Source organism: Erinaceus europaeus, chromosome 4 (genome assembly GCF_950295315.1).
Source record: "Erinaceus europaeus chromosome 4, mEriEur2.1, whole genome shotgun sequence".
In the NCBI taxonomy this organism is placed as follows: domain Eukaryota; kingdom Metazoa; phylum Chordata; class Mammalia; order Eulipotyphla; family Erinaceidae; genus Erinaceus; species Erinaceus europaeus.
This window is the reverse complement of record NC_080165.1, coordinates 10,350,002-10,479,945: the sequence shown is the minus strand read 5'-3', so window position 1 is coordinate 10,479,945 and position 129,944 is coordinate 10,350,002. Positions and strand designations below refer to the sequence as shown.

The 129,944-nt window shown below is 41.3% G+C and overlaps 3 protein-coding genes and 2 pseudogenes across 3 annotated transcripts; 1 reads left to right on the top strand and 4 right to left on the bottom strand.

Moving 5' to 3' along the window:
- Positions 1-26,122: 26,122 nt before the first annotated feature.
- GLYATL3 (glycine-N-acyltransferase like 3) lies at positions 26,123-35,256 on the bottom strand. Its single transcript, XM_007523301.1, has 5 exons — positions 35,179-35,256; positions 33,708-33,815; positions 31,367-31,493; positions 26,866-26,992; positions 26,123-26,552 (listed from the first exon to the last, which is right to left on the bottom strand). Exons 1-5 carry the CDS (start codon positions 35,254-35,256, stop codon positions 26,123-26,125), a joined length of 870 nt encoding a protein of 289 aa, XP_007523363.1.
- Positions 35,257-42,512: 7,256 nt separating this feature from the next.
- LOC103113743 (transcription factor Sp2-like) lies at positions 42,513-44,329 on the bottom strand (annotated as a pseudogene).
- A 7,455-nt stretch (positions 44,330-51,784) lies between these two features.
- Positions 51,785-60,562, bottom strand: CENPQ (centromere protein Q). Its single transcript, XM_060188736.1, has 8 exons — positions 60,448-60,562; positions 59,740-59,791; positions 57,914-58,049; positions 56,822-56,890; positions 55,962-56,091; positions 54,484-54,603; positions 54,161-54,238; positions 51,785-52,888 (listed from the first exon to the last, which is right to left on the bottom strand). The coding sequence occupies exons 1-8, from the start codon at positions 60,544-60,546 to the stop codon at positions 52,757-52,759; spliced, it is 816 nt and encodes a 271-aa protein (XP_060044719.1). The 5' UTR covers positions 60,547-60,562; the 3' UTR covers positions 51,785-52,756.
- A 7,254-nt stretch (positions 60,563-67,816) lies between these two features.
- On the top strand, positions 67,817-95,533 carry MMUT (methylmalonyl-CoA mutase). Its single transcript, XM_007523286.3, has 12 exons — positions 67,817-68,235; positions 69,272-69,639; positions 71,439-71,596; positions 73,719-73,890; positions 76,617-76,865; positions 78,744-78,855; positions 80,610-80,725; positions 82,966-83,081; positions 84,297-84,428; positions 86,766-86,913; positions 91,950-92,117; positions 95,254-95,533. The coding sequence occupies exons 1-12, from the start codon at positions 67,848-67,850 to the stop codon at positions 95,380-95,382; spliced, it is 2,256 nt and encodes a 751-aa protein (XP_007523348.2). The 5' UTR covers positions 67,817-67,847; the 3' UTR covers positions 95,383-95,533.
- A 2,069-nt stretch (positions 95,534-97,602) lies between these two features.
- LOC132538187 (ARL14 effector protein-like) lies at positions 97,603-118,985 on the bottom strand (annotated as a pseudogene).
- Between the last annotated feature and the right edge of the window lie 10,959 nt (positions 118,986-129,944).

Below are 129,944 nucleotides of genomic sequence, written 5' to 3'. Positions count from 1 at the left end.
GGAGACCCCAAATCTTCATCTGCAATATTCCAGCCTTTAGGTTCATGATTCATCAACAATTTGTTTGGCTTTATATGTTAACGCTTTTTCAGACACCAGGTTCCAGATGTAACCATGATGCCAACCAGACTTCCTTGGACAGACAACCCCACCAATGTGTCCTGGAGCTCCGCCTCCCCAGAGCCCCACCCCACTAGGGAAAGAGAGAGACAGTATGGATCAACTTTCCAACACTCATGTTCAGTGGGGAAGCAGTTACAGAAGCCAGACCTTCCACCTTCTGCACCCCATAGTGACCCTGGGTCCATACTCCCAGAGGGATAAAAAATAGGAAAGCTATCAGGGGAGGGCATGGGATACGGAGCTCTGGTGGTAGGAATTGTTCCCCTCTAATCCTATGATCTTGGTCAGTGTTTCCATTTTATAAATAAATACGTTAAAATAGAAAAGGGGGAGAAAAGAAGGAAAACATCATCATCAAACAACCAGACAAAACCTGTACCTTGGAAAAAATATAGACGTCAATTATAATCATATTCTCTTTGACAGCAAATGCTCTTGCAACCTGGAGAAATCAGACTACAAAGGAGATAAACGCTGCACTGAGCCAAGAGATTCAGATGAGCAGTGTTCTCCTGGGCAAGGCTCCCTGCCTATGTTCTCATCTGTAAGGTGTGAGTAAACAGCTCCCCTGACTGACTCCCCAGGGATTGTTGTGGAAATCAAATAAAACAATTGTTTTTATGACACTGAAAACTACGAAGTCTGCAGAATCATATAGATTTAAGTTTTAAAAGTTCATTGTCATCTCCTGTAATATTATCATTTTGTAAACCACTGTTAAATCACTCATCGCAATTATATTTAATTTATAAAAAAAAAGTTCATGGTCATAAATTACAACTGGGAACTGAAGGCACTGTTTTTGTTGTTGATTCTTGGACTTCACTGTTTAGGACTAATTTTTTCAGAGAGAATTTAAACAGAGAAAAAGATGGACACCACAGCCCAGAAGCTTCCTTCAGTGTGGTAGGGACAAGGCTTAAATCTGTTTGCATGTATGGTATTTTTGGAATGACATAGTTTTTTTTTAACTTTATTTATTTTCCCTTTTGTTGCCCTTGTTTTTTATTGTTGTTGTAATTATTATTGTTACTGATGTTGTCATTGTTAGATAGGACAGAGAGAAATGGAGAGAGGCGGGGAAGACAGAGAAGGGGAAGAGAAAGACAGACACCTGCAGACCTGCTTCACCGCCTGTGAAGCGACGACGCCCCTGCAGGTGGGGAGCCGGGAGCTTGAACCGGGATCCTTTGCCAGTCCTTGCGCTTCGCGCCACGTGCGCTTAACCCACTGTACCACCGCCCGACTCCCGGAATGGCATAGTTTTTAATCACATCCTCAAGAAAAGATGAAGAAGGTGAGGACTAGACTTAGGGCATCTGAACCGGCTCATAGTTTTCTGATACAAGTGCCAAGCTAATACTCATAAAATAGAGAAATAGAGGGGGGAGAGAGTGAGAACAAGGCAATTCTTTTAACACCAAGCAGTTTAGCCTAATGTTCTAAGATAAAATAGAAACTTTTTTTTTTTTAAATTGGAAACTGTCTTAGATTTTGAGTGACAGATATAAGTATGTATTCCAGGGAGAAAAGAGGCCCGTTTTCACCGAACACATGGTCCTGAGGCTAACTTTTTATCTAGCGATTTATGAATGCAACATTTAAATGTGGCCTTTTCATGTATCATAGAGAGATGTTAGCTCCTTAATTATGTTGGTCAGACACGTTGAAATCTGGGCATAAAAGTTAAAGTGCACTAGACCTGCCAACTAACTGGAAGGACTAACTCAGTGGCACTCTGAGTAATAGCTGCTTAAATGAGTTTTAAGAGATATGATTTTCGCGTCAGCAATCTGCATTAGGCAGAGTTTGAAGGTATATTCAGCATCCTTCTCTCGTCGGAGATCATGATTTCAGACCAGCTCCCTCACTGAGTATGAGTAAGCAACTTATTAAACAGGAAGTTGCAGCCTTAGTGACTGAGTCAGCATTTGATGATGCTAATGGAGAGCCAAAGTCCTTTAAGCTATACCTGTTGAGAACATAAATAAGACGTGAGAGTATAGTGTTCTTTCAGAGAGCATTCCTTTTTTTGGAAAGACTTTCTTTTTATAAAAAAAGTTTTTATTATCTCGATTTATTTATTGAATAAAGACAGCCAAAAAAATGAGAGGAAGGGGAGGATAGAGAGGGAATCAGCCCTGCTACATCACATGTGAAGCTTTCCCCCTGCAGGTGGGGACCAGGGGCTTGAACCTGGGTCTTTGTGCCCTGTAACATGTGTGCTTTACCAGGTGTGTCACCATACGGCCCCTCCTTCAGAGACAATTCTATTTTTGACTTAATAGGGGTGAATTTATAGTTACTAAATATTTCTTTTAAAAAATATTTATTTTCCCTTTTGTTGCCCTTGTTGTAGTTATTTATTCCCTCCTGTTGCACTTGTTGTTTTATTGTTGTAGTTATTGTTGTTGTTGTTGATGATGTCTTCGTTGCTGGATAGGACAAAGAGAAATGGAGAGAGGAGGGGAAGACATGAAATGAAGAGATGGGGAGAGAAAGATAGACACCTGCAGACCTGCTTCACTGCCTGTGAAGCGACTCCCCTCATAGGACTTTCTTTTCTTTTTTTAAAATTATCTTTATTTATAGAATAGAAACAGCCAGAAATCAAGAGGGAAGGGGGTGATAAAGAGGGAGAGAGAGACCTGCAGCCCTGCTTCACCACTTATGAAGCTTTCCCCCTGCAGGTGGGGGGGCGGAGGGCTCGAACCGGGTTCTTACGCATTGTAGTATGTGCCTCAACCAGGTGTGCCACCACCTGGCCCCACATAGAACTTTCGTAATCACTCTTCTGTCCTTGGCATCTGGATTTCTTCTAAGTACGGTCTATTACAAATCATGCTGCTATGAATATAGCTGTACTTAGATCTATTTATGTAAGTGTTTTGTTTCTTTTTACAAAAATCCCCAGGAAAGGAAAGACTGGGTCATAGGGTAGGTCTGTTTTTATTGTGAAGAGCTATCTCCAGATTGTTCTCCATAGCAGTTAGACCACTGTATCTACGTTTCCACCAGCAGCGTAGAAGGGTTTCTTCCTTTCTTTCTTTCTTTCTTTCTTTCTTTCTTTCTTTCTTTCTTTCTTTCTTTAAATATTTATTTATTTATTCCCTTTTGTTGCCCTTGTTGTTTTATTGTTGTAGTTATTGCTGTTGTTATTATTGATGTCGTCGTTGTTGGATAGGACAGAGAAATGGAGAGAGGAGGGGAAGACAGAGAGGGGGAGAGAAAGATAGACACCTGCAGACCTGCTTCACCGCCTGTGAAGCGACTTCCCCATGGGCTCGAACCGGGATCTTTATGCCAGGTCCTTGTGCTTGCGCCACGTGCGCTTAACCTGCTGCGCTGCCACTGACTCCCTGTAGAAGGGCTTCTCTCCCCCCACATCTTAGCCAACACTTGTGGTGTCCGTGCTTTCACATGTAAGGCAGCTCTTTGTGGGCATTATTTGCATTTCCTTGATAATAAATGACTCTGAGAACTTAATGCACTTTTTCTTCTGTTGCCACCAGTGTTATCACTGGCCCGCATGATGTATCCACTGCTTCCAGAGGCCATTTTTTCTTTTTTCCCTTATTTTATTTGCTAAGACAGAGAGAAATTGGAGGTTGAGGGGGGGAGAGGTAGAGAAGGAGCGAGAAAGACACCTGCAGCGCTGATTTGCTCCTCCTGAAACTTCCCCCTTGCTGGCGGAGACCAGGGGCTTGGCCCTGTGTGCTGCTGTATGGCCCCACATGCTGCTACTTTACTATTATTTTTATTTATTTTATTATCATTTTTAAATTTTTATTTATAAAAAGGAAACACTGACAAGACCATAGGATAAGAGGGGTAAAACTCCACACGATTCCCACCACCAGGACTCCATATCCCATCCCCTCCCCTGATAGCTGTCCTATTCTCTATCCCTCTGGGAGGATGGACCCGAGGTCATTGTGAGATGCAGAAGGTGGCAGGTCTGGCTTCTGTAATTGCTTCCCTGCTGAACATGGGCATTGGCAGGTCAATCCATACTCCCAGCCTGTCTCTCTCTTTCCCTAATGGGGAAGGGCTCTGGGGAAGCGGGGGCTCCAGGACACATTGGTGGGGTTGTCTGTCCACGGAAGTCTGGTTGGCATCTTGGTAGCATCTGGGACCTGGTGTCTGAAAGAGTTAACATATAAAGCCAAATTTGTGACCATGCAAAAACCCAGGTTCAAGTCCTCTGTCCCGCAAGGGGAAAGCGTCACAAGTGGTGAAGCCGGGCTGCAGTTCTCTCTCTCTTTCTCCATCTCTCTCTCTCTCTTCCTCTCAATTACTCTCTGTTCTATCAAGAAAAATAAATTTTAAAAATTTGAAAAAAAATAAATGTTAGATGCTTCTTTTATATTATTTGAAAAACACATTTTAATACTATGTTTTAATATTTGTGGCGTTGCTTTCTCCTCTTTACCGAGCTCTTTTTTTTTTCCCCCTCTCCTCAGGATTTGTAGTGTCACCTATTTATTTTCTGCTTGAGTCCTAGAATACATTCGTTTAGTTCCAGGAATCTGCAGAAATAAGTACAAAATGCGGCAAACACAGTGAAGCTTGAATTAACCCTCGGTCTGTGTCTGTGAATCCGAGGCCACTGAGGGAAGGACAGACAGAGTCCTGCAGCGGAGGGAGAGGGGTGCTAGGCGTTCAGTGAGGCGTCCTAACACATACTTTAGGGAACTGTGTAAGTGTACCCTTGAGACAATTATCAATCTTGTAAAACATCATTTCCTCAACTTAATATAGATATACTTAGTAGGAAAAAAAAAATCGACTGGACCTATTAGTAACAGTTCTAGTGCGCCCTCTGTTGTGAAATCTTATAGAACTCCCTGGCGACATCTAGTGTTCATTATAGTAACGGCAGGGCATTAAATCTGACTGGCAATGCCCCTGAAAAGTGGGGCATATTTTACTTTGGAAAAGCACAGTCTAGGCACCAGGCGGTGGCGCACCTGGTTGAGCACACATGGTACAGTGTGCACGGACTCAGGTTCAAGTCCCCGTTTCCACCTGCAGGGGGAAGCCTTTGCAAGTGGTGAAGCAGGGCGGCAGGTGTCTTTCTGTCTCTCCCTGTCACTTTCTTCTTGCTTGATTTCTGGCTGTCTCTAATCAATAAATAAGTAAATATAATTAAATAAATAATAAACACACAATCTGTTGGTGGAGGAACCTATGCATAAGTTAGAAAGTGGAATGCCGGAGGGAGAGGAAGATGGCGGCCTGAGAAGTTGCTGGCAGCGAGCGCTCTGACGGCATCGTCGGCAACGGTAGGATTTTCTGCCTTTAGCAGGCCAGTTAATAAGGGGTGACACCAAAGAGTGGGTACAATTTAATTTGGGTTAAGAATTAGAGTAAAGGTGACACGGACTAGCGGGGCTCCAGAATTCCCAGGGCGCCGGGCAAGGAGAGTGCGCCGGGCATTGTCCTCCGCCCGCCCAGGAAGGCGGCTCCTCCGCCGGTTGCAGAGCGCGGCGGCGGGCAGAGGACCCGGAGAGAGCACTTTAGCTCGGGGGCTTCCTCTTGGGAGAATCCAGGGTCCACCGTGACCCTGAGAGCAGATCCAAAGACTTCTTGAGTATAGCTCTCATTGGATCAAAGGATTTGGAGCTAGTTTTCATTTTTGAGAAATCCTTTAAAAAAGTCTGGAGGGGGGAGTTTCCCGGAAGATGGCGGACAAAGGAGAAGTGGCTAGCCTTTGAGCTCCGGACACATCTCGTGTAAACAATAGGATTTTCTGCCTTTAGCAGGCCAGCCAATAAGGGGCCACAGCAGTCATACCAAAGAGCTGTCTATAACTTAATTTGGGTTAAGAATTAGAGTAGGGGAAAAAAATTCTTTTTTCTTCCTTTTAATTTTCAAGCATACATCCTTCCCGCCGCTCCCCCCCCCCCCCACCATAAGCAGTGCCTGGGACCAGCTACTAGCAGGATACCCCATACCACCAAACAGGGTTTTTTTTTTTTTTTTTAAACTCACTGATAACACATTTGGGAAGTTCCTCGCACTGCTCTTTAATTACAACCCTTCTTCTTATATTCTCCCTTTTCTCTCTCTTATCTCTCTCTATCTCTTTTTTTTAATTTATTATTATTATTATTTTTTTTTTATCTTGTCATACACTTCTTTCTTCTTTGCCTTTCTGAATTTGTGAATTACTTTGGGGAAGAAATCTGACCCAGAGTGGACTCTCTATGTGTGTATCTCTGCTCTAGTTCCCTTTACACTCTTGTTACCCTAGAATATACACTGGATAGTAGATTTTCATAACTGTCTATTCTTGCTATCCTCTCTTTCTTTTCTCTTTCTTCACTGGGATTTGGTTACTATTTTTTCACGGACTGGAGAAATTGTTTGGCTAACTGGTAATGATTAAACTCCTTTAATACTTACTTCAGTTGCTACTGTAATTCCGGAGGTTGGTGAGTGCAATTGTCATAAAGGTATTTAGTACAGTGTTACTTGTGCTCAAAACACAACAACTGAGGAACAACAGAGCATTAAAAAAAAAAAAAAGAGAGAAACACATAAATAAAAAAAATGGGTAGATTAAAAACAAATAAAACTGCTACCCCAATGAATGAAGACAAGAGCCCAGAAGAAACCATAAATCAGTCAGAAGTAACCATAGATAAGAAAAGTATGCAAGCAATAATAAACTTATTAATCACAGAAATGAAAACAACATTGGAGGAAAGGAATGGCAGTATTAGGGAAACAACAGTTGAGACACCCAAGGAAAATACTGATTATCTTGAGACAATTAGAGAACTGAAAGCTGAAATAGCTGTAATGAAGAAAGAAGCTGAGGCAAGGGAAAGCAGACTAACAGAAGCAGAAAACAGAATTAGTCAGACAGAGGATGAGTTAGAGAAAACTAAGAAAGAGGTGAAAGAGCTTAAAAAGAGATTGAGAGACACTGAAAACAACAACAGAGACATATGGGATGATCTCAAAAGAAGTAACATTCGTATAATTGGCCTGCCAGAGGAAGAAAGAGAGGAAGGGGAAGCAAACATTCTAGAGGAAATAATACAAGAAAATTTCCCAGACCTGAATAACAGAAAGGATATCAAGGTGCAAGAGGCCCAGAGAGTACCAAACAGAATCAACCCAGACCTGAAAACACCAAGACACATCATAGTCACAATGAGAAGAAGTAAGGATAAAGAAAGGATCCTAAAGGCTGCAAGAGAGAAACAAAAAGTCACATACAGGGGAAAACCCATAAGACTTTCTGCAGATTTCTCCACTCAAACTCTAAAAGCCAGAAGGGAGTGGCAAGATATCTATCGAGCCCTGAATGAAAAAGGGTTTCAACCAAGGATAATATATCCTGCTAGACTTTCATTCAAGCTAGACGGAGGGATCAAAACCTTCTTAGACAAACAACAGTTAAAGGAGGCAACTATCACCAAGCCGGCCCTGAAAGAGGTACTAAAAGACCTCTTATAAACAAGAACATCACTATAATACTTGTAATATATCAGAGTAAACAAATCGTTTTTTAGAACAATGGCACTACAATACATTAAATCCATAATATCAATAAATGTCAATGGCTTAAACTCACCCATCAAAAGGCACAGGGTGGGGGGATGGATCAGAAAACATAACCCAACCATATGCTGCTTGCAAGAATCCCATCTGTCACAACAAGATAAACACAGACTTAAAGTGAAAGGATGGAAAACTATCATACAGGCTAACGGTCCACAAAAAAGGGCAGGAACAGCCATTCTCATCTCAGACACGATAGATTTTAAATTAAATAAAGTAATAAAAGATAGGCAAGGACATTACATAATGATTAGAGGATCAATCAGCCAAGAAGACTTAACAATTATTAACATCTATGCACCCAACGAGGGACCATCTAAATACATTAAACACCTACTGAAAGAATTTCAAAAATACATCAATAGTAATACAATAATAGTGGGAGACTTCAATACCCCACTCTCACACTTAGACAGATCAACAAAGCAGAGAACCAATAAAGATACAAGAGAATTGAATGAAGAGATTGACAGACTAGACCTCTTGGACATTTTCAGACTCCTCCACCCAAAAAAACTGGAATACACCTTCTTTTCAAATCCACATAACACATACTCAAGGATAGACCACATGTTAGGCCACAAAGACAGCATCAATAAATTCAAGAGCATTGAAATCATCCCAAGTATCTTCTCAGACCACAGTGGAGTAAAACTAACTTTTAACAACAAACGGAAAATTATTAAAAGACATAGAATTTGGAAACTAAACAACATGCTCCTTAAGAACCACTGGGTCAGAGACTCACTCAAACAGGAAATTCAAATGTTCCTGGAAACTAATGAAAATGAAGACACAACCTATCAAAATATTTGGGACACAGCGAAAGCAGTACTGAGAGGGAAACTTATAGCCATACAATCACATATTAAACACCAAGAAGAAGCCCAAATGAACGACCTTACTAGACACCTCAAGGACTTAGAGGAAGAGGAACAAAGGAACCCTAAAGCAACCAGAAGGACAGAAATCACTAAAGTTAGAGCAGAAATAAACAACATCGAAAATAAAAGAACCATACAAAAGATCAATGAAGCCAAATGTTGGTTCTTTGAAAGATTAAACAAAATTGACAAACCCCTAGCCAGACTCACCAAACAAAAAAGAGAGAAGACTCAAATTAATAGAATTGTAAACGATGCAGGAGATATCACAACTGACACCACAGAAATCCAGAGAATTCTGCGAAACTTCTATAAAGAACTATATGCCACCAAGCTAGAGAATCTGGAAGAAATGGAACAATTCCTAGAAACCTATGCACTTCCAAAACTGAACCAAGAAGAACTACAAAATCTAAATGCACCAATCACAGACAAAGAAATTGAAACCGTTATTAAGAATCTCCCCAACAACAAAAGTCCTGGACCAGATGGTTTCACAAATGAATTCTACAAAACTTTCAGGAAACAGTTAATACCCATACTTCTTAAGCTATTCCATAAGATTGAAGAGACAGGAATACTCCCTTCCACCTTTTATGAAGCCAACATCACCCTGATACCAAAAGCTGATAGGGACAGAACAAAAAAGGAAAACTACAGACCAATATCTCTGATGAACATAGATGCCAAAATATTAAACAAGATCTTGGCCAACCGGATACAGCAACACATCAAAAAGATTGTTCATCATGACCAAGTGGGATTCATCCCAGGAATGCAAGGCTGGTTCAACATCCGTAAATCAATCAATGTCATTCATCACATCAATAAAAGCAAAGCCAAAAACCACATGATTATCTCAATAGATGCAGAGAAAGCCTTTGACAAAATCCAACACCCATTCATGCTCAAAACTCTACAGAAAATGGGAATAGATGGGAAATTCCTCAAGATAGTGGAGTCTATATATAGCAAACCTACAGCCAACATCATACTCAATGGAGAGAAGCTGAAAGCATTCCCCCTCAGATCGGGGACTAGACAGGGCTGTCCACTGTCACCGTTACTCTTCAACATAGTATTGGAAGTTCTTGCCATAGCAATCAGGCAAGAGAAAGAAATCAAAGGGATACAGATTGGAAGGGAAGAAGTCAAGCTCTCACTATTTGCAGATGATATGATAGTATACATAGAAAGACCTAAAGAATCCAGTAGAAAATTACTGGAAGTTGTTAGGCAATATAGCAAGGTATCAGGCTACAAAATCAATGTACAAAAATCAGTGGCATTTCTTTATGCAAACACTAAATCTGAAGAAGAAGACATCCAGAAATCACTCCCATTTACTGTTTCAGCAAAATCAATCAAATACCTAGGAATAAAGTTGACCAAAGAAGTGAAAGACTTGTATACTGAAAACTATGAGTCGCTACTCAAGGAGATAGAAACTGATACCAAGAAATGGAAAGATATCCCATGCTCATGGATTGGAAGAATAAATATCATCAAAATGAATATTCTCCCCAGAGCCATATACAAATTTAATGCAATACCCATCAAAGTTCCACCAGGCTTCTTTAAGAGAATAGAACAAACGCTACAATCATTTATCTGGAACCTGAAAACACCTAGAATTGCCAAAACCATCTTAAGGAAAAGAAACAGAAATGGAGGCATCACACTCCCAGACCTTAAACTATATTATAAAGCCATCATCATCAAAACAGCATGGTACTGGAACAAAAATAGGCATACAGACCAGTGGAACAGAATTGAAAGCCCAGAAGTAAATCCCAACACCTATGGGCATCTAATCTTTGATAAGGGGGCCCAAAGGATTAAATGGAAAAAGGAGGCTCTCTTCAATAAATGGTGCTGGGAAAACTGGGTTGAAACATGCAGAAGAATGAAATTGAACCACTTTATCTCACCAGAAACAAAAATCAACTCCAAATGGATCAAAGACCTAGATGTCAGACCAGAAACAATCAAATACTTAGAGGAAAACATTGGTAAAACACTTTCCCACATACACCTCAAGGACATCTTTGATGAATCAAACCCAATTGCAAGGAAGACCAAAGCAGAAACAAACCAATGGGACTACATCAAATTGAAAAGCTTCTGCACATCCAAAGAAACTATTAAACAAACAGAGAGACCCCTCACAGAATGGGAGAAGATCTTCACATGCCAGACATCAGACAAGAAACTAATCACCAAAATATATAAAGAGCTCAGCAAACTCAGCCGCAAAAAAGCAAATGACCCCATCCAAAAATGGGCAGAGGAAATGAACAAAACATTCACCACAGAGGAGATCCAAAAGGCTAACAAACATATGAAAAACTGCTCTAGGTCACTGATTATCAGAGAAATGCAAATCAAGACAACACTAAGATACCACCTCACTCCTGTAAGAATGGCATACATCAAAAAGGACAGCAGCAACAAATGCTGGAGAGGATGTGGGGACAGAGGAACCCTTTTACATTGCTGGTGGGAATGTAAATTGGTACAGCCTCTGTGGAGAGCAGTCTGGAAAACTCTCAGAAGGCTAGACATGGACCTTCCATATGACCCAATAATTCCTCTCCTGGGGTTATACCCCAAGGACTCCATAACACCCAACCAAAAAGAGGTGTGTACTCCTATGTTCATAGCAGCACAAGTCATAATAGCTAAAACCTGGAAGCAACCCAGGTGCCCAACAACAGATGAGTGGCTGAGAAAGCTGTGGTATATATACACAATGGAATACTATGCAGCTATCAAGAACAATGAACCCACCTTCTCTGACCCATCTTGGACAGAGCTAGAAGGAATTATGTTAAGTGAATTAAGTCAGAAAGATAAAGATGAGTATGGGATGATCCCACTCATCAACAGAAGCTGACTAAGAAGATCTGAAAGGGAAACTAAAAGCAGGACCTGATCAAATTGTAAGTAGGGCACCAAAGTAAAAACCCAGTGGTGAGGGGTAGGCATGTAGCTTCCTGGGCCAGTGGGGGGTGGAAGTGGGCGGGAGGGATGGGTCACAGTCCTTTGGTGGTGGGAATGGTGTTTATGTACACTCCTAGCAAAATGTAGACATATAAATCAGTAGTTAATTAATATGAGAGGGGGAAATCAATTGTATGTCTCAAAGTTTCTCAAAAGACAAACTGAATCTTTTTAATATATAGGCTATGTATTTGATATGCGGACTCTCTCAAAAGCCTAGACCAAGTAGATTAGAAGCTTCCAATAGCACAGCTATATACAAGATACTGGGTACTGTCCAGGAAACCATAACAAAGGGACTTTTCAAAGTTAACCCAATTAACAAATAATGTGATGATAATATTAACTATCGATTGTCTTTTTGAACCCTAAGACAGCAGGAACCTCACATCTTCACTATAGAGCCCCTACTTCCCCCAGTCCTGGAACCCTTGGATAGGGCCCACTTTCCCGTATGCATCTCCCAATCCAAACCAAACAACATTGCATCTGCCGATCACAAACTAACCAAAGCAACGATTGCTACCTCAACATGCTTCACCCCAGAATGTATCCAGAGACTTCACGTGTGGAATGACAACCCTTCAGCTTCATTACTCGGGTGAGACCTTTCCTTTAATAGTACACTCTAATTTCATCTCAGGTAGTTCACTTTCCAACAAAGTCCCATAACCTAGATATACACCAGTTTCTGTGAGAGAGAGCTTATGTGCACACGTATCCATAAACTACTGCAAAATATATGCCTGAAAGCAGGACTACACTAGAGTTTGCAGTGAGTACCTCCCTAACACTTCCTCTCCACTATTCCAAGCTTGGGATCCATGATTGCTCAACAAATTGTTTGGCTTCATATGTTAACTCTCTTTTCAATCACCAGGTTCCAGATGCCACCAGGATGCTGGCTAGGCTTCCCTGGATTGAAGACCCCACCAATGTGTCCTGGAGCTCAGCTTCCCCAGAGTCACACCCTACTAGGGAAAGAGAGAGGCAGACTGGGGGTATGGACCGACCAGTCAACGCCCATGTTCAGCGGGGAAGCAATTACAGAAGCCAGACCTTCTACCTTCTGCATCCCTCAACGACCCTGAGTCCATGCTCCCAGAGGGATAGAGAATGGGAAAGCTATCAGGGGAGGGGGTGGGTTATGGGGATTGGGTGTTGGGAATTGTGTGGAGTTGTACCCCTCCTACCTTATGCTTTTGTTCACTAATCCTTTCTTAAATAAAAAATTAAAAAAAAAAAGAAAAAAAGAAAGTGGAATGCCTGGATGTTAATTATTCTTTTTTAAAATTTTTATTTATTTATTCCCTTTTGTTGCCCTTGTTTTCTTGTTGTAATTATTGTTGTTGTTGTTATTGATGTCGTCGTTGTTGGATAGGACAGAGAGAAATGGAGAGAGGAGGGAAAGACAGAGGGGGAGAGAAAGATAGACACCTGCAGACCTGCTTTACCACCTGTGAAGTGACTCCCCTGCAGGTGGGGAACTGGAGGTTCAAACCCAGATCCTTACACCAGGTCCTTGTGCTTCGCGCCACATGCACTTAACCCGCTGCTACCGCCTGACACCTGATGTTAATTATTCTTATTTGTAACATTTTAAAATCCCCAAACCAGGAATACAAATGGTGAGCACTATTTCACTGAAGCAAAAATGTTACTTAAGAAGTGAACAAAACTGAAATCAGGCTGGGAACCTATATAGCATCTATTTTGCTAAGATTTAAAAGTTCAAGAAAAGAAAGAGGCTTGGAGTAACTTCTACCTCTTTTATATATCATTCTCCTGTTCATAAAGACTACGTTCAGAGAAAGGGAAATTGGCAATTGGGTTTTATAGTTTGGAACTAACTGGTTTTTATCAGAGGTTGAGATGGTATAATATGGTATATTAGAAATTTGAGGAAAGGAAATTTTACACATTAACAGAGAAAAACATACTTTATGCCTTCTGTGTACACACACACACACACACACACACACACACACACACACACAATTATTTTTTTACCAGAACACTGCTCAACTCTCGCTTATTGTGGTACAGGGGATTGAACCTGGGACTTCAGAGCCTCAAGCATGAGAGTTTCTTTGCAGATGCTATCTCCCCTTGCTCTTTATGTAATTTTTTGATGAGAGAAATACAGAAAGATACAGAGAGGGAGACCAGAACACTGCTTAGCTCTGGCTTAAGGAGGTGCTGGGGATTGAACCTGGGACCACAGAAGCTGTAGGCATGAAAGTCATTTGCATAGCCATTATGCTATCTCCCCAGACCCACTATTTTCATTTTCCTCAAATAAACTTATTTTAATCAAACATTTCAACTAGAGGGAAAAAGAAATCATTGTTGTCGTTACGGTTTAGTTAGTTTGTTGTTGTTTTCCTACCGGGGCTTATTCCTGGCGCTCCATGTTTGACCCACCCCTCCTGGCTATCTTTTTTTTTTTTCCCCTTTTGGCAGAGACATTGAAAAGGGGAAAGGAAAAAAGTTGGAAAGAGATAGAGGGAGAGAGCAAGAGAAACCCACAGCACTGCTTCACCACTTGTGAAGCTTGAACCAGGGTCCCTGTTCATGGCAGTGTGTGTGATGTACCCCATGCCTGGCCCCTGTCTTTGTGAGACAGGTGTTATTAGGTGAGACTCTATTCTACAGAGGCTATTAATGACACCACGATCATTTCATGGTCTTGCAGTATCTTACTCCATAAGTTCAGGCAGCTTAAATTATTTTTTTTAAAAAATTGATTTAATAATGACTGACAAGACCATAGGATAAGAGGGGTACAATTCGACACAATTCCCAGCAACAGAACTCTGTATCCCATGCCCTCCATTGGAAGCTTCCCTATTCTTTATCCCTCTGGGAGTATGGACCCAGGGTCATTATGGGATGCAGAAGGTGGAAGGTCTGGCTTCTGAAATTGCTTCTCCACTGAACGTGGACGTTGCAGGTTGATCCATACTCGCAGCCTCTCTCTTTTCCTAGTGGGGCAGGACTCTGAAGAGGTGAGATTCCAGGTTACTGTGGTGAGGTCATCTCTCCAGGGAAGTCAGGTTGGCATCATGTAGCGTCTGCGACTTGGTTGCTGAAAAAGCACTGAGACATAAAGCAGAGGGAGTCGGGTGGTAGCACAGTGGGGTATGAGCACATGGCGCAAAGCTCAGGGACCCGCTCAAGTACCTGCTCAAGGATATGGGTTTGAGCCCTGGCTCCCCACTTGTGGGGCCGGGGGGTACATCACAGGCGGTGAAGCACGTCTTCAGTTGTCTGTCTTCCTCCTTCCCTCTCTGTCTTCCCCTCCTCTCTTGATTTCTTTCTTTTCTATCCAACAACAACAACAAGGGCAACAAAAATGGCTTCCAGGAGCAGTGGATTCATAGTTCAAGCACTGAGCCCCAGAAATAACCTTACAGGCAAAATAAAACAATAATAATGAAATTAAATTTAAAAATATATAAAACAGAACGAATTATTTAATAATCAGAAACCTAAAGGTAAGACTATAACAGATGAGATTTGGGGGTCTCCATTTTGGAAAAGCCTAGTGGGTCTATTTTTAGGTCTATTCCAAGGGGCCCTTCACTTTACTAATTTTGCCTGAGCAGGACAACTAATATGTAGGTGGGTAAGGCATTGTCTGAGGAGATGGTGTCAGAGTTGGAAATAGGACTAGAAAGCTGGATCAGGGAGGAGAGTAGCTCCCAAATATGGGAAAAGTGTATAAATATTGTTAAGTGTAGACCTCATCGATTTGATCTCGGGCCCATATTCAGCACAGGAGCCTGTGTGACCTCTGCATCCCTGTAGGTCTGAGCTGGCATTCTGTGGTCATAGTTAGGAACATTCTAGGCTGCACTCATTTTAGGGCCTACCTTCCTCTGGTGACAGATAGAGTATGTTGATTCAACCTCCCTTCAGAGAATGGGGCAGTCCCTACTTTCTTCTTCTTCTTCTTCTTCTTCTTCTTCTTCTTCTTCTTCTTCTTCTTCTTCTTCTTCTTCTTCTTCTTCTTCTTCTTCTTCTTCTTCTTCTTCTAGCGTTTGCCCTTCTTCTGTAGCCAGACAACAGCGTCAGGTTGAGCCTGATGTAAAGTTTTGAGACCCCCTTTAATCTGGAGAGGTGGCAGTCATTGACTATGTGGGTCATAGTCTGTCTGGAGCCGCAGGGGCAGTTCGGGTCGTCTCTGGCTCCCCAGCGATGGAACATAGTGGTGCACCGGCCATGGCCTGTTCGATAGCGATTGAGGAGGGTCCAATCATAACGTGCCAGGTCAAAGCCGGGTTGACGCTTACAGGGGTCTGTGATGAGGTGTTTGTTCTTTACCTCAGCTGACTGCCAACTCTGTTTCCAAGAGACTGGAACAGAGAAGTTCAGTGTAGGCGTAGGGGACCAGATTGGGTGACGAGACGTCAAGCGTTGGACAGGGTGGGTGAAGATATCTGCGTATATTGGCAGATCCGGTCGAGCGTAGACGTGGGAAATGAACTTAGATGATGCTGTATCCGGACGAATATCTGGCAGGGCAATGTTGCTAAGAACTGGCAGCCATGGGACCGGGGTGGAACGGATGGTTCCAGAAATGATCCTCATGGAGGAATATAATTTGGAATCGACCACGTGGACATGGGGGCTACGGAACCATACTGGGGCACAGTATTCTGCAGTCCCTACTAATGTTGATCCACATTGAGGGCAAGGTCCTGAAGAGGCCCACAAGAGGGTCCACTATGTTGTTCCTGATGGAGATGACCAGTGACAGTGGAGAGAGGGATCTGTTAGAGGTCTAGGCCCATCATGTCTGTGTGGGAATCCTAGGATTCCCTGACTAGAGCCCCAGGTGATGGACTGGCCTGGTAGTGACCAAAAGAGTCATCATTAAAGTATGCCAGTCTCTTGCCCTTCTCCAGCTTTTGTAGTCCTTACTTTGTCTGACAAGGTTAGCCTTGGAGTGATTGAGGGAAGTGAAATAGGAAGTAGGTAAGGAGGGTATCTAGGGCTAAGTAGAAACTATTTGATTAAGTAATTTATTTATTATTATTTTTTTTTAGGTCTTTCTACTTGCCTGCTGTGTCAGTCCCTATTCAGGGTGCCACTATGCCGGGCTAGCTTCCTGGGCGGGAGACAGACGACCAGGGACTCATGGCTGAGTGGAGAGCAGTATTTCTTTATTTGACGTGGAACACAGTGCAGTCTAAGCTATCACTAATCACAATCTTGTCCTTCTCTATCTTTCCTCTCTCTCCTCCTGTGAAAGAGTAATGTAGGATAGAAATACGTAGGATAGGGGGTGGGGAGAAGGAAGAAGCACAGACCAGCGAGGACTAAACCAAAATCTCCCGGAGGCAGGGGGAGTGAGACCAAACCAATTTAACAGGATGGCCATGTAAATAGACCACAATGTCAAGCAATGTAACAGAAGGGCTCCCAGAAGCAGAACTAGAAGCACACCAGCACTGCTGCACTTACTGAGTCACTGCAAACTCTTTTGCACTTTTGCTTTAAAGTCTTTATTTCCCCCTAACTTACAGATAGTGCACATGTGCTCTGTCTCATGGGCCCTGGTCTATATCCAGGTTCTGTAACTTTGTTAGGAAGTGCACCACCTGAAATGGAGCTAAGGAGTCAAGTGAGTTAGGAACAGTCTCACCTGAGTGCTGAAGCTGAAGGGTTGACTCTACATTTGGCCTCTCCAGACACAATCCGAAGTGAAACATGTCGAGGTGGTACTGGTTGCTTATGCAGTTTGAATTCTTGATTGTATTTTTCTTAGGCAGAGTGAATGTTCATTACTACTAAAATACACTGACACATGATAATCTCACCAATATCTACCCAGAGCTGACAGGGTGAGGAGACACCTCTGGAGATTTGATCCGGTTAACTGTAATGACGTCTCATCATTGCATTGCCAAGGTTCACAGTGAGGTACTCACTACCAAAACTGACTTAATTTCTTTCCAGTTATAAGTCTGCCTTCAGAACTATTTTCTACCTGTGTTTTCTCTCTTTACCCTTCTAGTTGATTTTTATAGGTCTATTTGTTCATTTTAGTATATTTCATATCTATCTATCTATCTGCCATCTATCTATCTATCTAATCATAGAGAGAGCCACTAACCAGAACACAGCTTGCTCATCTAATGCACAGAAATGGAACTATTTGTCTCATAACCAAGGATTAGACTCCACCTCCTCAGCCCACTCTGGGCAGCCTTAGCTGGTTTCTAAATAGATGATACATACACTTTCCTAGGATTTCTCTGCATTGTTTTACAATAACTATCATATTTTTCACATAAACGATTTTTGTACTCTGCTGACAGTTACATATTATTAACTAGTAAGTAAACGAAAATATATAGACAATGTTTTAATGTCTATAAACACTGCTATAATGAGCTTCCTTTTTACATAAACACTGGAATATCTTCTATTATGATAGAAGGGTGAATTTTAAGAGGTGGAATGTTTGGATCAAATTTTACAATTTTTTTACACTGCACTTCCCAGGTCTGATTCTGTTAGTGAACATTTTTAATTGCAGTATAATATACATATAGAAATATTCACGAGGGTCGGGTGGTTGGGTGCACATGTTACAGAGAGCAAGGACCCAGGTTTGAGCCCTCATTCCCCACCTACAGTGGGAAAGCTTTGCAAGTGGTGAAGCAGGGCTGCAGGAATCTCTTTGTCTCTCTCTTTTAATCACATCCTTTCTCTTGATTTCTGGCTGTCTTTATCCAATAAATAAATAAAGATAAAAAGTAAAAAAAATCATGAAACAAATTATGTATCTTGTTGGACTTTGAATAGGTGAATATACCCTATGTTTTAGTTCAATAGGTCAAGAATCAGGGTATTATTACACACCAGAAGAAACTTTCCTGTTCTTCTCTAGTTAATATAAATGATCTGAGAACAATTGAGAGTGATGGGGAAGAAGAGGGAGAGAGAAAGACAGAAACCATTTGTGAAGCTCCCGTTGTAGCTGGCCAAGCCAGGGCTTTGAACCCTGATCCCCTGTACCTGTAATGTGTCCACTCAGTGGGGTGAGGTACCACCTGGTCTCCATTTGTTACTATCTTTCTGAAAAGTAACCATTTCTTGACTTTGAAAGCTACATCATAGTTTCTTTTCTTTTTTAATTTATGTAAATGAAATCACACAAAATAAACTTTGTTTCTGACTACCGTTGGTGTTCCTATGTCAGATTTTACAGTGTAGCAGGACATTTTCATTTCTTACATAGTGTTCTAAGTAGTTTAGCGCCAATGACCATAACTCAATCTTAAAATGCTTCTCCTTTCTTTTTTCAGTTACTTCCTGGCTTTAGAGGTAAAGGTGGACAACTCAGAGAGCAATGAGATAAAGGAAGACTTGCTCCACAGAATGCTAACTGGCTTAACCAGTTAGCAGAACCACTAGAAACACAGCGTTAGCATTTGACAAGTTCAGGCTCTTGATCACTACCTGGAAAACTTTAATTTGCATGAATGTGGTAAATCAAATCACGTGTGAGTTAGAGTTTCCACTGTAAGACAATATCTTATTCTTTATAAGAATTAAGTTATTTATTTGGAACATGCCACAATAATTGTCAGCACATGGTTAAAGGTAAAATAAATAGTATGTATATTACTAAGGAGGAAATAGGCTGTGATAATATTGTCATATGACATGCAAGAGGAACCCGGGCTTAATCAATACTAAAGATAATTAGCATCCCTGGGGCAGAAGCTAGACCACATTCTCCCAAGAGCTTTGTGGACTGTGGTTACTTAGTGCTTGTCCCTCTGGCTCAGGGATCAGTTGGCAGGTAACCACTGCATCAGCTTGAGGGAAGCTTATATTCATTTCAAAGGAGTCATATTTTTATTGAAATGAAACTCTCCTTCAGATGCTTTAATTTTTCCTCAAGTTAAATACTTACACTCTAAATTTCCTCTTATCTTTTGTAGTTATGATTTGTGAACACCATTAGGATAAGAAACCAGTATTTTCTTTTTTAAAAAATATTCTTTATTGGGGGACAATAGTGAAATACAGTAGTTTGTACATGTGTAACATTTCTCAGTTTTCCACATAACAATTCAACCCCCACTAGGTCCTCCTCTGCCATCATGTTCCAGGAACTGAACCCTCCCCCCACTCCAGAGTCTTACTTTGGTGCAATACACCAACTCCAGTCCAAGTTCTACTTAGTGTTTTCCCTTTTTATCTTGTTTTTCAACTTCTGCCTGTGAGTGCGATCATCCCTTCTTCATCTTTTTGAGAAACAAATATTTTCTTCTTTTTTGCCTCCAGGGTTGTTGCGGGGGCTTGGTGCCTGCACCATGAATCCACTGATCCTGGAGACCATTTTTTCCCTTTTGTTACCCTGGTTGTTTTGCCATTAGTGTGGTTATTGTTATCGTTGTTATTGATGTCATTGTTGTTGGATAGGATAGAGAGAAATGGAGAGAGGAGGGGAAGAAAGAGAGGGGGAGAGAAAGAAAGACACCTGCAGATCTGCCAGAATTCATCTTCAAGCTGAACTTGGAACATCTTGTGTTTGGACTATTAGAACAGTTTCCCAACTGATTCTCAAACATATTAATACTATGCTGTCAACTGTGTGTGTGAGTGTGTTTTTGAAGAAGTTCCTGAAATCAGTATTATGTCCCTATGCCTTTCTATATCTTGAGTGTCTCACTCTTTTCTCTTTACTCTAGAAACTACTGCATATATTTCTTAAAAGTGCCAAAAGCACAATGGAAAGCTGAAAAAGGGGAGTCGGGCGGTAGCACTGCAGGTTAAGTGCAGGTGGCACAAAGCGTAAGGACCGGATCCCGGTTCAAACCCCAGCTCCCCACCTGCAGGGGAGTCACTTCACAGTCGGTGAAGCAGGTCTGCAGGTATCTTTTCTCCCCCTCTCTATCTTCCCCTCCTCTCTCCATTTCTCTCTGTCCTATCCAACAATGACATCAATAACAACAACAACAATAACTACAAAAATAAAACAACAAGGGCAACAAAAGGGAATAAATAAAACTTAAAAAAACTTAAAAAAAGAAAGTTGAAGAAGGATTATATCTAACACACTTATTGGAGAGATAAAAACTATGAATAATAAGTCTATAGATACAATGTGGGAGGAAAAAAAAATCTTCAGGCTATGGAGGCCAGGGGTACGGTCGGAGGTGGAAAATTCACCAAGCAGTGAAATTAAGAAATGGTTGTCCACCCACAGAATTCCAAGCTGCCCAACAGACTAACTTGCACAGAGACTAATGAAACAGTCTGCAGAGTCTGATAAACTCAGTTTTTGGTCACTATTTGGAAATTTTAAACCTGTATACACTTTGGTAAGTCATATCACCTCTGAGTGAGAATTTTCACAGTAAGACAACATCATTTTTTAAATATGCAAGTCATGTGTCAGACAAGGAGTTAATATCCATCATTTATAAATAATTAATCCAACAGCAGGATGAATTTAAAATTGGGCAAGAGATCTGAATAGACACTTTTCCAAAGGCATATTACGGGCACATATAAGCCACTTCTTATCACATATTATTATCTCACTAAACCTTAGTGAGAGATTACCTTACACATGTCAGAATAGTTATTATCCAAAAGATAAGAAGACACAGGCTTGGAGAGGAGGAAACCTTCATATACTGTTAGTGGGGATGTGAGCTGACAAACTACTAGGAATAACAGCAAAAAATTGGAAGTAAAAATAGATGATCCAGCTTCCCCATGCTCTTAAACTTCTCTCTGATATAGTTTCTTACTTACACAAAAGGACAATAATCTTATAGGATCTGCATCTTACTATTATAAATACACGTGTGTGCGTTATGTAAGATGATTAAGATAGTACTTGCCAGGTAACTAAAAGAAGCAGCTTAGCCTTTCCTTCAGTTTCTAGCAAATGGAAAGATATAAATGAATATACAATCTTGTTTCTACTTGGATTCTTCTGATTTTCTACTGTCTATATATAGAAAATTTAAAATTTCTATAATCCTTTCAAAATATTTTCTATTTTAATTATATATATATATATGGATAGAGAGAGAGAGAGAGAGAGAGAGAAGAGAGAGACATATGGAAAGACAAAGATATATATGGATAGAGAGAGAGAGAGAAAAAAGACTATCAACAGAGCACTGCTCAGCTCTGGCATATGGTGGTGCTGGGAATTGACCCTAGGTATTTGGAGCCTCAGACATGAAAGTCTTTTGCATAACCATTATGTTAGCTCCTCAGTCCTATCCTATTTCTTCTGGAAGAAACTCAAAAGTAGTTCAAATAGGAATTTTCATAGTCTAATAAGGCATCTTCAGATAACATTATTAAGATATCTTTAGATAACATTACAAATTGTTGTTATATAATAAATTGATGGGCTTTACAGTTAACAATATTTATACTTTTCCCCGTATTTGGGAGCTACTCTCTTCTCTGATCCAGCTTTCTAGTCTTTTTTCCAACTATGACACCATCTCCCCAGACAATAGCTTGGGTCCACCTACATATTAGAAGTCAGGCTCAGGCAAAAACTAGTAAAACTATGGGCACCTTGGAATATACCTAAAATAGACTTACTAGCTTTTTCCAAAACGGAGACCCCAAATCTTCATCTGCAATATTCCTGTCTTGCAATGTTCTAGGTTCATGATGAGTCAACAACTTGTTCTGCTTTATATCTTAAGTCTTTTTTTTTTTTTTTTTTGCCACCAGATTCCGGATGCTACCATGATGCCAATGGGACTTCCCTGGGAAGACGACCCCACCAATGTGTCCGGGAGCCCCACCTCTCTAGATCCTTACCCCACTAGGGAAAGAGAGAGAGAAGCTGGGAGTATGGATCAACTTGCCAACACCCATGTTCAGTGGGGAAGCAATTACAGAAGCCAGATCTTCCACTTTCTGCACCCCATAATGACCCTGGGTCTATGCTCCCAGAGGGATAAAGACTAGGAAAACTATCAGGGGAGGGGATAGGATAAGGAGATCTGGTGGTGGGAATTGTGTGGAATTGTACTCCTCTTATCACATGGTCTTGTCAATATTTCCATTTTATAAATAAAAATTTAAAAATTAATACAATTATTTAATAGTGCCATTACTTTGTTAAGTTTAATAATTAGTAAGTTACATATTTTTATTTTGAATATGTTTCTTGGTAAAGATTTTCTTTTATTTTTTATTATTGATTTAATATTGCTTTATAAAATTATGAAACAACAGGGGCATAATTCCATACCATTCCCATCATCAGAGTTCTGTGTCCCCTTTCCTTCTACTGGAAACTGTAGTAGTTGTCACAAGGTCACAGGTATGGGTTGTCTATTATTTCTATAACTATATTTATATATTTACCTTTTTTTCTTCCTATAGTCCTGCCTTCTCTTTTAAAAAATTTTTTAATATTTATTTATTTATTTTCCCTTTTGTAGCTCTTGTTGCTTTTATTGTTATTGTAGTAGTTATTGTTGTTATTTGTCATTGTTAGATAGGACAGAGAGAAATGGAGAGAGGAGGGGAAGACAGAGAGGGGGAGTGAAAGACAGACACCTGCATACCTGCTTCACCGCTTGTGAAGAGACTCCCCTGCAGGTGGGGAGTCTGGAGCTTGAACCGGGATCCTTACTCTGATCCTTGCACTTTGTGCCACGTGCGCTTAACCCGCTGCGCTACCGCCCGGCCCCTCTTCTCTTTCTTTCTAAGTCACATCTACACCGTTTACTACTTCTGAATGTTCTTCCTATTTCCTTTTCCCTCTTCAGGTCTGAATGGAATTGGAGTTCAGAGCCCTCTGGTCATCTTCCCCTAACATTATTCCCCCTCTGGGGGTATGGACCAATATGTAAGACAATTTTCTTATCCTTTACAAAGATTATCTGTTTAGAACTTCACATAATTATCAGCACATGCTTACATGTTAAAGAGGTAGCATGTCTGTTGTTGGGAAGGAAACAGGCTGTGGTAATATTGCCATAAGACATGCAGGCAGAACCCAGACTTAATTGGTGTTAAAGATAATTAGCATCCCCCGGGCAGAGACTAGACCACATTCTCCCAAGAGCTTTGTGGACTGTGGTTACTTAGTGCTTGTCCCTCTGGCTCAGGGATCAGTTTCCAGGTAACCACCACACAAGGATGATTTAAGCTTATTTGCTTTCTCAAAGAATCATAAATTTTTTTAAATATAAAAATAAAGCTGTTTTTGGACAGTTCATTTACTTTTTCAAGTTTAAAACTTACATTTTGTATTTCCCCCCTACATTTGTAGATTGGATTTTGTGTCTTCTATCTGGATTAAAAAAAATTTTTTTTCTATATGGTTAAAGCAATTTCATGCAAACTAGACAAATTCAACTACTGTGTTCATACCTGCTTTCAGTGTAAATGAAAGGACAGTTTCTGATGTTTATCTTTTACTGACATTGAGAGATACACATGCACTAGCAATTAGAGTCCGCAATTAAAAATAATCACAAGGATAAAAAGCTACTGGAAGCAGCAGTTTATTTCTTTAAATTGCATTTATAAGATATGTATGGTTTAGTACAAAGATCAGATCTGAAATAGAATATTAGCGATGTAGCTCAGCTTTCTGTACTGTCCCTCTATATAGTCTTGAAGAGGTCACTGATTTTCCCTCTGCCTCATATTTATCATATGTAAGAAATAAAATTTATAACTTATCAAAATTCTATAGATGGACAGATTCAAGAAGAAACATAACAGAAATTCGTGAGTGTGTGTCTATGTGTTCATTTACATGTCCAAATGCACATATATAAACCTTTGTTTCTATGAGCAAGCAGGTTATAAATAACATTACAGGAACAGGTGAGTGGTAAGGTTCAATTCTTAGCTAATAGCACTTGATTCCAGCATGTAAATGACTCTTATTTTCATTCCTCTGTCCAATGTAATCGAGAAGTGAGAATTTATTATTATTATTATTTTATTTTTTTGCCTCCAGGGTTATCACTGGGGCTTGGTGCCTGAACTAGGAATTTACTGCTCCTGGAGGCCATTTTCTCCATTTTGTTGTTGTTGCCATTGTTACAGCTGTTGTTGTTGGATAGGACAGAGGGAAATTGAGATAGGACAGAAAGACAGAAAAGGGGAGAGAAAGACACCTGCAGACCTGCTTCACGGCTTGCGAAATGACTGCCCTGCAAGTGGGGAGGGGGGGACTGGGGCTCGAACCGGGATCCTTAGGCTGGTCCTTGCACTTAGCGCCAAGTGCGCTTAACCCGCTGTGCTACCGCCCCGCCCCTGGGAATTTATTTTAAAGGCAAATTCAGATCCTACTCCAGAGCTACTGAAATAGGGATGGGGTGTAGCCAGTGACTGGTGTTGTGTTACTACCTGCCCTCTAAGTGGTTCTGAACAGAATCAACTGCCCTTGAAGACTCCCAAGAGAAGATTAATGCCATATACAGATGGGAGAGTCTGGAGTTGGAGAAAATGCAGGTATAATCTATGGAGCGCTTGGGCCAGAGGGCTTACGAAGTGGATCTGATGAGACAGGACTGGTAGGCAGAGGAGATTTGCATGGCTGTAAGAATACACAGTGGCGATCCGATAATTACAACACAGAGAAGCAATCATGAAGTAATAGTTGCATGCTTCTGTTACATTATTTGTTTCCACACTATCAGGTGTGCTACTATACTAAGTGCTGACTTTAGAACCTTTTTCCTATTGTGAATTTTAGAGGATGATAATTACTCTTTTTTTTTTGCCTCCAGAGTTATTGCTGGGACTCAGTGCCTGTACCATGAATCCACTGCCTCTGGAGACCATTCCCCCCCTTTTGTTGCCCTTGTTGTAGCCTTGTTGTGGTTATTATTATTATTGTTGTTGTTGATGTCGTTTGTTGTTAGATAGGACAGAGAGAAATGGAGAGAGGAGGGGAAGACAGAGAGAGGGGGAGAGAAAGACACCTGCAGACCAGCTACACTGCCTGTGAAGCGACTCCCCTGCAGGTGGGGTGCCAGGGGCTCGAACTGGAATCCTTATGCTGGTTCTTGCACTTTGCGCCACATGCGCTTAACCTGCTGTGCTACCGCCTGACCCCCCAGAGCTGATTACTATATCAACTTATTACAGAAACCTGAGACAGGATAAGTTAACCCTGCTCTTGCTGGCCCCATAGTTCTTCTTCATATGTATAGGAGAGATGTTGGGGAATCCAAGATTCTCCTGTAGTTTTATATATATATATCTGAGAAATTGTTACTTCCAAGACTGTTGCCACAGTATACATTTCCACAACTTCTCAAAGTATGTGTGAGTACATCTTGTTCACAGTCAATATGTCATATCCCTTCAGTTTTGGTTTTTCTCACTGGAAAAACCTAAGGAAAGAGAGAAGGAGGGGAGAGAGAGGAGGGAAGAGGGAGAGACAGAGACAGAGAGACAGAGACAGAGAGAGAGAATAGACCTTTGTCAAAGTGCTCCTGCATGTGCACATGTGTGCTCAGGAAAAAAGACAAAAAAAAAAATCCTGACCCTTTACTGGACTAATGGAAAGCCTTGCTAGATAAAGTTGCCGGGGTAAGAATAAGCCTGTGAAAACGACAAGGCAATATATCAGTGCAGATACTCTTCAGGAGATTTAGTGATGCTACATTGTCATCCAGGACGTTGCCTTGAGCGGGAAATCCCCTGCTTTGCAACTTCTTAGCTAGTGTGAGGGCCACAAGGCGGCTGTAGCCTTTCCTGCGATGCTCTGGCAGGGTGTAGCCATGGCACATAGTGGCGAACTGGTCTGTCAGAGACCATGAGACTGGGTTTCCCTTGTCATCACGGATACACACACTAGGGAAGCAGGAAATGAGTTTTGCTATGTACCGGAGACACTGCTCATTGCCACCCCGAGACCAAGTCCGGTTGAGAAGATCCGCGTCAGCAACACTCAGGTAGGTAAGTCGTGGGGGTCGGGACGACAGTCTAGAAGAAAATGCCGTGAGTTAGATGATATTGTGAGACTGCCGCACTCCCGACTGTCTACTGTATACTGACAATACAGTACTCTTCAATTCACTTGTGACTATGGACAATACCGATTTGAGTTTGCAGCAAACTGAGCAGTCAAGCACAACAGACAGGAAGAGAACGCATATACACAAGTAAGAGTTCAACTAAATGGTCAGATCCACCCCCCACCAAGTAAATCTTTAATGACACTAACTAGTCCAGTAACTGTACTGTCTTTTAGTAGCAGCTTAGTCCTATCCCAAATACAGAAATTCGCTTTACGTACAGGTGACTGGTGTCTGGCTGGACGGAAATAGGAGGTAAGTAAACAGCCTTGAAGGAAGTCAGCTTTACATTCAACTGTTTTGAGCTGGCAACAGCTCGTGAAACATCACACAATTCACTCTGCAGCCCTATATATGGAAAGACATATTTGAAACCAAAAAAAAAAAAAAGGAAAATTTTTTACAGATTTAGAAGAGATTAGGGCTATAATTATAAGAGAACAGCGTCATGGTTTTATATCAACTGCTGAAGACACAGTGGAAACTGGAGTCTTCACAAATATAAAGAATGTTCTACCCACGGAGCAACCTCTGACAAAAAGGAAGATTTGTTGCAGTATTTTTAGGGACAGTAAGTATAAATAACACAACACACTATTACCTTGAATTATTTTAAGCACTCTATATCCATGTGTAAATTATTATAACTACTCCCTGCATGATTTTCAGATTGTGTATTAGGACTTTAACTTTCCATCACATGATGCAATTAGAACATCATTTTCCATGCATATATGTTATGGGGCTAGCCCTTAGTAATGTGAGAATTTTTATATTCTGACTTCTCAGGTTGATCAAAAGCCTTTTGAGGTAGGGGATATGTTATAATTTTTATAATTCTAAAAGTGTATGTGGTCTGGTATATGACTCGAAGTGTAAATGACTTTAGATTTATTTGGAGTGGCATTTGATTTCAAAGAATCCTTCTATCTATGAATAAATGTCTATCACAAAAAACAGCAAGGTATAAAGTTAATGTTAGTGAACTTTATCCAGAATTTAACTCTTGGATTCTAATTAGAGTCTCATTTCTTGTAGCTATAAATTCTTTTCAGTGCCTCTTATATACAGAGCACTATCCTGGCACTACTTAACCATGGGTGTTGTATGCTTTACATTGGGTTGTTCTAGCTCTCCCCTGCCAAGAAAATTGGTTCAGTCCTGCTAGTTTCATGGGCCCGCTTGTCCCCGCCCCAAGGAACCCCGAGAGAGTTCCAGAGTTCCAGAGTTCCAGAGTGCTTGGCGCCGCCGCGGGGGAAAGAGGCAACAGAGTTCTGTTTGGTGATTAGTTTGGGTTAGTTTATGAATTGTTGTTCCTGAACAAAGAAATACAGCTTCCCTACCCAGCTGTATGTCTCTGGTCATCTCTGTTACCCACCCGTGAAGCCAGCCCGGCCAGCTGGAGCCTCCGAATTTTAACAACACATGTGTACAAGAATAGCATGGTCTCTATACTAATAGAGCTCATAGCAAGTCAGTTTAATTTCTAGAATTAATCTCCTCTGCTTCTCCAAATTCCTATCTGCTCCATCTTTTCTGGTCTGGGTCACGATTGATAAATTCTTCTGAAAACTGACTTTTCTACCCCTAGATTTAAAGCTAGTTAGTTCCTCCCAGTAAGGCACTGCTTTTGAAGAAGTCATGTCTAGAAATCCGTGTTGAATAATCTGAAATCTGACTACTGACTTATCTCTCAGACAATCCAGTCAGTCTAAGAAAAAACAAGCAGGTTTTCAAATTAATGTCATAAAATCAGAGATGCTGTGGTAGCACCCCTGTTATAAAATCACACTCCAATAGCTCACTCCAGAGTATGAGCAGAAAATCTGTACAAAGCTGACTAAAGCTAGTTCAAATAAAACTTCAGACAGCTCAAGATCGATTCCAAGAGCATTTTCCCTCTTACATTAGTCTGAAATGATTGTGAATTTACCTTGACAGTTCTATAAAGCAATGTTCAATTGCTAGATCTGGCAGATCTAGAACAGTGCATTAAAACAAATGCATAGCTTAATTAACTTATGGATTTCAGCTATGGCTAAAGTCAGAGAATAGAAATTTACTAGCCATCTTGTACTTGACAGTCCAGCACAGTTTCCGACTTCTCCCCTAAGAATAACTGAATCATCATTTTATAGTAATCTTTTCCTTTTTACAATTTTCTTTTTTTTTTGACTTTCATTCTTTTTAAAATATGTATTTATTTACTTTTTGTTGCCCTTGTTTTTTTATTGTCGTTATAGTTATTATTGTTGTTGGATAGGACAGAGAGAAATGGAGAGAGGAGGGGAAGACAGAGAGGGGGAGAGAAAGATAGACACCTGCAGACCTGCTTCACTGCCTGTGAAGCAACTCCCCTGCAGATGGAGAGCCGGGGGCTTGAACAGGGATCCTTCCTCTGGTCCTTGTGCTTTGCGCCAGTGCACTTAACCTGCTGCGCTACAGCCGGACTCCCCCTTTTTACAATTTTCTTATCCAAGTTTGTATCCTTTAATACTACAGTTCCATTTTTTGTCTTGTGAGTATATATATATATATATATATATAAAAGGAACACTGACAAAAACCATAGGATAAGAGGGGTACAACTCCACACAGTTCCCACCACCAGAACTCCAGATCCCATCCCTCCCGACAGCTTTCCTATTCGTTATCCCTCTGGGAATATGGACTCAGGGTCATTGTGGGATGCTAAAGGTGGAAGGTCTGGCTTCTGTAATTGCTTTTTTTCTTTCTGTCTCCACTGTGTTTTAAAAGTTCTTTCAACTTAGTTAAAGAATACCATTGTTCTCTGGCTAGAGTTTCTATTGTCTGGGTTTTCATGATTATTTTTTAGTGTTGTTGTTAACCGTTTCCTTTTTTTTTGTTTGTTTAGTTTACCATTTTTTTTTGTCTTTTTTTTTTTTTTTCCTCCAGGGTTATTGCTGGGTTCAGTGCCTGCACCATGAATCTACCACTCCTGGAGGCCATTTTTTCCCCCTTTCATTGCTCTTGTTGTTGTAGCCTCGTTGTGGTTACTATTATTGCCATTGTTGATGTTGTTTGCTGTTGGATAGGACAGAGAGAAGTGGAGAGAGGAAGGGAAGACAGAGAGGGGGAGAGATAGACACCTGCAGACCTGCTTCACCGCCTGTGAATCGACTCCCCTGCAGGTGGGGAGCCGCGGGCTTGAACAGGGATCCTTGCTCTTTGCGCCACATGCACTTAACCCACTGTGCCACCACCCGACCCCCTAGTTTACCATTTTTAATAAGTGATTTTATACTTACAGGTCAAAGGAATATGCACTTATTATTGTTTTTTGGGGTGTTTTTTTTTTGCTAATTGCATAATCCAAACTCAGGACATTCCTTAGAGTATACTTAACAGTAGGAAAGTGTATGAAGTGTTCAGGTTCCAATGGAGGCAAATCCTATCTCAACACACCCCCCAGAGGTAACTCACATATTTCATTTCTTATCCTTATATTTGCTTTTCTCCAAAAGAGTTCTGCTTATCTGAAGAGATTAGTGGGTTAACCCTCATTTAATATTATTTGCACATTTCTTGCCGATTAAAAATGACAAAAGCATTCCTGTGCAAGGTGTGTTGTCAGTGGATACGCAGTTCTGCTAAAGCTGCATGCCTAATGCTGGGGTTTATCCAGCTACCCTGACTGAAGCCTAGGCCACAGCAGGATCTGAAGATCAGACATTCTCAGGCTAGTTGATAGGCCTGTGGAGTTGTTAATGATTGAGGAACAGGAACAGGGCAACTTTTTAAGGTACTGCAATTAAGAATAGTGAAGATCCTGAAAATTCTTAGAAGCTCTTTGATATTCCAAAGAGATTAATCATAAATTCTTACCACAGAAGCTCAGTGTCAACACACCTCGTCAGAGAAGTCTGTGCTTGGGAGCCGGGCGGTAGCAGGTGGCGCAAAGCACAAGGACCAGAGTAAGGATCCGGGTTCGAGTTCCCGGATCCCCACCTGCAGGGGAGTCGCTTCATAGGCGGTGAAGCAGGTCTGCAGGTGTCTGTCTTTCTCTCCCCTTCTCTGTCTTCTTCTCCTCTCTCCATTTCTCTCTGTCTTACCCAACAACAACAATGACATCAATAATAATAATGACTACTACAATAAGACAACAAGGGCAACAAAAGGGAATAAATAAATATTTTTTAAAAAGAAGTCTTAACTTCTTTGCTTAGTGATCAATATGTATAATCTCAACTATATAACTAATCTTACTCACATTTGTTGCTATAAACTTATGGAAGGATCATCAGGCTAATTTAAATCTGTATTTATATACATGCTTTGAACATGCTTTCAGAGATTAGGAAGTATTTTATATGTATGTATATATATTTATTTTTATATTTATTTATTAATTAAAGGGGTAAGAGGAGAGAGAGAAACTGAGTCACGACTGTCAGTAGCTTCCTGAAAAAATGGTGGCAATTACAGAGTTACATCTCTAGAATTATGGATTCAGGTAATTTTCAGATAACTTACCCATGTGTCAAAATCGATTCAGTTATTAGCATGATTTTATTATGTCCACAAAGAGATACTTTTATTTTAACATTAAATTAACAGGAATAATTTCTAATTAGCTAAGTAATAGAACAATAATACATACAAGTTTCAGATTTATTTATTTATATGTGTGTAAGCCATATATTAAATAAATGCCATTTATGTGACAAAAGGAGACAAATGATTGTTTACATTGGACCTCACCTTGTATTTGAAAAATTTGGTCCCAATTGATAGCATCACACTCTTCTAAGAGCCACTGGTAAACTCTGACATCCTTATAGAACACAGCATAGGCATTGGTATAGTGATCCAAGTGATCTGTCTCAGCCTAGAATAGAAGACACGTCAGAAAAACATGAACATCTCATCTAGTTACTCAGTATTACACTGACTAAATGCCACTAGCTGTGACTATCTGGATAATATCTATTATGAAAAGTAGTCATCTGTGAACAATAGCTAAGTAGGAATTGCTTACTGAGGGTGAAAAAACAGAAGTTTTAGGACTTTTGAAATTAGCGAGGCCTTAAGTAATACAAAACCTAAGAATCATGTAAATTATATATTATTTTAAATTGTAAAATGAATCTTAAAACTTCCCTAGTTGTATATATGACTCAATTGATCCACCTATCACAATCACATACAGTTGAACTTTCCCAGTATGCTGTGGCAGTCTGTCTTTGAGCACTCAAGTCTATCTTACATTTCAGAGACAGAATGGAAATCATGTCTTTTTTGACTCTTCTTTCATATTTATCCAGATGAATATAGTTATTGATCATAAGGTATCACTAACTCAATGGAAAAACTCACATATGTATTTATATACATGCTTTGAACATGCTTTCAGGGATTAGGAAGTACTTCATCTGTATACATATATAATTTAATTATATATATATATTTACTTATTTATTTATTAAAGGGATAGGAGGAGAGAGAGAGAAAGAGAACCAGATATCATTCTGGTACATGTACTGACGGGGATTGACATAAGGATCTCATGCTCAGTAGCCCAGCACTTTATCTACTCTACGACTTTCCAGACCACTGAATTAGTTAAAATAACATTTAGGGGTGAGAGAAATAACATAACATTCACACAAAGAGACTTTCATGCCTGATGCTCCAAAGTCTCATGTTCAATCTCGGCACCCCATAAACTAGAGCTGAGCAGTACTTTGGTTAAAAAAAAAGAAAATCTTTGGAAAACATTAATCCCCCAATAAAGAAATATATATATAAATTGGAAGTCTGGTGGTAGTGCAGTGGGTTAAGCGCAAGTGGCACAAAGTGCAAAGGCCCAGGATCCCGGTTCGAGCCCCTGGCTCCCCACCTGCAGGGGAGTCGCTTCACAGGCAGTGAAGCAGGTCTGCAGGTGTCTGTCTTTCTCTCCTCCTCTCTGTCTTCCCCTCCTCTCTCCATTTCTCTCTGTCCTATGCAATAACAACAGCTATGATAACAATAACAACTACAACAAGCACAACAACAAGGGCAACAAAATGGGAAAAACAGCCTCCAAGGAGCAGTGGATTCTTAGTGTCGGCACCAAGCCCCAGCAATCACCCTGGAGGCAAAGAAACAAAAAACCCATCTGAATTATAATGTCTTTGTGGGAGGAGAGGAGAGTAAGTACCTTTGCCTTGTATTGTGAGGGTGGTAAGCTTTTACTTTCATGCAGAGCAGGAGGGAAGAGAACCATCCAGCTTGTTGGAGTGGGGTTCTGGCTACAGCGCTTGACAGACACCCCGCTTTGCTGGATTTCTGCTTCCCGTGGTTTGCAGGGAGGAATGAGGTGACTGTGCCTGAGAGCCCTGCCCGGCTCTTCATCAACTCTTAGGACTGCTCTGACTTTCCCTTTCAGGCAGTGAGGAGAGCAGGCTGGCATCATTCACATCTCTCTCTCTCTCTCTCTCTCTATTTTATTGGGGGAGGAATTAATGATTTATAGTAAATACAGTTGTTGGTACATGTGTAAAATTCCTCAGTTTTCTGCAAAACATTCTCATCCCAGCTTAGGCTCTTCTCCACCATCCTGCACCAGGACCTGAACCCACCCCCACCCACAGAATTCTTTGTTTCGGTGCAATAAACCAAACCCATCCAAGTTCTACTTTGTGTTTCTCCTTCCGTTTCTATTTCTCAACTTCTGTCCATGAATAAGATCACCCCATAGCCATCCTCCTCTTTTTGGCTGATCTCACTTGACAGGATTCCTTCAAGCTCCATCCAAGATGAGGTGAAAAAGGTGACTCCATCATTCTGAAGAGCTCAGCAGTAGTCTACTGTGTATATAGACCACAGCTTTCTCTGCTACTCATCTGTTGTTGGACACCTGGCCTGCTTTTATTAGGAAGTATTTTATCAAACACATTTAACCTAGGAGCTTTTTTTTTTTTTATGTCTGATACTCCAGAGTTCGTTAAAGCTAGTGGTTAAATATGTGGTTTACAAAGTTAAATTTTATGGTTCTGACATTATACTCACAATATCTAAATTTTCACTTCTATTGTTTTTTTTTTTTAAGTCTAAGTTGTACCTCTTTCTTTCGCCGGGTGATGACAGCTTTGAAGTCTGGCCATGAATCCAATACCACTTCCTTTTGAAAGGGATTCCCACGATTCATGTTCATCACTGCTCCATAAACCTGAGCAGGGAACCCCCAAATCCAGTCAGCCACAGTACTATCTGCTTTTGTTACAAAGCATTCCTTTCATCGCTTGTTCTAATTTATATTTACAACCATGATAGGGGAAGTGATAAATTCAAAAACATATCCACCACACATACACACCTCTCCTATTATTTCACCTACATACATGAAAAATGGCAAAAAAAAAAAAAAAAACCCAACCTGTATTGCTATCTGTTCATTTTTTAATATACTTTATTAGGGGGGAGTTCATGGTTTTAAGTACGGTTGTTGACACCTATGTACAACATGATAGCTGTCTAGGTATCTGGAAGACACCTGCTTCCCAAACTAGGTAATCCCCCCACCCTCACCCCCATACACACTCCTGGACCCCAGTGCCCTTTCATCCCATTCCATTCCCTCCTTCCTCAGAGTCCTTGGCTCTGAGGCTCAGAAAGGTGACAGCAAAAAAATGATAGCTGGTAACAAAAAAAGAAAAGCCACTGACAAAACTTCACAAACAAGATATTGCCATAAACAAATGATATAACAAAGCTGAAACTTCTGTTTTACTGCACACCTAGGTGATGTTCCTAGAAAGAATACCACTCACTCTTTTGTTACTTAACACATGTACATCTCTAATTTACCTTAGAAATAATCTAGTCCAGAATTGCTTAGATTTTTCTACGGGTCATCTAGTTAACTCTCATAAGGTAAGAATTGGACTATGAAAGATGTTTAGAGGGAGTTTAACAGATGTGTCTGCCTGGGGTCCCCCAAAATAATCGATTCAATTCATATACCGGAACTGAGCAGTACTCTGGTCCTAATCTTGTTCACTCCCTTCCTTCCTTCCTTCCTTCCTTCCTTCCTTCCTTCCTTTCTTTCTTTCTTTCTTTCTTTCTTTTCTTTTGAAGTTTTTTTAAAAATTATCTTTATTTATTTGATAGAGACAGCCAGAAATCAAGAGGGGAGGGGATGATAGAGAGGGAGAGAGACACAGAGAGACACCTGCAGCCCTGCTTCACCACTTGCAAAGCTTTTCCCCCTGCAGCTGGGGGACCAGGGGTTTGAACCTGGGTTCTTGTGCATTGTAACATGTGCACTCAACCAGGTGCACCATCATCCAGCCCCTGTTCACTCTATTTCCCTACCTCTTTCTTTTGGAAATTAATGAGTAAACCAAATCTAACTATTGGTGCCATATTCACTATCCTTTGACCCACTCTTTAGCATAAGGGCACTGCAAAGCTGCTTATTAACAAGTTCTCCCAGAGAGTCTTATCGGACAAAATGGAGAAATGGATACAAGCCTGATGCTGGTCCACAGATTAAACGAAATAAGTAAACACAACTCTTAAGTGGCTGGTACCTTGAGTGATTCAGGGAAGTGAGCCTTCAACATCTTTTCCAGCACTAGCAATTTGGTGGAACAGTTAAGCACCAACATCTTCTCCTGAGCTGTAGCAATTTCACACCAAATTAAAAATGTAAAGGAAGACATTTGATTTTTGAGTTCTTACATATGACTCTACCAATGAATAAGACTGAATTCCCATTTACACTAAGAATCATTTTGGACCATTCCTGTTTCCTCAGAATAAGGAATAAAAAGGAAAGATGAGAATGGAATGGGTAATTCAGAGAATACTCAAAAATGAAGGGTGATATCTGTATTTTTTTTTTTTTTATGGAAAGGTGTAAGTACTTCTACCGGGTTAAATCCTTCTATTAAACATGTTCATTGGATTCTAAATCCCCCAGGAGACTTATAATTTTGTCAGTTTACATCAATCTTAGTTTTAAGCCTGTCTCAAGTAGCCTGTGAGTGGCATGAGTGCTTTGATGACAAAAATTGCTGACGTTAATGTTAGAGAGACATTTCTCCCCAGGGTTCACACAGAAAGTACATTGTAGGCAATGATCACCATTAGACAACTATACTTTGAGTAATAGAGATGAATTTCATAAGGATCCTTTGCTTATGAAATACAAGGAAATGTTTAAAGAACACAAAACAATGTAGAAATTATTGTGAGTGCAGAAAGTACATGCAATTTTCAATTTTTTTTTGAAAGTCCTAATGACAACTGTTAACTTTGAAAGGTACAAGGTCAGAATGTCACATCCTGACCACTCAACTATAAATCCCCCATAATTAATGTGCTCTAGACTATAAACATTTGTAACTCCTTTAACCGACTGGAATCAACAACAGACTCATTAGGTGACGTTTTTGTCAAGGGAAATAATCCTTGTCTAAGCTCTAGGAATCGAAGATTCTTTGGTGCACTGAAGTGTTTACTACAAGTACCTCAATTTTTTACTGACTAAAAAAATCACATAACGAAAGCACTACATTCTCTTGGGAGGTTTTTAATTGTTTAAACGAATAACATGCAAGATTCTACTTTTATAATGTAATACACCATTTATAATACAATGGTGCTTGTCAACGAAGAAACAAACTTTAAAGAATCTACAATGTGCTGTGTAAGAGCGGCTTGTATTGAAATGTATACTCAAGTTAGAGCAAGGAGGAATTTGATTTGCTTTTATTGCCACTAGAGTTATCACTGAGGCTCAGGGGTGGCACTATGAATCCATCGCTCCTGGTGGCCGTTTTTGTCATTCCCCCCCCCCCTTCGTTCTATTTTATTTGACAGGACAGAAAGAAATTGAAAGGGGATGGGGAGATAAGGAGGGAGAGAGAGAGAGAGGAGGGGTGGAGGGAGGAAAGACGGGTAACATTGCTTCACCACTTGTGAGGTGTCCTGCCTGCAGGTGGGGAGCTTGAACCCAGGTTCTTAAGCATGGTGATATGTGCGCTTAACCAGATGCACCACCACCTGGCCCCAGAGTTTAATTCATTTTTAAAATATTTATTTATTTAGTCCCTTTTTTGCCCTTGCTGTTTTTTATTGTTGTAGTTATTATTATTGTTGTTGTTATTGATGTTGTTGTTGGATAGGACAGAGAGAAATGGAGAGAGGAGGGGAAGACAGAGAGGGGGAGAGAAAGACAGACACCTGCAGACCTGCTTCACCGCCTGTGAAACGACTCCCCTGCAGGTGGGGAGCCGAGGGCTTGAACCGGGGATTCTTAGGCCGGTCCTTGGTGCTTTGAGCCACCTGCGCTTAACCTGCTGCGCTACCGCCCGACTCCCCAGAATTTAATTCTTAAGCAGCTGAAAGACTAGAGCCTGCAAGATAACTCGCATGGACAGTGTGCGGGCGTTGACACGCACACGACCCAGGTTTGGAGACAAGACATATTATTTTCCAGAGGATAGAGGTTTTTGCAGGCATAATGGAAAGAACTTTGTACTTCTGAGAGCTTATTTGTTCCGGATAAACATGTTTTTAAATATTTATTTTTATGAGGAAGATAAAGAGCCCAAGCGAGGGTGGCTTGACTCTGAGATATGGCGGTTCGATCCTGGCGCCTCTGGGGTCTCGATCGTGCAGGTGCTACCTCGCTCTATATCATGACCTGCGTATCATTATTCAGAAGAGTAAAAAAAAAAAATCTAAAGCATTCTCCTCTCTGGTAGTTATCCTGTTTCTTCTTGCATTTGTAAATCAATAGTTGGAAAGGTATTATTTTCATGAATAAACGCTTACCTGCTGTTGACAATTTGGTCTGCAGGTGAGGTAATGTTCACTGTGTTCTAGCGTGGCACTGCTTGTCCATAAGTGGGTGAGCTTCCTCGTTAACACTACGTCCTTAATTGGTCCTCAGTGGAAAGAGGAGGAAGAGAAAATAGTGTCCACAGCTGAGAAAGGGAGGAGTTTTTGCAAATCATCTCGCAAACGGCACAAGTATTTTCACCTCATCTCTTCCTATCACATTTGACTTTATGGTGTAAAAGCCAATGCATAGTAATCTTAATTTAGAGATGAACATTTTCTGTATTCTGAACCCGTAAAACCCTTGGAATCTCATGAAAAGGAGTTAGAAAGAGGTGGGACTAAGGCAAAGAAAATGCAACCAGAAAATAATAGAGATATTGAATATATATGTACATAAATATGGAAATTATTTTGCTACCTTCCATTTCCAAGACTGAAATTGGATAATTTTTAAAGAGGGTATTTGTGGAATTTGGGTATTATTTGAGGATTTTAATTCTTTCACTTTTTTTTCTTTTTTGCCTCCAGGGTTATTACTGGGGCTCAGTGCCTGTACCATGAATCCACTGCTCCTCGAGGCCATTTCCCCCCCCCTTTTGTTGCCCTTGTTGTTGTAGCCTTGTTGTGGTTATTATTGTTATGTCATTTGTTGTTGGATAGGACAGAGAGAAATGGAGAGAGGAGGGGAAGACAGAGAGGGGGAGAGAAAGACAGACACCTGCAGACCTGCTTCACCACCTGTGAGGCGACTCCCCTGCAGGTGGGGAGCCGGGGGCTTGAACTGGGGACCCTTAAGCTAGTCTTTGCGCTTTGTGCCACGTGCGCTTAACCCACTGCCCTACCGCCCGACATCCCTCTTTCACTCTTTTAAATGAAAAGTCATTCAGAGTTCACTCAGTTTCTTCAAATGACTGCAGTTTCAAGCACCAAAATAAGTATGTAGTTATCTCAGTACTCAAAACAGTAACTGAGACTTGAGATAATAAACAATACAAATATCTCAACAGTATATGGAGAGTTCTTCACTTTGAGTGGGGTCACATGGGAAAGTACCACCTGCCATCTTTCTGTCTCATGAAGTCAAGACCAACAGATGTCACCTTCTGCACCCCATAATGTCCCTGAGTCCATACTCCCAGAGGGATAAAGAATAGGAAGGCTGTCGGGGAGGAGATGGGATACGGAGTTGTGGTGGTGGGAATTGTGTGGAGTTGTACCCCTCTTATCCTATGGTTTTTTGTCAGTGTTTCCTTTTTATAAATAAAAATTGAAAGAAAAAAGGTCAACAAAAGCGTGTGTCATAACATTCTTGAAGATGCTGGTGCAGGTAATACAATAGGCATTTGATATTTGCAAATGACTGAATAAGGTATTAAGTCAGATGAATATTTACAATCCTGACATATAAACAATGATTTTTTTTTTAAAGATGTTACTGAGGGCAACAAGATGTGCATGATTTTCAGGGTCCTCTATAGATCTTTTCCAAATATTATTTAAGGAAAAGTTACTTTAAGCTGAACAGAAGTTCATATTAGTAGAGGAGAACAAAATGTTTTATATACAATGTCGAATGTGAGAGAACAACCTCTTATAAGTTAGTGAGCCTTATATAAATGCCTTTCCACATTTCAATTTCATTCTGGTCTAAAATGCATCAAAGCAAGAAACTTCTATTGATATTTTCAAGTTCCCTGGTTTCTTTAAGACCATCAGAACTGATCAGAATATTTTTAAATAAAAAATTGTAAATAAAAGCAAAAGCCTATTTCTTCTCTAGGAAAACTGTACAAGGTAATTAAGTCTGAAAGATGTCTATCAAGTAGGCTGAAGATCTTTTTTTAAAAAATTACTGGGGGTTGGGAGTTGGGCTGTAGCGCAGTGGGTTAAGCGCAGGTGGCGCAAAGTACAAGGACCGGCATAAGGATCCCGGTTCGAACCCTGGCTCCCCACCTGCAGGGGAGTCGCTTCACAGGTGGTGAAGCAGGTCTGCAGGTGTCTATCTTTCTCTCCTCCTCTCTGTCTTCCCCTCCTCTCTCCATTTCTCTCTGTTCTATCCAACAACGACAACAACAATAATAACTACAACAATAAAACAACAAGGGCAACAAAAGGGAATAAATAATTAAAATAAATATAAAAAAATTATTGGGGGATTAATGGTCTACAGTAAACAGCAAATGCAGTTGTTAGCACATAGGTAAAAATTTTTCAGTTTTCTGCGAAGCATTCTAATCCCTTACCTTGGTCCACCTCTACCGTCCTGCACCAGGACCTGAATTCCTGTCACCACGGAGTTCTTTCCTCTGGTGCAATACACCAAACTCAGTTCAAATTCTGCTTTGTTTTTCCCTTTCTGTTCTTATTTCTCAACTTCTATGAGCTTTTAACTGAGTTTAAAAGGGCGGGGGGGAGGAATAAAAGCAAGAAAGAAGAAAACAGGAGTTTACCAATACAAGACTGATTTAAAGGAAAGTCTTCTATAAACACTAGTCAACATACCCATAATAAGTATTATTATACCCAGAGAAATAGATGGTTTAGATACTGTTATAAAATTTACTCCTTAGCTTCAGCCACTCCTATTTGTAGCATATCAGCAAACTCTTGTTTTTTTCTTACATGTCCTAGTTCAACCACTATTTGAAAGATCCTGAGAGAATTACTTAGTCTTCTTGTGCTTCAGACTCATCTGCAGGAGGATAATAATGGTGATGAACTCTCATAGCATTCTCATTAAGAGTAGAAATTGGTGTAAGTGGGGAGTCAGGTGGTAGCGCAGTGGGTTAATCGCACGCGCAAGGACCTGTTAGAATCCCGGTTCGAGCCCCGGCTCCGGGAGTTGTTTCACAGGTGGTGAAGCAGGTCTGCAGGTGTCTCTCTGTTTCTCTTCCTCTCTATCTCCCCCCCTCTCAATTTCTCTCTGTCTCTATCCAATAATAAATAAAACAAGAAAAAGAAATTGGTGTTAAGTATAGGTATTCATGTAATAGAATTGGGTCTGGTATATGGAAAGGATAATAAATCATTTTTATCACTGTTATCATTGCCATATAGAATTTACCATTTGAAAACCTAGAGCAATTTTAAGAACTTCCTTGGTGGTGGAAATGGTGAAATTAGCTAAGGCACATTTCTTTCTAAGAAATGTCTCATAGAAATGAGTGATTTATACATGTTTAAAGTTCTTTATAGTACTTGTATTGAATATGAAAAACATCTCTGCTTCCTCTTTGTCCAATTTTAACAGTTAAAACTAAACTTTGGATGTGATCAATATGACTCCACAATCTTGATACTATCCAGAAACCATTACAATCAGAACAAACTTACCTAAGCCAAGAAAAAGAGGTTCTGTGATGATTTAGTGATGAAGAGATGTGTTTAATGCTATCAGTTCTTAACGAGAAAGGTTCAGTCACAGCTGCCGTGATAAACTGCAGAGAGAAAGCTGGAGTTCGGCTCTGCTTCTGCTTCCTGTCCTCATCCTCAGGGAGATGAATAGTTCATGATAATCGGTGAAACACGAGAGCATTTAAGAGACTCATGTTTGGAAACCAAACCAACCTGATCAATTGACAATTAATCTTGACAGGTGCACTTGCATTTATTTTTGGTAAATAATGCCAGGATATTCTATTCATCCAAATAAAAGAAACTAAATACCTTAATCCGTGATCCCAAAGCAGGTATATCATATTTAGGCAAAGCCTGCTTGTTAAAATATGCCCAAATGAAACTCAGGGAAAACAAAAAGGCTCATCTGAAATAAGAATTTTCAAGGCTATGTATTTCTGTCCATGCCAAAGCTAAACCAACTAACCTTAGTTCTTCCTTCAGCATTGTTATAGAAAACTATTTTCCTGTAATTCCTCAACTTTTACTTTAGCTTTTTTCCAGTTTTCTTTCCTTTTCTTTCTTTTTTTTCACATTTTGCCTCAGACAATTAAGTTTATTAGCAAGAAATTTTTTTTTCAGCCTAGTACTGACCAATACAGCACATTGTTAATAGAGGGTAACAAACCCGCCACTTAATTCATAAATACACCTCGAGCAGTTACCACTAAAAATAAAGTTGGATTTTTATTTAACTTGAAAGCCTCAAAAATAACAAGTAATATGTATTTTTTAACATGTAGTAGACACAAGAGTCAATAGTATAATATATATTGTGCTCAAATAGAGCTTGGGGTGGTTGGGGTGGGTGAGATGAGGCAGCAGGGGTGAGGCTCAGTATGTGAAGGGGCTTTAATTTAATCTGGATCCAGATTTAAATTGCAATGCTGTGTCATTTAGAAAAGAGAATGGCTGGCAGTTGGGCGGCAGTGCAGCGGGTTAAGCACAGGTGGCGCCAAGCGCAAGGACCGGCATAAGGATCCCAGTTTGAGCCCCCGGCTCCCCACCTGCAGGGGAGTCGCTTCACAGGCGGTGAAGCAGGTCTGCAGGTGTCTGTCTTTCTCTCCCCCTTTCTGTCTTCCCTTCTTCTCTCCATTTTTCTCTGTCCTAACATCAAAGACATCAACAATAAAACAACAAGGGCAACAAAAGGGAATAAATAAATAAATATTTTTTAAAAAGAAGAAAAAGAAAAGAGAATTGCTAGAGTGAGGGGAAAAAATCATATGCTCATTACTGTCCCCACAAAACTCTTAACTGAAAGCAGGTAGGGAGGAAGTGAGTCGGACAAGGACAGGAAAAAAGGGAGCAATTAGATAGAACTTCTTGAGAACACACACAATACACAGTGTTTAGCATTTCGAGTAGAGTATAAGGCAACGTTCTCCTTAGTAAATGCAGGGAGCTGGGAGTCTGTGGGTAGCTTGGGTTTTTCAATAGAAAGTCAGAATGTGCTGGAGGGGAGTGGTGGCAGGGCCAGGGCATGTGGAGTGGAAGCATCTTCTTGGGCTTCTCCAGCAGTGGATCCCAGCAAGGCCTTGGGGGCAGGGCCTGGGGGGCCAGAGAGGTGCAGGAGAGGGAGGGGCATGGCACGTGTTGGGGGGAGCAGAGGGGGTTCACTTTGCTCCTCGATGGAGTGAAATTCATGACAACTTCTGGGGCCCCCCCTTAGTTGGCCTTACAAGTTCTTTGTGACCAGGTGTGTCTCGTAATGCTTGGGGAGGTAGCCACTTCTCATGAAGTACTTCTGACACTGGACACACTCAAAGCGTCTGTCCCCTGGGTGGGTATGTGTATGTTGCTGCATTTGGCTGCTCTGTGTGAACGTCTTTGCACAGAAGAACCAGTTGCAGACAAAGGGCCGCTCCCCAGGGTATAGATGCACATGAATCCTCAGCAGGGACATCTTCCGGGAAGTCTTGCCACAGTCAGGGACATGGCGCACATGCCTCTTCTCGCTCTGCTCTCCAGACCTCTTGACCCCATCTTTGCAGTTGGGATGAGTACAGGCCATGCAGTGCCACATCTCCTTAGGCCAAGGCCTGCTCCATCTGCAGCTGGATCTGTGTGGGGCTCAGCCACTGAAGGTCAGGTTGTTTCCAGAAACATTCTGCACTGCCAGCTGTTGCTGTCCTCCTGTGTTGGTGTTGGTGTTGGTGTTGGTGTTGGTGTTGGTGTTGGTGATGGGTGTACTCTGGACCAGGACACTGTTGATGTTGATGGTCTTTAGGGTCTGAGCTGCTGCTGCCAGCTGGGCTGCATTCAGGCTGATGCTACCCCCAACAGGGGCCATCTTTGGCAAGCAAGGGACGGTCTTTCCAGGGAATTTCAGCTGAGTGTTTTTTGCTGGTCCCACTCAGGTGAAGAACATAGAAGGCAGGGCTGCTAAAAGTGGTGGCTGTTGCTGGAGGGCTATCCTGGACAAGGACCATCTGCTCCTTACCCGAAGGAGGTGGTGAGGTGTAGACGTGGGGAGGTGTCGACTCAGCTGCCTGCATCTGAAAGTTCTGAGAGAGCTTCTGGGGGAACCAGAGGGAGGGTGGCAGATGCCGCTGGCACCACTGGCAGCTGGGGGATCTCTACCACCTGCTGCTGCTCAGCCTTGGGGGTACCACCTGGACCTGTTGGACCCTAGCTGGCCAGCCCTCGCTGGGCTCCGAATAGTGAGCAGCTTGTTTCCTGCCTGGATGATGTTGTCTGCTGTGGTTTCGATCCGTACTGTCTCCACCTGCTCGGCCATGGCCACGGCTGGGAGGCGGGAAGACTCTTCTTCCTGGCTTTCCTGTTAGTCTTAGACACCTGGGAGGGCTGTCTGAGAGCAGCTGAGTGTCGCTGGCGTTCATGTGGTTGTTAGCAGGCAGAGTGAGTGTCATGTTGCCACCCCCACTTGCAAACCTTGCCACACTGGCCCCACTCTGCGCAGGGGTGGTGGTGGTCCTTGACTTCTGGACGGGAGCTGGCTTGATAGGAGCAGGCTTATTATTTGAAGCTGAGGAGCTGATGATGGCTTGGTTGGTGTTAAGGGCAATCTGAACCTGGTTGGTAAGATTGGGATGTACTTGGTTGGTCTGAGAACTGCTTGCCTGAATCTGAGGGACAGCCTGGTACTGGAAGAAGTTGGCATTTGACTGGGTCGCTTTGTTGAGTATGGTGGGATTCTGTGTGGCAAACACCAGCTGCCCTCCAGGATGGGAAGTGCTCAGTTGTGATCCCTGAATCTGAAGTATATTTCCTTTGGAAGATGAGATTCCAAAGCTGTTCTTGCCAGGACTGAGAGGGAGAGGGAGAGGGGCTGGTTTGAGTTTCCGGGGTGTGGGCTGAGGAGGAGCAAGAGGCTCACAGCAGCTTTAACAGCTGGAGGGCCAAGTTTGCTACACGCTGCAGCAAGCCGAGCTAAGGAGAGGGTTGAGCCTCTTGGGGGGAAGAAGCAGCAGGCTTCAGGTAGTCCCTGGCACTAAGAGTGGCAGTGGCAGCCAGGCTCATCTGTGGATCACTTCTGACATCTTCCTCCCTGGCTTGCACTGCCAACAGCCTTTCCAAGTGTTTTCTTTTCTTTTTTAAAAAATATATACATATGTATTTATTTATTCACTTTCCCCTTTATTTCCCTTGTTTATTGTTGTAGTTATTATTGTTGTTATTGATATCGTCGTTGTTGGATAGGACAGAAAGAAATGGAGAGAGGAGGGGAAGACAGAGAGGGGGAGAGAAAGACAGACACCTGCAGACCTGCTTCACCGCCTGTGAGGCGACTGCCCTGCAGGTAGAGAGCTAGGAGCTCGAAAGCTGATCCTTGTACTGGTCCTTTCAGTTTATGCCATGTGCACTTAACCTGTTGCACTACCGCCTGGCTCCCTCCAATTGTTTTCTATCTGGTATGTGAAGATATCATATTAATCTGCATTAAAATGACCATCATAAGGTTGAACATTTGCCAAATACTTAATGGCCACTTATTAGCCCTCAACATATTGCTGACACTTAATACTTAGATTGTTGTATTGGTGTGCAATTCATTGTTGATGTTGTAAAGGCTTTGCTAAGTAGCTATCCTCCAGCCTATGCTGTCTTGGATTTTTTCCCCCTTTTTAATCTAATTTTGTTAACATGTGCGGGCGACCAGACCACCACTTAACCACTGATGATGATCTATTTGTTGCTGGAGATTGAAACTAGCATCTCACTCATGCAAGGTGTGTACTTTATTGCTGGACCACCTCGCAGCATCAGGCTTATTTTTTTATTAAATTTATTTTTTATTTAAGAAAGGATAAATCAACAAAACCATAGGGTAGAAGGGGTACAACTCCACACAATTCCCACCACCCAATCTCCATATCTCATCCCCTCCCCTGATAGCTTTCCCATTCTCTATCCCTCTGGGAGCATGGACCCAGGGTCCTTGTGGGTTGCAGAAGGTGGAAGGTCTGGCTTCTATAATTGCTTCCCCGCTGAACATGGGCGTTGACTGGTCGGTCCATACTCCCAGTCTGCCTCTCTCTTTCCCTAGTAGGGTGGGTCTCTGGGGAAGCTGAGCTCCAGGACACATTAGTGGGGTCTTCTGTCCAGGGAAGCCTGGCCGGTATCCTGATGGCATCTGGAACCTGGTGGCTTAAAAGAGAGTTAACATACAAAGCCAAACAAATTGTTGAGCAATCATGGACCCAAAGGTTGGAATAGTGGAGAGGAAGTGTTAGGGGGGGTACTCACTGCAAGCTCTAGTGTACTTCTGCTTTCAGGTATATATTTTGCACTTGTTTATGGATACGTGTGAACATATGCTCTCTCTCACAGAACCTGGTGTATATCTAGGTTTTGGGACTTTGTTAGAAAGTGATCCACCTGGGATGGAATTAGATAATGATATGAAAGGAAAGGTCTCACCCAATAATGAAGCTGAAGGGCTGTCATTCCACACCTGAAGTCTCTGGACACAGTCTGAGCTGAAGCATGTTGAGGTGGCAATCTTTGTGTTGATTAGGTTGCAATCGGCTGATGCGATATTATTTGATATGGATTAGGAGAGGCATGCGGGAAAGTGGGCCCTATCCTAAGGTTCCAGGACTGGGGGAAATATAGGCTCTATAGTGGAGATGTGAGGTTCCTGCTGTCTTAGGGTTCAAAAAGACAATGTATAGTTAATTTTATCATCACATTATTTGGTAATTGGGTTAACTTTGAAAAGTCCTTTTGTTAGGGTTTGCTGTACAGTACCCAGTATCTTGTAAATAGCTGTGCCACTGGTTGCCTCTGATCTACTTGATCTAGGCTTTTGAGAGAGTCTGCATATCAAATACACAGCCTATATATTAAGAAGACTCAGTCTATGTTTTAAAAACTTCGAGACATACAATTAATTTTTCCCCTCTCATATTAATTAACTAGTGATTTATGTGACTATGCGTTACTAGGAGTGTACATAAACACCATTCCCACCACCAAAAGACTGTGTCCCATCCCACCCCCCCCACCCCCCACCAGCCCAGGAAGCCGCATGTCTACCCCTCACCACAGGGTTTTTACTTTGGTGCCCTACTTTTAATTTAGTCAGATCCTGCTTTTAGTTTCCCTTTCAGATCTTCTTAGTCAACTTCTGTTGATGAGTGGGATCATCCCATACTCATCTTTATCTTTCTGACTTAGCTCACTTAACATAATTCCTTCTAGCTCTGTCCAAGATGGGTCAGAGAAGGTGGGTTCCTTGTTCTTGATAGCTGTATAGTATTCCATTGTGTATATATACCACAGCTTTCTCAGCAACTCATCAGCAACAAATGTTGGAGAGGCTGTGGGGACAGAAGAACCCTTTTGCATTGCTGGTGGGAATGTAAATTGGTCCAGCCTCTGTGGAGAGCAGTCTGGAAAACTCTCAGAAGGCTAGACATGGACCTTCCATATGATCCAGTAATTCCTCTCCTGGGGTTATACCCCAAGGACTCCATAACACCCAACCAAAAAGAGGTGTGTACTCCTATGTTCATAGCAGCACAATTCATAATAGCTAAAACCTGGAAGCAACCCAGGTGCCCAGCATCAGGCTTATTTTATACTTATTTAAAAAAAAAAAAAACTCCCCTTTGGACTATAACTAAAATAGGCCTACTAGCTATTCTTCAAAATGGAGACCCCAAATCTTTGTCTGCAATATATCAGACTTTAGGTTCATGATTAGTCAACAATTTGTTCTGCTTTATATCTTTTTCAGCCACCAGGTTCCAGACCCCACACATTGGTGGCCAACCGGACTTCTCTGGGCAGACAGCCCCACCAGTGTGTCCTGGAGCGCCAATTCCCCAGAACCGTGCCCCACTAGGGAAAGAGAGAGACAGGCTGGGAGTATGGATGGACCTGTCAACACCCATGTTCAGCAGGGAAGCAATTACAGAAGCCAGACCTTCCACCTTCTGCTCCCCATAATGACCCTGGGTCCATACTCCCAGGATAAAGAATAGGAAAGCTATCAGGGGAGGGGATGGGATACGTAGGTTCTGGTGGTGGGAATTGTGTGGAGTTGTACCGTCTTATCCTACAGTTTTGTCAGTGTTTCCTTTTTATAAATAAAAATTTTTAAAAAAGGAAAAAATTCAAAGCATAATTAAATGGCCTAATGTCTTTTATAACTTTGTTTTTATGTGTCTAGTGAGACTACTGCTAATCAGCATTCATTCACTCAGTTTCTTCTCACCCAAGTATTTATTTTTAAAATATTTTAATTTATTTATTATTGGATACAGACAGAGAGAAATTGAGAGGGGAGATAGAAATGGAGATGAGAGACACCTGCAACCCTGCTCCACCACTCGTGATACTTTCCCTCTGCAGGTGGGGGCCAGGTCACAGTTTTTCTCAGTATCCATTTTTTATGTAGCTTATTTGGAATTTTTTTTTGCTATAAATTAGGAATACCACACCTTTTTATATTCCCAATGTAATTATTAAGACTGCTTCTTGATAATGTATGACAATAACACACTTTAAAAAATATTTTATTTATTTTATTAATGAGAAACATAGGAGGAAAGAGAAAGAGCCAGACATCACTCTGGTACCTGTGCCGCTGGGGATTGAACTCAGGACCTCATGCTTGAGAGTCTGATGCTTTATCCACTGTGCCACCTCCTGGAGCACTCACTTTTCCACATAACAATACAACTAGTGGGGATTAAACCAATGAAAACAGTGATTATGTAAATAGACCACAGCATTAGGCAATACAAGTGAACCTAACATGATAATCAAAACAGAAGGTCTTATAAGCAGAATTTAGAAGCACACCAACATTCTCCCTTAAGGCTAAATACACACCCCTTTTGGGAGCATAGAGTCTAGTCTATGTCAGTTTGGAGGACCAATTCTGCCAAGACATCTGTCTGCTGCTGTAACTTTCTAGCCAATTCTTGGACACCTGTAAAGGTTCTGTGAGGACTCTAATGGCCTGCAAGCATTGAAAACCAACGTTGGGTCTGGGTCTCTAGCTTTTTACTGGGTGAAGTTAAGCCTTTACTTGGGTAAGTAAGCAGTTAACAAAAAGCAGATTTAAGTGCTCAGGACCCCACCTGAGACTACGTAGCCCTTTCTAGGGCTGCCTCAGTGGCTGTTCTTATTTCTGCTGTTAACACTAGCACAAGGGGGCAGAGAATTCTCAGCCCTCTGGGAGAGCAAACTGGGAGCCAGACCCATAAGGCCCAGAGTCTGGACTGTCCATGTTGATCCTCAGGCCTCTGCTGGTCTGCCAGCTTCCAGCTGTGTGGCCTTGGTGGGAGTGTGGGAGAGCCTCACAAGATGCCTCTCCTACAGACACAATTGGAGGAAGTCTGTGGGGGTCTAGATCTGCTCACCACTCTTCTTTGTTGGCTTGGCCTGTGTATCCTTTGACCTGTAACTTTAAGGGCCATGGGGATAGTTAGGATGACTTGCCTATAGGGGCTCGCTTTCTCCCTTTCTTCCTCTTCCTTCCTTCCTTCCTTCCTTCCTTCCTTCCTTCCTTCCTTCCTTCCTTCCATCCTTCCTTCTTTCCTCCTTTTTTTTTTTTTAAATTTATTATTGGCTAGAGACAGAGAGAAACTGAGGGGGGGATAGTTAGGGGAAGACAGAGACACCTGCAGCCCTGCTTCACCACTTATGAAGCTTTTCTCCTGCAGGTGGGGACCAGGGGCTTGAACCTGAGTCCATGTGTACAGTACTGTGTGCACTTAACCAGGTATGCCACTGCCTCCTTCCTTCCTTTTTTTAAAAAAATTTTAATATATAAAAGGAAACACTGACAAAAAACAAAGGATAAGAGGGGTACAAATCCACACAGTTCCCACCACCAGATCTCCGTATCCCATCCCCTCCCCTGATAGCTTTCCTATTCTTTATCCCTCTGGAAGCACGGACCCAGGGTCATTGTGGGAGGCAGAAGGTGGAAGGTCTGGCTTCTGTAATTGCTTCCCCACTGAACATGGGCATTGGCAGGTCGACCCATACTCCCAGCCTGTCTCTCTCTCTAGTGAGGCAGGACTCTGGGGGAAGTGGGGCTCCAGGACATATTACTAAGGTTGTCTGCCCAGGGAAGTCCAGTTGGCATCATGCTAGCATCTGGAACCTGGTGGCTGAAAAAGTTAAGATATATGGGGCTCTCTCTTTTTTTGTTATGTCTAACCCAGACCCGGCCCCCAGGCAAAAGAAGTGGAGCTGTGTGTCAGTGCCTATGGACAGCTTTCTTCTGCCACCTGCGAAGGATCTCTTCTGACTAGGCTTAGCTGAATGGCTTTCTCAATTTCTCTTCTCCCACCTGGTAGACTACTGGAACTATGAAGGTTGGCCTGTTGTGTGCCCCAAGACTTGAGGGTAGTCTTTCTCATCAGTTGGGGCCTATTTATTGTATTGTTTCAGTGACAAACAGCTCAGGGCCCACACAGCTTCTATGGGGACCTTTTTTTTTTTTCTTCTTCTGATTTTGATTTCTTTGTACTTGTGAGAAATCCTCACTCTTTGTAACTTGTCTCATGGGTAGGCGTGGGTGGCAGTGGCATATTTGGAGTCTGTATAGATAATGACTCTTCTTTCTCTTTTCCTAAATTGAGGGCTCTGTGCAAACCAGTGAGATGTGTGAGATCTTGCCTCTAGAGCCATAGATGCTGAAGTCACTGCATATTTAGTGAAGTTCTAGACAGTCCAGTAAACTGAGTTAGGGGTTAACTTAGGGTTCCTGGTCTACTTGAAACTGCTCTCATGGGTGAAGAGTTCTAGGTCAGTCTTGCAGTGTGGAGAAAGGCCCACTGTCTGGGAAATCCAGGCCATTATCTCCATGAGAGTCTGAGAGGGTTGACCTCAAGCCCTCTCCTCACAGGAGGGGTGGTAGGCAGGTCCCCACTTGACCCCATGACCTTAAGATGGATGGACTTTTCCAGACAGGGAACTTCCTGCATATGCCTACTCATTCCCTTTGAACAAAGGCCATAAACTACCATATATACATGGCCAACTGAAACCCACGGCAAATATCCTGGTCTTGCTTAACTGCTCCCTCCCCCCATCCTGAGGTGCTTGTGATTCACCTTTAGAGAGGAGCCTGCCTATGCATGGTGAGCTCATGACCAGACCTTATACGGTAACTTTCCAGTAATGAACAAACACCTGATAGGTCAAACTTAACCCTGTATTGTGTGTGGCTTAATGAGCACCTAAACTTTCCCTAACCCTTGAATATATCTACCTGCTTGTACCCCCCCATAAACGAGATGCCTCCCTGAAGCTTCTCCTGGAGGCGTGGTTTACTCTGCACGCTTGCCCTCGTCAGCAGTGTCCCCAGGACCCCCTCGGTGGCCAGCCGAGCAGCAGAGAACCAGCCTCCACTTTGCAGGGGCTGGTTTTTAAAGTCTGGGTGTGAGGAATAGGCCTCACTGACCACTTCTTCAGTCATGTGCCAGGTCACCTCCCTCTTCAGGCAGAGATAAGTAGTTGGGTTCAGGGTCTGGATAGTTTCTAGCCTCACCGGGGGATTTTCACATAACCTGACACTGGGTGACTCTCTTCCCAGAGCCACCTTACAACCATCCTGGTCAGAAGTGATGTCATATGAGGTACTTTACCATCAGTTCTTGCCCCAGTGACGCCCTGTCAGCTGTTTCTACCAGCAAGGCAGGGACAGCCAATGCTCTTAGGCAGCTACTGGACCCAGTGTCTTGGAGAGGTAAGTGACTTGGGGACAGGCGGTGGTGCACCTGGTTGAGCACACATGTCAATATGCAAGGACCCGACTTCCAAGCACCTGGTCCCTACCTGCCAGGGGAAAGCTTTGAGTAGTGAAGCAGGGCTGCAGGTGTCTCTCCCTCTCCATCACTCCCTTCTCGATTTCTGGCTTTCTCTCTCCAATAAATAAAGATTAAAAAAAGAGAGAGGTAGGTGATTTCACAGGCAGGTGTCTGCACAGTGGATTGTGGCTTCTCTCTGTAGGGTGGCGTGCGGTGGCACCATTTCAGGTTAGTTGAGGGCTTATAGAATATAGCAGGTGCATGGGCTAAGGTGCCATCTGCCTGATGAACTCACCGGCTGGGCAGGTGGTCACAAGTCTGGGAGAGTTTGTGAACTTCCCAAAGGCCCTGAGCTCAGGCTGTTCTAAGTCCATGCAGTCAACATCGGGATGGCTAAATGATGACTGTGCATTGGAGTGAGCATCTGGTTAAGGGGATATGCGGTCCAGTGGAGGGGATAGGACATGGGACTCTGGTGGTGGGAACCGTATGGAATTATAGTATAGCCCTATGGTCTGGGGGGTAGCACCAGCGGACAAAGTATTAACTTTCAAGCATGAGGTCCTGAGTTCAATCCCCCACAGCACATGTACCAGAATGATGTCTGGTTCTTTCTCTCCTCCTATCTTTCTCATTAATAGTCTCAAAATAAAAAGAATCATACCTATTATCTTATAATCTTGTTAGTCATTATTAAATCACTAATAAACGATTCAGTAAAATATTTTATTTTACAAATGCATACAATTTATACACTGTAGCTAGAAATGACTTTTAAAATATTTAAGGTAACAAATTTATTAACATGTAGATGTCTGTCACAATAAGGGTTTACAAAGAAAGGTGTGTTACTCGGTTTTTGCTTTAAAAAAACATATGTGCTTAGTTTCCACCTTAATTTTATGAAGTAAAAGTATGCTCTGATGACAAAATAAAGGCTAAGTTAATGTAAAACATTAATCCCCCGATAAAGGAAAAGTGTTCCAAAAAATAAATATTCAGCATCTATTTACAGTAGTGCTACGAAATAACATGTTCATACACCCACGGGATAAGGAACAGGGAAGCTTCCAATGGAGAGGATGGGGATGGGTGAGGAACTTTGAGGCTGAGGACTGTGTGGAACTGGCCCCCTCTTATCCCACGATCTTGCCGATCATTATTAAATTGCTAATAAAATAAATAAACATGTAAAAGGAGTTATATAAGCGAAATGACCTTTGGGGATTTGTCATCTTTCAGATGACCAGACAGAAAATGCAAGTTAACAGCTACAAGAATACTGACAGCAAACATTCATGTAACATCCATACTGTGTTCTTTTCCTCTTACTATGAATACTTTACTAACATTAAGACCTAGTATTACAATTCCACTACACTACTCAGTGAACGAGTCCTTCTCACTTATTTTAAACCTGTGGCCACTATTGTTTCAGGTAAGTAGCTGGAGATACAGTAGACTTGGCGACTGCTGACAACAAAGCTCTCAGGACGATACTAGATGTTGGTCGTGGACTAACACAGGCTGATTGTGAAGTGCACATTAGGAGAAGACAAATACTGAAGAAGAAAGACTCAAGTCTCTACTGTCTTAACCAGGGATCAATAGTTTAACAAAATCATGAGTATGAAATTTACATAGAATGATCTAGAAAAAAATCCAACACAAAAACAACAACTGTTTACATGCCATCTAGTTTCTTGTAGGCTTCTTCAATGAAAGTCAGCACGTTCCTAGCCTGGGGTGAATTATGGAGAGTATTTATATCTTTCAGAAGAGTATTCTTGTTCGGGATTAATGCCAAAATTTCGTCCTGTGGGTAAGATCATCAGTTTTTAACACCTTTTGAAAAAAGCCAGATTATGTTAGAAAACTGTATAATAAACCTCACGGAACCATCAATTTTCTATGATCAACTACTCACATCTCTTCTTTCAAATCTATCAATGTTCTACTTTTTTCCATTGCTTATTCTTGTTTCTCTTAGCATCACATCAGTGGATTACAGATAGCAAAAGTTTAAATTATTATTTACTTATTATTGGATAGAGACAGAGTGAGAGGGGCAGGGAAGATAGAGAGGGAGAGAGACACCTGCAGTTCTGCTTCACCACTTGTGAAGCTTCCCCCTTGCAGGTGGGGACCAGGGGCCTGAATCTGGGTCCTTGCACACTGTAATGTGAGCGCTTAACCACCACCTGGCCCCCCTAAAAATATGTCCAATAAGGGTGGGGAGATAGCTCAGCCTGTTAGCAACACACCAGATTATGTACCTGAGGTTCTAGGGGCCATAGGTCTAAGCCCTTGTACCACCTTATGTCAGAGCTGAGCAGTGCTCTCTAGTCCTCTCTTAGAATGAATAAATCAGTCTTCAAAGAGTATTACTATTGGAGCCTTTTGGAGAAAGATACATTACCAGTGCACAGTCTACTATGAATAAGACACAGCACTAACATTACCAGTGCACAGTCTACTATGAATAAGACACAGCACTATTATATGAAGGGTGACATGTAATTCTTGGTAGCATAATCCAAAGCAATTGCCCAATTTACTTCTAACATGTTATCCCTATAGTTACAATAAGAATATGCAAGGTCATGATCTGTAATAGAAAACCAATCAGTGAAATGTTACACACCTCTTGACAAGACTAAGTCAGATCTACATGAAGGAAAAATAAAGACTGTTGATGAAAAACAAATGATTTTACTGAAAAACTCACACCATGAATTCCATTTCTGTGTGCTTCCTTAATTTATAATTTTATTATTATTATTTTTGCCATCAGGGTTGTTACTAGAGTGCAATGAAATACATGATAACTCCACTGCTCTCACTGGCCAATTTTTTTTTGACAGAGGGTTGGAGGGTCAGGAAGAGAAAACTGTAATAACTAGTAAGCTTCACTACAGGTGCAGGCTTGACCCTGTGTCCCCATGAATGGTAATCTGTGTACTTTGTACCAGGTGGACCACTGCCTAATCCGTGTGTGTGTGTGTGTGTGTTAAACAAGTAAGAAACAATCATTTTATTTATATCCAACTCGAAACTGGTGCACAGTCATGAAAATCCACATACATACCTGAAGTGTGGGCGCCTTAAGACTCCTCTGATAAAGTTCTGGAAGATAGAGTTCTCCACTACTATCTATCTGAAACAACTAAAAGCAGAAAAAGATATAGATGATTTCAAAAGGTCGACGTCCCTCATGCCATCACATTCAGAGTAGTATCTTGGTAGAACCTGAGCATTAAAAATTACATTCAGATTCTGGCAAAACACGCGCACACACATGCACACACGCCACATGCGCACATACACACCAAAGAAGCCACAACACTAAATTTTACTCTGATGTAGTAGAGTCCAGACATGAACCAAACCAATATACTTTTTAATAGTTACCTGCTTCATATTCTTGTCCTCCTCTTCCACTTCACTTGTCAGAATTTGAATTTCATTTGTTAGGTTCTGAATATTCCTAGTCATTGATTCTGTTGTCTCTACTATCTTATCTATTTCTTCCTAAGGCAGAAAGAGTAAGTTAGTATTTTGACTTAATTATTGGCCTTACTGTCAAAATGATTATACCGAAGGCAATTCAGATCTTATTTAATTTTTTGTGGGGCCAGAGTTGTGTGAATGTATACTTTTAGCACTCCTGGGTAAAAGGATAGAAACAGAGAGGGAGATAAGCTATAAAACCAGAGCTTTCCTCTTGCTATGGTACTTTCAATCCAAGGATTCAAATCTGGGTTGAGAACACAGCCAGACATGTGCCCTGCTCTTTGAACTCTCTCTCTGGTACTAAACAGATACTATCTACGTATTTCGTCACCGGGATTACTGCTGGGGCTCTGGATCTGGGTCTGAGTCCACCACTATTTTCCAATGGCCCTATTTATTTTTCTTCATGGAGGGGAGGGTGAGACAGAGTGGAAGAGCGGAGTAAAGACGCCCACAATACTGCCCCACTGCTTGTGAAGCTCTTGAATCAGGATCCTCGAACCTGGTGAGGTGCACCCCGCGTGGCGCGACACTACCCGGCCCCCAGGCAGATGCTGACACACATCACCTTTTCAATACCCAAGTGGAAAAAATTCCAAAGCTACTAGTCCAAGAGATGCTGAAAGGGCAGTTTTCCTAAGAAACCTGCTGTGTAGAATATCCCACACCCAGAATTTTCCCTGCTGCATTTGCTGGTGAAGTTGAGCTTATACCTCAGCCCTGACTTTTCTGTGGACTGGCTGTTAAGAGTGCTCTCCACTGGAAATACAATGTGAGTCACTTTAGATTAGTGTACCTGTACCTAGATTAGAAAAAAGCAAAAACAAAAGTTTGGTAACTTGGTGGTTTAAACACAGAAGAATTTTTTTTCCCTCTTGCTCCAGAGGGTAGAATGTTCTAAATCAAGCCTCTGAGTCTTCTAAGGGTTTTGCTTCTAATGCCTATCAGTTTTTTGTATTTTCTCATTATAGTTTTTGCTTTTTAAATTTTGTTCCTAAGATCTTCATATCAGTGTCTCTTATAGGGACACTTGCCACTGGGCTTAGGGCTCCTGCAGCGGGGAGGCTACATGAGTGGTGAAGTAGGTCTGCATGTGTTTCTCTTCTTTTTTCTTTTCTACCAGAGCACTGCTCAACTCTGGTTTATGGTGGTACAGGGGGCAAACGCTAGAAGAAGAAGAAGGTGGTACAGGGGACGGAACCTGGGACTTTGCAGCTTCAGGCATTCAGTCTCTTTGCATAACCATTCATTATGCTATTTACTCCTCCCTTCTCAATTTCTCTGTTTCATAAAAATAGAAAAACAAAACAAAACAACCGGTTATTATTTCATTCCCTAAATGCTCTAATTCTGAACTCCCTGCTCAGACATCATACCTGCAATGACTTCAGACTTTCTTCATTAGTTCTGAGCTGTGCGTGCTCCATTTTCAGTGTATCTGACACACTCCCTACATCTTCTAGCTTTTGGGGAGGAACATCCAGGGTTTCACACAGTTGAAGCAATCTTAGGGTTTGAATAAAAACCTAGTTATTTGTTAATTTTTGAGTACACTAGAAAGCCACATACTGTACATTGTGGTGTGCTCTGGAACGTTGTTGCCTTTCTCCTGTCCTCTTATACTGACTACTTTTAAAAAGTCTTTTAAAAAACTGGTGGGAATGGTGTTTATGTACACTCCTATCAATTTGTAGTCATAAAAAAGGAAAAAAAAAGTCTTTTAAATCATAAGCAGAAGAATGACAGGCCACAGATGTAGAAGCATAGAAGCTTCCATCATCACTGCTGTGGGGTTGGGCTCAAACTTGGCACGTGGCAAAGAGCATGCACGGTCCAGGTGGGGGACTTTGCTGGCCCCAGAATCTCTTCATAAATTCTCTACTTGTCGCAGAATCAAAGGCAGCGCAGGGCTAGTATTCCCAACTACTCATGTTAAAGGCATTAAGAACACAAGCTGGATGTGGGGGCAACCTGGTTGGCCAGGTGGGTGTGGCCTTCCTCCCTCACTGACCCATGTGCTTTCTCCCGAAGCTGCATGCTCGGCTGAAGAGGACGAGCTTCTTCGAAGAGACACAACTGCGCTCTCCTGCTAGAAGCTCCACACAAGCTCTCAAGAATTAAAAGCCAAGCAGGCTAAAATATTTACATATTCCACGAGTCTATGTTCTGACAATAAAGAACAAGTCAGCCTTTAACAAAACGTTATGTTTTATGTACTCTTGCATAACTTGATTACCTTCTCTTCAGGGAGTTCAGATGATGCTGAATTTGCTCGCCCTCTTTTATCTTTTTACTCAACACTGCTCTAGAAATTAAAACAGAATAAAATAAAACCTTAGTCTGAAACACAAATAATGTAATCTGTTTTCTTTTTTTCAAGTATTCTCACTAGAAAGGCAAAAACAATCAATTTTTTTGTGTGTTTTTAAAATACACTTAACATATATATACAGTCTTTATTTATTGGGTAGAGACAGCCAGAAATCAAGAGAGGGGGAGGGGGAGAAAGAAGGGGGGGAACCTGCAGCACTGCTTCACCACTTGCAAATATGTGCTCAATCAAGTGTGCCACCACCTGGCCCCACACTTAACATATTTTAAGTGGACATGTAATAAAAAAAAAAAAATCTTTTTTTTTTCCTGTTCTCACCAGGGTTACTGCTGAGGTTTGGTTTCTGTATGACCTTACTGTTCCTAAAATCTCCCTTCTCCCTTTTTCTGTTTTTTGTTCTTTTTTCTTGACAAAAGGTGAAACAGAAAGAGAGAGGGAGGAAGAACACAGAGATGCCTGCAGCACTGCTCCACCACTCCTGAAGTCAGCCCTGCAGGTGGGGACTGGGGGCTTGAACTTGGGTTTTGCACACTTACTGTATGGGGTGTGCCATCCCCCAGCCCTGTCAAAGCTGCTTCTCTAAGTCATGTTGTGTTGCCATATTTTCTTTTTTACCTGATTATTCTGATAAGATTTTAGCCCAGTGAATAACAGAATATTGTTTTGTTTGTAATCCTTCAAACATGATAGATTTCATATTCATGTCAATTTGAACTCAGGTCCCTCCCAAGTTCTCCCCATTGACAGAACTAGTTTAAATTTCAAAGACAGTTGATCAGGCAACAAATCCTCACATTTTAATTTTATGGATCAAATGCCAAGTCTCTGAGATCAACAAAAGCTTTTTGCTAAAGGTAAATGCCACCAAAAGACATAAACATGTGGCAGAGAAAATTTTCTATTATCATAAAATAGATAACATTCTAAGGGCATTTTTTTTCTTGAAAAATTTAAGCAAAAATAAAAAGTGAAGTGGATTAAAATGTCAGTACTCACATTATTACAGATTCCATCAAACCACGAAAGTGGCTTTTGCTGTTCTGAGAAAGAGGCTTCCAGGTTTTTCTCTTGCTAGATGGTATCCTGACCCGTTTCAGGTCACTATGTCCTGTCTCTGGTGACAGAAGGGACTCTGGTCAGTCTGAACAGTTGTTTTTCATTTAAAAAACGAGTTCAGAGTTAATGGGATATGTGAACCAACCATTAGAAAGCTACAGAGGGGAGGGCAGGGAGGTGACTCGGCAGAAGCAAGAACTGTATGCATGAGGCCCCTGCAGGCGCTACAGCTATGCTCTGCACTCTTCCACTTTCTCTCAGGACAGAGGAATATTTCAGAACTCAAGTAAAACAGATGAAGTGCTTAAGTCCCTTTTCACCGCAAGCACTAACCTGGCAGTGGTTCCATATTAACATGGAGTTGATTGTTGTTAGCTGAGATGCAACTAATTGATATTGCAAATATAAACCCAGACTTTTCATTTTCACAAAAGAACTTGGCCAACAGGCAGCAAATTGGAGATTAGAAGTAGAGGTGCAATGAAGTAAAACGGGGCAATGAATAAGTAAAAGAAAGAAACTCATCAAAGTGGTGTCTTCCGGCAGAAAAGGATCAAAGCGCTTCCATTCTCACACTGCGGATAGGAAATGGGCAGGTTTCTGTGATGGATCTCTGTTAAAAGCAGGCTTTGCAGATCACTGACTACTGTTTGCTAATGCGGGAGGATATACATTAACAAAACTCAAGGGAATAAGCACTCAACAGTGCTGTTAAGAGTCTGAAGGCTCAGGGATAGAATCTCAGCGCTGCCATGAGCCAGCTGTGTGTGGACAGTTATCTCTCTCTACCGCAAGGGGGCCTGACAGACACATAAACTTAGCGAAATAGCAGTTGCTTTGACTACTTTTATGTTATTAAAACTACAGTCATATGTACACCTAGTGCTTACTGGAAGTTTGTTCCGTTTGATCACGTTTCTCCATATTCTTCTCTCTCCTCTGATAGCCGCAAGACTAACTTCTTCTGAGTTTCTTCCTATCTTCAGATTTCTTATATAAGATCATACAGTATTTATCTTTCTCTGACTTATTTTACTTAAGAGTGATGTCTTCAATGCTCATCTGTGTTATTACAGATACACTTATAAGGGAGCTATCTTGTTGGCTCAATAGTTAATTACGGAAGAAAAGAAGACCCAAACTATTTGTGCGGTACGTTTAAGCTGGTCTTAAGTGCTAAGTGGCACAGTTCTTCTATAAAGAGGTGATGTAACAGATCAGTAAGGACATTACTTCAAATAAACTTGCAGACCTGATATATATAAATATTGGCAGAATGAAGTTAAAGGAAAATTAGGAAGGAGCCAGGTAGTGGTGCACCTGGTTAAGCACATGCACTACAGTGGTGCAAGGACCCAGGTTTCAGCCCCAGGCCCCCACCTGCAGGAGGAAATTTTCATGACTGGTGAAGCAGGACTGCAGGTCTCTCTCTCTCTCTCCTTGCCTATCCCCCGCCCCCCAGTTTCTCTCTGTCTCTATCGAATAGTAAATAAATAAAGTGTATGTGTGTATGTATATATATAAAAGAAAAACTAGGAGATATTGATCAAGTTGTGGGTATTGTTTCTTCAGTATTTTCCTATCTAGAGATCTATAAGTAAAATTCTGTTTTCTCAAAATAATTAACTAGTACTACTTGTTCTTGCAAACATGAAAATGCAGCTACTATTGGTCTTTGATTTTAGAAGATTCGTGAACTAGATGCTGAGTGTTTTTCATCAATATAGATTGCTAGAGAAGGACAAGTCAAAAAGATAATGACATACCTTCAGAAGGCAGGTTCCTTGGATTTTTAGTTTTTTTCACTGTGTTTCTAACCTAAAGAGAAAAACACATATATTTGAGCCAAGAATTAAACATTAGATGAAACATGTTCCTTTTACAAGAGTTGTCATGTATGTGAAGAGAATTCATACATTTTCTAGATAGAAAAATACTTTTCTTCTACAGGAAAATGCTATTTATCATAGGCAAAAGCATACTAAAGCAATTCCTATATACAGAATTGCACAGTGTCAAAGAATGCTTGAAACAAATCAGTATTAATTTTGCTCATGACACAGAACTGCATAATTTACCTGCAAAATCACCATAATGCAGAACAATGTTTCAATTCATGTTTTCAGTAGGAGACTGGCAAAATTATGAAAGGAAAAAGCTAATTCTATTAGCTATTTTTTTTTCTTGTTAATGCAAATCCCTCCTACCAGACAGACTCTCATCTTCTCATACACAAATGCCGCAGAATTCAGTCTATTCCTAGTTATACCGTTCAGATGCCTTTGAGATAGCTCATGACACCCACTTTCCCAAAGAATTCTGTGACTGTTATGTTTAACAACTACAGTAAACACTATTTCATATCTGGACACTTTGACCCCACTCTCAGTCTCTGCGTATTCTGTTAGACAGAAGTAGATGGAATTTCTAACCTAATCAAAGATTTTTGAGGATAAACGTAAAGTTTCCATTACCTCTTCCTCTGAAAACTCCACTTGACTGTCACTCATCTTCCTTTTTGGATTCCTTTTTAACTGCTGAGACTTCTTCGAAGTGCTGGATTTTCGAGGCATCTTTACCTCAACACGAGTATTCCAACAGCGCTTCAGAAAACTATGCAGCGCTGAAAAAGGCAGAGACGCAGGCTACAGACCCGCATCATATTTTTGGTCAAAACGATCCAATTTTGCACCTACGAAGTCCCCATGAAATCTGGTGACCACTGTCTATGTTTTTTTTTTTTTAATTTTTAAAAATTTACATTTATTGATTCCCTTTTGTTGCCCTTGTTGTTTTATTGTTGTGGTTATTATTGTTGTCGTTGATGTCATTCATTGTTGGATAGGACAGAGAGAAACGGAGAGAGGGAGGGGAAGACAGAGAGGAGGAGAGAAAGACAGACACCTGCAGACCTGCTGCACCGCCTGTGAGGCGACTCCCCTGCAGGTGGGGAGCCGGTGGGCTCGAACCGGGGTCCTCATGCCGGTCCTTGTGCTTTGCGGCCCCTGCGCTTAGCCCGCTGCCGCCACCGCCCGACTCCCTTCTATGTTTTTTAAAAGTCCAATTTCTCCCCTTGAAATTCCTTCAGTTTGGGGGGGGGGGGGGGGAGACGGGCACCACCGTTTTCTCCACAGACTTTCATGGCCGAGACCCCACGCGTCCCAGCTTCAATAAGCCAGAACTGAGGAGCGCTCCACTAACTAAATACCGGTAAAGACACGCTTCCAATAACCGTGATTTAAAAAAAAAAAAAAAATAATAATCAAATAAAATAAACTTCGGGGCCGGGTGGTGGTCCCCTGGCTGAGCGCGCGTATGACACCGCGCCCGGACCCGGGTTCGAGGCCCCGACCCCCACCTGCGGGGGCGGCGGGGGGAAACCTGACAAGGGGCGAAGCAGGGCTGCGGGTGTCTGAGGAGGATGACACGAAAAACCATGGAAAGGCCGTGCTCGCAGTTCTGCCTGTGGCTTTTAGACGGACACTGAGGACCGTCCCCGGACCGGGTGTCACCTGGGAATCCCATTCTGTGAGGAAAACCAGAGCTTCGCCTTTTCAACCCTTTTCCTTTTTTTTTTTTTAAAAAAATATTTATTCCCCTTTATTATGATTATTACTGTAATCATTATTGTTATTGCTGTCGTTGGACAGGACAGAGAGAGAGATGGAGAGAGGAGGGGGAGACAGCGAGACAGCGGAGAGACAGACAGACACCCGCACACCCGCGTCGCCGCCCGGGAAGCGACGCCCCTGCAGGTGGGGGGGAGCCGGGGGCTCGAACCCGGGATCCTCACGCCGGTCGCGGAGCTTGGCGCCACCGCCCGACTCCCGGGATTTCGCCGTTTCCTTTTATTTTTCACCATTTCGCGGCCCAGCTCCTCAGCACACACGGACTCGGGAGCCTGAGCCTCGCGGTCGGCGCCGCCACACTCGTCTGTGGAGACGCCGCCAAAGGCCGGTTTTTAGTTTTTTTTTTTCCCCCCGAACGTCCCGCCCCCAACCGTCTCCAACGACCGTCGCGGAATCAGCTACTAACGCGTCGGCCACAAAACTCAACAGCTCACACGGGTCCGTCGAGCAGGGCGAGCGCCTTCCCTCCTCACCGAGAAGAGCCGTCGAGCTCTCCCAAGACAAACAGTCCAAGCAACCGCCGCCTAACCGATCCAAAAACCGAGACAACCCGGAAGAGGATGCGTCCAACCGGAAGTACTCGTGGAAAGGCGAGGCAGGCCTCTGCGCGCTCCAATGACGTCATCAAGAGCGCGGTCCTCGCGGTCGACGGCTCCAGGTGATTGGCTGGAGCGAGGGCGGTGCCGGCCGACGCCCCCTCCCCCCCCCCCCCACTGCTCGGCGGGCTCAGCTGACTGTGGCCTCGGCGCCCGGGGGTCCCTGGTTCCAGCGCCTCCGACTCGTCTTCCGGCCGCCCTCGCCCGCAGCGGAAGTGGCGATACCCCGACCTGTAAGTGGCGGTGCGCGCTTGCGGCGCGACCGAACGAGTCGGCGCGCTCGGCCCCGCTTCAGCCCCTGCCCCGTCATCCTGTCCGCCGCGGGCCTGTCCCTTCAGTTTTGTTTCGTTTTGTTTTTTCCCCTTTGTCGCCTTCTTCCCGTGACAGCCGCCTTCTGCTCTCCATCTTCCGCTTTCCCGCGTCCGTCGCTCGCCGCGGCTGGGCGCTGCCGCACCCGGGCTCCGTGTCGCCGTGTCCGGGGCACCCAGAGTGTTTCTGGGGCTGAGGTCACTCACTTTCTTATTTATTTTTAAATTCTCTTTGTGGGAGCCGGGCGGTGGCGCAGCGGGTTGAGCGCACGTGGCGCAAAGCGCAAGGACCGGCATGAGGATCCCGGTTCGAGCCCCCGGCTCCCCACCTGCAGGGGCGTCGCTTCCCAGGCGGTGAAGCAGGTCTGCAGGTGTCTGTCTGTCTCTCCCCCTCTCTGTCTTCCCCTCCTCTCTCCATGTCTCTCTGACCTATCCAACAACGATGACATCAATAACCACAACAATAATAACAATAACAACAACAACAACAAAAAAACCCAAGGGCAGCAAAAGGGAAAATAAATATAAAAAAATATAAAAATTAAAAAATATATATCTTTATTGGACAGAGACAGCCAGACATCAAGAGGGAGGGAGGCAGCTGCAGCCCCGCGTCAGCACTCGCAAAGGTGGGGGCCGGGGGCTCGAACCCGGGGCCGGGAACATAACTGACCCTGGCGCTGGCATCGGGGTGCTCCCGGCTCCACAGCCCTCCTCCCCCCGGGGGTCGAACCCGGGTCCACAAGGGGCTTCTCTGCGCGGGGCAGGCGAGGGGGACACCGGCCGTGACCCTTGTCGGCTGTGTCTGCCGTGAGCTGACCCTCAGTCTTGAGGCCCGGGGTAGTTGTGCAAAGTTTTAGATCGCTTTGCTTGTCCTCCCATTATATTCTTTCTATTTAAAAAATTAAAAAAATATATTTATTCCCTTTTGTTGCCCTTGTTGTAGTTACTATTGTTGTTGTTATTGATGTCGTCGTTGTTGGATAGGACAGAGAGACATGGAGAGAGGAGGGGAAGACAGAGAGGGGGAGAGACAGACAGACACCTGCAGACCTGCTTCACCGCCTGTGAAGCGACTCCCCTGCAGGTGGGGAGCCGGGGTTCGAACCGGGATCCTGACGCCGGTCCCTGCGCTTTGCGCCACGTGCGCTTAACCCGCTGCGCTACAGCCCGACTCCCCCTCCCATTAAATTCTTACTTCGTCATGCCGACACTACTTTTTATGTGCATGCCCAAAGGCTAGCCCAGCTTGACCGGACATTGAGGGGCAAGCCTTTCTTGAAGTAGGAATGCAGAACCAAATGTAAATAATAATAATAATAATAATAATAATAATAAAGTTCCTTTATTTAGAGTCGTAGGTATTTTATCTCTGTTTTGTGTGTGTGTGTGTGTGTGTATTTACTCACTAATATGTCTTTTTCCTTCAGTAACTTATTACGATTTCTCTGTATGTTGTAGCTTTGAATGCTTGAAAGCCCTCACGGCATCTTCTAGACAATTCTAAGACCAGTTGCTTCCAGCAGTAGCTGCATTCTTGTTTAATAACTGTGTCTAATTCCAGTTTTTACCAAGTTGCCATGTGATTTGTTTTGAGTCATTTATAGGATTCTTTCTTACCATTTTTTTTTTTTTTTGGAGAGTCCCCCCATGAGAATTTTGTGTGAAATCAATGACTCATAGGCTTTCTAATTACGTTTTATGTTATTACTGCCCAGTGCTTCAATTGCAATGCAATTCCTTTTTTTTTTTTTAATTTGTCTTTTAAGCTAGTACATGTATAGACTGCAGGAAAGTGGGTAAGACCCCCGTGGATTTAATGAGAGTTGTTTTTGTTATATTTCTGTTCAGCCTTTATTTTATGCATATTTTGGCTAGTTGAACATACAGAATAAACAATTTTAATCCTGTTCTTTTGCTTAAAACTTTTTGAGCCTATCTCCTTTTTACTTTTTAAAGTTTTTATTTATTTTTGTGAGATAGGCTAAGAGACAGAACACAGCACTGCTGAACTTTGGCATAGAGTAGTGCTAGATGATTAAACGCAAACCTCCAGAGCTTCCCTTTTATAGGAGTCTGCATTACGCTTTGCATGCTGACTTATACTTTCAGATGAATACACACTTTCTAATTGTCCACTTTGTCAAGGTAAAAACATCTGTATAATTGACATTCAGTTCAGGTCGGTCACCTCAAGGCCCCTTCCTTTCTGCTTCTTCTATTCTTTAAAAATTAAGAATTCTTTTAAAAAATTTTTCTATTACCTTAATTTATTGGATAGAGACAGCCAGAAAATAGCAAAAGGAGGGGAAGATAGAGAGGGAGAGAGACAGACACTTGCCGCCCTGCCGCTTATGAAGCTTCTTCCCTGCAGGTGCGGACTGGGGGCTTGAACCTGGGTCCTTGTGTACTGTAAAATGTGCACTCAACCAGGTGCCCCACCACCAAGCCCCTCTTTTTTACTTCTCTCTCTCTCTTTTTTTTTTTTTTCATTTTTGCAGTTTGGGCCTTAGCTTGCACGAGTTTATAATTCTGGGCCAGACTTCGAAGGTTGGGGGGGGGGGGCTGGAGAAAGTGAGAGACAGAACGGAAGAGAAGGAACAGCACTGCAGCTTCCACCCGCGCCCTGTCCCCTCTCTCGGGGTACTGGCGCTCTAACCTGGGTGGTGCACCACACCTGGTGAACCATCTCTACTAACCCCCTCCTGTACGAGCCGCCAGTATAGCTCTGCTCTTAGGACTTGGGATACAAAGATTAGTCTTGCCTCTTTCGTAAGCATTTTAGTAGCCTGAAATTCTGACATTTGTATTTAAAAATTTACCTCATTCCTGTATGGTTAAGACATTAATGATGTTTCTAAGTTTTCTTCCTTTCTCCCCCCCCCCCCTTTTTTTTTTCTTTTACCAGGAAATCAATGAGGAGCTCGTATTCTATGTAACAGTTTTTCCTAGCAGTGACTGTCACAGTCATTCCTTAGCTACTGCACATTGTGCCAGCTCCCTTCTGAATAGTAAAAGCAGCTGCGGTATCCACGTGCAGTTTGTCTTTTGTTTCACACCCCTGACAATTTCTGGGTCTTATTTTCTTTTAAGTATCACTATGCTGATCAGTAAGAAATGGTTTGGAAGACAAAGCATTAAGCTATCTTTATTTGTTGTTTTACCCATAGTAAAAAAATAAACAAAAACAAAAACGACACTATATATTAATAAAGTTGCCTCTCTAATAATTTAGAATCCTGGGCTTGGTTGAGACATGTATGGCAGATATTTAGTAATCCAGGTAAGCAGTTGACTGCTTTGCTATAGGGATTTAAAATTTTTCTCTGGTCCTTGATTTACATGCCTGAAAAGTGATGGAAGTGGATTTCGTCACCTCGTGTACTACTCATAATCTCTTGCTTTCATGCTGAAGCTGTATGCACTAGCAAAGAAGACATCCGTCTACAAGTATATGCACGTGTCTGTATAAACACAAGCTATGTAAATACGTATTTTAGATAAATATGCGCTATATGTTTAGCATGGGAAGTGATAGGTGGCAGATACCGCACAGGATAGACAGGGTGCCGTGGACTACTTAAAAATCTCTTTAATCTAGGTTGCCACCAGGAGATGTGCTGGTTAAATCAAATGACTGTGAAGCCAGCTGCCTGGGTTCAAAATGCGGGCTCCTCTCTGCCTCGTTTTCTTCCTCTGTGAAGTGGTGGTCGTATTAGTAGTTCTATCTTGTTGGTGTTGTAAGGGTTAAAAAATAGCTACCGGACGTAAGAACAGAACAGCATGTGGCACATGGAGCGCTCTGCATATGGAGATGATGCCACGGCTGAATGAGCCAGAGAACTTTTATCCTGGCGGATAAAAGGACCAGAGCAGGTTACAAGACTGCCACAGATGCAAGGGGTGGTAGCTAACCGTGTGTTTCTAGACACAAGATACGGATAGAGGCCAAGGCAGAGAGATGGACCTGAGGTGTATGCAGGGGCCGGCCAGCCAGGCTCTGAAGGTCAGTTGGACTTGCCCCCACCTGTTTTCATTGGCACCCCGTAGAAGGCCTGTTACCAAGTAGATATTGGTATTAAAAACTCTTGAGTGAAAACAAGTGACTAGGGAAATACTGTATTCTTTTTTTTTTTTTTTTTTAACATTTTTTTCCTTTTATTGGGGGATTCATGTTTAAAGTCACCAGTAAATAGAATAGTTTGCACATGCATAACATTTCTCACTTTTCTTTATTTTTTTTTTTAAGATTTTTTCATTTATTTATTAATGAGAAACATAGGAGGAGAGAGAAAGAGCCAGGCATCACTCTGGTACATGTGCTGCCGGGGATTGAACTCAGGACCTCATGCTTGAGAGTTCAGTGCTTTATCCACTGTGCTACCTCCGGGACCACTCACTTTTCCACATAACAGTACAACCCCCAGTAGGTCCTCTGCCATCCTGTTCCAGGACCTGTCCTCTCCCCCCCTCCCACCCACCCACCTCAGTCTTTTCCTTTGATGCAATTTACCGACTCAACTCCAGTCTGGGCTCTGCTTAGTGTTTTCTCTTCTGATCTTGTTTCGGAAATAGTATATTCTCCTTCTCCTTCTCCTTCTCCTTCTCCTTCTTCTTCTTCTTTTTTTTTTTGATACTATAAGTCCATTTATAGTAATATTTTAATTCAGAAATTTCAATGTACACTCAGAGCAAACTTTAAAAAATCATCTTGAAAAGCAAGGCTAGTCAAAAGCAAATGCGAAGGGAAGGTACATGATTACAATGGGTTCAGTTTGCACATAATTTCCTTTACAAGCAGAAAGTAAAATGCCCAAACTACCATCTTCTACGTGATACAGAACCCTTGGAAAATCATGCAGAGGGTGGGGTGGTGAACTTTGCATTGATTTCAGCATGTAGAGGGAGCTAGGGGTCAACACTATCAGGAAAACCGGTGAGAGACACAAAAGGGGAATAGGAAAATGGTAGTAGTTTTGGAGAAAAAGAACCAGGCTGCTTTCTTTTTTTTAATATTTATTTTATTCTTTATTAGTGGTTGAGAGAGGGAGGAGGAGCATCATGACTCTAGAACAGGTAATGTCAACATTGGAACTCAGGACCTCCTGCTTGAGAGTCCTACACTTCTTCCACTGTACTACCTCCCAGGCCGCGAGGCACCAAGGTGTTAAAACATCAGGTCCAGAACACAGAAAGTAAGAAGAGATGAAATCATACCCACTCCCTTCCATTCTCTCTCTCTCTCCACCGCTAGCTCTCTTGTGGCCTCTTGTGAATACATATGCACTGTGCTTCTCTTTCCAGATCAGTTCTTCCCGTTGGATGTTTTCCCTGCACCGTCATGCTGAGGGGGAAATCTCGACTTTTTCTGTGTTCACCTTATCACCTGAAGCAGCTAAGACAGTTACCAGGCTCCAGGCTTCCATGGCAGCGACTTCTACACCAGCAACAACTCCCCCTGCACCCAGAATGGGCTGCTCTGGCTAAAAAGCAGCTGAAAGGCAAAAACCCAGAAGATCTGATATGGCACACCCCAGAAGGGGTGTCCATAAAGCCTCTGTACTCCAAGAGGGACACCAAGGAGTTGTCCGAAGAACTTCCCGGAGTGAAGCCATTCACACGGGGGCCGTATCCCACCATGTACACCTTTAGACCCTGGACCATCCGCCAGTATGCTGGTTTCAGTACTGTGGAAGAGAGTAATAAGTTCTACAAGGACAACATTAAGGGTGAGGTTTGAATCTGAAAACATGACACTTGTCACTATTGCGTTTTTTTTTTTTTTTTTTAAAGGAAAAATGGTTAGTTTCTAAGTAGTTAGTTTATAATTTTGAAGTTAAGGTTATATTCTGAGAACTGTATGTCTTACAACTTCTATGGTCATAATGATAATTGAGCCAGATAGGTAAAGTACTAAATTCTTGAAGTCATATTACACTTACATGCAAAATATATACAAGAAATTAAGCTTAATCAGAGACATGGGTTCTGCCTTTGAACAGCTTTTGATTGACGTAGTTGTAATAGTTGAAATGGAAGGCGCTTTAGCTATGCCCACAAAAGTTATAGCTACAGTAATATTATACCAATATATTCAGTGAAAAGTGGTGTTCATTCTCTGGAAATTATGCTGATAATTATTTTGTTTCTGATTCCTGATAGAATCATATTGCTTGAATATTAAGCTTGTGGTATTATGAGTTTGTATTGCCCATAGGAGACTTATCTTCAACGTAGATTCTTTTTATTTTTTGCATAATTTGCATAATCCTATTTCCCTGGATGTTTGAGTAGCCAAGATGTCTGTTATGAGCATATTAAATAAAAGAACCAAAACCAGTAAGTAAGCAAATAAATATTAAGTTGTTTATTTAAAGATACACAGATCTTTTCCTGTACTTCAAAAATAGTTCCCTTTGCAAACTGTTTAAAAATCATCTTCATGGTCTGGTGAAATAACAAGAACAACAACAATAATGATCCTCAGATGGGTATGAGATAAAGTAGATGTGTCATTTCTCTCATTTTTATTTTACTTTCTTTTTTCATAGTGAGGTCTGGGGGCTCAATTTGTGCGTTGTAACACATGGGAAACAACTGACTCCCCGCGAAACATCTCCATTTAAATTTATTTTGACTTGTATGAACATACAAATATTTGTTCTAAAAGTAAAATGTGAAGAATCAGCACTGAGTAATGTAAAAAGTAAGTCAAGTTTATTTTTGATGCCAGATGTTAATCCTGAATTATTCTTATGTATTTAGCTGGTCAGCAAGGATTATCAGTTGCCTTTGATCTAGCGACACACCGTGGCTATGATTCAGACAACCCTCGAGTTCGTGGTGATGTGGGAATGGCTGGAGTTGCTATTGACACTGTGGAAGATACCAAAATTCTTTTTGATGGAATACCTTTAGAAAAAATGTCTGTTTCCATGACCATGAATGGAGCAGTTATTCCAGTTCTCGCAACTTTCATAGTAACTGGAGAAGAACAAGGAGTGCCCCAGGAGAAACTTACGGGCACAATCCAGAATGACATACTAAAGGAATTTATGGTCAGAAATACTTACATATTTCCTCCAGAGCCATCCATGAAAATCATTGCTGACATCTTTCAGTATACAGCAAAGGTATCCTCTGTAGTCACATCTTTTGATGCAATTCTTTGAATGCAGGCATCTCTATAACATAGAGTAATCTAATTTGAGTTTGGTGGGTAGTGACAGCTTCTGAATGTTCACTGTGAGCTGGCATGATACTAAGTGACTTAGGCATTCGAATCGTAACACTTAAGTGACTTAGGTGGACAATCTCATTTTACCATACAACTGCTTGATAAGTTACAATTATTTGCATTTTATACTTTCTGTTTGTTTATTTATTTAATCGCACAGAGAAAAAGAGACCAGAACACTGTTTCGATCTGGCTTGAGGTGGTTCTGGTGATTCAACCTGGACCTACATACCTGAGACATACAATTCTGATACACCATTAGTGTGGTGTATATGTGTATGAATGTTTTTTTGCATGTTGAAAAGTTATGACATACTCTTGCATAGAAAAACAGAAAAATACATCATGAATTTTGAGACAAATATGTGGTTTTATGCTTTAGGAAACCCAAGAGTAACAAAGATGACAAACTCATAATATCAAGGTTCGTTAAATGACACAACTAAAATTATTTTTTTTTTGCACTCTGACTCCATAGTCCATGTTCATAACCATGCACTTTTTAAAAAAAATTTTTATTGTCTTTATTTGTTTATTGGATAGAGACAGCCAGAAAATTAAGAGGGAAGGGGATTGATAGGGAGAGAGAGAGAGAGACCTGCAGCCCTGCTTCACCACTTGTGAAGCTTTCCCCCTGCAGGTGGGGGCTGGGGGCTCGAACCTGGGTTCTTGCACACTGTAAGATACGCGCTCAACCAGGTGCGCCACCACCCGGCTCCCCATAACCATGCATTTTGAATTGAGTCTTTGTAATTTCATTTTTATTATTTTATGTTTGGTAGATACTAGGGAAAGATAATTTTTTTTTTACTCTGTATAATATGTATGATACATATCCCATCTAGTATGAACTTTTAGAATAGTGAGTGGTTTGCCACTTTCTTAATTATTGTGGAAGAAAAAAAACCGACCTGTTTGTGTTATGCTTTATATTAGTTGTCACAGTAAATCAAACTGAAACCTTCGACCTTTAAGCCTTACAGGCTAGCCTGTTTTGAATGTGGGTGTGTGGATATATGAATTCAGTCACTTATTTCCCATTATGTATTTATTCATGTTTGGCATTTTTAAAGAAGAAAGTTGACTGTTAGTAAATTACAATGAAATTTATACATCTTCAATCGATTAACCCCGAGTTATGGAATCTGTGATTAGGACTATGCAGTTGGAGTCATTAGTTCTAAATTGTAGGTGTCTTCATTGAATTGTTAGGCCAAAGGTTACGTTCTTCACCTCAACTTCCTAAGTTCAAAGTTTAAACTTTTGCCTCTGAAGCACATGTTAGTGCAGATTATTTTCCACTAGAAAAATGAAACCAGGAGATTCCTAACAATGGTTTTACTGGTTTAGCCGTTTATATTTTAAAGTGAATGAAGCCTAATAAGAAAGCAGTAAAGTGGCCTGGGAGGTGGTGCGGTGGATAAAGCATTGGATTCTCAAGCATGAGGTCCCGAGTTCAGTCCCCAGCAGCACATGTACCAGAGTGATGTCTGGTTCTTTCTCTCTCCTATCTTTCTCATTATTAAATAAATAAATTCTAAAAAAAAATAAAATAAAAGCAGTAAATAGTTTCACTTAATCATATAGTAAGTTTATCTGAGTTGACTGTTTTATACTATTGTCTTTTAGAAATAGGTTAATAAAATGATTTAATATTTTATTCACTGATGTATATATATTTTTTATTTTATCTAGCATATGCCAAAATTTAATTCAATTTCAATTAGTGGATACCACATGCAGGAAGCAGGGGCGGATGCAATTCTAGAACTGGCTTATACCATAGCTGATGGGTTGGAGTACTGCAGAACTGGACTCCAAGCTGGTCTGACAATTGATGAATTTGCACCAAGGTGAGAAAATTGAGATAAGATACTGCTTCAACCTTCAAGAAGCTCATAGAACCGGTCTATGAATGTATAGCAAAGAACGTTGATAAAACTGAGTTGTATATATGCCATATTGATTCTCCTATGGGTGTTAGCTGAGTGTTGATGAGAAAATAAACCAGTACTATTTGCAGCTAAAGTTCAATGTGAAGTTTGAGCCTACTTCATATTACTTTGTTTAAAGAATCTCATTGGCTATTCATAGAACACAGTTAATTGGCACATGTTAACAGGTGGTGGTAAAATGTAGACAGACCTTTCTTATTATTGCTCACTTTAAACAGTTTTCCCCCCATTTTAAATGGAAGTAATATCTTTTATCTGAGGCACATATGTAATATAAATGTTTTGGGAAGTACAGTGCTACTGAGAACATTTCAAAAAGCTTAGTAAAGTTGTATAAAAATATGGAAAAGTTACTTTTTTAAAATAAAATATCAGTTGTTTTTAATCAGTCAGTTAGCGTTGCACTGTGCCAAAGCCTTACGTTTAACCTGTGAATATGGGTAAACAAAAAACATGGTTCAGGGAGCCAGCAGGTCGCTCCCATGACAGAACACATATATTCCCCAGCATGAGGACCTAGGTTCAAGTCCCAGAACACCATATGGAAGTGTCTGCAGGGGAGATCCTTCCTGAGTGATGAAGCAGTGTTACAGTAGCTCCCCCTTCTCTGTCTCACACTCTTCCACCTAGAAAGGAAAGAAAGGTCTCTTTAAGCAGTGCAGGCACCAATCCCCAGCAATAACTCTGTTGGCATCAGGGAGATACAGTGTTGACAACAAGTGAGAGAGAGGGAGAGGGAGAAGGAGGAGGAGGGAGTTACACACACAGCTTAGACTCTCAGAATTTATAGACTATTGAATGATCTCTACATATTTATAATGACAGCAGTTCTCAAAGTTTGGTACAAGCATTTATGGGAGTTACTGAAACTTCTGGGGCTTTGAAATCAAAACCGTTTTCATGAAGATGGTAAGACCTTATTGCCTTTTTCACATTCATCCTCTCAGGATCATAGAATGATCTTTTCCAGAGGCTTCATGGTATCTAAGATTGCATCCGATTGAGTGGAGAAGGAATTATGACACTCACCTGTCTCTCTTAAGCTCTACATAAATTCGGAAAGAAAAAAAGTAAAATTATGATTCTTTTCTTATACTTGTTAGCTAAAAATACGTTTCAGCAAATGTTAGAGTTTAAAAAACATTAGGTATAATTATTTTTTCACAGCAGTGTTGCTTATGTTTTGAGTTTAGTGACATTTCTAAATGAATTAATATATAAAATATGAACAGATTATCCAAATAAAGAATAATTCCTTAGGATTTTTACTATTTTCTATAAGAATGAAAAAAAGATTCTTAAGACAAATGGTTGAGCACTTCTTTGAATATATAGAGTTTTTATTCAGTGTAAGCATTTTCACTTAGTACTTACTATATTATAAGCTTTTGAAGTCAGGAAAGCAAACTAGGTGTGCAAGTTAGATAGAGGATAGTTTAGAAGAAGTAACAGAGTGGGGACAGTTGGAGAATTATATGCCTAAATCAAATACACATTCTTAAAAAACCAAAAAAGCGTTTTGTGCTGAGGAGATAGTTCAGCCTGTTTGAACATCACGCTGCGCGCCTCAGGCCTGAGAGGTCGCAGAGTCTCTCCCTGGCGCGCACTAAACTAGAGACGAACAGTGCTCCGATCTTCTCTTTCACTTCATACCCCCTTTCTCATAATAGATAAAGAAATCTTTTAAAAATAAATAAAAATCTAAATGAAACACAGCATTCTTTTCCCAACAAAACAAGTCATAGTTTTACTCCCTATGTAGGTAAAGTCCGCTGTATATATTGGGCATTCTTGAAGCACACGTTTTTAAGGAAGTGAATTATGCCTTAAGGAGGACTCAAGATGAACTTAGTTCCTAAGTAAAACCACTTGCAAAATCAGTACGCTTTGATGTTAATTCAAATAAAGTTATTTAACAGTAAGATGCAAACATTGAATGTTTTTAGTTTGTTTTACAGTATATTTCCCATTTTTTATTGTTAAGTGCAACCAAATTCTGATCTCCACATTGCTATTGCAGATTGTCTTTCTTTTGGGGAATCGGGATGAACTTTTATATGGAAATAGCAAAAATGAGAGCTGGAAGAAGGCTCTGGGCCCATTTAATAGAGAAAATGTTTCAGCCGAAAGATTCCAAGTCTCTTCTCCTAAGAGCACATTGTCAGACATCAGGATGGTCACTTACTGAACAGGTATGTTTGTGGTTAAAGTATTGGATTTGAATAAAATTACATATAAGCAGTATTTGAGAATCTATTTTCTAGCCTTTGAAAGTGAATTATTTTGAAACAAAATGCATGCTTAAGTTTGCTTTCACATGTATAAATATATCAGTATATAAAAGTATGTCCCTCCAATGGTTAACAATATGAAATCATTTAAATCTTAACTCACCTGATGTGGTTTTCCCCCTGCCCTCTTTCTTTGATTTTGTTTTTGACAGAGAGAGAGACAGAGACAGAGAGAGACAGAGAGACAACAGCAGTGAAGTGCCCTTCAGTGTAGTGTGGACTGGGCTTACGGCTGGCTTGTGCACGTAGCAAAGCAATCCAAGTGAGCTATTTTATCAGCTTTGATGGGATTTTTTTTTTTCAAACTTATTTTCAAACTTTTTAATTTTTAATCAGAGCTCTGCTAAGCTTTGGCTTATGGTGGTGTGGGGGATTGAACCTGGAACTTTGGAGCTTTAGGCATTAGGGTCTGTTTGTATAACCGTTATGCTATCTTCCGCCACTAAGATTTACTTATTTTTATGAGTTTGAGAGACCAGAGTGAAGTCTGGTTAGCTCATTGGTTCGGGTGTGCGTGTTGCCCTGTGTACAGTCCAGGCTCCAGCCCTGTCACATGCGAGGTGCATTGTACAGGAGATAGCTTTGATGCTGTGGTATCTCCCGTTTCTGTCTCTCCTCTTCTCCATCTGATGTGTAAGTGGCCCTGAGCAGTGAAATTACACAAGCCTGAGGCCCTAGCTTTGTAAGGGGGGTGGGCAGCACAATAGCCCTGTTACCGTATAGTCTAGTATAGCCCTGTTACCGTATAGTCTAGTATAGCCCTGTTACCGTATAGTCTAGTATAGCCCTGTTACTGTTACAGTACCGGCATCTGGAAGTACTGGGTATTGAATCTGGAACCTCTGGAATGTCAGGCAGGCCAATCCTGTGGTTTAATATTGAACTGCCTCCCTGGCCTACAATTTTGTAAAGTAAAAAACGAAAACAAACTTATTTAATGAGGAGGAAAATATACAAGCCATAGTTTAATTAATATTGTCAAATAATTTTGGAAGTTGAGCTCTTGACTTAAAATTACCCAATTCATTATAGTTCTATATTTAAATAAGCAACAGACTCTTTGGAGCAATTGACTTAAACTTAAATTTTATTGTATTGCAGTTCTGTTATGGTGGTATTTACTTTTGTTGAGAGGGTTAATGCTTTACAGTGCAGTCTCTGACATATGCACACAATCTCATTATGTACTGGGCCCTCGAAGTTTTCTTCCTCTCCTCCCTCCCCAGAGCCCTTTGCTTTGGTGCAATAGCCCATGTCTGGTCCATGTTTCACTCTGTGGTAGGTAGTCTTTTCTGCATTCATTTTCTTGCATAGTCAGTTTTTTGGGTACTCTTCAAATAATTTATAACTCCCCAATAAATAAAAAAATAATGTATAACTTTGAAGCTACATTGTTTATACATTTTAAAGCAAATCAAAACAGGACCTTAGGAGGTAACACAATGGATAAAGCACTGGACTCCAACTGTGAGATTCAGAGCTTGACTCTAGGCATTTCATGGACTAGTATGGTGCTCTGGTTCCCTCCCTCTTTATCTCCCCTCCTTTGTCTCTCTCATTAGTAAGTAAAATAAATATTTCAAAAGTAAATAAAAACAAATACACTTCATATTCAGTGTATAAGTGGGGATACATCTATACTAAAGGATTAACTGTAACTGTACGGGTTGGAAGGAACTGTAATAATAATTTTTGCTTTATACTCTTGATTGTCACAGGAAAGGAAACTAAACTTTAAAAAGGTCCAGTGACTTTTCTGAATTATAATTCAGAATAGAATAAGCCAATACTTGTGTTTCCTACCTAATTATCTATTTTTCGTCTATTTTAGTAACAGTTACCAACTACTCAGTCAAGTACTCACTGTAAGCACCTCACTGAGGTAGAGACTTGATGGTGTGCAGAGGAATTGCAGATGTGTCCAGGCAGGAGGCTTGACACTTAGAGCACAAGGTTTGCTGCATGAGGCCCCAGTGTGCTCACTTGAATTGTAAATTCCAAAGTAGTGTTCTGGCCTCTGTTTTACGTATACAATAAATAAGTAAATGCTTTAAAGTAAGTAGAGGATAGTGGATTATGAGGAAAGGCAAAATTACATCTAGAACATGTTCACTGCCACAGTTACTATTGAGGCTCCATGTCTTTGTGATTCCATGGAGTTCATGGCAGTCTCTTTTATTTGTTGTTTTTTAAATTTACTTTGAGAGGGTGGGACACAAAGGGAGTGAGATTGGAAAAGAAGAAACATGACAGCATCACGTCACCACTCATGAAGCTTCCCTGTGTAGGTGGTCCCGTGTGGTTTTGAGGGGCTTAAACCCAGTTCCTCATGCATGGTTTAAAGTATGTGCTCTAATGAGGCTAGTTCTCAGCACTTACAGAAGAGAACTTAGCAAATAGTTCGTCTTTCAGACAGTCAAGGTTTTGTGCCTAGACACAGACCAGACCCTTTGGCTCTTAATTCTCCGTCTGGATCACTTACTAATTTGTGGAAGCGTGTTGGCTGCTGTCGTGTCCACCGCAGACGTTGGCAAAGAAAGCATGCAGCGGGGACGGCTTACTCACGTCATCTTCAATAGTCGCAGCATCACACCAACTGTTGCCTTGTTTTTCGCTGCACATTTTAGGATCCTTATAACAATATTATTCGTACCACAATAGAAGCAATGGCAGCGGTGTTTGGTGGAACTCAGTCTTTGCACACAAATTCTTTCGATGAAGCCTTGGGTTTGCCGACCGTGAAAAGTGCTCGAATTGCGAGGAACACACAGATCATCATTCAGGAAGAAACTGGAATCCCCAAAGTGGCTGATCCTTGGGGAGGGTCGTATATGATGGAGTCCCTCACAAATGATGTTTATGATGCAGCCTTAAAGGTCAGCTTCCCTTCTGCAAACTTCGCATTCAGACTTTGGAGGTTCATAGAGACCTGTGCATGTTTTGATTTGTACACCAAATGACTGGATTGATAGTATTTAAAACAGAAACAATTTTTATTAGTGAATTACATAATTGTAAGGTAATAGGGATATAATTCTATATGGTTCCAACCACCGGAGTTCTGTGTCCCATCCCCTCCACTGGAAACCAGTAGCTCTCCCAAGGTCACTGATATGGGCTCTCTCTCTCTCTCTCCCTTTTCCCCCATTTTTTTTTTTTCAATAGTCCTGCCTTCACTTCTTTCTAAGTCTCCTTTGTACTTAATACTACTACTGGGTGGGTATCTTTCCTTTTCCCCCTTTCTTCTCACTCAGATAAGAGAAACAATGCCTGGCTTCCTCTGGTGTTTTCCAGATTAATTTCTCTTTCATTGATGGTATAAAAACAAGATTCCTGGTCACAAACACTTCCGGGTCCTGGTGGAATGGGGCTGCAGAACCCTCTGGTTTATTTCCCCTATCATTTACCTCACTGGGAGTATGGACCAAACTTTTTTGGGGGGGATACAGAATGTGGGAATTATGGCTTCTGTAATTGCTTCTCAGCTGGACATGGCATTGGCTATCCATTGTCTATCCATACCCTCATCCTAAACCAGAAACAGCTTCAAAATCCATTTGCAGTTGTGTTAAAGAATTAAAAAGTTTGTAAAGAGGGGGTCGGGTGGTAGTGCAGCGGCTTAAGCGCACATGGTGCAAAGCGCAGGGACTGGCCTAAGGGTCCCGGTTCGAACCCCCGGCTCCCCACCTGCAGGGGAGTCACTTCACAGGCGGTGAAGCAGGTCTGTGGGTGTCTGTCTTTCTCTCCTCCCTCTGTCTTCCCCTCCTCTCCATTTTTCTCTGTCCTATCCAATGACGAACGACATCAACAATAACAATAATAACCACAGCAAGGTTACAACAACAAGGGTAACAAAATGGAAAAAAAAATGGCCTCCAGGAGCAAGTAGATCCATGGTGTATGCACTGAGCCCCAGCAATAACCCTGGAGGCAAAAAAAAAAGTTTTTTAAAGACAACTAGTAGTAAGAGGCCCACACAAAGTAGGACAGAAAAACAGTGCCCTTTTTCCTCTACTTGCATTTCTTTCCTTCTTCCCTTAGTACATTGCATCTTTTTTTTTTATTTATTTTTTATTTATTTATTTATTTATTCCCTTTTGTTGCCCTTGTTGTTTTATCGTTGTAGTTATTATTGTTGTTGTCGTTGTTGGATAGGACAGAGAGAAATGGAGAGAGGAGGGGAAGACAGAGAGGGGGAAAGAAAGATAGACACCTGCAGACCTGCTTCACCGCCTGTGAAGCGACTCCCCTGCAGGTGGGGAGCCGGGGTTCGAACCGGGATCCTTCTGCCGGTCCTTGTGCTTTGCGCCACCTGCGCTTAACCCGCTGCGCTACAGCCCGACTCCCTTTTTTTTTTTTTTTTTAATCCAGGTTATACTTGCTAGTTTTCTGTTTAGTAACTTAAAACAGACTTGGTTTACTTTTAGAAATAATCAACATATAGAACATTAGTTTAAGATGTTCAACATAGTGATCTGTTATATAGGTATATATAGTGAAATCACTGTGAGAACTAGTTTAGTTAATATCTGTTAACACATAGCTACATCTTTGTCTCTGATGAGCTCTGTCAGATATACAATAGTTTTGTTATCTGCAGAATTTCTAAGTAACTTGGTTGTTGATAATTTTTTTATGACATATTTCATTCACCACTGACAGTTTTGAATTGTACTAATATTAGTAATTGTGCAATGTGGCGAATTTAAATTGTGTAAAAACATTTTCTTTTTCTTTTGATTTTTTTCTTTTAGCTTATTAACGAAACTGAAGAGATGGGTGGCATGGCCAAAGCTGTAGCAGAGGGTATACCTAAACTTCGAATTGAAGAATGTGCTGCTCGAAGACAAGCCAGAATAGATTCTGGTAAGATAAAGTGGAGAAGTATACATATGAAAAACATATTTAAAAGAAATACTAGTCAACTTTGTTCTAAAGACGGGCAAGATATGTGTAAAGGGATGCCACGTTTGTGTCTAACTTTTTTTTCTCCCTATAATGAGTTCATCAAATTTTCTTTTTTTTTTTTTTTAATTTATCAGTGATTATGAGATAACGGGGGTATAATCCCATACCATTCCCACAACCAGAGTTCTGTGTCCCCATTTCTCCCATTGGAAACTGCAGTGGTTCTCCTGAGGTCACAGATATGGGCTGACTCACTTCTATAACTATCTATATTTATATGTATTTCTCCATATATTCTGTGGTCCTGCCTTTTCTTCCTTTCTAAGTCACACCTATGCCCGTTATTATTTCCAGATGTCCTTGCTTTTTTTCCCTCTTCTCTCTGTGGGTCTTGTGATGGAATTGGAATTCAGAGCCTGTAACATGAATCAGCTATTATGCTCTGCATTATTATTTTCATTTAGCTCACGCTTTTAAATTCTTAAAAAAATTATTTTTAAGTTTTATTTGTAAGAGAGAGGGAAGAGAGATCAGAGACCAGAGTAGTCCTTCGCTATAGCATCAGGTGGTGCTGGGGTTGAATTTTGAGGCCTCAAGCTCAGGCCTCTAACAGGCTGAGTTATCTGCCTTACAATACTTTATTCTTTTCTCTTCTTTTCTTTTTAAAGGGTTATTTTTTAATCTTTATTTATTTATTGGATAGAGACAGCAAGAATTTGAGAGAGAAAGGGGTGGCAGAGAGGGCGAGAGACAGAGAGAGACACCTGCAGCCCTGCTTCACCACTTGCAAAGCTTTCCCCCTGCAGGTGGGGACCGGGGGCTCGAACCTGGGTCCTTCAGCACTGTAACATGTGCACTCAAGCAGGTGCGCCACCAGCCGGCCCCAATACTTTATTATTTTCAAAGATTTATTCACGAGAGAGAAAACCAGAGCCTCTCTCTGGTGTAGGTGGTGCTGGGGACCAAGGTCTGAACTTTTGTCGTATGATTCTGGGCTCTCACAAGTCTGCCTCCCTGGCAATACTGGCACCGGTGGTTAGCCACTTTGGTGTTTGAGCCTGTGCTGTATGGAGATACACCAGTATAAAAAAAGGCATGATGATCTGTACTCTTAGTTTGCATCTAAGTAAGAGAGAGAAATTAACTAGTAAACTAGATAGTTACAAGCTATTCTAACTTCTGTGGGGAAAATAAAGTAAGGGATATAACAGAGTAGTGGCAGGACGTTTTTAGATAGAGTAATAATCTCAGCTTGAGGCAAAATCGGGGTGTTCAGCTGCATTCGGTCATCTTCTTGAATGATGCTCTTCATGTTTGTAATGCTGCTCTATCACTTAGAGCTTAAAAAAACTTAAGTGACCACCAAAGACTTTTGAAATGCCATTCGATGTTAGTCCTCTGCTTTATAAGCCTGAGCCGGCAGTCACTAATACTACTTTAGCTTTGTGGACTCTGGGGAAGCATGCGGTGTGACAGAATGGGAGAAGTCTCCCACTAGAGAGACTCCGGGTACCTGTTCTGCTCTACCCCATTTCCATTTTTCATTGGGATTACCTTTAATGAGATAAGACCAGTGCTTTAAAATATTAAATGTTTAAGGGGCATACAAGATCAATTCATTGCTACTAGTCAGTTATTTGTAAATAATATATATGTATGTGTATACACACACACTTTTTTTTTTTTTTTTCCGTTTTTGGGGACATTGACAGGCTCTGAAGTAATTGTTGGAGTAAATAAGTACCAGTTGGAAAAAGAAGAATCCGTAGATGTCCTGGCAATTGATAACACTTCTGTGCGCAATAAGCAGATTGAGAAACTTAAGAAGGTAATAGTGACTATCATCTTCTAAAGCGTTTTCTGTGTTGTGGGCACTGCATTGTCTGGCTTAATTCTTTCAATATTTGTGGTATTATTTTCCTATATTTTAAAGATAAGGGAGCCAAAAATAAGAGAGATTGCAGTATTTGCCCCAGATAGACAATTGATCAGTTTAAGATGTAAACCTAGTTCGCTGGATAACAAGAACTCATGATAAAACTCATAATATCTACCTCTGTGAACTATACACGTTATTGTTATTATTGAAAAACACACCAGAGTATAATAGTCCACATAATGGGAACCTAACTAAGGCTTATCAGTTATGTAATCTATGCCAATTTAAAAACCACAAGTGAGAGTGAGTATTTAAATCTTGGGCTTATCACTATAATTTATTTCCAGTTGACCTTGCTTCCTAATCCTGCTATGAAGTAGTTAATTATTTCCTGTTTATTTTTAATTCAGATATATTTTATGTGACTTAGCTACAGTTTATAATGAACTATGTTTATTTTGATGGAATCTAAGGTACACACACACACACACACACACACACACACAGTCTTTTTTCTTGTATTCCCTGGGACATTTCCATTCCAAGCCGACATTTTCAAATAGAAAGACAGAAACAGGGATAGGAGAGAAGAAAGAGTGACAGAGACTGTAGCACGGAAGCTTCCTTCAGCACGGTGGGAGCTGGGCTCACACCTGGTCATTGTGTGTAACTCAGTAGGTGCACTAGCCAAATGCGCCCTCTCGCTGGCCCTAAAGTATTTTTTATTGAAACGTCATATATTTTTTTATTCCCAGTCTCTCACTGAGATGATTCAGAGTATATTAAAATAAAAAAGGGGGGGGGTCGAGCGGTGGTGCAGCGGTTAAGCGCACGTTGCGCAAAGCACAAGGACCTGCAGAGGGATCTGGGTTCCAGCCCCCCCACTCCCCACCTGCAGGGGAGTCGCTTCACAGGCGGTGAAGCAGGTCTGCAGGTGTCTGTCTGTCTTTCTCTCCCCCTCTCTGTCTTCCCCTCCTCTCTCCATTTCTCTCTGTCCTATCCAACAGCAAACGACATCAACAATAACAATAATAACCACAACGAGGCTACAACAAGGGCAACAAAAGGGGGAAAAATGGCCTCCAGGAGCCCCAGCAATAACCCTGGAGGCAAAAAAAAAAAAAAAAAAGAACATTTATTTTCTTATTCTTCTTACTGTTTTAACCTATATATATATGCAGCTATCTTGTTCCCATAATCTCCTCTTATTAAACAGGAAACTTGAGGACCAGGCTATGGTGCACCCAGTTGAGTGCACATATTACCACGCTCAAGGACCTGGGTTCAAGCCCCCAGTTCCCACCTGCAGAGAGCTTTGCAAGTGGTGAAGCAGGGCTGCAGGTGTGTCTGTCTCTCCTTCTCTATCCACCCCCCTCAGCTTCTCTCTGTCTCTGTCCAATGAATAAATAAAATATTAAAAACTAAAGTGAAACAGGATACTTGAATTTCTTTAATGTTTTTCTTGTTTGACTTTCTTGTGGTTGTCTCAGTTCAAATTCTCTTCAAACATATTTGTTCCAGGCGGATTGAATACACAGTGTAGCCAGCACCCATCTTCCTTTGACTTTCTGTTAGAATTAATGGTAAGCGTTTCATGCTATTTCTTATTTCAGGAGATGGCAACTTACATCTTAACAGTTTTTTTTTTTTTTTTTTTTGAAGAGCCTTATTTAGGAGCTAGCGTTCTAATTTCAGTACTCGGAAAACTTTCCTTCTCCCTTTATTTATTTATTTATTTATTTTGCCTCTGGAGTTATCGCTGGGGCTCAGTGTCTACCTGCACAACAAATCCATTGCTCCTAGTGGCCTTCCCCCCACCCCCATTTCTCGATTTTATTGGCTAGGAAAGAGAAATTGAGAGGGGAGTGATAGACAGAAAAAGAAAGACAGACAGGCTCTTGCAGACGTGCTTCACTGCTAGCTGCAGCTGTGGAGTGAGCCGCGGTCCTTACACGTGGCGCTATTTTCGCTTCACCGGGTGCGCCATCAGCCGGCCTTCCAGAACACTCGTGATGTTTACTGTATTGGAAATGGTATTCTCTCTCTCTCTCTCTCTCTCTTTACATTTCATTTTCTATTTCAAGTTAAGATTGAACAATCTCTGTACGCTGTACATCAGGGCTGTTTTTGCTTTATTCGTTTTACTTTCCACTCACATGACTATGTCTTTCCTTGACCATGTCTATAAGGTCAAAGCCAACAGGGACCAAGCTTTGGCCGAAAGGTGCCTGGCAGCGCTCACTCAGTGCGCCACCAGCGGGGACGGGAACATTCTGGCTCTGGCGGTGGACGCAGCTCGTGCCAGGTGAGGGTTTGTGCGTGTCGGGACTTGTGCGCGACTGGGAGGCCTAGTGCCCTGTGTGAGGACCCGAGGCCCCGAGTCCCCACCTGCAGGGGGTGGCTTCCCTTTTGCCAGCTTAAGAGTCTTCACGGGGGTCGGGCCGTAGCGCAGCGGGTTAAGTGCATGTAGGTGCCTGTGGCGCAAAGCGCAAGGATCGGATCCCCACTTGCAGGGGAGCCGCGTCACAAGCGGTGAAGCAGGTCTGCAGGTGTCTGTCTTCCTCTCCCCCTGTCTCCCCTTCTCTCTCGATTTCTCTCTGTTCTATCCAACAACAACGACAGCAATAATAACAACAACAATAACGATAAAACAGCAAGGGCAACAAAAATGGGAAAAAATGGCCTCCAGGAGCAGTGAATTCTTAGTGCAGGCACAAACCACATCAATAACCCTGGAGGCAAAAAAAAAAAAAACCAAAAAAAAAAAACCCACATATGTTTAATGAATTTTTCTAGTTTATGGCCTGTATCCCTTGGCTAGATAAGCTCTATGACAGTATGTATATGGATATGTATGTATATATATATATTTTGGTAAGGGGTTACATCGTGTGCAGCACTTGCCCATGCCTCACACAAGTGGGCACTCCATACACATTGACTGAATTAAGACATAAACAGACTAAGTGCCAACTGATTGATCTTTTACTAGAAGACACCTGTGACTTGTTATCCTGCACAAGGACCTGGTTTCCATTTCCCAGTCCACAGCTGCAAGTGAAGAAGCTTCATGAATGATGAAGCCTTGCTGGGTGCTGCCCCCCTCTCTCCCCTCCCCCCCTTTATAAAGTTAAAGAAAAGTACTGACCACCAGGAACAGATTCCTCGAGCATCACTTAGTTCCAGCAATAACCTTAAAGGCAAAAAAGAAAAAGTCAATGATCTTGCTCTCTGTTCATGTTGTTAAATGTCGCATTGTTCAGTAACTTTTGGATGTTTTTCTATTTATACTTTTTGAGATCATGCAGTCTTTTTGGTCAGTAAATGTTGACAGATCATCATGTTTAAGTAACTTCCTATAAATATTCTGAGAAAAGATGTTTTCATGGATACAGGAGAAGTTTTTGACATCCATTTTTTTTTTTACTTAGATAATAAAATATCTAGTTATATCAACTATAACTGTAACAGTTTTATCTTAAAACAATGGCGTTAACAGAACCCCTGCTTAATTCTTTAGATGTACAGTGGGAGAAATCACAGATGCCATGAAAAAAGTCTTTGGTGAGCATAAAGCCAATGACCGAATGGTGAGCGGAGCCTACCGCCAGGAATTTGGAGAAAGCAAGGAGATATCCTTTGCTATCAACAGGTAACAAGGGGAAGTTATTTATTTATTTATTTATTTTATTTAAAAAAGGAGACATTAGCGAAACCACAGGATAAGAGGGGTACAGCTTCACACAATTCCCACCACCAGATCTCCGTATCCCATCCCCTCTCCTGATAGCTCTCCCATTCTTTATCCCTCTGGGAGTATGTCTTAAACCAGAATTTCTTCTTTTCTGTTAACACAGTTTCCATGAACCCTCAGGAGACTTAATTTTCTCACATGCCAACTGGGATATAATCGAATTGTCTTTCCTATTTGTCCATAGTTATCCAAAAATAATATTTTGAATGTCACTAAAGTGCCCATTACAAGTTTCTCATAACAAGCCTTTGTTGACATTGCTATTGCCTCATTCCCCAGGTACTCAGATCTTAATCTTCTTATAATAGAATCGCATATTTTCTTAAGTTTATTTTCATAGTTTTAAACTTTATTATTATTATTATTTTTGGTGTGTGATTATAGTGGGCTACAAGCTTGTAGGGGTGTAGTTCACACCACACCCACCACCACAGTTCTGTGTCCCCACCTTAAAGAATTATATAATCTTAGTTTTTCTGTTTGAAGAGGATTATTTGGTTGTCATCTATTCAACACAAATAAACAACTCTTCACTAAATTAACAGTAAGGAACATTGCCACAATATGATTTAGAAATATAAATTAGGGGGCATGGCGGTGGCACACCTGTTATATGCTTGAGGACCCTGGTTATATGCACACATCTTTTTTTTTTAATGTTTTATTGTCTTTATTTATTTGATATATGCACACATCTTTTTTTAAATGTTTTACTGTCTTTATTTATTTGATATATGCACACATCTTTTTTTTAATGTTTTACTGTCTTTATTTGATATATGCACACATCTTTTTTTTAATGTTTTACTGTCTTTATTTATTTGATATATACACACATCTTTTTTTTAATGTTTTACTGTCTTTATTTATTTGATATATGCACACATCTTTTTTAATGTTTTACTGTCTTTATTTATTTGATATATGCACACATCTTTTTCTTAATGTTTTACTGTCTTTATTTGATATATGCACACATCTTTTTTTTAATGTTTTACTGTCTTTATTTATTTGATATATGCACACATCTTTTTTTTTAATGTTTTACTGTCTTTATTTATTTGATATATGCACACATCTTTTTTTTAATGTTTTACTGTCTTTATTTATTTGATATATGCACACATCTTATGTGCTCAAGGACTCTGGTTCAAGTCCATGTTCCCACCCGTGTGGGGCAGGGCGTCACAGGTGGCAAACAGTACTGCAGGTGTGTTTCTTTTTCTTCCTCTCTAACCTCCCCCCTTTCCGTCTCAATTTCTCTGTCTTTATCCAAAATAAATAAATACACGAGGGGGCCAGGCAGTGGCACGCCCAGTTAAGCGTACTTATCACACCATGTGCAAGGACCTGGGTTTGAATGCCAACACCCCACCTACAAGGGAGATGCTTCATGAGGGGTGAAGCAGATCTGCAGGTGTCTGTCTTTCTCTGTCCCTCTCTGCCTCCGCTCTTAATTTCTTTCTGCCCTGCCAAATAAAATAGAAAGAAAAAAAGAGAAGAAAAGATGGCTGGCTGCAGGAGCGGTGGATTCCTAGTGCTGCACCAAGCCCCAGAGATAACCCTAGTGGCCGTGAAAAAATAAAAGGAAAGAAGGAAGAAAGGGAAATAAACTAAAGTGATCATGTTTCTCAAGTCTAAAAAAGTGTTCGCTGGCAGGGGTAGGTAGCATAATGGTTATGCAAAGAGACTCATGCCTGAGGCTCTGAAGTCCCAGCTTCAGTCCCCCTGCAACACTATAAGCCAGAGCTAAGCAGTGCTCTGGTAACAAAACAAAACAAAAAGTGTTTCCTTCTCTCAAAATTTACAATGTTCAACTGGAAATTTTATGTTACTAGATATGTATGTCATAAATACCAAAACAGTCAAAATGAAACAGATCAAAATGGGTTTTAAAAACAAAATTAAATACGTGGTATATGCATTTACTGTAGTGATGTGTTGCTTATTACATATTTTTGTACTGTGAGTAAAATTGCAAGTGCTTTGCAAGAAAAAAAAAAGGTAGGAAGAAAGGGGAGGCCAAGGGAGGGAAGAGAAAGTAGCTTTTCTTTTTAGGGGGTTGAGGTAAACACATTCACTTAGTGTAATTCTCATTGTAATAGAGATATTAAGGAAGTATGGGTAATCAGAGTGTGTGCTTTTAAATTAACTTAAAAGATTTCCTGCAATTAGAGCTCTTATGTATTAGGACAATCATATGCAACTGTTTGTATATTTTAAACTATTCCTTAGGGTTCAAAAATTCATGGAACGTGAAGGTCGCAGACCTCGTCTTCTTGTGGCAAAAATGGGCCAAGACGGGCACGACAGGGGAGCAAAAGTCATCGCCACAGGGTTTGCTGATCTTGGCTTCGATGTGGACATTGGTCCTCTCTTTCAGGTACCGAAAATTGTTGAGGGGAGGGGCCTTGGTGGTTTCAGGGACTGGACCTGTGATATCTCCCTGGTTATGTTGGGGGGGGATTAAAAAACATATAGTATTAATCATTTAAAAATACATATGTTGTTTATTTCAACTGCCATCAGGATTATTGCTGGGCCTTGTCGCCTGCAGGATGAATCTACTGTTCCTGGTAGCCACTCTCTCTCCTCTTTCCTTGTTATTTTGACACAATAAAGGGAAATTGAGTGGGGTAGGGAACAGGTAGAGAAGGAGAGCCAACAGGTAGAGAGGGAGAGGGAACAGGTAGAGAAGGAGAGCCAACAGGTAGAGAGGGAGAGGGAACAGGTAGAGAGGGAGAGGGAACAGGTAGAGAGGGAGAGGGAACAGGTAGAGAGGGAGAGGGAACAGGTAGAGAGGGAGAGGGAACAGGTAGAGAGGGAGAGGGAACAGGTAGAGAGGGAGAGGGAACAGGTAGAGAGGGAGAGGGAACAGGTAGAGAGGGAGAGGGAACAGGTAGAGAAGGAGAGTGAACAGGTAGAGAAGGAGAGTGAACAGGTAGAGAGGGAGAGGGAACAGGTAGAGAGGGAGAGGGAACAGGTAGAGAGGGAGAGGAAAAGACACCTGAAGCAGCCCTGTTTCACCACGTGTGAAGCTTCCTCCTCTGCAAGCAGAGACCAGAGCCTTGAACCCAGGTCCTTGAACATGGTAACGTGTACTCCGTCAGGTGTGTTAATGCCTGGCCTCATATGTATTTTTGTTGTTGTTGTTGCTTTTTGAGTTTGTCTTACACTTTTGAGATAAAATTTTCACCAACTCAAAATGCATTATTCCACTACCACCCCCAGAAAAGCACCCATGCCCCCACCCCCAGAGAGCACTGGCCATACCTCCCCCTACAGACTGCCTCCCACCTTCACTGCACTCAGCCACCCTGCACTCTATGGACCCAGGTCTGCTGTTGAGCCCATCAGCCTCTGTGGGCTTGGCTTATTTTCCTCGTTTTATTTCCCCCCTTTGCTGAGATCACTTTTATTTTTCATTTAATTTGATTTTATTTCGTGCAAGTTCTTTTAGTACCACTTGAAGGTCTGATTTAGAGGCCATTGATCCCTTCAGCCATTGCTTATTTTAAAAACACTTTATGTCTCCTTCAGATCTGATTGCTCACTTAGCAGGTTAAAAGTATTCTTGAGTGCAGGCTGCCCTCATTCAGAACTCTGAAGATGTCTTGCTAGTCCTTTCTAACTTTTAGCGTTTCTCTTGAGAAATAATTTAATAGTCTTGTGGAAGTTCCCTTTTAACTGTCTCTTTGCATCTCTCTGGCATCCTTCAGAATCATCTTTGCCGTGTAAGTACTGTGTGTACTTGACTTTGAGTACATTTTTCTTGTGTCCTCCCTTGCCTCCCGAATCTAGGGGTCCAACCTCTTCTTTAACTTGGGAAAATTCTGAGCTAGTTTATTCCGATGTGAATTCTTTCCTATTTTGTATTTACTTCTATATATTTTCAAATTTTATAGGGAGGGTTAGTGGTTGACGGTGTAGTCTTTAACACATAGGTGCAGTGTCTTGCCTCTGCCTGTTTGGTGTCTAGGAAACACACCAGGACTCTAGTGTTTCTTCTTCCTGTCCCCCCACCCCCCGTTTCCCAGAATCCATTGCTCTGGTGCAATGTACCACACCCGACCCAAGTTTCACCTTATGTTTTCCCTTACTGTCCTTTAAGTCCCGCTTATAAGTGAGACTGTTTGGCATTGGCTGTCCTCTTTCTGGCTTGTCTCACTCAATCTGATACCTTCAGGATCTGAGAATGATACTGCAAAGCAGATGGCCTCATCATTTCTGAAAACTGCACAGCACTCCACAACTTTCTTAGCCTTTCATCAGTCATGGAGCATCGGGGTTGATTCCAGGTTTGTGGTGTTAGCGACTATGCTGCTATGGGCATTCCTGTGCACACGTCTCTTTGGACAGGTGTTTTGTTTTCTCTGGGATTGGCAGGTCATAAGTTAGGTTCATTTCTAGCAATCTGATGCCTCTCCAGACTGTTTCTCCACAGGGGCTGGACCAGTTTGCCTGCCCTCAGCAGTGTAAGAAGGTCCTGTTCCCTCTACAGCCTCTACAACAGTTGGTTTCATCTTTTCTAATGTATGATGTTCTCACAGGTGCAAAGTGGTATCTCCTTATTATCTTCTTTGCATTTCCCTCATCAGCAGCGGCTTTGAACACTGTTTTCATATATCAGGTGAACTGATGGCTCTCTTCTTTGAAGAAGATTCTGTCTTCTGTCCGTAGCTTCCCCCCATTCTTCAGGGGGTTATTTGTATTTTCATTGTTGAGTTTAGTGAGCTCCTTGTGTGTCTTTGTGCATCGTTCCTTTGTCCCATGTGTGACACATAGAGATTTCCTCCTACTCCCTCTTCTATAGCTGATTCCCTTTGCCGTGCAGAAGTCTTTCCATTTGATGTAGTTCCAGTAGTCTATTTTTGTCTTTGTTTTCCTTGCACTCATCAAAATGGCTATACCGCAGAGAGCCAAATACAGATTCAATACAATCCATATCAGAATCTCACCAGATTTCAAGAGAGCAAAACAAAAGATACAAAAGCTTATCTGGAAACAGAAAGCACCCAGGGTAGCCAAAGCAATCCTGAGAGAAAAAGCGAAAGAATGGAGGCATCATTCTTCCTGACCTTAAAAAAATACTACAGAGACAGTAAGAGTCCAAACAGCTGGCACTGGAACCAAAATAAAGAGACAATCTAATGGAATTAGAACTGAGAGTACAGAAATCAGCCCCCCACACCTATGGACATCTCATTTCTGATAAGGGAGACCAAAACATGAACTGGAGAAAGGAGAGCCTGTTCAACAAACAGTGTTGGGAAAATTGGGTTGAAACATGCAGAAGAATGAAACTGGACCACCACATTTCATCACATGCCGAAATAAACACCAGATGCATCACAAGACTTAGAAAGTCAATCCTTTGAGGAGAACACGGGCAGAGCTCTTCTCCATGTAAGTTCTCCTGGCACCTCTACTGATGGTGCTTCTTTTTTTTTTTTTAATTTTTGTCATTATCTTTATTTATTTGGATAGAAACAGTCAGAAATGGAGAGGGAAGGGAGTGACAGAGAGGGAGAGAGACAGAGAGACACCTACAGCCCTGCTTTACCACTCGCAAAGCTTCCCCCCCGTAGGTGGGAACTAGGGTCCTTGAACCTGGGTTCTTGCGCATTCTAACATGTGCGCTCAACCAGGTGCGCCACCACCTGGCCCCCGATGGTGCTTCTTTTACCTGATGGTGCAAGTGCCATTCCTCTGGGTGCTGTCCCCTCGTCCCCTTACACCATCTTCATTTCTGTGCTGTGCTTCTCTTTTTCACTGTTTCTCGGGTGATTTCCTTCACCCTAACTTCCTGTTACCCACTTTGGTCTTTGGTGCCTGTCTTCTTACAGGTGTTCTGTGTTTCCCAGCTGTGTCGCTTTATCCGGCATGCCTCCGAGCACAAGTCTGTGTTTGCCAGTGAACATCCTCATTTTTCTCTCAGCTTGTTGTGGTCCTCTGGTATTTCTTCTCAGTCTGGTGACCATCTCCAGAACCATGGCTTCGAGGTCCTCATCAGGAGGTCTTACAGTCCTACTGAATTTGGAATTATTTCTGAGCTGTTGTTTGCCCCGCCACTCAGGTGAATTACATTGTCTTCCCGCTAGGTTGGACTCTGCAGAGATGGCTGAGGCAGAGCCCCAACCGGAGTTGAATAGCTGCCACGTAGGCTGGGGACCTAACTGGAGCCAGGGGGACTGTACGTAGGCCGAGTTAGGGAGCAGGGTGCCCTCGCTGGAACTAGGCGAGCTGCTCTGGGGACAGGTTGAGCCCGGTGTCAGCTGAACAGGATCTGGGCTGCACTGGAAGCAAGTGGCCTATCCAGAAGGCAAGTGAGACTGCAGCTAGGAGCAGACAGTAAACAAACAAACAAATAGTAAAGTAAAATGCAGCAGTCACCACAAATCAGCTGGCCCAAAGCAGCAGGGGTCTGTGGTCGAGCTGAGTTGCTGGTAGTCTTATTACCTTCTACGGCTGGGTCAATTAAGTGATGGCTGAAGAGTGAGTAGTCTTTGCATGTTTGCCAGTAAGGATACATTCTCGTGGCCAGGGAGGTGGCTTAGCAGAAGTGTACAGAATTGCAGGAGTGACACCGTGCTTGACTCCTAGCACCACATTTGCTTGGGTGGTTCTTGGGTAGAGCATCCCTGTTAACTTCAAATGTTTATCTAGACAGACACAAGCATTCTTGAATGTGAATCTGTTACCGAAAAATGTAGAATCTTATCATTGTTTTCATCTAAAATAGAAGCCTTGAAATCATGGCAAAGCCAGGGGCCAGAAGTGTGCCTCGCTGAGCACATGCATCACTCCGCACAGGAGCCCAGGTTCAAGCCCCCGACCGCTTCCTGCAGGAGGAGAAACTTCATAAGTGATGAAGCAGTGCTGCAGGCATCTCTCTCTCTCTCTCTCATTATCTTCCTTTCCCTTTCAACGTCTCTCTGTGTTATCAAATAAAAATAACTGGCTAAAAGGACAAAGTGGCCACTGGGGCTGGCTGACTCCTCATTCAGGCCTTGGTCCCCAGTGATCACCCTAGTTGTAATAAAAGTGAAAAGTAGGTTGGCAAACTCAGGCACTAACAGACTTTGGTCATTTACTGTTTGTGGTGCCGTGCAGTGGTAGCTGAGGTGGCCGTGGCCATATCCTCCCCAAATTTCTTAGTATTGTATTTACAGTGAAGAAATCATAAATGCCCTTTATGTCAAAAGGTGAACATACATGAGACCCCCACGGACTGTATTTTGTTATGACTTTAATGTAGTTGGTAAATTCTGGTGCTAGAAACAAGCACCACTGGTGCTTACCATGCCAGGGAATGAATGGTGCTTAGGATTTGAGAATGCTGAGGAGCACAGTCAAGGTAGTAGTTGGTCTGCGAGCACATTAGAGATGAAAAGTGATGTCCGGCTTGTAACTGTCCAGACTCCCCGGGAGGTGGCTCAGCAGGCGGTGGATGCAGACGTACACGCCGTGGGTGTGAGCACGCTGGCGGCCGGTCACAGAACCCTGGTTCCTGACCTCATCAGAGAGCTCAGCTCCCTTGGACGGCCAGACATTCTCGTCATGTGCGGAGGGGTGATTCCGCCTCAGGTACTCTTCAACATCTATGTCTTCGCCTTCTTCTTCTTCTTTTTTTTAGCACATTGATGAACATTTTAAGTGACATGTACAGTTCTTTATTGTAATTTTCACTGAAGATAAAGCTGCTGTAATACAGAGCTAAATTATTCTCAACTCATTTTAAGAAAGAAATTTCTAATCAGTCTATAGTGGACCTCCCCCCCCCTTTATTGGGGGATTAATGTTTTACAGTCGGCAGCAAATACAATAGTTTGTACATGCATAACATTTCTCAGGTTTCCACATAACAATACAACCCCCACTAGGTCCTTTGCCATCCTGTTCCAGGACCTGAACACACCCCCCCCCCACCCACCCACCCCAGAGTCTTTTACTTTGGTGTATAGAGTACCTTTTATATATAAACCAAGTATGAGAGAATTACCTCCTTGTAAACTAGTAATCTAGATAGAAATGTAGCTTCTTTATAGTTAATAAACGATGACAGAAAGTCTAAGGTAAAAGTAGTCAGCTCTCACAACTGAAAGAGAGAAGAATGGCTAAGCACATATGGATATTCAGTTCCTAGTCTGACTTAAAGTAAACACTGGGTTATGTCAGTGGAGTGAATCTTTTTTGAATGTGATCTTACAAATTTATTATTTATTAGAGACAGAAATCAACAAGGAGAGGAAGATATGGAGGGAGGGAGGGGGAGAGAGAGGGGGGAGAGGGAGAGAGAGGGGGGGGAGGGAGAGGCAGCACTGCTTTATCCCTCATGAATTTCTAGTGGAGTGAATCTTTTACTTGGCTAATTAGCAGAAGTTTTGCTGTTTTAGAGCAACTACTTTGTCCATCTCTCCCATGTTCCTGTCCCTACGTGTCCCTACTTTGAGCCACTGTCAGTTACGTGATACTGTGAAACTCCCCTTTTTATACAACGGGTCTGACTTGAACATAGTTTTCTTAGATCCCAAAATATGCCGATTCAAATATAAGTAGAATCGCCTGTCCTGAAAATTATTGATTGACGGGGAAGAGTTAGACTGTTGAACAAAACTGTAGATCCTTTTAGGAGAAATGTATGCTATGCAACAATGGTGTCATTAGTTTTTAATAGGCTGGGGGGGGCAGCTTCTACATTTTACCTCACCACTCAGCTAAACTAATTAATTAAAGTGTAATCGAGCCTATTTCCAATTTAGTGTCTATATCGTTTTCATTTCTCTGAGAATGAAAACTACCAAGTGAGAAGAACTGTTTATGATAATGTTTTACCTCTGTGACTGTTGGATGCTGTCAGGACACTGCCAGGTAGAATCTGTCACTGAGATCTGACAGTGTCCATGTCTAGATCTTTTGCTCCGTTACAACCCAGACTAGGAAGCAGCAGCTTTACACAGGCTGTGGCTGAGAGAGTCGTGTGGATGGTCTTGGTGTAGGACTAGCGAGCTAACTGATGTTATTCTTTCTAACACTGTCCTTAATGGGATCTAGTTAGCACAAACACTTTAGTAGATTTACTTACCTATTATTGTCATAAATCAGTTTAGTCTTTGAGAATATAAATGGCATTTTATTGCCGTACTTAAGGCTGACAAATAATTGCAGTATTCGAGTTTATAATAACTTCTCTCCATTGTAGTGCTTTATAGACTTCTCTCATTTGAGTTGTCCATTCCAAAGCCACAGCTCAGCGGTCAGAACATACTCTACTGCAGGATTCAGAGCACCAGAAGAAGACAGGCTCTCAGTTTGACCAGTTTGGAGCTTACTGTCATTATGTGTTTCCTCAAGTATTTTGTGAGAACACGTAACTCTACAGCCTCTGCTTAAGAACAGTGATGTGCTTTGAGCACCTCTGTGTGCATCTGAGGATGTAAAGATGCTTAGACATGATCTCTGCCTTTAGAAGTTCATAGATTAAAAGGAGAAAAGTCCAGGACGATTTTCTAAGTGCTGTTGGAGAGTTATAGTGTTAGAATAATAGAATACAGGCAGAAAGAAACAACTGGGACACAATTAGCAGAACCATATACTTTGTCATACAAGTACAATACTTACAGAGAATGAACATGAGTATTGTAAAAAAAAAAAAAAGGATATTGTAGTAATAAGCCAAAACCAAACTGTCATAGAAAATGTAATTGTTCTTCTGCATGAGGAATAGGACTGTAGATTATATCCTAAATTAGACAGTAGAGCTATAAATATTCTGATGTAAAATAGCCTGGGGCTCGGGAGATAGCCCAGTGGTTGATGCAACTGACTTTCATGTCTGTGGCTCTGTAGAACCATGTTCAATCCTGGGAACCACCATAAATGATAAAAACGAGCATTACTCTAGCAATAAACAAACTGTAAAGTTTGGGGCAGCATTTGTGGCCTGGGAATCTCTTCACTTCTATTGGCGGTTTAAGATAAACTCACCAAACACACAAGCAGCAGGGCAGAAAATGGAAACCCACAGCAACACCTGAGCTATTCATGCAGAGCAAGTGTGATTCCAGCACAAAGCTAACATCAAGGCCTCACAATTCCTGTGAGGTACTGGCAATGTGGCTCAGGGGTCTCACCGTTCCTGTGAGGTACTGGCAGGGTGGCTCAGTAATCTCACCGTTCCTGTGAGGTACTGGCAGTGTGGCTCAGGGGCAGCACACCTGCTCTGCATGTGTGAAACCCTCAGTTCAACCCTTGACACCCAAGCAAAGCAAACTAGCCCCATAAGATGTAACCATTCACTCGCCACAGAAAGGATACTTTGGAGGAAATAAATAGCATTGAAAGCTCATGCTACGGTGAATTTGACACAAGTAAGCAGCATAATTTAGGGGAAAGAAAATTTTGGCTTCGGGGTATAGGTCTTAGAGCTCCTCAGTGAGTCAGATAGCTTTCTGTCCCACACACGGCACATCATGATATGTGGAAAGCAGCCCGAGTGTGTTTTATTTTCAAACACTTAACGTGAAAGGGTAGTCTGCTAGTGGCTGCCAGTAGCAGTTTCAGTCAGGAAAGAGTGTTTTAGCTCTAGATGCCAACAGCGCGCTATTTGAGAAGGTTCTGGGCATTGAGGTCAGAGAAGAAAGTGCAGAAATTGTCTTTCCCCCTGTTTGTTTTTATCGAGTGGAAATGCTTCTTCTTGTAGTTAAAGCCGTTCTTTTGACAGGATTATGAATTCCTCTTTGAAGTTGGTGTTTCCAACGTATTTGGTCCCGGGACACGGATTCCTAAGGCTGCCGTTCAAGTGCTTGAAGACATTGAGAAGTGTCTGGAAAAGAAGCAGCAATCTATGTAGCAACCTGTTCTTTTTCAAGTGTTTTCTCAGTTATGATTTAATAACAAGGTTATAGTTATGGCTTTAGTTTAATTCAAAATCTGATGATATGTGCTTTCCTGATAGCTTTACATTAAATCACATTTTTTATAAGAATGTTTCACATTCTGGAGATATTAGTTTTATTTATAGAAAATTTGACCCTTAAAAACAATAACACCTGGGGCCGGGTGGTGGCGCACCTCGTTGAGCGCACATGTTGCAGTGCACAGGGACCCGGGTTCGAGCCCCCGGTCCCTACCAGCAGATGGAAAGCTTTGCAAGTGGTGAAGCAGGGCTGCAGGTGTCTCTCTGTCTCTCTCCCTCTCTATCTGCCCTACCCTCTCGATTTCTGACTGTCTCTATCCAATAAATAAAGATAATTAAAAAAAAGTTAAAAAAAAACAATAACACCTGATTAATATTTCTTCAGAAACGGTATAAGAATACTGTTTAAAAAATCAAGATACTCACTAGAGAAATAATTCTTAAAGAGTTTTTCCATTTTAATATTTGAACATTTCCTTAGAAAGTCCTAATCCTATTGAGTTTTGTATTACATTGACTTAAGCACCAGCGAATGAAATCCACATATGAGTAAAATAATTATATCTGTCTTGGAGAAACAAAAGACTTGTGTGTATTTTTATAGAGAAATATATTATAGTTCTGATCCTTAGTCAAACCCTGCAATAATTGCTTTCATATAATACATATCTTTTAATTTTGTTGTTGATTCAACATTGGTTTGCAGTGTTAAATAATTTAAAGAGTATAGTCACACCAGTGTGTGTATGTGTGTGAATAACTCACTACAACCACTGCCAAAGTTCCTATGCCATCACACCAAAAAAGCCCTTTTATCCTCCCTCACTTCTTGACCCCTTTTCTCTGTAGAGTCTAAACTAAGAGTGTAAATTTAAAATGGGGAAAGGAAGAATGTTTCTTCATGTTGGATTTTATTTTCTCCCAGGCCAGGCATACACAACCTCATTATTTCTGAAGGAATCTCAAGACTTTGGAGAGTATAGATCTACAGATATTTCCTAACAGGGAAGTGCTTACTGACTGTGCATATGGTGTCCTCCACAGTCCTGATGCAAGGAGAGAGTAGAAGGGCCCTGACATAGCAGGGGGGTGAGTTTTCAGATGCATAAAGACACTAAGATTGCCGAGAGCAACTGGCCTTGACTCTTGAAAATATCTGTTCACTAAAGATGGAAGCTGAACATTCTATACTTAACACAATCTGTTTTATGAAGATAATCTACATTTGTGATTTTTGCAGTAAAATTTGATTGCATTTTTATTAAATCAGACAATCTTTTGAAAATTATGATACATTGTTTATAAACTTTACTTAAATATACTTAACTCTCAAAACGTGACTATTAAAAAAGGTATTAAATCAAGATTATTCCCATTCTAAGATGAGGGATCTTATTTTCTGTTCCAGTGATGTGTCAACTATGCTATTTTATTATTATTTTTTCCTTAGGAAGATGTATGTTTAAAATCAGTATTTGGTTTCTGTGATATATTCTGATGTGTGCTCAGTGACTTATATGAAATAAATTCATTTTTGAGGAATTTATGGTTTTTTTCCTTCAAGTTTTTTAAGCAAACCAAGAATAACAGCTAATTTCACATCTATTCTTTATATTTTGCTTGAATTCACAACTAGTGACTCCACTGGACTCACTGTTTGAAAACCTGTTTCCTGAAGTACTTTCTTGTGACATGACCCCTAGACAGTAAATGCTAATCAAGACCCCAATAGCACATTAAGATGACTGCTATAGAAACTAAAAATAGCAGCTGGGGTCTATATCGGGGTTATCCAGAGAATCAGGACCAACATGGGGGATGGACACACACACACACACACACACACACACACACACACACACACTGGAAGAGAGGAGATGAGGTCACCTACCACGTGCAGCAAGGCCTTTCTTCTGCTTTTTTTTTTTTTTTTTTAATATTCCGGAATTTAAGTTAATGTCATTAAAACTCTAAAGACAAGTTTCCAAAGTGATACTGTTGCTATTAAGGGCAAAGTCACAAAGTTGTATTTAAAGAAAAAAAAAAAAGAAAAGAAAGAAAGAGATAAGGAAAGAAAAAAAAATCCACCAGCAATTCTGATTCAGACCTAGAAGGCTAACCAGATACTATAAACATCTGGTTTCTGTCTTTTTTATCAGCAAAGATCTCATTTCACAGAAGACCCAAATCTTAACATTAAAAAATAAAATCTAACTGAAACACTAAAAAGCTTAAAAGTTTTTTTTTAAGTTCTTTAAAATATTAACTGAGATATTACTTTAAAAAGAAAAAAAGGGAGCTTTAAAACCTTCAGACGACATCTGTCTCAAGAGGAAAGGGATTTTTTTCCACTGGAAGGCAGAGTCAAGATGGTGTGTGGGTGAGCTATGCTGAGATCCGGTCGCCGTCACATTCTGGACATAAGGGATGAGAGAAGATTCAGATGCCTCTGGGATGACTGTCGGTTCGATGTTGGGGTTTCAAAGCAGGTGAGGTTTCAGTATGTTTACCCAACTTACCCCCCACCCCCAACCCTGCCCCAACCCCAAACCGCTGGAACTCACCAAGGCAAAGAAGCTGATTTAAGTCATCTTGAAAAAATAAAAATAATAATAATAAAAAGAAAAGAAAAGAAAAGAAAATCTGTTGGGTCCAGATGTGACAGCTGCTAGTCAGGGACATCGAAGGGCAGCGAGCTGATGACCTCCCCGGACTCGTAGACCCACTCAGGGCCACACTTGTTGGAGTTGCACTTGGCACAGGGGTAGAAGCAGCCCAGGCAGTTCTTCTCCAGGCAGTCACACAGATCCATGTTGTTACAGAGGAGCTTGCCGTTCTTGTACTTCTTCATGACATCCGTGCTTTCTTTTTCTGCTGCCTTGTTTCAGGGTTAAAGTCAGCAACCTGTGGGCCAGCGTTTTGGAATGCCAGGCATTTTAACTGTCGTTGTATTTGTTGCAGTTGCTTCTGTCCAGTCTGATAGTTTTTCTCCGGAGAACTTTTGCCTGTGTGTTTCTCTTGAGCGGCACTGCTTTTTTTCTGGCTTTTCACTCATCTCTGACCACTAGCTCCGTCCTTCCTGCATTGGAATGCTAGTCTTTCCCTCTGCTCCAAGCAGTCTCCTCTAGCAAACTATCATGGGAGATCCTGAGATAAAAGTTCTTCATGGCAATGTGACCCATCAAGTTTGATCCTCTTCTGCTTTTTGTTCTGTTCAGGCTCTCAAAAAATGGCTGATATAAAGTCCAACAAATTGTTTAATAAAAAGGAACCAAAAGTAATAGCAAACAAGTAAAATTAGGGGTCATCGTGTGGGAAGCAGCTAGAAAGTCTAGCTTAGGTGTGTTCCAAGGGGCCCATGACATGAGCAATTTTTGCCCGAGCCTGAAAGCTAACATGTAGGTGGATTAAATAGTATTGTCTAGGAAGATAAAACTATTGTCAGATTTTAAAATAGGGCTAGACAACCATATTAAAGCAGAGTAGCTCACAAACATGAGGAAAGTACATAAATACCATAGACTGTTTACCCCATCAGTCTGAACTAGGGCCCAAATATATTCCTATTTAGCACAGGAGCCTGTGTAACCTCCAAGTCCCTGTCAGTCTTAACTCACAGTTCATAATCATAGCTGGGAATATTCTAGCCTTTTAACCGCCAAGTTGCAGATGCAACTTGACTTCCCTTGGCAGACAACCTCACCATCTTGACTTCCCTGGGAAGATGACCTCGTCAGTGTGTCCTGAAGTCTCATCTCTCCAGAGCCCTGCCCCACTAGGGAAAGATAGAAACAGGCTGAGGTTATGGATCCACCTGCCAATGCCCATGTTCAGCGGGGAAGCAATTACAGAAGCCAGATCTTCCGCTTTCTGCATCCCATAATGACCGTGGGTCTATACTCCCACAGGGATAAAGAATAGGGAAGCTTCCAGTGGCGGGGAGGGGCTACAGATTGCTGGTGGTGGGAACTGTGTGGAATTGCACGCCTGTTATCTTACAATCTTGTTAATCATTATTAAGTCACCAATAAAAAGTTAAAAAAAGATTGATGGTAATTTTCCACTTGGGGAAGTTCATCCATAAATTCCACTGAATCATCTGGAAATATCCTCACAGATACCCTGACATATCTGGATATGCTGTGGCCAATCAAGTTAACACGGCATTGAACATAGGGCCCTTGGGCACTAGTCTTGACAATAGACTGTGATGATGTTACTATTGTGGTAAATGATAGATACATTGGTTTCTTAAGAGAATACATTATAGTTTTACTACCACTACTACTACTATGAGTAGTAATAGTAACAGTAATAACAATTCTATCAAAGAATGGGAAAGCTTGAAACTTGGAAGTTAGCTTGAATCAAATTATGTGTATAATCTTGTGCTTGGGTGATAGTGCAGTGTGTTAAGCTCACGTGGCGTGAAGCACAAGGATCAGAGTGGTTCGAGCCCCTGGCTTCCCATCTGCAGGGGGTCACTTCATGGGCAGTGAAGCAGGTCTGCAGGTGCCTGTCTTTCACTCCCCCCCCTCTTGATTTCTCTCTATCCTATCCAACAACAACAACAGAAATGACAACAATAATAATGACAGCAAGGGCAACAAAAATGGAAAAAATGGCCTCCAGGAGCAGTGGATTCTTAGTGTAGGCACTGAGCCCCAGCAATAATCCTGGAGAAAAAAAAAAAGTACATTTAAAGGATCTGAGTTTCTTTTTATTCCTGAAGATAGAGAAAACCATACAAGTATTTTGACTGAAGAAATGATTTGATAAGATTTGTGTGTTGCCACAGTAGCTACGGGGAAGATGCCTTTAATGGTGTCAGTCAAAATGATAAGAGACTTAGAGTAACGTGATAGAGAAATTCCTAAGTAAGCTTATCTCTTTATGTGCTGCTCTGGATGACACAGAAAGAGAGGATATGATCTTACTTTGAAAGATTAAATTGACAGAATCTGGTCTTTATCTACACACACACACACACACACACACACACACTTGATGCTTAAGTATTTGTTCTGTGGAATCTGCTATGTTCCCTGAATTCTGTGAATCATTTTCCACAATGATTTCTTGGTATACTACGACAATATTGAGACTAGGAAAGGGTATAATCATGGGATTTATTGTTATTATTTATTTGTAAAAAGGAAACTGACAAAACCATGGGATAAGAGGGGTACAACTCCAAATAATTCCCACCACCAGAACTCTGTATTCCATCCCCTCCCCTGATAGCTTTCCTATTCTTTAACCTTCTAGGAGTATGGATCCAGGGTCATTGTGGGATGCAGAAGGTGGGAGGTCTGGCTTTTGTAATTGCTTCCCCGATGCACATGGGCATTGACAGGTCGATCCATACTCTCAGCCTGCCTCTCTCTTTCCCTAGTAGGGTGGGGCTCTGGGGAAGCAGAGCTCCAGGACACATTGGTGGGGTTGTCTGTCCAGGAAAGTCTGATTGGCATCATGCTAGCATCAGGAACCTGGTGACTGAAAAGAGAGTTAACATACAAAGCCAAGCAAGTTATTGACTAATCATGAAACTAAAGGCTGGAATAGTGCAGATGAAGAGTTGGGGTGGGGGAGGGGTCTCCGTTCTGTACATAGCTAATAGGCATATTTTAGTTATATTCCAAAGGGCCTGTGGCTATACCAGTTTTTTTTTTTTCCCTGAGCCTGAAATCTGATATGCAGGTGGATCCAAGTTATTGTCTGGGGAAATGATGTCATGGCTGGAGAAAGGATCAGAAAGCTGGATCTGGGAGAGTAGCTCCCAAATGTGGGAAAGGTGTGTAAATATTGTTGACTGTAAATCCCATTGATTTGATCTGATCTGGGGCCCATATTCAGCTTAGGAGCCTATGTGACCTCTGCATCCCTCTAGATCTGAGCTCACATTCTGTGGTCATCAGTAGGAACATTCCAAGCTGCCCCAATATCTGGACCCATCTTCCTCAGGTGTAGCATAGAGTATGTTGTCCAGCCTCCCTTCAAAGGATGGAACATTCTCTACCACTGTTGATCCAAGTTGAGGACAAGGTCCTATGGGGGTCCACAAAGGTGTGTTTTGTTGGTCCTGATATAGATGACCGGTAACAATGGAGAGAGGGATTTATTCGAGGTCTAGGTCCATCATGTCTGTTTGGGAATCTCAGCACTACCCAACTAGGACCCCAGCTGATAGGGTGGCCTGATAGTGACTAAAGAGTCATCATTAAAGTATGCCAGTCTCTTGCATACTTATTCAGCTTTTGCAGTCCTTGGTTTGATAAGGATAGCTTGGGAATGAATGAGGGAAATATAATAGGAAGTAGGTGAGGAGGGTATCTAAGTCTAAGTAGACGCTATTTCATTAGGAACTTCATACAAACTCACTGTAGACTATTGGTGTGTTGTTTTCGCTGGGCTATGTTGTTTTCGACGGGCTGGCTTCATGGGCGGGTAACAGACGACCCGGGACTCGTGGCTGGGTTGTACGCAGTATCTCTTTATTCATACAGGACGCAGCGCAATCTATACCAAGCTAAGCTAAAACTAAAGTACCCTAAAACTCACAATGCTGTCTTTATATGTACTTGCCAAGTAGGGTGGAAACAGGATGTGACATAGAGAGGTTGGAGAGAAAAGTGACTGGTGAAAATCAGAGTGTGACAAGGAGAGGGGGCGGAGCAAAAACATATCATGAACCAGTGGGGATTGAACCAATGCCCTGCAGTGGTTATGTAAATAGAATACAGTAGTCATGTAAATAGAATGCAGTAGTCATGTAAATAGAATGCAGTGTTCAGCAGGGGGGATTTAAACCAAATGAAACTGAAGGGGTTTTTAGAAGCATACCAACATTGGTGTACATTTGCTTTCAGGTATATATTTGGCCCAAATTTATGGATACATGTAGACATATGCTCTATCTCATGGGACCTGGTCTATATATAGGTTTTGAGACTGTTGGGAAGTGAACCACCTGTAACGGAATTAGAGAATCCTATGAGAAAGGAAAGGTCTCACCTGAGTAATGAGGCTGAAGGGATTTGTTTTTAACGACCTTTTGTCAATACTAGTCTTGGAATGATGCCACTTGGGTACTCTGGGGACACCAGAACCCTTCTCCTCAATTGAATGGAAATTTAATATGTGAATCCTGATTCATTTCTATTCAATTATGGACCTCCTTTCAACAGTTGGGTAAGATTCAATTTTAGGGTGGGGGTAGATAGCATGATGGTTACACAAAGGCACTGTCATGCCTGAGGCTCCAAAGTCCCAGTTCAAATCCCCCACACCACCATAAACCAGAGTTGAACAGTGCTGGAAAATAAACAAAAAAGAATTCAATTTTAGAAGTAGCCTAAGATTAAATTTTGGCTAAAGTCTTCTTGTCTATGCTGATTGTGGAAAAATGCTGTCAATCTTCTAATATTTTAAGGAAAAATCATTTTAGTTTCTCAGATTAGAATTCATGTTATTTACAGCATTCTTCTTTTTAGAATCTTTTTTCCTGCTATACCTGTAGGTGTCTCCCTAAGCTCAGGATTATTCTATTTCCCTGAAAAAAAATTGAAATGATGTCAATACTAGTAACTCCGACTTGCTATAAACACTCAGAAGAGCATGCCTTTTAAACAGCTGTGTAGATGGGACCATTTCTCTGTGATGCTGACCTTTTGTGATTCTGATCGATGGTCAATAACTACATGTTGACAAACGCCCATGAACTGTGTTGTATTCATACTATCAGTAAAGCTAGACTCTGACTTGCTTATATGCTGATTGTAAAATGCTATTCAGTAAATCTGTCTTTAATGCACCGGACTCCTTTTTAAGTTAGTAACTAATGACCTCTATTCCTATGAACCTCCACTTTCCATTTACCATGAGACCGGGGGATGATGTTAAGAATATTTACACACACACACACACACACACACACACACACACACACACACACACACACACACACACCTTACCCTGAAGTTTTTAAAAACAATTTTTTATATTTATTTATTCCCTTTTGTTGTCCTTGTTTTATTGTTGTAGTTATTATTGATGTCATTGTTGTTGGATAGGACAGAGAGAAACGGGGAGAGGAGGGGAAGACAGAGAGGGTGAGAGAAAGATAGACACCTGCAGACCTGCTTCACCGCCTGTGAAGCGACTCCCCTGCAGGAGGGAAGCCGGAGGCTCAAACCGCAATCCTTATCCCAGTCCTTGCGTTGCGCCACATGTGCTTAACCCACTGTGCTACTGCCCGACTCCCCCTGAAGTTTTCAAAATCAGAAAAATATGCTATTCAATAGTATTTCCCAAGGTTTATCCAAATGTCCTTTTGAAAACATCATGAGCAAAATATGAATTCAGATACAAGACATTCATTCATGATAATATATATTTTATTGGTTGACCATTATTTGTTAAGTGAAAATATGTTATATTACTTTTTGGAAATAAAAACACAAAAAATTTTGTTGTATTTTGGCAGCACTTCACATGACCAAGAAGCATTATATGTCTATAGAGATACCTTTGCTGATCATTCTTTTTCTGTGAATGGAAATCTTATTCTGGCTTTGGATATATATCCTTTTGCTAGAAATTTGGCATTGTTTTACAAAATTATAAGATTTTAAGAGTATTTATTTTTAATTTTTATTTATAAATAGGAAACACTGACAAAATACATAAGATAAGAGGGGTACAACTCCACACAATTCCCACCACCAGAATTCTGTATCCCATCCCCTCCCCTGATACCTTTCCTATTCTTTATCCCTCTGGGAGTATAGACCCTGGGTCATTATGGGATGCAGAAGGTGTAAGGTCTGGCTTCTGTAATTGCTTCCCCACTGAACATGGATGTTGACAGGTAGATCCATACTCCCAGCCTGTCTCTCTCTTTCCCTAGTGGGGCAGGGCTCTGGGGAAGTGGGGCTCTAGGACATATTGGTGGGGTCGTCTGCCCAGGGAAGTCCAGTTGGCATCATGGCAGCATCTGGAACCTGGTGGCTGAAAAGAGAGTTAACATATAGAGTCAAACAAATTGATTAATCATGAAGCTAAAGGCTGGAAAAGTTCACATGAAGACTTGTGTGTGTGTGTGTGTGTGGGGGATGTCTGTTTTGTAGGTAGTTAGTAGGCCTAATGTAGGTATATTCCAAAGGGCCCATGACTATACTAGGTTTTTTCCCTGAGCCTGAAGTCTGATATGCAGGTGGATCCAAGTTATTGTCTGGGGAGATGATGTCATGGCTGGAAAAAGGGCCAGAAAGCTGGATCAGGGAAGAGAGTAGCTCCCAAATATGGGAAAGGTGTATAAATATTGTTGACTGTAAACCCAATTGATTTGGTCTGATCTGGGGACCATATTCAGCTTAGGAGCCTCTGTGACCTCTGCATCCCTGTAGATATGAGCTCACATTCTGTGGTCATGAGTAGAAACCTTCCAAGTTGCCCCAATATCAGGACCCATCTTCCTCATGGAACATAGAGTATGTTGTCCAGCCTACCTTTGGAGGATGGAACATTCTTTGCTGTTGTTGATCCAAGTTGAGGGCAAAGTCCTATGGGGGCCCACATAGGGGTCTATTGTGTTGTTCCTGATAGACATGACTAGTAACAATGGAGAGAGGGATTTATTAGAGGTCTAGGCCCATCATGTCTGTTTGGGAATCTCAGGACTCCCTGACTAGGGCCCCAGCTGATGAGGTGGCCTTCCACATGACCCAGTAATTCCTCTCCTAGGGATATACTCCAAGGACTCCATAACACCCAACCAGAAAGATATGTGTACGCCTATGTTTATAGCAGCACAAGTCACAATAGCTAGAACCTGGAAGCAATTCAGGTGTCCAATAACAGATAAATGACTGAGAAAGCAATGGAATACTATGCAGCTCTTAAGAACAATGAACCCACCTTCTCTGACCCACCTTGGATGGAGCTAGAAGGAATTATGTTAAGTGAGCCAAGTAAGAAAGACAAAGATGAGTGTGGGATGATCCCACTCATCAACAGAAGTTGAGAAAGAACAGGAAGGGAAACTCAAAGCAGGATCTGACTGAGTTTGGAGTAGGGCACCCAAGTAAAAATCTCTGGGTAGAGGGTGAGGGTGAATATTTGGCTTCACTGGGGGTGGGGGGTGGGGCAAGGCGGAGGATGGATGGGACACAGTCTTTTGGTGGTGAGAATGGTGTTTATGTACACTCCTATTAACTTGTAGTCATATAAATCACTATTTAATTAATATGAGAGAGGACAATTGATTTAATGTCTCAAACTTTTTAATGCACAGACCATAGGAAGAGTCTTTGAAATGTTGACTCTCTTACACCAAGGACAACAGAAGCAACTGGTGGCATTACTCTATAAGAGTATTTATTTATTTTTTATCTATCTACTTATTATCGAACAGAGACAGAAATTGAGAGTGGGGAGAAAGAGGTAGAGAAAGAGACAGAAAGATACCTACACCCTGTTTCGTCACTTGTGAAGCTTTCACTCTGCAGGTGAGGACCAGGGGCTTAAACAAGCAGTGAAGTAGGGCTATCTTCCCCTCCCCTCTAATTCCTCTCTGTCTCGATTCAATAATAAACAAATAAACAAAAATTAAATAAAAATTAAAAAAGGAGAAATCTACAAACAGAACCATTAGCAAATTGTAATATTGTTTGGTAGAAAACACACTTTTCAGACATGCTTAGATATGCCTGAATTGGCATCATCATTCACATGAAATGATTGACAAGTAATATCTCCAAAGATTAAGACAAACCAGCATTCACTGTATTTTCGAGAGAGAGAATTTAATCACTCTCTATATTGAGTTAGCCCAAACAGAAAGAAATTTTCCTCTGAAGTTAAGCTTTTGACTAGATTTATTTTGATCTACAAAGAAAGAACAAGAAGCAGAAAGGGATTTTCTTTTTCTCTTGATCAAGACTGAAAGTGTCCTTTCTGCCCTCCAAAGCTAGATTTTATTAGAGAAGACAATTAAGACAACACTAGCCTCGTATTTGCCAAGAGTCCAGCTAAGGCTTCTTTAAGTATCAGTTGTAAGACAGTCAGTATGAGTCACTCATTGGTGAAATGAAAATGATTCTATGAAATGCTTTTTCCTCCATTGTTTTTCTGAAGATCTGATTAACTAGGATCTCAGTGTTTCACTTAATAGCAAGTAGCATTTTATCTCTCAAAATTTTTGGTTTACATCGTCATTGCTATTTAATTGGACAATAAATGTATAGACTAAGAGAAATTATCAGATAGTATGCTTCTAATTTTATTTCTCTGTATCAGTGATTTAATAATGATTAACAATATTGTAATGTAGCATTATAACTGAGGATATATATATATATATTATATATATTATAACAGTTCCATACAGTTCCACTACTAGAGTTCCATGTCCCATCTCCTCCATTGGAAGCTTTCCTATTCTTTATCTCTCTGGGAGTATGGACCCAGGGTCATTATGGGGTGCAGAAAGAGGGGTATATGGCTTCTGTAATTGCTTCTCTGATGGACATGGATGTTGGCAAGTCAATCTATACCCCCAGCCTGTTTCTGTCTTTCCCTAGTTGGGCAGGGCTCTGGAGAGATGAGATTTTGGGGTACATTGGTGAGGTCGTCTTCCCCGAGAAGTAAGGCATCAAGGTAGCACCCGCAACTTGGTGGCTGAAAGGCAGTAAGATATGAAGTAGGATAAATTGTTCGATAAATAAGAACCCAAAGGTAGGTATAGAGCAGATGAAATTAGGGGTCTTTGTGTGGGAAGAAGCTAGGAAGTCTATTTTAGGTATGTTCCAAAGGCCCCATGACTTCAGTAATTTCAAACAGTATATATATATATAATTTTTAATATTAATTTATTTATTCCCTTTTGTTGCCCTTGTTTTTATTGTTGTTGTTACTGATGTCATTGTTGTTGGATAGGACAGAGAGAAATGGAGAGTGGAAGGGAAGACAGAGGGGGGAGAGAAAGACAGACACCTGCAGACCTGCTTCATCACTTGTGTAGCAACCCCCCACTGCAGGTGGGGAGCCAGGGGCTCGAACCAGGATCCTTACGCTGATCCTTGTGCTTTGTGCTACCTGCCCACTGTGCTACTGCCTGACTCCCCCAAACAGTATATGTATATATATATATATATGTTTTTTTTTTTTTTTAAAAGGAGACATTAAGAAAACCATAGGATAAGAGGGGTACAACTCCACACAATTCCCACCACCAGAACTCTGTATCCTATCCCCTCCCCTGATAGCTTTCCTATTCTTTAACCCTCTGGGAGTATGGACCCAAGGTCATTATGGGATGCAGAAGGTAGAAGGTCTGGCTTCTGTAATTGCTTCCCCGCTGAACATGGGCATTGACTGGTCGATCTATATTCCCAGCCTGTCTCTTTCTGTCGCTAGTAGGGTGGGGCTCTGGGGAAGCAGAGCTCCAGGACACATTGGTGGGGTCATCTGTTCAGGGGAATCTGGTTGGCATCATGGTAGCATCTGGAACCTGGTGGCTGAAAAGAGAGTTAACATACAAAGCCAAAAAAAAATTGTTGAACAATCATGGACTTAAAGGCTGGAATAGTGCAGATGAAGTGTTGGGGGGCCCTCCATTTTGTAGTAGCTAGTAGGCATATTTTAGTTATATTTCAAAGGGCCTGTGGCTAGACTAGTTTTTTTCTTTTCTCTGAGCCTGAAATCTTATACACAGGTGGATCCAAGTTATTGTTTGGGGAGGTGATGTCATGGCTGGGAAAGGGACAGAAAGCTGGATCAGGGAAGAGAGTAGCTCCCTAATATGGGGAAAGGGCATAAATATTGTTGACTGTAGACCCCAGTGATTTGATTTGGTCTGGGGCCCATATTCAGCTCAGGAGCCTATGTGACATCTGCATCCAAGGAGTATATTTTAAAGAAGCTGTCAGAATAAATTTTCCTACACGTTTAGTTGTGTTGGAGTTTCTATAACAACAAATCACATCCTTATTTCTAGTTATAACTTATAGTAAACTGTAAATAATTCTGGGAGAGGTGTTGACAACTCTCAGAGTTGGGAGTATTTGGGTCCCCCCACTCCTCTTTTCTATGTTTTATTCCATAAAATTGCTCCTATTAGAGGGCTTTTCTCTTTTCCTCTCCCTTTCTATCTCTTCCTTGCCTCTCAATGTCTCTCTGTCTCTATCAAATAAAAATTTAAAAAAAGAAATAAAACTTTAAAAAAAATGTAAAAAAGAATGTGTATTATCAATTAAAAAATGGAATTACTTTATGATCTAGCAAGAACACTCTTGGGCATTAATCTGAAGGACACGAAAACATTGATTCTAATAGAGGAACATATACACCCTTATGTTCATAGCTGCGTTATTCACAGTAGCCAAAGAGCGGAAACAGCATAAGTGCCCATTGACAGGTGACTGGCTAAAGAAGTTATGGGATAATATATACATATAGTGGAATACTATGTTGCAATAAAAAGACAATATTCAGTCATATGCTGAATCTATAGAACTGATACTTAATTTCAAGAATAAATATCACTAGCTTATATTCCCAGATCTCCCTCTTAATTTCAAGAATAAATATTACTAGCTTATATTCCCAGATCTCTCTCTTAATTTCAAGAATAAATATCATTAGCTTATATTCCCAGATCTCTCTCTCTCTCTTTCTCTCTCTCTCTCTCTCTCACACACACACACACACACACACACACACACACACACACACCACAATGTCACCCTCCAAGGCTGGTAAGGTTACTCAGGAGTGGAGTGCCTACATTGTAAACTTGAGGCTCTAAGTAGATCCCAGGAACTACAAGAGAGCAGCAAGGAGAAGTTTATGGATAGTGAAATTGTATCTTGTTCTCCTTCCCCACCACTCTCTCAAAAAATGTGAGAAGGAGGACTCAGCAATAAAGCATAAATGGGAGACCCTGGCCTCTGTCTCCAGCTATGCGTTAAGAAAAAGATCCCCACACGTCATTCTCTGCCATCTATCAATTCCTACCTACTCAAGCATTCTACAAACTTGGCTAGACGCCTTTTAGTCCTCCACACACTCCCGTCTCTGATCATATCTTGGCTAGTAAGTGTTGCTTCCACCTGCAGTATACATTGTCCTGAATCCTCTCCTTCCCTTGCTGCTAAACTAAGATTCTTCCTCCTCTCTAAACTCTACTGATTTCTGCCCATCTTTCTCCATGCATTCACAGAACAGTGAGCTGCATATTTTTATTGGAGCATTTACAAGTGGATGCTGCATCTCTGATGGTAGACGATGGAGACTAAGAATAGCTCAGATTGATTTTCTCCAGTCAAAGCTTTGTGCACAGAACAGGCACCCCATAAATGCTATGAAACTAAACTTCTCAAATGATCCTGCACTTATGGTGCCAGTCTCAGACTCGGCTCATTGTGGGTGCTCTTTCTGCTTGTCTCTTGCTAATTGTCTCTTTTAAAACGTGATATTTTATGGTCACATCTAGTTAGCCCCCAGTCCCTAACCTTAATTTCTTCACTCCAGTCCGACCTAATGTGCACGGTGTCTAATTTTACTTACCAATACAGAATTTATCCAGCACATTTTACCAGTTGAAGAATCTTCATTGTTAAAACTTTGCTTTCAGAGTCCATCCTAATCAGCAATGAACTCTCAGCATGAAGATAAAATATTGCTTAAATGACTGACAAATGCCCTTAGTAAGTGACAATACCATCTGGATTTAATACTGTCAGTAGAGCTATTCAGCCTTTAGTGGTAACAACAGTTTTATGACCCATGAAATTGCTTTATAGTGTAGTGGCTGCCCATAGGAACTGGCCAAAATGAAGACCTCCTTTCAGATTTTAGAGGGATCCAGAGACCTTCTATTGTGGGGGAGATAGCATAGACAGCATATGGGTGCTTATGAACTGATTAAGCTCAGTGATTTCACATGAGGAGACTGCCCTCACAGACATGTATTGAGAAGAGTTCACTTTGCAATTTAGGTCCCAAAGCCTCTATCTCTGGAACATGGGAGCTTCTCAAGCAGTAACTGGACACATTCATCTTTAATGGCAGCATAGTAATGCTTAAAATCCACCCTCTCTTCTGATAGGCTATTCAGAACCAGTGAGCTCATTCTCTTAGTTATGGAGAACTGCAGGATAAATGTGCTTATACAGCTTAAGTTAAACCCTCGATTTTTCTTGGAAATCAATCTATCTCTGGTATATCTGTTTATTTGACAGAGAAAATGCTTCTGAATAGTGTTAGAGGGACATCATATCCAAATTCCATCACCAAAATGGAAAAAGATGGACAGGGCCATGACTAGGGAAGGGGACTCTAAGTAGCAGTGGAGAGAGAGCTAATAACAAGAAACCCACCATCCGGGGACAAAAGTTGGAGTTTATAGGTATTATTGCATTCTAAAACTAGAAAATAAATCCTTATAAGATCACACACACACACACACACACACACACACACACACGAAGTACATTCATAATTAAGTTAATGAAGGCAACCTATTATTATTATTATTTGGACCAGAACATTGCTCAGCTTTGGTTTATGGTGGTGCTAGGGATTGAACCTGGGACGTCAAACCTGAGCCTCAGGCATGAGAATCTCTTTACACAACCATTATGCTATCTACCCCGCCCCAGCCTATTCTTAGGTTGGGATTTTTAAAGTGAAAATGATCTCTGAACTGTGAAATCCCATTAGTTTATCATTAATGGTGTTAATAACATCAGGAGTCACTGTGTTGTGTCTTAGGCATCATTTTTTAGTAAGGCTCTTTTAAATAATGTTCTAGTATTCCTGGGAAGTGAAATATGTGACCTCCCAGCTCTCTCTTCATTAACTGGAAATGCCTTTATCCTTCATTTATTTCAGATGATGACATTATCTGATACCTGCCAGGAGTTGCTTCGTACGTGTGTGAAAGATCACATGCAGAGGCATTTTACAGAGTATTTCCCCCTTCCTCTTTTGAATTTTTTTCATTCTTTTTTAAAAAATATTTATTTATTCCCTTTCATTGGCCTTGTTTTATTGTTGTAGTTATTGTTGGATAGGACAGAGAGAAATGGAGAGAGGACGGGAAGATAGAGGGGGGAGAGAAAGACAGACACCTGCAGACCTGCTTCACCACCTGTGAAGTGACTCCCCTGCAGGTGGGGAGCTGTAGCTGGGACTCAAACCAGGATCCTCATGCTGGTCCTTGCGCTTTGCACTACCTAGGCTTAGCCCGCTGGGCTATCGCCGGACTCCCCGTCTTTTGAGTTTTAAGTCCAGTGAAGAAAATAAAACGTGCAAAATGAAATTTAATAGAAGATTCTGGTTTGGTGAAATAGCTCACCTAGACTATTTTTCAGTCCACCTGCATGTTAGCTATTAGGTTCATACCTAAAATAGACTTCCTAGCTTCTTCCTACCAAAGGCACCTAATTTCATCTACTCTGTTCCTACCTTTGGGTTCCAGTTTATTAAGCTATTTGTCCTGTTTTATATCTTACCACCTCTCAGCTACCAACTTGCAGAGGCTACTATAACGCCATCCTGACTTCCCTGGACAGACACCTCACCAATGTGTCCCGAAGTCTCACCTCTCCAGAGCCCTACCCCACTAGGGAAAGACAGAAGCAGGCTGGGGGTATGAGTTGAATATGTCCAAAAGAGAAGCAATTACAGAAGCTAGAACTCCCACCTTTTGCACTCCAAAAAGAATTTTGTTCTATATCCCCAGAGAGAAAAAAGAATAGGGGAGTTTCTAATAGAGGGGATGGGACAGGGGCCTCTGGTGGTGGGAACTTTATGGAATTACACCTTTATTATTTAAAAATCTTTTAATAATTATTAAATCACTAATAAAAATTACAAAACTTATTTATTAAATGTTATGTTAAGACATATTAAGACTGGGAGTCAGACAGTAGCGTAGCAGATTAAGCACACACGGTGCCAAGCGCAAGGACCAGAGTAAGGATCCTGGTTCGAGCCCCCGGCTCTGCACCTGCAGGGGAGTCACTTCACAGGTGGTGAAGCAGTTCTGCAGGTGTCAAAAAGAAAAAAATTAAATAAAAAAACACAGTAATGTGAGGAGAGGTACACTTTCCACCTCCTCCACTGCTGGCTGCCTACCTCTTCTCTCACAGCACACGAAGTTTACTTTGGGAGTCAGGCGGTAGCGCAATGGGTTAAGTGCAGGTGGCGCAAAGGGCAAGGATGGATGTAAGGATCCCGGTTTGAGCCCCCAACTCCCCACCTGCAGGGGGGTCGCTTCACAAGCGGTGAAGCAGGTCTGCAGGTGTCTATCTTTTTCTCCCCCTTTTCCGTCTTCCCCTCCTCTCTCCATTTCTCTCTGTCCTATCCAACAACAATGACATCATCATCAACAACAATAATAACTACAACAAGAAAACAACAAGAGCAGCAAAAGGGAATAAGTAAATACTGGCACTGCCGTGGAGGGGATCCAGCCAGGGGACAAGTCTCTGATCCTTCCTCACCAGCTCTTAGGGACTGCGTGATTCAGACAGGAGGCTTCAGGGAGTACTCTGGTACACTCATTTATTTGGAGATAGGTATAGGTTTATATAGAGAGTTAAACAAAGAACATTTTTCAAATATGTCAGAAATTACAGGTTTCTTAAAGGTCAGCTTGCCCCTATGGTAGGGGGCTGGTATGACAAGAATTGATGTAATACATAAAGGTTAAAACAATTAGTCTCCATGATGCAGGTAGTTTAATTATCCAAAGGAATTTGAGAGAACCATAGGGGTTAAACCAGTAAGGTAAAGTAGAGAAAAGAAAAACAAAGTTTGATTTAAATCATAGATATCAAAGAGCACAAGGAAATAAGATTTAGGGGCTTTTCACTGTCTGGTGTTAGGAATGTATGATAGAGTGTGTTCTCCTTTGTGATCAAAAGGTGAGGTGGATGCATGAACTTTGAGTGAACCCTAAAGCAGGCAGCCATTTGGCCTGCTGCTAGCAGGGGAAACTAAGTGTGAGAGGCTTGTAGGCTTTCTGTAAGCTTCAGAGGCTGACAAGGAGAAACTGAGTCTGGGAGACTTTTCCCTCTTGGCTCACCTCTATAAGGAGAGAGGCTAACAAGTGGGGTGTCTTTCCAGACTTCCATCCAAGGATGGGAGAGCTTTCCTAAGCTCTACCAAGGTTTCACATAGTCCCACAAGTAAATAAATAAATAAACGACATATTAAGACAAGTTACATACCAGGTACTGTGTTAAGTACATTGGGTAAGGAAAATTTTTGGAATAATCTCTGTTGATGGAGTTTACAGTCCAGTTAGGAGACAACAATTCGTTCCATAAGCACATCAATTGCGTCATGGCACGGATTACACTGTGGATGTTAGTTTCAGCTCAAGAAATTGCTCTCAGTCAACAAGGATAAAAAATGAAAGCCTTATCTGGTCTTGAATGTGAAGAAAAGTAACATGTTAGTAAGGGTTCAGTATAAGGAAGGGTGAACAAAGAGCAGCAAAGGTCAACTTACTGGAGCGAAGAGTAGAAGAAGAAAACAAAACAAAAGGAACATAGAGAGATTCCTCTTGACACATGAAAGAAATTGAAGATGGTCAATGGCATAGAGAATTAGGAGGGCGGTTAAGTAGGAAGTCAGCAACAAGGGATGATGCCACCTGAGACAAGTTCCCCTCTCTACTGGTGAGCAACACTCAGTAACCAGGAGTCTAGAAGTGAAAATCAGCTTCTACTGACTTTTACAAAATGGTTCCATTATTTATTCTATGAGAAGGAATGTGAGGGAGAGAACAGAAGAGGTAGCACAGCTTTGCCTCGGTAGATTCAGTGTTATATTCCAGGTGCCAACTCACCTCCCTGGAAATCGTGTTCTTTTGAGGATACTGTGAAGGCGTAAGTCATTCAAATGTGTAAATGGCATATTCAGTGGGTTGATACACACAGTAACTGTTCAATTAATCTTAGTTCCTTTTCCTTACTCATTTCACTCTTGGTTTTTTTTTTGTTTTTTTTCCATATTTCACACTCTTACTTTTTTTTCTGCAGGTAAAAGGTTGATACTGTTGATATATTAGAGAACATTGGATATTGAAAGATATCTAGAGACAGGTAGATGTACAAAAATGATAGTGGGAGGTCCCTGATATCAAGTGATCGTCTTACTTGGGAGATACTATGTTCACTGGTTAAGACTATGGGAGAAAAGGGCTAAACACAAAATGAAACTTGGACCATATGTGCTTCCACAGAAACAAGGCCAAGGATGTGAAGGGGAGACAAGGTTGAGTGGGCACTGGAGATCCAATGACGTCCACAGACACTCATCATGGAGGGATGACAGACAGCGCCCATGGGATAACATGGTCTTGGGAAGCATCATTTTCTTAACAAGGCGACTATGAAAAGGTCACAGAATGTGCTGAGCAGTTTTTTCCTTTCAATGTATTTATTTATTTATGAGAGTGGAGAGGGTGGTAGAGGGAGAGAGAGAGAGAGGGAGAAAGTTTCCCTGTAGGTGGGGAGCAGCAGGGGCTAGAACCTGGGTTCTTGTGTGCTGTAATGTCAGCGCTTAATGTCAGGTGCGCCACATCCTAGCCCCTAGGCCATAGCATTTGGAATGTGGAACTTCAGTTCCTGCAAAATGTGAAAACATGGTGGATTCAGACTCATCTACCCCATGTGACACACGCCTGCTAAATCATTATTTCCTTAGTAAAATGAACAGACAAAACAGACCAATATATAAATTAAAATAGGTACCTATACCAATATGACTATTATGAAAACAAACATAGCAAGCTAACAAGATTGCCTCTTGACTGTGGTAGTTTTTTTTTCAACTTTTCCAATTTTTAATGAACTTGGCGATTTCTTTCTTTCTTTTTTTTGCCACTAGAGTTATCACTGGGGCTCAGTGACTATACCATAACTCCACTACTCCTGGTGGCTATTTTTATAAATTTTATTAGTAATTAAATATTGATTATCAAAATTACATGTCAACAGGGGTATAATTCCACACCTTTCCCAGCACCAGCGTTCTGAATCCTCAGTCCCTCCAATACAGTTCACTGCCATTCTCTCAAGGTTGGAGACATGGGCCAACCATCTACAACTATCTGTCTACATTTGTACACAATCTCCCCCTTTTTCTTCCAGGTCCTGACTTCTCTTCTCCTCCAAACCACTCATGACCCTATTACTACATCCACATGTCCCTCCTTTTTCCCTCCCCTCTCTCCGGTGGAGTTCAGAGCCCTCTTATCCTCTTCCTCCTATCAGTTCTCCCCCCCTGGGAGTATGGATCAAAACTGTTTCAATTCATTGAAAATATAGTTACTAACATTTTCTTTTTCTATTTAATACCTATTGTCACTTTAGGAGAAATGCTTTTGGCATTCTATAGTTGAAAAACGAATTTAGGGAGGCGGGTAGATAGCAGAATGGTTATGCAAACAGACTCCCATGCCTGAGGCTCCAGAGCCCCAGGTTCAATCCCCTGCACCACCATAAGCCAGAGCTGAACAGTGCTCTGGTTAAAAAAAAAAAAGAAAAAAGAAAAAAGAAAGAATGATTTCTCTTATTTAAAAAAAGAAAGAAAAATGAATTTAGAGAATAGTCAAAAAGCTTCCGAGGAAGCATAGGAAATTCTGGCTTTATTACTCAGGTGACTCCGGTCTGTCTGGTGGCAAAAATCTGCTTTCTGAACCTGGGCTGGAGTTGGTGTATCGCACCAAATTAAAAGACTCTGGGGCAGTTGGGGGGGCAGGGAGAGTCCAGGTCCTGGAAAAGGATGACAGAGGACCTAGTGGGGGTTGTATTTTTATGTGGAAAACTGAGAAATGTTAGGCATGCACAAACTATTGTAGTCACTGTTGAATATAAAACATTAATCCCCCAATAAAGGGTAAAAAGAATAAAATAAAATAAAATAAGTAAAAAAAAAAACAAACTGCTTTCTGCTATATCTTGTTACCCTAGGTGTAATTAGCTAGGTTTCCCCGAGGCTAACTGGACTTAACATTTACCCAATGAGAATCAGATTTGTTCCATCGTAAGCCCTTCTGCGAAGTCAGTAGGAAAGGTGACCTCTTTGATATTACAGTGAGATGTGTGCATTGCATGACCATGCTTGTGGATAATTTAAGAGTACATCTCCTATAATTTGATCTTAAGTGAGATTTCTTTGATGAATTGACAATTGATCCAGATAAAATGTGAAGAAATGAATATCATGTTTACATATATTGGGCAGTTCTGAAAAGTCAGAATACATCACTATGTTTTCCCTAGAGTTTTAGTACAGGATTGCCATTGTCAGGGGAAAATAACTCTATAGCTTTCTCCTGCCACTCAGTTCCTTTGAGTGAGAGGTTTTATGATGCCAGGGGTAAGGGCTGGAGGGTTATAAATCATTGCCTAAACACTTTGCCCCAGTATTTTGTCTCCCTGGAAGGATTAGTTTGATCAGTGATGTAGTGCTATTCAGAGAATATATGTGTAAATGATGTTTCTGAATCTTATTTCTTTCAAGGCTAGATCCCCTTGCCTTTAATAAAGTCTAAAATATTGGTCTCAGGATGGAAAAAAATGTCACTAGTCATAGACTGTCTCACCACCATGTGATAGATTTACGCTATAAAGGTGCAGAATTCAGGCAAAGAGGAATTAAACTGACCTCAAACCAAGTCACATAGATGCAGGTATTAAGTAAATAAAAATGACTAGGGACCAGGTGTTGGTGCACCTGGTTGAGTACATATTACAGTGCAGAAGGGCCGGGGTGTGAGACCCCAGTTCGCATGTGCAGGGGGAAAGCTTCACGAGCAGGGCTGCAGGTGTCTCTCTGTCTCTCTCCCTCTCTATCACCTGATTTCCTCTTTATATCTGGCTATTTCTATAAAACAAACTTAAAATGATGGTAGAAATTTTAAAAAAGGGGAAAAAAAAGAAAATAAATGACTTTTCCATGTGCATGACCCAGGCTTGAACACAGCATAAACTACATTGAGGAAGTCTTGTCGCTATTCTCTTCCTGTCTCTCTCTAAAAGGCAAGAGAAAGAAACAAAGAAATGCAAATGAAACATGGTCCATATCTAATTCTGGAATTTCATTGATAAAAGCAAATGGTAACTGGGCTGAAATTGGGCCTCCATTTAATAATATGCTGAGAGAGTTGACTTATAAAATATGCCTAATTCTATTAGAATTCTGTAGTAGAGAACTCACTGTCCACCATTCATTTTTCCCATTCTCCATGGTAATAATATCTTGTTTTTTCTTTTGAAGAATTCCCCTGCCCATGAGACTGGTTCTCAAACTTAGAGCTTCAAGAATCAATTCCAATAGCTTGAAAGAAACCAAGACAAACCTATCATAGACACAGACTTATGAGTGTGAGTGATTGATGTCAAATGGTACTGTTAGGGGGGCCCAAGATAATTCACTCACTACAGTGTACGTTTTGCCATGTGTGTGGCTAGGTTTAAGCCAAAGCACCACACAGGAGTATCATAAATCTGGGTGAAGTTTCACTACTGTGATATCTCTTCCTCTTTCTTTCTCTATCTGAAATAAAAAGAAAAGATGAAAAACTTGGTCTGGAAACAGTGAAATAGCACATATTTGAGGCCCCAGGGCTCCAAAAATAAATGTTAGTGCCATTAATTGTTGGGCTGAGCTTCACTGACGGGAGACAGACGACCCGGGACTCATGGTTGAGCTGTATGTAGGCAGTATCTCTTTATTCATGCAGGATGCAGCACAATCTAAGCCAAGCTAAGCTAAACTAAAACTAAAAACAATCTTGTATGTATATATACATATATATATATATATATACACTAGCCAAGTAGGGTGGGAACAGGATGTGACGTAGAGAGGGTGGAGAGAAAAGTGACTGGTGAAAATCAGGGTGTGACAAGGAGAGGGGGCAGAGCAAAAAGACATCATGAACCAGTGGGGATTAAACCAATGCCATGCAGTGGTTATGTAAATAGAATACAGTGGTTATGTAAATAGAATGCAGTGTTAATCAGGGGGTATTAAACCAAATGAAACAGAAGGGGTTTTTTAGAAGTAGAATTAGAAGCATACCAACAATTAATGACAGATAAACTTCTTTCTTTCGAATCTAGATCCCTGTGGCATCTCTTTTTTTGCCTGATTGCATTGGCAGGGTTTTCCAAGAATATGCTGAATATGTGTGGTCAGAGTGAATGCCCTTGTCTAGTTCCTGATTTGGGGGGAAACAAATTTTTTCCCCAATTGATGATGATGATGATAGACATTGGCTTGTCATATATGATCCTTACTGCATTGAGAAATTTTCCTAATATTCCCAATTCCTCAAGGGTCTTTATCATAAATGGATCTTGCCAACTGCTTTTTTAATGATCAACTAATAGGATTATGTGATTTTTACCGTTTCTTAAAGTGATGTAGTTCATTGATTGATTTGCACATGTTGGACCATTCTCGTTTCCTAAGGATGAGTTCCATTTGATCTTGGTGGATCTTAATACCATGTTGGATTTGATTTGTAAAGAACTTATGGAGAATTTTCACATTATTGTTCATCAGGGATGATATAGAGTTTCTTTTTTGGTAGAGGTGATATTGTTTCCTTTTTGGTAGGGTCTTTTTCTGATTTGGCAATCAGAGAGATCTTTATAGAATGTGTGTAGAAGTTATTCATTCGCTTGAGTTTTCTGGAAGAGCTTGAGGAGAGTGAGTGTTAGTTCTCCTTTGAAAGTGTTATAGAATTTATTAGGATAACCATCTGGACCTTGGCTTTTATTCGTTGGAAGACATTTGGGTACTGTTATGGTTTCATTGCTGGTGACTGGCCTTCTTGATCTATTTTCTCTTGGGTCAAGCTTGGCAGGTGGGATGATTTTAAGAATGTGTCCATTTTATCTACTGAGAGGTGGTCTGATTTATTTGTCTGTGGAAGCTGATAGTAATCTTGTATGAGGAAGTCGGGCAGTAGCGCAGCGGGTTAAGCTGCAAGTGGCGGAAAGCACAAGAACCGGCATAAGGATTCCTGTTTGAGCCCCCGGCTCCCCACCTGCAGGGGAGTCGCTTCACAAGAGGTGAAGCAGGTCTGCAGGTGTCTATCTTTCTCTCCCCCTCTCTGTCTTCCCCGCCTCCTCGATTTCTCTCTGTCCTATCCAATAATAACTACAACAATAAAACAACAAGGGCAACAAAAGGGAATAAATAAATATATATTAAAAAAGTATTTTTGTATGATCCTATGTATCTCTGCATGTCTTTGTGATGATGAAATTAAGTAACTTGCATTTAGTGAGATTATCCATACCTGTGATCTAATTATAGGCATTCTGATTTTTGTGTTGAGGTTGTTTTATATTTTGGCTGTTGCTTCTACCTGTCACATTATATAGATATTTTTTTTTCTGGGACGGTTTCCTCACTTAAAAGTTGGTTTTGATTCACCATCATTTGATTATACCACTCTGTCCATTTTTTTTTATTCTCTCCTTTTCTATCTCACTGTTCTTTCTTGTCCTGTTGTTTGTGTCCCTGGTCCTATTCTATTCTACTAGGTAAAGACCAGGGGCTTAAGTCCAGGTTCTCAGGCTTTATAATGTGGGTGTTCTACAAGCAAGGGCCCTGAAACATGAAACTTTTCTAAATAACACAGGATCCAAATTCAGCAGTAAGGATTAATAATTTTGGGAAAATGAGAAAAATATTACCTTAAATATATATCCAGGGCCCAGGTGGTGGTACACCTGGTTAAGCAGACACATTATGGTGCACAAGAACACAGGTTTAAGCCCATGGTCCCCACCTGCAGGGGGAAAGCTTCACAAGTGGTGAAGTAGGGCTGCAGGTATCTCTCTGTCTCTCTCCCTCTCTCTCTCCCTCTTCTCCCCTCTCAATTTCTCTCAGTCTCTATCCAATAATAAATAAATAATATATATATATATATATATATATATATATATATATATATATATATATATTTAAAAGATAGTATCCCTGAGTTTCCGGCATGTGTAATCATGCTGCTCTGAGACTATTGGGATAGTGCAGGATGCCTTCTGTTCCTGTGTGCTGGGGTGTGGTGGTGGAGAGAAATGGGGGTCACTCTTCAGTAAGTCACAATATCTTGTTTTTGAATTTCACTGGTGGCCAGGGACAGAGGGAGGGAGAGAAAGAGAGAGAGATTGAGAGAGAGATAAAACAAGGGTTAATAGTAAAAACAAAAACAAAAACAAAAAAACCCAACCAACTGTTGCTATGGAAACACCTAGGTTCTGAGAAGAAAAGCAGGCAGTCAGAAGAACAACAGATTTTGGCTCAGAGGAGCAGCTCTGACTCTGTGAGGCCACACACCGTAAAACCTTGCAGGGTAGTTAACTTATGCCACAGTCAAAACTATACTGTAGGATCAGTGTTCTCCAGGTTCCCTATGTAAACCATTTCTGAAGTGACTGAAAAATATTTTAGGAATGAACTCCTCCAAAGGAGAAGTATGCACATTAGTGAGTAAGTCAGGCACTAAGAATTACTGGTGAGAGTGTCTGGGTTAGAGCCTTTTTTGGTGTACAGTCACTGAGGCTTACCAGACGTACTCTGGTTGATTAGTTTCATAGTTCCAATCACTCAGTCTCCAGAGAACGCAAGGAATCTTCAGTATGGAAAATGTGAGTATCAATGAATGCCCAGAGTGAATTTTTGGTAATTTAAAATTTGTAGCTATCAGGGGATTTGGATATATATTGGAACCCTACTCAGATGACATGTTTGCACTCCTTTGCGAGTCAGGAATTTGAACTTTGACCCGGTCCTAAAATGGTCATCTGGACTCCCTACATCCTTCTTTGCCACTAAGTACAGGTAACTAGATAACATTTTAAGCCTTCTTGGTTTATTTTTCTTTAAACTGTAACAAGTAAGAAGTATATCAGAGTTGATGTGAAGACTGAATGCAGTGCGTATTAAAGTTCTTCAGGAGAGAGACTGGCAGTCAAGGGGAGATGAGAGGTTGTGTCTGTGTACTGAAGACTATACTGTAATCCATTACCCCCTCAATAATGAAAAAAAAAAGCTCTTTAGGACAGGAACATAGAAGAAATATATCTCAAATGAGTCTACATATCTCCCCCAAAGTTATGATTTGGCAACAGATAAAAAATAGGAACAGAAGGGAAAACACAAAGCAGAACTTGGTCTGGAGTTGGTGTATTGCACCAAAGTAAAAGACTCTGGGGTGGGAGGAGTGGGTTCAGGTCCTGGAACACGATGGTGGAGGAGGACCCAGTGGGGGTTAAGAGTGTTATGTGGAAAACTGAGAAATGTGACACCTGGACCAACTACTGTATTCTACTGTTGACTATAAACCACTAATCTCGCCAATAAAAGGGAAAAAAAAAAACCAAAAAATATATGCTAATGGAAAAGCAGACAAACTTAAAGAATCAGCCTTAGAAAGGACTTAAAGGGGCCAGGTAGTACTGCACCTGGCTAAATGCACACACTACAGTGCGCAAGAACCTGGGTTCAAGCCCCTCGTCCCCACCTGCAGGGGGAAAGCTTCATAAGTGGTGAAATAGAGCTGCAGGTGTCTCTGTCTCTCTTTCCCCTTCCCTTCTCAATTTCTCGCTGTCTCTATCTAATGTAAATAAATAAGTATAATTAAAAAAAAAAGAAAAAGGACTTGAATCCAGAAACAGTCTGGATTGCTCTGAAAAACTGGGCCAAAGACTGAGTTCTTGTAAGAAGTTTTTTTTTTTTTTTCCTAATATTTATTTATTCCCTTTTGTTGCACTTGTTGCTGTAGTGTTGTAGTCATTGATATCGTGGTTGTTGGATAGAACAGAGAGGAATGGAGAGAGGAGAGAAAGACAGAGAGGGGGAAAGAAAGACAGACACTTGCAGACCTTCTTCACCACTTGTGAAGTGACTCCCCTGCAGGTGGGGAGCCGGGGGCTAGAACCGGGATCCTTATGCGGGTCCTTGTGCTTCTCGCCAAGTGTGCTTAAGCCGCTGCGCTACCGTCTGACTCCCTCGAAAGAAGTTTTTATATACTACATAGGTGCAAAAGAACTTTACATTTTTTAGGAATTCAATTTTTTAAATATTATTTATTTGTTATTGGTTAGAGACCGAGAGGGATGCATTGGATCGACCTTCCCGTGGTGCATCCCGTGAGTCCCCATTCATTGGGGAAACTGATGATCCTTCCTAGCCGACTGAATCCACATGGATCCCAGTCACTTTCAAAGCCAGCAACAAGCAGCTCCTGACAGCTTTCAACCTGACGCTGTTGACTGGCTACGGAAGAAGGGCAAACGCTAGAAGAAGAAGAAGAGACCGAGAGAAACTGAGAGGTAAGGGGTGATATATATATATGGAGAGAGAGAGAGAGAGAGAGAGAGAGAGTGAGAGAGAGAGACTTGCAGCCCTGCTTCACCATTCATGAAGCTTTCCCCCTGCAGGTGGGGGCCAAGGGCTTGAACCTTGGTTCTTGCGCACTGTAGTGTGTGCACTTAGCCAGGTGTGCCACTTCCTGCCCCCTTTTAGGAATTCTCTACAAATATAGACAGATAGCTGTAGAAATAATAGGTAACCCATATCTGCATCCTTAAGAGAACTGCTGTAGCTTATAATGGTGGTAGTGGGACACAAAACTCTGGTGGTGGGAATGGTGCAGAATTGTACCCCTGTTATCTTGTAATTTTTGTTAGTCAATATTAAATCACTAATAAAGTCTTTAAAAAAGAAAAAGTCTCAAGTTACTACATACCTGCTCCTTAACTGTGAGAGGAAGCTTGGGCTGTGACCTCTTTACAGAGCAATTAAAGTCTGATTTTTAAAAAATTTCTTTATTGGGGAATTAATGTTTTACATTCAATAGTAAATACAATAGTTTGCACATGCATAACATTCCCCAGTTTTCCCTATAACAATACAACCCCCACTAGGTCCTCTGTCATCCTTTTTGGACCAGTATTCTCCTCCCTACCCACCCCAGAGTCTTCTACTTTGGTGCAATATGCAAATTCCAGTTAAGGTTCTACTTGTGTTTTCTTGTCTGATCTTGTTTTTCAATTTCTGCCTGAGAGTGAGATCATCCCATATTCATCCTTCTGTTTCTGACTTATTTCACTTAACATGAATTTTTCAAGGTCCATCAAAGATCAGCTGAAAATGGTGAAGTCACCATTTTTAATTGCTGAGTAGTATTCCATTGTGTATATACCACAACTTGCTCAGCCACTCATCTGTTGTTGGACACCTGGGTTGCTTCCAGGTTTTGGCTATTACAGATTGTGCTGCTAAGAACATATGTGTACACAGATCTTTTTGGATGGGTGTGCTGGGTTCCTTAGGGTATGTCTGCAGGAGAGGAATTGTAGGATCATAGGGTAGGTCCATTTCTAGCCTTCTGAGAGTTCTCCAGACTGTTCTCCACAGAGGTTGGACCAATTGACATTCCCACCAGCAGTGCAGGAGGGTTTCTTTGACCCCACACCCTCTCCAGCATTTGCTGCTATTACCTTTTCTGATGTATGACATTCTCACAGGAGTGAAGTGGTATCTCATTGTTGTCTTTATTTGTATTTCTCTGACAATCAAAGACTTGGAGCATTTTTTCATGTGTTTCTCGGCCTTTTGGATCTCTTCTGTGGTGAATATTCTGTCCATGTCCTCCCTTATTTTTGGATGGGGTTATTTGTTTTCTTGTTGTTGAGTTTGGCAAGCTCTTTATATATTGTGATTATTAGCCTCTGGTCTGATGTACGGAATATAAAGATCTTCTCCCATTCTGTGAGGGGTCTCTTGGGTTGGGTAGTGGTTTCTTCAGCTGTGAAGGAGCTTTCTAATTTGATGTTGTCCCATAGGTTTATGCTTGCCTTAGTCTTCTTTGTAATTGGATTTGTTTCATTCAAGAAGTCTTTAAAATTTATGCAGAGAAGAGTTCTGCCAATATTTTCCTGTAAGTATCTGATAGTTTGTGGTCTAACATCCAAGTCCTTGATCCACTTGGAATTTACTTTTGTATTTGGTGAAATACAGTGGTTCAGTTTCATTCTTCTGCATGTTTCAACCCATTTTTTCCAAAACCATTTGTTGAAGAGACTCTTCTTTCCTCTTTGAATAGTCTGGGCACATTTGTCAAAGATTAGATGTCTATAGGTATGGGGGCTTACTTCCGTATTCTCAATTATATTCCACAGTCAGTGTGTCTATTCATGTTCCAGTACCAAGCAGTTTTGATGATATTGGTCCTATAATACAGTTTGAGATCTGGAAGTGCGATGCCTCCAGTTCTGTTCTTTCTTCTCAAGATTGTTTTGGCAACTCTAGGTCTTTTCTGGTTCCAGATAAACATTTGTAGCATTTATTCTATTCTCCTAAAAATGTGGTTGGGATCTTGATGGGCATAGCATTAAATTTGAAGATGGCTCTGGGCAGTATATTCATTTTGATGATGTTAATTCTTCCAACCAATGTACATGGAATATCTTTCCTCTTCTTTGTGCCTTTTTCAATTTCCTTGAGTAGTGACTCATAATTTTTAGTATACAAGTCTTTCACTTTTTTGTTTAGGTTTATTCCTAGATATTTTATTGTTTTTGCTGCTATAGTAAAAGGAATTGATTTCTGGATTTCAACTTCTTCTAACTTAGTGTTTGTATAGAGGAATGCCACTGACTTTTGTATGTTAATTTTATAGCCTGATGATTTTATTGCCTGATGATTTCCAAAAGCTTCTTGCTGGATTCCTTAGGTTTTTCTATGTATACTATCATGTCATCTGCAATTATGAAGAGTTTGACTTTTTCTCTTCCAATCTACATCCCTTTAATTCCTTGCTCCTGCCTGATTGCTATGGCAAGAACTTCCAACACTATGTTGAATAGTAAGGGTGATGGTGGGCAGCCCTGTCTAGTACCTGATCTGAGGGGAAATGCTTCCAGTTTTTCACCATTGAGTATGATGTTGGCTGTAGGTTTGCTATATATAGACTCCACTATCTTCAGGAATTTTCCATCTATTCCCACTTTCTTTAGTGTTTTGATAATAAAGGGATGTTGTATTTTGTCAAAGGCTTTCTCTGCATCTATTGATACGACCATGTGGTTTTTGGTCTTGCTTTTACTGATGTGGTGGATCACGTTGATTGATTTACATATATGAAACCAACCTCGCATCCCTGGGATAAACCCCACTTGGCCATGATGAACAATCTTTTTAATATACTATTGTATCTAGTTGGCTAGAATTTTGTTCAATATTTTAGTATCTATGTTCATCAGAGATATTGGTCTGTAGTTTTCTTTTTTGGTTATGTCCCTGTCTGCTTTTGGTATCAAAGTGATGTTGGCTTCATAGAAGCTAGAAGGGAGTATTCAATCTTCTGGAAGACTTTTAAAAGTAGAGATATTAGTTCTTCTTTGAAGGCTTTGTAGAATTCATTTGTAAAACCATCTGGTCCAGGACTTTTATTTTCAGATAGGTTTTTGATAACTGTTTTAATTTCATTATCTGTGATGGGCCTGTTCATGTTATTTCATTCCTCTGTACTTAATTTTGGAAGTTTGTAGATATCTAGGAAATCGTCTATTTCTTCCAGGTTCTCTAGCTTGGTGGCATATGGTTGTTCATAGAAGTCTCGCATAATATGTTGAATTCCTGTGGTGTCTGTTATGATATCTCCTCTTTCATTTATGATCTAATTTATTTGGGTCTTCTCCCTTTTTTGTTTTATGAGTCTGGTTAAAAGTTTGTCAATTTTGTTCACTCTTTCGAAGAACCAACATTTAGTTTCGTTGATCTTTTGTATGGTTTTCTTCTTTTCAATGTTATTGATTTCTGCCTTAACTTTAGTGATTTCTGTCCTTCTGGTTGCTTTAGGGTACCTCTGTTCCTCTTCTTCTAGGTCTTTAAGATGTGCAATAAAGCTGTTTATTTGTGCTTTTTCTTGTTTCCTAATGAGTGCTTGTATGGCTATGAACTTCCCTCTCAGGACTGCTTTATCTGTGTCCCAAATATTTTGATAGATTGTGTCTTCATTTTTATTGAACTCTCAAAACATTTTGATTTCCTCTTTGACCCAGAGGTTGTTAAGAAGTGTACTGTTGAGCTTCCACATATTGGGACTATTACTAATCTCTTGTTTATTATTAATTGTTAATTTAACTCCACTGTGGTCTGAGAAGATCCTTGGGATGATTTCAATGCTCTTGAATTGGCTGATGCTGTCTTTGTGGCCTAACATATGGTCTATCCTTGAGAATGACCCATGTGGACTTGAGTAAAGTGTGTATTCCAGTTTCTTGGGATGAATGACTCTGAAAATGTCCAATAGTTCTAGTTTATCTATCTCCTCATTTAGCTCCCTTATGTCTTTATTGATTTTCTGCCTGGATGATCTGTCAAGTTAAGAGAGTTGGGCGTTGAAGCACCCTACTATTAGTGTGTTTCTGTTAATATATTGCTGTAGCTCTTTCAGTAGATGTTTGATGTATTTAGATGGCTTCTCATTGGGTGCATAGATGTTAATGATTGTTAAGTCCTTTTGATTGAGTGATTCTCTGAGCATTAAGTAGTGTCCATCCCAATCTTTAAAATTTTTCTTTATTTTAAAGTCTATCATGTCAGATATAATAGCTGTTCCTGCCCTCCCTTTTTTTTTGGCCGTAGACTTGTATGATAGCTTTCCATCCTTTCACTCTAAGTCTGTGTTTGTCTCATTGAGTTAGGTGGGTTTCCTGTAGACAGCATACTATTGGATTGTGTTTTCTGATCCATCTTCCTACTCTATGCCTTTTAATAGGTGAATTCAGGCTATTTACATTTATTGATATCAAAGACTAAAGATATTTTGATGCCATTCTTGTAGATTTTTAGAGTGTTCTGATATATGGCCTATTCATGGAGGTCTGTTTATAGGAGACCTCTCAGAACTTCTTTCAGGGCAGGTTTGGTGATAGTTGATTCTTCCAGCTGTTGCTTGTCTGAGAAGGTTTTTATGCCTCCATCTAGTCTGAATGACAGTCTATCAGGATACAGTAGCCTTGGTTGAAAGCCTTTCTCATTGAGCACTTGGTTGAAAGCCTTTCTCATTGAGTGAGCGCTTCCACACTATGATCATCCTCTCTGGCATTATGCTATTCCACTGCAGAATACTGTGCCCCAGTATGGTTCCGTAGCCCCCATGTCCACTTGGACGATTCCAAATTATATTCCTCCATGAGGATAATTTCTGGAACCATCCATTCCACCCCGGTTCCATGGCTGCCAGTTCTTAGCAACATCACCCTGCCAGATATTCGTCGGGATGCGGCATCATCTAAGTTCATTTCCCACGTTTACGCTCGACCGGACCTGCCAATCTACGCGGATATCTTCGCCCACCCTGTCCAACGCTTGACGTCTCATCACCCAATCTGGTCCCCTACGCCTACATTGAACTTCTCTGTTCCAGACTCTTAGAAACAGAGTTGGCAGTCAGCTGAGGTAAAGAACAAACACCTCATCACAGACCCCTGCAAGCGTCCACCCGGCTTTGACCTATCACGTTATGATTGGGCCCTCCTCAATCGCTATCGAACAGGCCATGGCCGGTGTGCCGCTATGTTCTATCGCTGGGGAGCCAGAGATGACCCGAACTGCCCCTGCAGCTCCAGACAGACTATGACCCACATAGTCAACGACTGCCACCTCTCCAGATTCAAAGGAGGTCTCGAAACTTTACATCAGGCTCAACCTGACGCTGTTGACTGGCTACGGAAGAAGGGCAAATGCTAGAAGAAGAAATTGAGCACTTGATAGATATCTTGTCATTCTCTTTTGGCGTGTAGTGTTTGTGTGGAGAAGTCTGCTGCTAATTTTTTTGATATTTATTTATTCCCTTTTGTTGCCCTTGTTGTATTGTTGTAATTCTTATTTTTGTTGTTATTAATATTGTAGTTGTTGGATAGGACAGAGAGAAATGGATAGAGGAGGGGAAGACAGAAAGTGGGAGAGAAAGATAGTCACCTGCAGACCTGCTTCACCGCTTGTGAGGCAACTCCCCTGTAGGTGGGGAGCCAGGGGCTTGAACCAGGATCCTTCCGCTGGTCCTTGTGCTTCACGCCAAATGCATTTAAGCTGCTGCCCTACCGCTTGACTCCCTCTGCTGCTAATCTTTTGGGTTTTCTTCTGTAGGTGACTCTGTTTTTCTCTTGCAGCCTTCAGGATCCTCTCTATCCTTTTTCCTTTCTATTTTAATATGATGTGTCTTGGTGTATTTAAGTCTGGGTTAATTCTTGGGACCCTCTGGGTTTCTTGAATCTTTATATCTTTTATGTTGTCCAGATTAGAGAAGTTTTCAGCTATTATGTCCTGTAGAATGCTTTCTTCCCCTCCCTCTCTTTCTTCTTCTGGTAAGTCAATAATGCATATATATATTCGTTTGAAGTCATCCCATAGGTCTCTGTTGTTGTTTTCAGTATCTCTTAATCTCTTTTTGAGATCTATTACTTCTTTTTTGTTGTCTCTAATTTGTCCTCGATCTTGCTAATTCCATCTTCAATCTCATTTATTCTATTCTCTCTCCCCTCTACTGTTATCTGGAGTTCATATATTATGTTACCCTGTTGTGATACTGTTTTAGCTTATTCAGCTAGTTGTGTTCTTAGCTCAGTTATTTCATCTTTCAGCTCTCTAATAACTTTGAGATAATTAGTGTTTTCTTCTAGAGTGTCATTTATTGTTTCTGCATTTCTGATGGCAATTCTTTCAAACTCTTTACTCACTCCTGTCATTATTTTCTTAACTAGTGTTTGGATGTTGATTTAATTATTTTGTGCTCAACCTATGGGGGACTTTTAGCTGGACCCTTGTCCTGGTTCATTTCTCCAATAATAGTTTTTGTTGCCTTAATTATTCTATATAGCATGCTATGAGATCCCTCTCTTAGTTCTTGTCAGATTACTGATCACTCTTGTCTGGATTGACTTGTGTCTAAATAAGGTAATTAAAGGGTTAACATTTGTGGAAATTGACAGTTGTTTCAATATTATTTTAGTCCCTGAGTTGGAGCACAGTGGTTTAGAAACCTCTTTTGTTCTTTTTCTTCCCTGTAGGCTATGGGAGCCTGAGGGCTTTTAAACTATAAGTAGGCTTCTTAGCTTAATCACTGACTCCTGACCAAGAGATAAAGCAGGGTGGGGCAGAGATAATCCAGTGGTTATGCAAAGAGACTCTCACAGCCCTTCTGCTAGACCACTGACGTCTAGATCATCTCCTGAGTTTTGTGGTTAGTTCTCTGTCCCTTGGTGCCCACACAGGACCTCCCCACTACTGCTCCAGCTTCTGATGGCAGTAGCAATGGAGACTCCCAGTTGTATTTGGTGAGTCTTAGGGGAGTCCTTTCCTCTCTTTAGCCATCTCTTTGTTGGTGAAACAGACTGGAGGTGGTGTCTCATCTGGTAAACTGCTGGACTGTTACCAGCCACTTA

Coding starts and splice junctions, on each gene's coding strand:
- MMUT (XM_007523286.3), top strand. CDS start 67,848: ATGCTGAGGGGGAAATCTCGACTTTTTCTGTGTTCACCTTATCACCTG. Junction 71,597..73,718: donor ATTGATGAATTTGCACCAAG/GTGAGAAAATTG, acceptor TTGCTATTGCAG/ATTGTCTTTCTTTTGGGGAA. Junction 92,118..95,253: donor GAGGGGTGATTCCGCCTCAG/GTACTCTTCAAC, acceptor TTCTTTTGACAG/GATTATGAATTCCTCTTTGA.
- CENPQ (XM_060188736.1), bottom strand. CDS start 60,546: ATGCCTCGAAAATCCAGCACTTCGAAGAAGTCTCAGCAGTTAAAAAGG. Junction 56,092..56,821: donor CTGAACTCCCTGAAGAGAAG/GTAATCAAGTTA, acceptor TCAAACCCTAAG/ATTGCTTCAACTGTGTGAAA. Junction 54,239..54,483: donor AGGACAAGAATATGAAGCAG/GTAACTATTAAA, acceptor TTCTGCTTTTAG/TTGTTTCAGATAGATAGTAG.
- GLYATL3 (XM_007523301.1), bottom strand. CDS start 35,256: ATGTTGGTGCTTAACTGTTCCACCAAATTGCTAGTGCTGGAAAAGATG. Junction 33,816..35,178: donor ACTTCCCTGAATCACTCAAG/GTACCAGCCACT, acceptor TTCCCTGCTCAG/GTTTATGGAGCAGTGATGAA. Junction 26,993..31,366: donor CCAAATTTTTCAAATACAAG/GTGAGGTCCAAT, acceptor TTCCATATATAG/GGCTGCAGAGTGAATTGTGT.